The sequence below is a fragment of the Falco rusticolus genome, chromosome 13 (genome assembly GCF_015220075.1).
Source record: "Falco rusticolus isolate bFalRus1 chromosome 13, bFalRus1.pri, whole genome shotgun sequence".
In the NCBI taxonomy this organism is placed as follows: Eukaryota; Metazoa; Chordata; class Aves; order Falconiformes; family Falconidae; genus Falco; species Falco rusticolus.
The window spans coordinates 7196080-7302458 of NC_051199.1; the positions used below are offsets into that span (position 1 = coordinate 7196080).

The window sequence follows — 106379 nt, forward strand, 5'->3', positions numbered from 1 at the left end:
GCTTGGGCAGTGCCTGGCGCAGCCTTCCCGCAGCGCCCAGCCTTGTCCGATCCGCACATCCCGCCAGACCTGTGCCCTCCGACCATCCTGCCCTGTGCGGGCAACAGTACGGCCAGCCCAGGTCTTGCTACCTGACCCAGCCTGCCCGGCTGACGCGGTGCACAGCGCCAGCCCTGCCCGAGCTCACCCCGCTGGACGAAGGGCATGTGTCCTGCCAGGTCTGGCATTGCCTGTCCTCCCACAGCTGACCTAAAGGCAACATGCAAGCACAAAGCTGCGCTTGGGAAGGTTAATTTGTGGCTGGGAGATGCCTTGTTTTAGTGGAGTGACCCTCTGTTTCTTTCAGAAGGGATTTTTTACAGCCCTGGCCCTTTCCACCAGGCTGGGAGGCAATGCCCATACCAGAGCAGCAGGCTCTGCCCAGCATCTCTGCCCCTTCCAGCTGGCGGCGGTGCCTGGTCGCTCCAGGCGCTAGTGATGGATTGGGGCACCGGGTGATACTGGCGATACCGGCAGCTCAGCGAGGAGTGCGGAAGCCTTGGCGTTAAAGCTGAGAAGAGCCCTTGTCCGTTCCAGCTGTTCCTCTGACAGCTGCAGGGAACCCGGCACTGCTCCGAGCACCCACCGGCTGAGTACGCTGCCAAACCCAGGTCAGAGCCCAAGGGCGGCGAGCGCAGAGGTGGTCCCGGGGGTGGTCCCTGGCACCGTGCAGCTCTCGCTCAGGTTGCTCAGCCCAGCTCCAGCACCGCCAGCATGCAGCACACCAGCCAGCGGTACTGCCGGCAGCGAGGTGGGCTGGCGCACCTCCCCTGCCACCAAAACATTCCAACACACAAGCCCTTCGCCTCCGCTACCCCGATCTTCTCCCGGGGAGATGCTTTTACAACAGGAGAGGGTGGCAGAAACCTTCCCAAGGAATCCCAGGATGGCCGCAGTTACTTTCTAGACCACAGCAATCCCAGGGAAACCCCAGCATCAGTCTTGATGGAGGTCTCAGCAAACAGACATGGAAGAAGAAAACCATTCTGGCCATTCCCAGAAACATCCAATGTATAAAAAAGAAGCCTATGTTCTTCCTGATGGCCCACGCTGACCCTGCTGCAAAGGGGGAATACTCAGCCCTCGCCCTGGCAGAGCGGAGCCTGAAAACACTTGAGTGCAGGCCGTGCTGCAGGTGTACATGTGGGACACAAGCGTGGTGACCTGTGGTTCCCAGAGAGCTAAACTTCAACACCCACTTGAGACCACTACTCACCGAGGGCTGAAGGTCACATAAACTCAAGGGCGGTGTCTGCGTCAGCAAATAACTGTGTGATAATGGAGATCAGTTGGCTAAAGGAGCTGGGTTTGAGGCTCCTACATCTACCACGTACGCTGCTCAAGGACGTTACTTCCAGCTGGATTTAGGCACTTGGACCAAAACCCTGGACACGCATGTGGCTCACAGCTGCCCAGAGGACCAGCTGCTGCTCTCAACCACCACGGCTTCCTCCGCAGTTGGAGAACATCTGGTGCAAGCTCAGAGCAGAACTTCTGATTGAGTTTCCACCAAAATGAACTCAGTTTGTGTGCACAAAAACGGCGCCGCCAACCGATATGGAGCACAGAGAGTGGGGACAACTCGGAAATGTGCTTCAAAGCCACATGGCTGCTCCAAAATGAAACGCCAGTACAGTTGGAGCCTATGATCTCTCAGCTCCCACTGGTTTTGGAGGGAAATATGGCTACCCCAGATGGAGCCTAAAGTGTTTCCACAAACTTTTGGTTTCACAGCTTTAATCCTAGCCCCTCGGGGGGGATTTTTACACACCTTTCCCCTTTCATCCAGCTGTCTGTGTCTATATCCAGCTCCTGGCAGGCAGATCAGAGCTGCCTCGCCCAGCATGCAGACAGCTCTCCTTCCCTCAGCGCAGGGCAGGCGCTGCTCCAGCTGCACATAGAAAGCCAGCCTGCAGTACCCTAGGGATGGGGAAGCAAGTCTGAGCGGGAAGGGATCTGCCTGCCAGGGCACACCTCTCCACCCCAAGGGCCGCCGGGCCAACAGTCTTGCGATGCTTTTGGGTAGCACCTACCTGTCCTTTGCTGGACAGGGTCCCATGGCGAGCAGGGGGTCCTGCTCCACACCGTGCACCTCCACCGCTGCTCGTGTGGTTGGGGTGGATCCTGAGAGAGGATGGGCAGATTGAGGCAGGAGTCAGAAAAGTGCCCACAGCAGAGGAGCAAAGCAGGCAGCATGGTCTCCCTTGAACGGACCGACTGCTGCCAGCTTGGGAGGACAGAATTCTCTGTTTATTGGGGATTTTGCCTGAAATGGGAAATACTGGTTTTAGTGGCTTTCATCAGTCAAAGAGGAAATGCAGAGAGAAAAATGAACAACCAGGAGAGCAGGTACACAAGCTGTATGGTTTAGAACAAGAGCAGGTTCACTCCGGCACTTGCGTGTCTCTGCCATCCTCAGCCAGAGGTCCCAAGTCCTTCCACAGCTGGGACATGAACCACAGCGAGGTGGACAACAACTGCTTCCTCAAACACAAGATGTCCTTGTCCCAGCTGAGCTTTCACATCTTCCACAATACTCTTTCCAGCCTTGTCACCTCTTCTCAGCAAAGGGCTGAGGAGCAGCAGATTCCAGCTGCCTCAGAGGCACAAAGCACCTGTGGCCGAATCGGGCCCCCAGCTGCCCGCACTGCCGCGTGGTGCAGGTGCCCTCATGGTGGTTAGCCCTGCCGGGGCTCGGCGCTCACCGCTCCTGCGGTGCCGCCACCTCCAAAAACCCCTTCAAATATATGTGGAAAGCCCTTCTCAATAAATATGTGAAGGCAACACACGCTCATCTTAAGGGACATGGCAGTAACTCAGCAACTAACACGGTTTCTTTGGCCCACCATATATATCCATACGTGTGCGTCTCTCTGCATGCATGTGTATACATATAGAGAGAGGTGTACGTGCATGCATGTTTGTACATACCCACACAAGAAATATCTGTCAAACTACTTGGGAAACAGAAAGATCAGGAGGTGGCAAAACGCGAAGAGAGTAAAGCCAGTACACAAAATAATTGCTTCTCCACGATCCTATGTTTTTCCACAATAAAGCCAACCATACCGCAGGCAGAAGAACCAGCCCGAAGCAGTGGTGAAACCTGCAGTGTGGAGCAGAGGGAAAAAACCAGAAAGAAAAATAAATGGAGCGTAAGGTGAGCAGCAAATTGCCCCATACCTGCTGCCATCAGTCCTACCACGGTGTTTTTTTGGTGTGCCCTGACTCCCCAGGAACTCTGAAGGAGCCAGGATGAGCTCCTGGGGCGCCCCTTGTGCAGCATGCAGGCAGCTAGCCTGGCACGGGTGGGAAGCCGGGGCACGTTTCATTCTGGGCTTCCGAAGGTTTCCTGCGCTCACAGGCAGGATGAAATGGCTTTGAGGTTCTGCAGCTTGTTTGCTGTGGAGAAGGGGCCGTGTCTTTTTTTGCAGGAGCACTTCACAGGTGTAAGAGCAGGAGGACCACCATTCTCAGGAAAAAGGATAGAAATGCTAGTTATGTCCGTGCTCCCTGCCTTCTCCAGCACCCTCAAAACCATCAGCTCCTCTTTAGCATCCCCCTCTCCCCAGCTCAAAAAAAGTCGTTTCCAAAGGTTGGTTTGCCCTGCCCATTCCTAGTGACAGAGCACGGAGCGTATACATTAAAGGAAGGAGACACTGCATTCCTCCGGGGGAGATAAGGAGGCGGAGGGGAGGAATGTTTTCCCCTGCAAGTCTGTGCATGACCCGGACCCAAGCAGCATGCGAGTGGCGGCTCCCCAGCAGATGACTCTCCAAGTGCTTGAATGCAAGTCAAGGTGGCAAAAACTGTCAGCCAAACGACTTGCCTGCATGCAGACAGCCTGTGCAGACCCCCATGGGGGACACAGCCAGAGGCCACGGCACAGCACTGTCCAAGGGCTCCCTGCGTGCCTGAGGACCTGGGGTTTACTGAGAGCTCAGGTTTTGGGTGCTGGAATATCTGGCTCTGGGGCACTCTCAAGAGAAACCCTCAACCTCAAGGTAGGACGGGGTATGGGCATGTGAGCATGGACCCACAGGGGCGCATACAATGGGTTCCCTGATGAATACTCTGCTCCAAATGATGGAAGCCCACCACACATTCCTGCTTCCAGATACAAGCATGGATCGGCCATGCCTTACCCACGAAGCACTGAATACTGCCTTAGGAAGAAGCACCCTCGCTCTCCCCATCACTGAGCCAGCAGCGACTGAGCGGGGAGGTACAGTGTATTGGCTGCCAATCAATTGATACGCGTCCAGCTCCTCTCACCTGCACTGAACCAGTCTTGCTGGTGCAGCTATACTGGCAAAACTCCCCACCACAGCAAAATCCACCAGTGGAATCAACACATCAGACAAGCAAAATCAGCTTCGTTTACCCAGCGCTTTTATGCTGGTATAACTGGTAGGGATTTTGCAGTGAAGCAGCATAATTAAAATCAAACAAACAAACAAACCTTTGCCACCAACGTCCCGACTGACCAGACCTGACAGCATGGGGCTGCTTGGTCCAGGTACAAAGGACTATTTCAATGGCCAGTGAAAAACTCTCATCTCTGGGGTGAAATAGAGATGCAGAAGGTGATTTGGCTGCTGTAAGCAATCAAAAATACCGTAAGCAGCTGGAAATGGGGGAAGACAGAGAAGCAGAGGAGGGCTCTTAGCATGAGGCTTTGCTCACCGTTACCCTGGGACTGATGTATTTGGCCTCCGGCCTGGAGACCGTGCAAATTTGGGGATGTACACGTGCAGGAGTGTTTGGTGTCCAACAGTCAGGTTAGAGACAGGAATCTCCCCTGTTTGCACCGTTGCTTGAAATACCTGTTACGATACGAGTGTGTAAGAATGGCTTTAGATGAAAGCGGGAGCCCACCTAACACAGCATCCCATCTCTGATGGCCCAGGGAAAGAGCAGATGAGGCGAGCACAGAGCTGTTATTCCACAGCACACCACCACCACCCCCCTTACCATTTTTATACAGTTTCCATTTGCAGATTGCCTATTTATAATCCCTGTATGTTGAAATCAGAATTAAGCAGGGCCAAAAAAAAAAAAAATGAAGATTATGGAGACTTAAATTTCAGATAGATAGCTAGCGCTGGTGTTCCTATTTTAAGTCCAGTCAGATTTAGGGCTGCCAATCAAAGGGTCACATTTGCCTTCAAAGACTGCTGCACTATGAGGCATTTCCTGATGCTAAGCACCCCGGCTTAGCTGCCCATTGCCACGAGGGCAGAGGGCTGCGAGACCCATCACTCCGAATACCCAGCAGCTCAGCGCCCTTGTCTGGGGGATATAACAAAAGTATTTGCCCCGATCTTATTTTCCAAGTGATGGTGCAGCCTCCAAGTGAAAAAGCCGTTCTGCAGCAAAGCCTGCCCCTGGGGTGCATTGGTGCATTGCCATGTCGGGGGGATGCGGCCACGGCAGCAGCATCTCTCCATCAGTCCATCAGGCGGCCCGTCGGTGAGGACCCCTGATGGGCTGAGGACTTGGATTTTGTTTCCATGGCCTTCACTCTCTCCAGGGAAAGTTTCCTGATCAGCCAACACAGCTACGAGGGGGAGCTGGGGGAGCCCAGGCAGGAGGTCCCTGCATGGGTGCCCCCAGGAAGGGGGGAGCTGGGGCAGAGATCTCCCCTGTGCTTCTCCTCTCCTCCTGTTGCCTTGCCAAAGCTTTTACAATTACTTTTATGAGTTTCCCTAAGGGAATAAAAAGATTAAGGCATGAGTAAGAAAACCAGAGGCATGTGGAGTCTGGCCGCAGCGCGGGGGCCGGCTCAGGCTCCCACCTGCACTCAGGGGGCTGCTTTGATGCCTGCAGCACGCGGGAACTCCCAGTTTGACTCCTGGGGACCATTTTCTCCAGCAATTTCGCCACACCTTGTGCTCCTGCCACGTTATCCTCCTTTGCAGGTTTGCCCCCAAAGAGGAACGTATCTCACCTCGTCTGCTCAGGGGCTGAAGGCTTTTCTCAGCTCACACCAGCACTGGCTGTTCGCAGGGGGAAAGGTTGTTTTCAGAGTTGAGTTTTGGCACCCTACCTGTTCCCCAGTCCAGGGGAATTTGGGATTCTGATCTGGTCCAAAGTCTGCACAACCAACCCCTTTACCAGATCCATGATTCCCCAGCTGCCCACAACAACTCAGCCCACAGGGAGCACTCACTGGCTTTCCAGGTGGTTTCTTCATTTGTGTTACAGGAGCACAGATTTGCCAAAAAGGAGGTGAAGTGTCTTCTGGAGGAGATGCAGCACAGGCAGGCCAGGGGAGCAGAAACTCCACGCTGCTCTCTTTGAAAGATCTCCTTTCACATGTAATTGTGGTATGGCTGACTGCAAAACCTGCTTTGGGAGGCCAACAATAATACATGTACATCACACTTGTGAGAAAAACAAGCATGGGAATGACTGCCACCGAGAAAGACTTCCCCGTACAGGCTGTGCTCCACTTAGGACCACATCCCAACTCCAAAGCACAAGAGTCAGAAATTCCAGCAGCAACCAGAGCCTGCCACGGTGCCGACCATGGGCAGCCCCTTCCAAACCAAGGTAACCCAGTCTGTGCTGCATCCTTTGCAGACGTTCAAGTCTGCAAAGCCCTACGGTGCAGCTCCCCGTGCCCCCCACAGGGAAACCTCAGCGTGGGCAGGGTTTGCAACCTCTCCCCTCTGGTATCTGAAACCAGAGCGCAGCCAGGGGCTCATCCACCGCGGTAACTGGTGGGGAGCATCCCGATGGGGAGAGCATTTCAGCGTGGTATGACGATCTATATTTACGGGAATACAATATCCACAAGAATACACTGGGGACTGGCCCAGCTGGCGGAAATGTGGCAGCTCCTGCGATTACACCCGACATACGAGAGACGGGATGCCAGCTCACACCTGCCTTGTGTTTGTACAACACCGCAGTACGACAGCTGCTGCATGCCCTCTGCATCACAGACCGCTTGGAAGGTAAATAAACCGAGCATAGGATTACCCAAAATTTCTTGGCAGCTAGGGCAAACACTCCATGCGATTGCTGGGCTCTGAAAAGAAAGAGCACAGGGATTTTTACCAGGTTTTCAAGGAAGGAGCCACCAAAAAGCGATGCCCACAGGTATTTTCTTCTCTCAAAGCTGCATCCCTTCCTTCTCCCCTTCAAGTCAGCGTGTTATTTGCAAAAGCCTAGTGAAACCCTGACATCACAGTGGAACAAGCTCTAGGAAACAAGCCCACAGGTGACAGCTGAGCTGCGACTGCTGATTGCAAGAGCAACTGATGCCTGTAGAAGCGGAGCAAAGCCAGATTCCAGCCCAGGGGAGCTGCTCTGAGGCGCTGTGGGCATGTGTGGCCCTGGCTGTACCTCCGTACCGAGCGGGAGCTGGCTGCCTGCAGGTGCCACCCAGTTTATGATCTGGAGAAAGAAGAAACACAGTCATTCAAGAACGGAGCAACCCTTCGGTGTCCTGGGGGAGAACATGCAGTCCCACAGCACCACGCAGGATGGCTGGGCCCTGCCCTCAGCTCTCTACTGCTTTCCTCTGCGATGCTGCTGGAGTAATCCATTTTCCCTCTGCTCACCTCCTGCACGTGCAGCCCCCTCCCCACCTCCCTGGCACTGCCCCTCACCCCGGCTCCTGGTGCTGCACGTGAGGCAGGGAGGACTTTGTCCCGTTCCCCTTGAAAGTGCAAGAGAGAGGTTATCTCGCACAACCCCAAACAAAAGCTCACAAACTTTCCCCTGGGTGTTTTTAATTGCTGTTTGAATGATCGGTTTCTCCCCCATCCTCCTTTGCACACTGCATCAAGCGTGAAAGGCAATCGTGCCATGCTCCCGACCCTTTCCTGGCTTCAGACCATCCCGGGACCAGCTTTTATGCAGCACAGTTTTACTTAAGGAAAATGAAGAGCAAAAATGGCCCAGGTTTGCTTTGAGCAGGCTGGATTCTGCTAAATTACAGCACACAGCACTTAACCCACATGAAGTCCTGCTAAATTTGGTGAAGCTAGGCTCGGTGAAAAGCCAGATAAAAGAAGATTCAGAGGCAAAGCTGCCAAAATACATCCCCCTGGGAGGCATGACAGATGCTGCCGAGATTTCCACTGGACACCAGCTAATTTAAAGCCAGAGCTGATGCGTGAAGATTTCAAGAGGATCAGGTGATTCTGGTGCATACCTTTAGTGCAGTTTCAGGAGACAGATTTCACCAAGAAAAAATACGATGAACTGAAAGAGAAAAACTCAGCAAAGCGGCTCCACGAAGGGTGAAACTGTTGAGCACCCCAGGACCTGTGCCGTGCTGACAGTGTGGGGTTCCCTGCTGTCTGAGCGGGGCTGAGCTCCCTCTGCAGCGTCTCCTGCAGCAGGGATGCAAGCAGGTTCTCTTTATTTCCCACCTGACGGCCCCCCACTCCAGCCCGGGAGAGCAGGGGCTGTGCAGCACCCAAACCCACCCGCTTGCCCCACGGCCCACGCGGACACACGGCGGAGCCCCGATGTGAGTGTGGCAAAGCTCCAAACGCTCCCACTTCAAAGCCGAGCCAAGCAACCCGCTCGTCTGTTGGCTTTTATTACGCTGCTATTGCTTGCGTGGGGAATTCCAGGTGGGGAACATAATGACAGAGAGGGTAGGATCACCTCGCTCGTGACAAAGCTCAGGTACAATGTGTAGCCCATAAAGAAGCAACCTCTGGAGTTTCATCCTGAAATTGCTGCTCTGAGGCACGAGGGTTTGCACAGCGCGGATGCACAGCACAACAACCGGCAGCATTTGTCACCTTTGGGGAGAAGGGGGATTTTTAGCCCACTGCTGGAGATGGTAAGAACATACCAACCAAGCTGATCCCTGTCAACACCTGGTTCCTCCGCTGGAATCCTGGAGCAGGGTGTTGGGGGCAAGTAGGGTGAGTTGTGGAGCTCTGTCTTCCAGATGGAGCTCAGCAACCCAGACTTTCCAAATCCATCCCCCCCCTTCCACTTCGCCCCACAGGCTGGAAGAAGGAACAAGGGAAGGGGATATACATGAAGGAATACCATGGGCTGCGTCTCAGGAAGGGAAAGTACAGCGGCAATGCACTCCGGTGGGTAGGGCTGGGGCGTTACTACGCCTGCCAGCTGCCTGCTGCGTGACTATGGGGGAAGTCACGTCACCTCTCCACCTTACTTTCCCAGTCTATGGAAGTATTTAGATGACAACATTCACAAACAGAAATCCTCTACATAAAATAGGCCTACTCAAGCCCAGGTAACTTCTGTTTGCTGTATTCAGAAACGAGCTGTTTTCTCTGGCCACAGCTCTCACACACATCTAAAGCCCAAAGGTGTATACTGGCCTGTCAATCCTTGTAATGTCACACCGCTCTGGTTTTACACAGAGAACAGCATCCAAATACTATGCCGAGCCAAAAATTCCCCCACATATACCAACAAGCAGGTGATAAGTGAGCAACCCTACAGCCCGAGTACCTGGGGCTGCTGGCACACCTCTGTCAGACAGTGACCCCAGGGGAACATCCCCCGAGGATTTGCAACAGCAGAGGCAGCGCCTGGCATAACAAACCAGCCACCGGCTGACAGCATCACTCAGATTTGGCACTGTGGTGGAGATAGCAGTAGAGATACTAGCAGCCAGGTGTACACATCTGGAGCAATGTACACAAGGAAGACACTCAGATCCTTCCCTGCCTCAGACAGGCTGGGCACTGCTTGGATCTCTTAGGGTACCGATCCACCAAGACCGACTACTGGCACTGACATACCCTCCCAAAAGCTGCAAACGTGCCCCTGCTTTGCTGGAGAGACAGGCTGGGGAGAGGAGCGGGGAGCGTGGGGAGTGCCCAAAGGCAGCCAGAAGTGAGTGTGTGCTTAATCAGCTTAGCCAAAACAGATCAATTGGCACCAAAATGGGAGGGTCCCCTCAGAGGGCCGTGCAGCAGACAGAAACCCACTGGAAGGAATGGAATGTGCAAATGAGGAGCTCTCCCCAAGATATGATCTGAATCAACCTGAAGCAGCCCCAGCCAGATGCACCATCTGCTCAGAGCATTCCACAAGGGCATCCTGGTCGACGGTGTCAAAACCAGCAGACAGATCAAGGAGCGTTAATACAGAACATACCCCTGAGCCAGCTGGCAGGGAGACATCACAGAAGACCTTCAAAAGGGCTGTCTCAGGACCATGCCTCCTGCTTGAGCCAGACTGGAATTTATCAACAGCATCGTATACACAGAGGTGTGACTGCCGCTGTAATGCAATGGCTCTGTTGGAAGAGGGGAAGGAATGGCAGGATGGACGTCAGACAGCAGCTGACAAACCATCCAACAAAAGAGACGGCTGCCGCGAGACAGAAGACGAGACATCCAATTTTAGTGCTCTAACAAAGCAATCCAGCAGTAAGGAAGCCCTGATGGAGGATACGGTTTCACAAGTATCATCGGTACGCTTGCAAGCAAAGGGTCACGCAATCCGATTGTAAGGGCAGCAGTGAATTCACATCACACTTCTAAACTTCACCTACGCGGTGTGATCTCCAGACAGTTCCCAGAAGGTGCAGGATGCGGCTGCTGCTCATGAGCAGCCCACGATCTGGGGATGTAGCCCACGATCTGGGGATGTAGCCCACGATCTGGGGATGTAGCCCGACCTTACGATCTGGAAGGGGCAGGTTACCTCTGCTTTGCTTTTCCTCTTGCCATCTCCTGCAACAAGAGAGGTGATTTTCAAGAGCTCACGGGCAGACAGTGCAGCTTCTCCTGGGCCTGCGCCACCCAAAGCAAGCCAGAGAGCTGGCCAGAGGCACAGAGGCCAGCCAGCCGCCAGCCAGCATTGCCCACCCCCCGAGCCCCCCTCCCCGCACGCTGCAGCAAGCACAGGCACAGGCTATCCGTCCTTTTGCCAACGGCATGCACAGCCCCCAAGCCTCTAGAGGATGTAACCCGGAGGAGGTGACTCTCGCCCTCACCCCAAGGATGGGGGCAACGTGCGTGGTTCCCTTCCAGACACCCTCGCTTCCCTCGGCTCTCCTGGGTCCATCCCCCTCCGGTGCCCAAGGCCCTGCAGGCAGGGGAGCCACACACCATTACTCCTCACAATTCCACCGTTACTCCTCACAATCCCACCGCGCAGCCAGGGGATGCAGACCCCGGGGGTTTCTCTCCACACCTCAGCTCCTCCATGCGTATCCTACACCGATGCAGCTGAGGCAAAGGGGGGAGCAGAGGGAGCCGTGTTCCAAACCCAGCTTTCTGCCGTAAGGACTCCAAAAGGGGACAGGCATTAAGAGGGGGGAAGATGACAGTTACCCCTCTTTTCTTTACAGGATGGTTCTATCAGCAACAACACGGGTAACATCTGAAACAGGCAGCTCAGGATACTGGCTGGACATGTTGCTTGTATCTTAGGAGTAAGAAGACTCAGTGCAAGAAAAACAAACAAGCAAACAAGCAAACAAACAAACAAACGCTGGAGGCCAACCAAAGGCTAATTAGAACTCTACAGTGTTTGCCAGAAAAGCCCCCTGCTGAGCTACAGCTTATCCTGGCAAAGGGAGCTGGCTGTCTGTCCAGACAGATCACATCCCAGCACAGCTTACCAGCGCAGAGGGGCAAAAGGGTTCTCTTCGGGGTGCCCCTGGTGCCACCCTCCCCCCAGACACCCTGCAGGGCCAGCTGCCATTTCATTTTAACTCCCCAAAGACCAGGCTATGCTGTGAAAACATATTTAGGCTGAAGGAATGCAATTCACTAGAGGGCAAGCTTCTTTTGGCAGCCTGGATTTTAAGAAGGAAAAAGGAGATTTTTGCAGGTCTTCCTGGAAAAGCTGGAGTGTCACCAGCTGTTTGCAGGACAGCCAGGGGACGGCGGGACGGCTTGGTGCCGCCAAGCACACAGCCGCTCCGTAGGGCTCAACCACACATCTTCATGCTTGGCTTGGTCGGTTGATCTCATTCATACACAAAAACAAGGCAGGGCCTGGGAACTCAATGTATTCACTGTGTCTGAGGTGCGTTTTCAAAACCTGAGTCCGACGGCATTAAAATGGAATAACTTGGCAAAGAGTCTATAAAACAGGCTGTGTTTCAAGACATAGCAAGAAAGGAAGATGGTTCATGCAATTATGCTGACAGCAAAATGCTGAACTTAATTATGACTTCAGCCATGATGACATATTTGTGATGATTATGTTCAAGATCTGCAGATAAGAGGACATGGGTAAGCTGCTGGGTTCCCTGGACTCTCTTTTTACCTCTGCTCTCCTCTCCTGCCCTAAGGAAACAATCCTGCTGCAAGCCCCAGTCAGTCCACCCCCCCCACAATGTACAGCTTCTCTAGCTAAGTTTAACAAAGGACCAAGGAAGAAAAAAACTATGAGGAAACAAAGCTCCTGCAAAATCTGTGCACGTGGGCATCTGGGCTGAGATGAGAGGTCCTGCAGCAGGACTTGGCCTTTTGCTGGGATGCAGAGGAACAAAGTATGGGCACAAAGGAGAGGGGGTGCAAGCACAACACAAAGCCATGGGGAATCAGGCTTCATTGCTCCCAGAAAAGCTTGCTAGCTGGCAACTGTGGAAGGAGACTTTCTCCTGGAGGCTCACAGTACATCAAGAAAGCTACTAGACAGCTCCATGTCACCCCTCCTCGCCTTCACTGGCTACTTGTGCTGCACCAGTGCTAAAGAGGCAGCTGGTAACTGCCCCAGTGACTCCTGCATGTACCACTGCACACACACGACAGGAGGTCTGCTGCCACAGTAGACTTTTCCTTGCTCCTATTCCAAAATTCAGAGTGGGTTCAAATGGAATTCCAGCCACCTGGAAGGGGCCTAGAACAGCTCCCTTCCCTCGCACCCACCTCCTGGTCAGGGGGCAAAAGTGACTCCTTTCCACATCTACCCCACTTCCCAAACCAATGTTCTTCATACAGAGATCATGCTACCCTAGTAAGCTGGAGCAGACAGCATCTGTCTAGATCTGGGTTACTGTGTCAAACAAAAAATGTCAGATATTGAGATCCAAAATTCTCCTTGAAACTCTGACAGCATGCTGATGGTCTTACCAGAATGCAGAGAGTGACCAAAATGCTTGTTGGAGGTCTCCAGTCCAAACCTCCTTGAAGCATGGCCATCGCCAACAGGAGACGAGAGGGACTGTAGCTTTGTCTAGCTGACACTCAAAAGCTGTCCAGGAGGGAGATTCCCCGACCTCTCTGGGCAACCTGTCCAAGTGCTGCACCACCCCCGTGGGACAGAGGGCTTCCCAATATCTGGCCTGAACCTTGCAAGCTGCACTGTGTGGCCACTGGCCCTTGGTTTATCACCTGCCACTGATGCGAAGAGCCTGACTCCACCAACTCTGTAACCGTTCTTCCAGCACTTGTGGGATGTTGCTAGATCCCCCTCAGCCTCCTCTTGAGCAGACTGAACAAGCCCACCTCCCCCAGGTCCTGACCATGTTGGTAATTCCCTAACGGCCCCCCCTCCATGTTCTCACAACCCTTCTCACCCCAGGGTCCCAAAATTGGACACTGCTGCACTCACCGCTGGCACAAATCCCACAGTCCTGCCCATAGTCCAGCACTCAGCACTTCTGGAGCTCAGAAGCAGCCCGACGCTGGGTAGTCTCACACAGGCAGTTTCCATCCAGCGCAAGTGAAGAGGTGTTGCAGTGAAATACTGGGCAGCCTAGGGTGAAAAGAGAACTTCTAATGGTTAAATAAAGAGAATAGGATCACTGAGGGTTGCTCCATCACCTAGCGATGAGCTGCTCCAATGCAAAGTGTGTGGGTCCATGATGTCAGCCTTGCTCATGCTGCTGCGCTGGGACAGCATCTGCTTCAAGGACCAACGGGTCCTTCTCCTGCTCTCCCCAGGGACTCACCACAGACCATGATGGGGCCCCTCTGGCCTTGGGGAGCCTTAGGTAGAGGCTTAGTTTGGAAAAGGAGCAGGAAATTCTGATTTAGACCAGAAGCTTTCAAGATCACTTCCTCCTTCAGGTGAATTCCATGCAAATAACTCCATTGATACAACAAAGTGACAGATGGCACCGGAGTAAATCAGCCAGTTGCCCTCCCTACGTGGGCCTGAACACAAGCATCATAAAGCCTTTTCCTGGGAAACACAACACAAAAAAAAAAATAAAAGTAGGCATCAGAGTCAGGACCCAAACCCACAGCTCCCCTCGCCTCAACCCAGCCCACAGCCCACGTTGCCCTTCCATCCTTGCCTTCACAGACCCTGGGGGGGTGGGTTGCCTGGCCAGAAAGGAGAAATTGAAAGCCAGTCTCCTGCTTGATGCAGGACTGGGCTCGGCTAGAGACAACGACAGCGAAGGCAGTAGCTATCCCGACGGGAGCAGTACTGCTCGTGAGCGCGGTGCGTGCCCACCCTTTACAAGATGGGTCTAGATACAAAATGGCCAAGTGCCCGTCTGAAGCCCTAAATCAACTCCAGGGGTCAGGGGGGCTTCAGATACATCCAAACAATGTCTCCTACCAACAATTCCCAAGCAGCTTCTTGCTAAGCACATAGATTTGTCAAACGTCCCTTTCAAGAGACTTAACTCTCAGACAATGTTTGGATGGTAGATGTTTAAGTTTCTTCTTGGAGCTCAACTCTTGTCTTTGCAACTCTTTCATTCTATATAAAGCCATAAGATATAAATGAATATGTAAACCCGAAACACTCATCATAATAAAGGAACTTTTCCTAGAAGAGAAAATCCTGGAGAAGAAGGTTTTTTGGAGAGAGGACTGTGTCAGCAGAGCTGTGGGGAGACACTGAAGGAAACCACACGCTCTTGCACCCACAGTACCTGCTAAACAACCCACACGACAGCCAGCAGGAACCTGTGACAGCTTCTCCTGGCTGCCCTTTGGATTGCATTTATTACCAAAGGAGTTTCCCAAAAAAACATTACATGCTGTGAGCAGTATAGAGAATTCTAAGGAATGCATGACTATCAGCTGATGGAGGCAAAGCCGCAGAAGAGTGTGGCTAGAACCTCCATGCCTCCATCTAACCCAGCTCCAGCGGGTGCAAAGCTGTCCAGGAGAGGCAGGAGGAAGAAAGGTGAGAAGCTGAAGGAGCTGAGGATGCCACAACACATGGCATGCCCACAACAGAGACCGTAATCACAGCACCAGGCAGAAACATGTTCAATAGGCATCTGCCACCACCACGTGTCATCGCCGGCCCTCCTGGGCTTCCTGCTCCTCACAAGGAGAAAAAGCTGGTGCGCAGCGGGGCAGGCACACATCCCGCTCGGACAGAAGGGCTCTAATCTTGTGGAGCCCGGTGCCAAGCCAAAGGGCCTGCCTTCTTGCTCCGTAAGAAACAGCACCAACATCTCTGAGGACTCTTTCCTGGAGGATGCTGTGACCTGTTGATCCCCTGCCCGGCAGAGGCACATTTGATGCCGCGCTGCACTGGTCCCCCCTGGCCCAGGGCTGAGCCAGCTCCCCACTCCTGGTGAGGCGAGGCCAAGGCTGCTGTGCCCCGGCACGGCGGGAGGCAGCTCAGCCCTACCTGCCCAATCCGTTTGGATTCCAAGCACTGACAGGTAGGGACTTGCAGTTTTGCCCATGCTTTCCATAATGAAAGTCCCCAGAGGAACTGTTTACACCAACAACTAGGGTCAAGCCTGAGGGTTGACACCACCCAGCTTAAGCCTACCTCAGAGCCTGTACAGAAGCCATCTGCTCTGTCCTTCCTGATCCTCCAGATGAGATCTTCAAGGAATCAGTCCTGTTTCTCCTTCTGGGCTTGCCTCTAATTACAGGTGCCAGAGACCAGAAGCGGGCTCTGCTCAAAGACCAGGCAACTGTGGGTTTGGTGTCGGCCAACTGAGCTTGCATCTTGCAGGTGAATGGTTTGATCCCAGGCACACAGCATGGAGGCGTGGGACCAAGATGATTTCTTCTCAGATTCTGAAGTCTAGCCAAGCTGTGCCAGAAAACCTCCAAGAGCAAAGCTAAGGGAGGCGTCAGAGTAGGTGGCCAGCAGAGCAGGGGCTAGAAGCATCTCTGAAGCCAAGCTTTACTGATTTCCCTCCTATGGCCTGAAACCACATCCCTAACAAAGTTTGTGCTATGTACCCCTATAAGCCCAGGGCATTTTAAGGACCACCTGGAGCAAGGGCCACCTTCTGCACCTTCTCCAGCATGCTCCACTTGTGACACAAATGTGTTTAGGAAGTCACCAGCCACAACCTCAGCGCTCTTGCTCCCCAACATCTTGCTCTTTGAATTCCTTGTTACTCACCAAATACTTAACCAGGGACAAGCAGCTCTTCAAACGCCTGGTCTTCTACCTCTCCTTGCCCTACTTTTATCCATACACGGTTTAGATGGCACAGTGTTGTCAGATGAGCTGGCTGGGGTGCAGGCAGCTCGGCAACTCTGGGGACGAGCCACCCCTGCTCTCATGCAGCCCTGGCAGATCACATACCACACGTCTGGAAGGGGTTGGAGGGTAGGAAACCACGAAGAGTAACTCAGACAGCGTACCAAAGTTGCTTGCGTTTTCAGTTTGTGTATCGTTTTTCAGAGCTGCCCTCTAATTACAGTTTTAGTCTGTACATCATTGGGATTTTTATTTGACACAGCAACACGCACTGGCCTCTAGTGGATCTAGTCCTACCACTTTGCTCAGAAGTCCCAGATTGTGCATGTGTGCACATTCGGTGTTTGCTCTGTCTATTAATTGCAAGGACACAGAAGCTACGGCTGTGCTAAGACACTTTTACTGGAGTTGAGAGAACATCAAGGAATCCCCAGAAGCCCATAAAATGGCTTCCCCCCAAAACTGGCCATTTCAGAGTCCAGTTAACTGGATCCTGAATTCATTGAGTAAATGAACTCCTCCCTCACATGCTCCACGAAACAAGGCAAGCTGCAGAGGACAGCGCTGCCCCTCCTCCAGAGCGTAAAAAACCAAGCTAACCCCCAAAATAGAATAAAGGCATTTTAATTCTCCAGAAAAAACAATGTTGTTTTACACCAACTAGCATTTTTTTCCTCTTTTAAGTCACCCTGCACAGCACAAATAAGACTCCATGTGATGCTCCTGACTTCCTGTGATTCCATTGCTCTTCCCTGAGTTTCGTTGCTTACATGATTTGTGCCTAGGCACACGAGCCAGCTGCAGTGCCCTGTGCCTACTGCCGCAGGCATAACATGGGAACGGCAGGCGTCTCTTACAGATTTTGGAGGCACAGCCCCCCGAAGGTCCCAACGACTGCAGAGAGGTGAGCTGAAGCGTGGAGCAGTCCCAAACGGCCAAAGCCAGTGCACGAAACGCAGCAGGAAGGCGTTCCGCATTTTCCTGCGAACACCTATGTCCCACTAGAAAAAGACACGAAGGAAAATGACTACCCAAGCCGAGGAATTATCTTCTCTGCAAGCTGTAATCCTGCATCACGTTCACGAGCCTTGGGAACCCATCAAGCCTCTGGGAATGGGAGACCCAGGCAGGTACCATACACCGGCCCCATCCAGAGAGAATACGTCTACCCATAGTTTACAATGTCTTTGAATGCTTTTGCTTCCACCCCATTTCTGACACCGACAAGTAGGCCAAACGACATTTACTGGAACTGACTTGCCAGTCTCCCAGTTGAACTGGAGGCAGCAGGTTTCCAGCCAGCAGCAGCCCCTTGCTCTGTAGCTGGCTGCGTTCAACTGTGCATTGCCTGCATCGGAAAGCTGTGAAGAAGCACCTTGCAGAGCTTATGTTGCTCTGTGCTGAAGCTCCAGAGCTATTTCTCAGTCCAAGTATTCCAAAACATTACGTTCCTCTTAAACTATGCTAAGCTTCTCCAGAAAGAAGGGCAAACACATACAGAAAGGAAGGAATGACAGCATTCGTCACCTCTTTTAAGTCTGCTTGCTATGCTTTCTTCACGCAACCTCCTATCAATGCCTTCCAGCATCCCTCCAAATGATGGCTCCTCACCAAAATGGACGTAAGAAGCTTCTGCAGCAGATTAAGGGACACAGCCACCAACATAAATCAGCTGAGCAGTGTGCGCTGTGCAGGACAGCAAGGCTAAAATCCGTTCTAAACTTAGAGTAGTTAAAAGACATCCTCTTCGATAGTACACAACAGACCAAGTCCTCGGGAAGGTCCTTTTCCATATCATTAAAGGGAGTCTCAGGTATGAAGCGTCACCTCCTTGGAGAAACAACCAGTCCGGAGTGGGAGCATGGCACGGATAAGGCAAGATCCACAAATACCTGTTACTGTGGTTGGGTCCCAGGTTGTCCATGGGTACCTCCAGGAAACTCGTCTGTGCAGTCAAACTGCATCAGGCATCTCCTGCAACAGGGTCAAACCCAATATTTACACAAAACACAAAAATGGGTGCCAGGACTCTCAAGTAAAGGGGATTAGTCTCTCCCTGTAAAATATTTCTCATTTGGATTTAGAAAGGACCAGCATTCGTCAAAACTGACTGTAAAACGTATTCTGTCATCGCCAAAAAGGGTCTCACAAACATTCCCTTGAGAGCACAGGGTTGTTTTTTTCTCCCACCTACAGACATGTAATTTGCAATGTGAATGCAAACCCGTGAGAGGCTGTGAAAGCAGGCATTTTCTAGAGCATTTCACAAAACACAGGGGAGCAAAGTTCAGAGCCTGATTATGTACATGTTAATCTGATAAAAATAAAACCTGTGTCCTGTCAACAAACTCAGAGTGTCATTGCCAGAGGTACGGACTGGGAGTTACCCTGGCCATGCACTGCATGTCAGAATAAATACGCTCTGAAGGGCACACACTCTAAAAAAGCTTTCAGCCTTAGTCAGGACTGTGTTTAAGGGATTCAGCGTCTTCTCTGAAGAAAATGTACTTTAACGAGGATGCCTGTAAGTCATTTAGGAATTAATAAAAATATCTTGCAGAGGAGGACCAGTGATATATGCATCAGTGCTACAAAGATAGGACAAAGCCTATGATGAAGTCAGCCCTGCAGTTGGGGTAACTTTCAAATACCAAAAATATTAGAGAAACCAAACACAAGGCGCTTCCCTGGAAACACCAAAAAAATTCTCCCTGAAGTGCCACAGGCAGATTTTATTTTTTTTTTTTTAATCCAACTGGAAAAAAAACCTCTTTACCTGTTTCAGACAGTTGTCCTCACCTCCCTGAAATAACTTCCACAAACACAACGTGACCAAGTGCCGCTCTCTCCAGCCTCACAAGACCTGGGGCCCTGCAACAGCCACTGACAAGGGACGAGAGGCTAAATGGCACAAGTTGGAGCAGCTGGCAATGATGCACGAGCTCAGACATCTCCCTACCAGAGCCCAGCGGGCTGAGGGGAAAGAACGACAAGGTAATTGAAGTGGCACACTGGGTTTTGCTGGGGGAAGCCCCCCCAGCGCACAACCCCCATCCATCGCTCCCCCATGGGGGGAGGCTCTGCCGTCCTCACCACCTGCTCAGCACAGTGCATTTGGGCATCACCACAAGTACCTCCGAAACGGCAGAGAGCTCCCAGCCTCCCAGCCAAAGGGGACCCCGAGCCTTCACAGGCGGCACAGGCAGGCGTGGGGCTCTTCTGTGAACGGACATAAGACCCTTTTGAATGGTACTCATTAGCGTCGTGGCTGGCATGAACTGTTCTTCTGTGCCCCAGCTGATGAACACGAGCACCACTGCCAAGTCTGCTGATAAATAAAAAAGGATAGGAAAAGCCTTATGGTTTTTGAAAGGGGCAACGGAAACTCAACGCTCAAGGCAGCAAACACAGTTTGCAGTAACAAACAGATCCAAGCCCAAAAGCAGCTCAGTGGTGATAGTCAACCCAATTTCCCTCTTAAACATCTGCTTTTAACAGCAGAGAAATCGATAGCACTAAAGGCAACTAGGACCAAACCGACAGCAAATGCTGTAAACTTCCAACAGCCTTCCTTACTCGCTTCATTTATCATCTACAGCCACCAGCTCTCCAGCTCCAGGCATGCTCCCTCCACCTCGGTTCTGCGAGCAGGACTAATTTTCATCAGAGACAAGGCAGGAACTAATTACAGTACACATTTCGTTTGTGAAGGGACACCAGGGAGAGGAGGAGGGGGAAGATGGCTCTGTGCTGGCTCTGTCACCTAAACGGTTTGTATCTGTTAGTGCAGAAGTAGGTGTGCTGACAGCAAACTGGTGCCTAAGAAGCAGTTCACCCATTAACCTAACATCCGCCACAGCTCACACCCACCACCATTTAGATGCACCATTAATATTTATGAGGATGACGTGTCTCTTTGACAGGAACTTGTGCCTCCGACAACAGATGTTATACCATTCATGAAAGAAGCTACTCAACCATTTCCAATGGACCTTGTCCACGCTCATCATGTCTTTATCCCATGCTCTGATTCTGTGACCCACGGCGAGCCTGGGTGACTACTGGCTCAGGCCCAGGGACACGGATGACAGCACGCTTGCCTGTAGAGCCCTTAAAACTTTTCAGAGTTGCATTATGGCTCTGTGGATGTTCATCTGGGAGCCTGAGGCCTTTCAAACACACCCGAGAGCTCAGACAGGAGTGCATGAGGCATTACGTGGCAGACTCTCCCATCTCATGAGGATTTGCCACTTACCCGCGTCCCCAAAACATGCGGCAAGTAGCTGAGGCTGCACGATTGCCTCCCACAGCTGCCTCAGCCACCGTCCCTGTAGCTGCATTAGTGGTCGTATGTGATCTACAAAGAATTAAATCCCGTTATTACATGCTGCTCTACACACAGACTTGCAGGAAAACACGTGCAGTGAGGCACCGGTCCAGTTACCACCACTAAAACTGTGCTGCTCCTTGGCTAAACTGTAATTTATATCATGTGTGGGAGCACCAGCCTCAGGCAGAGCTCCCTGCTCCAGCAGAGGTTAAACTTCCACCCTCCAGCTGAGCAGAAAGCAGGGCCCGTACACATTCCCATCAGCAGACAGCAGGATGGGTTTAACCTGGAAAGAATGATACGGGTAAGCCAACGGGTTTAGTGAAATCTCCAGAAACCACCATGCATGGGCAAGCACTGAGGTATTGGACAAGGTATCTAAAGAACATTTTCTTTTACTAGATTGCTGCTGACATTTCCATTAAAATGCATGAGGTTACCATGATTCGCTTCACCTGATGTGACAGAACTTGTTTAAAGTGGCACAAAAATGTCACATTATCCCTGTGGGCTGGAGCAGATAGCCTGCAGTGACTCCCTCCTCCAGACCGGCAGCTCTAGCAATGCATTGATATTTATGGCGCATACGTTTTTAATGCCCAGCACAAACGGCTCCAGCATTTGTCAACTTATTTGACCTGCAACTTTTCAAAGAAAATACAAAAAGACACACTGCAGAGCAAGAGCGAGCAACGTATAAAATACCTTGCCATCAGCACCCACCAAGTCAGAACAGAAATAGGATGTTACAGCCACGGCCAGCTCTTTGGCTATTCTTGGCCAAGATTTGCTAGCCCACTGCTGCAGTATCCTCCTCTTCTCGTGCATCCAGAAGTCCTCACACCCTGCACCTGTGGCTCCTTACTGCTCAAAAACATGCACATTGGAGGCTGGTGAGAAATCAGTGCCATTCAGCAGCCGCCAGCATTTTATCACCCAAGTCCTGACACATCCAAACCATGACCGAGGGGAATTCAGGAGCTCCTTCACTTCCCGTTTTCCCAGATTAGCACTGCAGCATCTCTAACCTGAATCTGAAACACAACAGATAAAGACAACTGCAGTAAAGTGGCCTGATGGATTTGGGGACTGCACCTGCAACCACAGCAGTGCAATGTTTCTCATGCAAATCAGCAGAATTTACACCAGTGTAAAACCCACTGCCTGAGCATCGCTCGTTACATACACCAGGAAAAGCTGAGCTGTCTCTGCAAAGAAAACAAGGTCACAGGCTCTGGGACTTTGTTTTTACCATGTGATTACCGTACCTTCAGTGTGGTACTGCACATTTTTATAAAGTGTGTGTGTTTTCATGTCTGCTGACCTTACGTGCCTAGTTTTGGTTCAGAGCAGATGACTCCAAAATTGTGACACCCCTTACTTCGCTGTAGTTGCAGCCTGGACAATTGCCTTTTTTTCCTCTCCCATTTAGGCTAACCAGGAATAAACTAGACACAAAACACAGTCACAAGTGTCTCTGCTTGCTTAAAAGACAACAATGTTACCTGCCTGGCCTGGCCTAAATAGCATTTCTGCTTACTCTGTGTTAATGGCATCAATGAGAAGGATGAGCCAGTTTCCAGGGCGCGATGCGTGGGGTGCCGGCACCATCAGGAGCAGCAGGACCATCACCCAGCCCCAGGTACATGCCGCTCTGCTCCGGCCTGGCACGTCACCCGCAGAGCAAACTTTCAAATAAAAGGATGAAACCTAAGGGGGGCACCTTTTGGGAAATGTCCGGTCTGCTGTGATATGCAGAGCAGGGTGACCTGGGCTTGGGCCCGCAGCTGGGTGCCCCCCATGCTGGCTGTGGACCCCACAGAACATCTCCATCCCAGTTTGCTCTTCCACCAGCCACGGATCAGCATGTGGCTGGCACGGCTGCTGGCACAGGCGCGCTGGAGATGAAGAGCGGCATTACGGAACGGCGGGACCGATGGAGAGCTACCGTGGCCTTTCCTGGAGCGCGTGGCCACCGGGCTACCGGGCTGCTGGCCACTGGACCACCAGGCCACTAGCTGCTGGGCCACCGGGCCCAACACCGGCGTAAGCCAGCAGTACAAAGCCACAGAGGTGAGGGTCCCCGGGGCCCAGCACCCCCCGAACCAGAGGGTTTTCCCCGGTTAGATGGCATAAGGGGGGAGCGCGGAGGCGGGGGCCCGGCCCCCCAGGCCCCCTCAGGCCGCGGCTCCCGTCTCCTGGGGCGGTAAAACCGCGACATGCGTGAGGGGGGAGAATAAAAGGAGGAACAAAGGGAGCGGGAGCGAACACCTGTCGCTCTCCTCGGAGACGAGCCCCGGCGCCTTTATGCGCCTCGGCCTGCCGGGGGAGCGCAGCTGCCAACTGCCGGCGGCATCGGGTTACCGCACAGCGCGGCCCGGCCCGGCCCGGCAGCAGCGCCAGGCGGAGGGCGGCGGTGCGCCCCGGGCCCGGCGGCCCCCCGGCGGGGGAAGGGGATGGGACGGGCAGCCCAGCCGCCCCCCCCCCGGCCCGCTGGCACGGGGCCCGGGCCCACCAGCCCCCACGCCCCAGCACCCTCCCCGTTCCCAAGGCTGTGCACCCGCCGCTGCCGGGGCACCCGCTGCCGGTGACCGACGCCCCCCGCCGCCGCTCCCCGGGCGCCCCCCCCGCGCTGCTGCCCAGCCCACGGGGAGCCCGCGCCGGGCCGGGCCAACAATGCCGGGGGCAGCGCGGCGGCCGACGGCAACCAAAGGCTGGCGGCGCGCGCTCCCCCCGCCCCGCCCCGCCCCACCCCGCCCCACCCCGGCGCAGACAAAGCGGCCGCTCTCCATTGGCCCGTTCGGCCAACGCTCCGGCGGCTGCCCGCGCGTCGCGGCCAATGGGCTCATTGACATGCAAATGAGAGGGTATAAGTAGGGCGGCGCGGGGCGGAGAGCGGAGCGGAGCCGCTGGGGGGAGCGGAGGGCGGCAGCGCGGGGCGGGCGGGCGCGCCATGGCGCCCTCCTTCCGGCCCGGGAAGGGCCGCCCGCCGCGGGGCGACGAGGACTGCGCGGAGGCCAGGGCCGACCGGCGGGTGAGCGGTGGGGGCGCTGCGGCGGGCGGGGGCGGGCGGGCGGGCGGCGGGCTGACGGGCGGTGTTGTCCCCCCCGCAGACGAGGAAGCCGCTGGTGGAGAAGAAGCGCCGGGCGCGGATCAATGAGAGCCTGCAGGAGCTGCGGCTGCTGCTGGCCGACAGCGAGGTGAGGCGGCGGGGCGGGGACCGGCCGGGCGGCGGGGCCCGGGGCCGCGCTGACGGCCCGCGGCGCCCCGGTCAGTTTCAGGCGAAGCTGGAGAACGCGGAGGTGCTGGAGCTGACGGTGCGGCGGGTGCAGGCCGTGCTGGAGCGCCGCTCGCTCGGTGAGTGCCGGCGGGGCGGCGGTAGGGGCCGGCGGGGCCCGGCCGCGCCTCACCCCGCGCCCCTCTCTGTCTCCCGCGGCGCAGAGGGCGGGCGGCTGCACCGCGAGGCCAGCGAGCGCTTCGCCGCCGGCTACATCCAGTGCATGCACGAGGTGCACACCTTCGTCTCCAGCTGCCCCGGCATCGACGCCACCACGGCCGCCGAGCTGCTGAACCACCTGCTGGAGTCCATGCCCCTCAACGAGGGCGGCTGCCCGGACTCCATCGCGGACGTTGTGGCGGATGCTGCCCTGGGGCCCTGGCCCGGCGGCGAGGCGCTGCCCCCGGCGGTGCGGCCCCCCCCGGGGCTGGGGCTGGCGCTGCCCCCCGCTGCCCCCTCACCCTGCCCCAGCGAGGACACCTGCTCCGACTCGGATGAGGCGGAGGCCGAGCCGGGCCAGACGGCCACCGATGGGCTGGACGCTTCGCAGACGCGTGGCCTGCCGTCGCCTAGCTTCCCCAAATCCATGTGGAGACCCTGGTAACGGTGGAGCAGGCGGGAGTCGACGCAGACCTACCTAGTGGGGACAGCGGGGACCCCCCTGAGCGCTGCAGGCATCGCCTGCTGCGGGACTGCATGCGTGGCTGCGGGACTGCTGCATCCGTGGCACGGCATCCCTGGTACCCACACACTGTCACGCCCTGACAGGCTAATAGCTGAGCGCGGTAACATTGCATCCCTCTGTGTGCGTGTGTGGCATTTTGTAACTTTAGGGGCTGTTTTTATGAGAGGTTGGGAGGGGACGGGTGGGAGGAGGGAGTTGGGTTTTTATTAGCAAAGCTATTCGGTGGGGACACAGCAGTTATTTTATAACCCTGTCTCTTTCTCTTGGCCCTTATAAATGGTGCGACTAGCCCTACCTTTTCCTTTTTAAGAAAAAGCCCTGGTGCGTTTTGAAACCGTAAGGGTTAACTCCGTGAGAAGCTCGAGTGAAGTCTGTTTTCGGTGTTCTAGTGATAGCAAAAAGATCCCTGAAAGGGGTTGGCGTGGTTAGCATCCGAGCTCCGTAGCACTCTAGAGTCTTGCCTTCAGTGAAGGAAGAAAAAACTAGAAACCTGGTGGAATTAGGAGAACATTTAAAAGATGTTGGTGGCAGGGTGCCTTTTAGAAATGACTGTCTTCATGCACATTTTGCTTTTAGCACATTTGAGTTTATTGTGACTTTGTGTATATTAGGGTGTCAAATGCTTTTTATTTTTAATCTTTAATAAAAAATACTGAATTCACAACTGATGGCATGTGTTGCTGAGCATGAAGCGCTTGTGGCCGGTTTTTAAATGAAGAATATGGTTCCCTGTTGTTAACTTAATTAACAAAAATATGTATAGGTTGTGGAAACAATGCTGGTAATTAAGCACTTAATTCTTGTACTAAGCATTGTTAGCTCGGCTATTGGAATTCAAATGTTTCTTTTGTTTAATACTGGAGGACACTTAAGTTGTTGCAGGGAGCAAGGTCACACTGCTGTGAGGTTGATCTTGGGCCACAGAGCGCTGGGCTGGCTTTCTCTGCCTGCCAGCCTCAACCCTACACTACTGGATCTGCTGTCTGAGGGTGTTGCTCATACCCAGCTGCAATTCTAACTTCAGAAGTGCTAGGCAAACCGTGTCCTGGGGCATGACTTCACAGGCTTTTGGGGTTCGGTGGTTTTCTTTTGTTTTGGTTGTTTGCAGTTGGGGTTGTTTTTGTTTGGTGATTTTTTTTTTTCTCTTGAATGCGGAGTTGAAGAGCGTGCAATGGATTTGGAAAGTATTCTTTGAAATTAAAAAAAAAAAGTTTCCAGGAGGCTGGGGAGGGACACCCAGCATTCTTGTACGTGAGGTTTGACACCTCCCCTGTTACTACCTTTGGGAGATGCTAGGTTACTTATGCTGTGATAATGCCTTTCAGAGAGCTGTCATTGTACAGAGTTAAAACAAAAAAGGATTGTGAAGTTGCTTAATATGTGGAAGTTCCCAAACACAGAACAAGCAAGAAAGGAAACAACCTAACTACCAAGGGACTAGACGTGTAACTTTCTTTTGTTAACAAACCCTATGGAATAATAAAAATGGAAACTTAAGATACCAGTAAGACCTCTCCTTTGTAATTTTCTTTAAGTTACCTGAGGTGGGTGTTCTTATTCAGATGGCCATCAGTTTTTTTGGGGCCTTCTTGTTCCCTTTTGCGCTAAATTGCCTTTGAACTGGGGGGAGAAGGGCAAAAAAACCAGCTGAGCAGAGAGAGGTGAGAGCTCCTCTAGTGACCTCTCTGCTTTAGGGAGGGAGGTTAGCATTTTGAAGTGTAAATGAAAAAGAAGCCTGAGCCACTTGCACTAAAAGTAACACCCTACAGACAAGATGACCTCTTAGACTGACCCTGCACCTCTCTCTCCCCAGCTTAGGGCCGGGTTTACTTTTATAAAGCTACTTCCCTTAGGTATCACATGTTCAATACTCGGCTCTGCACTTCTCTCATTACCTTGCCACAATCACCAGGGGAAGTTCACACATTACATACATGTTGCAGTATGTTACCCTGCTACGCTAAGACAGAACCCCTTGCTTTTACCACACCACTAAGACTGAGCCCCTTGCTTTTAACATCTAGAAAACATTCCTTGCTGTAAGGCACTGGAGAGGAGGTGAAGCCACAGCCTCCTTCCTTGACACAGTAACACAGCCCAGCCCAGGCTCGCAGCAGCAGCACACACACACAGCAGCCTTAACCCTGCGGACACTTGCCTGAGCTGGCTGTGTGTGACAGCCAGGGCTGATCCTGAGCTGGTGCAGCCACTCCAGCCCCTCCGCAGCTGCGGGAACACCGGAGGCGGCTTGCCTTGGCTTCATTTCCACAAGATGAAAGACCCCCAGGTTAGGGCTCTTCTATAACGCTCCTGTGAAAGCAAGTGCAAATCCTGACACTTTGGTGACAGAAACACAGCCAAGAGTCAACATAAAAGTGGCAGCTTTGGCTCAGCAGTGTATACGGGGGCGAGGGGTAGCAGCAGAGTCAGCTCTGCTAAAGCAGCATCGCCACCGTTTTGCTTAACTCCTCCTATATTGACCCTGGAGAATCCGAGCTGAAGCTGGCCTTCCCCATTTATCTGCTGCTCCTTTTCCTATGTATATCACTGCTAGTGCTGCTGCACTTCCCACACCTGGGGTAACACACACAGCTCCCTGCACATCTGCCACAGCAGCTGGAGACCCGGGCTCATCACATCCACACCGCTGCAGAAAGAAATGGGCAGAGGGGCTGTGAGCTTGCTGGCCAGAGCCAGCAGCTCTCCCAAAGCCAGGATGGCTAGGAAGAGCCACAGCAGAGGGCTAATAGCCCCTTTCCCCTGTGCACTTTCTCCGCCCTTTATTAGCTGAAAAGAAAAAGTCAGGTCAAAGCAGTACTATTAGGAAATTTTTTTAAGCATCAAAAGCATTTTAGAAATGTGCTAGCAATATTTATATTTTTTTTAAAATCCACAAATTAGGTTCACAGAAAGTTTACATCCTCTGATTAGGTGTTGCTGGATTTCTCCATTTGCATTTCTGTACCTTACTGCAAAGGTGTCAAATCTGACACTTCCCTGACAAAGGCAGGAAGAGGTGAGCATTTCAGGGGCGGGACTGGGGAAGGGGCAGTGGGAGGAAAAGGTGGTTTCCAGCAGCTCTGATGAAAAACCAGCGAAGCCTTTTCAAGTTCTTCTTTATAAAAACTGCCTTTATTCTTTTCCATTCCAAAGTAATACAAACAGACTACCTGATCTGACAGTGCACCGCCTTGTAAAAGGAGACAGGGGCAGTGCACTAACAGGAGGACTCTCGTTTGATATGCAGTGGAAGAACAGAAAGAAGGGCTCGTTTTCCCTTCTCTTTGCATGTCAGTCATTCACACCTGTTGCAGGGAAAAACTGCTCCTTGTTAGACCAGGTCAGCTGGGAGGACTTACAGTTCAAACCTTCTCCTGACCTCCTGGCAACACCACCAGGGCTTTTGTTGGAGCCCTCTGGCCAGGAGGCAAAAATCAAGCTTTCCAACTGCCCAAATCAACTTACATCTTCCTTTGTCTCCCACCACCAAGTATCACGTAGGTCTCTAGAGAGTCTTCATCTCCAAATAAACACGTTTCAGTCTCTATTCCAATTAAAAAAATAAACCAGAAGAATGTTATTCATAATTCAGCCCAGCCCTTAGCAGTAGGGTTAGGGAATCCGGGAATGAGGGAAATTTCTGCCAAGCAGGCAGCTCATTCCTGCCTGTGACAGACAGCTTACAGTTCTTACCCTTGGAGATGCCGTCAGTAGCAGTAAGTTATTGCAAAAAGGCATAAAAAAGAATGTCTTTCTCAAAGAGGCGTGGTGGGATGAGTGTTGGTTAATCCTGGCCCCCCAGTATTATCAGGTAAACTCTCCACAGATAACATCCCCAAGGGGCCGTCCCGTCTTGACATCGCCAGCTTCTTGCTCCACAGGTGGGCACGATGGTTTGAACCAGGTCATGGAAAACCCAAGGATCCAAAGAACCCACTCATCCAGCTGTCTTAACAGAAGCCTATCCTACCTCCGCTTCCTAAGACATACTTCGGAAGTCTTGAATAAGACAATGAACTTTCTTGCATGAGATGCCTGGTTCCAAGTTGCATTTACACTCTTTCTGATAGAGATTTCCTGAGGCCACAGTTACCTAAATGGATAATGTCACTAAACTATGCACTCCAAGCCTCTCAGGTTCTGCATGAGCTAAGCTAAAGAGGGGAAAAAAAAATAGTCTCCCTCCTTCCATGGGATTTTTAGCTCCCCAAACAACAACAGCATTTCATTATTGTTCTCAGCAAGTGCAATTCATTGCACCGCACTTAAAGAAGGTTAAAAAAAAAATTAAAATCAAAGCCTGCACAGAAAATATTCAAACATGAAAATACACCTTACAGCAAGAGACTTTAAGCTTACAAGCTGGTGACTGAGGGTGATATGATTAGTTATACTGCATATACGTATGTTATATTGTTCACTTACCAGCCGAGGAAGCCATGGGTTCAAAAAGTCTTTTAATTCAACAAAGTAGAGCCTGGAATGCCAAGAGCTAGGTAGTGGGTCCAAGCTGTTTGAGATGAGAAGGGAAAAGGTTTAAATCAGACACTGGAAGAAGCCATGAATTTCCCTTCTCTTAGTGTCATCAGGTCAAGTGAGACAGAAGAACATCCTTCTAGGAGCAAATACAAGTTGCTTTGGTTGCAAACAAAAACTCCTTAGTAAAACAACAACATAGGGCAATTACATTAGATGATCCCTTCTGGCCTTAGTTCTTAAGTCTAAAATTACCTCAGTTTGTGGTTTTTTGGTTTTTACATTGATCTCAGGCTAAAATATAGGTTGAAAGCACAGCGAGTAGTTTTCTTTGCCCCTGAGGAAGTGCAGAGCTAAGGTATCTTCAAGCACGTGTTTGCAGACAGCTTCAGGAATTGCCCAGGTTTGTTCACCCTCAGCTGAACTCTGCTTTCCTGGGCCATCTAAGTACAAAGTAAAGCAGCCTCATGGAAAAATCACCCAAGAGGCAAGTATCCTTCAAAATGATGTGCCTGTTGAGAGGAAACTCCCGGGCACCAGGCAGAGCCCGAACACCCACCCAGAGGTGGGTTTCCAAACGGGGTTCAGCTGCCAGTGGCCCCCACTGTGGAAGCCTCGCTGTGTGTTGGGCTTTGCACCGTCCGTGACTCGGGCACACCAGTATAGCTTCGGAATTTCATTCTCCTCACCCTAAACCGAGCTCACCAGAACCAACCCGTGCCAAGCAGTCACTATAAAACACCTTCCACTGTCACCATGCAACAGCCCTTGCAGTTGGTGTTCCACAGGCTGAGAAGGGGGGGAAAGCCCAGAAGACACACATCAGCTCTTCCACCAGCCCCATCAAGCTTTTCCACCAACTGGCAGAGGTTCTTCACAGCACCCACGTGCCTCACCAAGGTCTGAATCACACCAGTTTCTAGCAAATTCACCTCCTTTGGGCCTGCAGATGCTATTTGGTGTTTGTGACCAGCTTTCATAAAGCAAGGGTGTCTTCATTACTCGCAGCTGACCCCTAACATGGGTGGTACCTACCTACACATCGCCCCTTTCCAAAACAACATGCACAGGTTCCTTTCCCACCCAACGGACCCTCAAGAGATGCCTGCAGAGTACCAGGAGTCTATGACTGCGTTACACACACCTGAGGCTTGTCCAGGTTCCTTCTGTCCTTCACAGAGGCAGATGAACCGGGCAGAAAACAACTGTGACCCCCCTCGTCCAGGCAGAGGGAGTGCACAGCTTCTTACCAAAATCTGGGATTCTGGAGTAAATCTCCACCGAGTAGTTGCTACTCTCACAGCAGCTGCAAGCCTTGTTACCCCTCCATTCAACCAGCAGTTTCTTAATAAGTTGACCCAGGTTCTCAGTGAATTCCACAACCGCAGCCTACAAGTGAGCAATGACATGCTCCTCAGGAGCTTTGGGGTGCCTGTACCGAGCACCCAGGACATCCTCTAGTTCCTGGAAAGCTTCATATGAAGTGGCACATAATTTGCAAAGCTCCTGAATGTGCTTGGTCTTAAAAAGAAGGTTAAGACCCAACAGGCACATCTACTCCCCACATCATAGGGGGGTGCACAGGAGCAGCTGCCCAGGGCAGCACTGTCCCATGCACAGGAGGGACAACCACGGCAACCCACAGGCCCGTGCAGCTACCCCTCTGCTGTGTGTGCTACCAGCAGCACCTCACTGCGTAGTGGTGGCCACGCAGGCTGCCACGGAGCACACCAGCTGGGGTGACTCAAGAACACCCGGACAGACCGTGCTTTCAGCTGCTGCAGGAAGCAGGAAAAATGATTCACATCCTTCCAGCCAACACCAAACCAGAGTGTCACTGCAAGGCTAGAAAACTCCAGTGACAAGGGGATTCTTCAAAATACAATGCAAAATCCCAAGATCCTGATGCTCTGTGCTTACTCAGGAGTCTGTTCCCACCCCGGTTCCTTCCCAGAAGCACCACTCCTCTATTTGTGAAATTATAATCTACTCCCTGAACCCCTTTATAAAACAAAACAGAACAAACCCAAACCAAAGAACACCAGCCAGATTCTTACCTCTTGGCTTTTTGCTAGAAGGTCTATTAGCTGCACTTCCAAAGAGGACAAGTAGTAATATCCATCTGCTTGCCTTAACACCTTGGGATTTATTTAATTCTTTTGAAGTTTAAAAGATGCAGCAAAAATATTATACTGATATGCCAGTTGCTGCAACCACCAATGACATTTTGCTCTTGTACAGTTCTAGCAAGGCTTCACAAAGAAGGGAGAAGTATTATCTCAGGGCTTTTTGAGGGGGAAAGAGGAAATAAAAAGAGAATTTGCCAACCTGTGTCTTTCGTGGGCTTATACAGTTACACACCAATTTACAGCTGTTACAATCAATGATTTTATAGCACAGCTACAAGAGGAGAAACCCTGCAAAGGTGCTGATGAGAAAGCTTTCTTATTTGCCAGAGGAACAAGGGAAGGGGGCTACAGTGAAGGACTCTCTATTTAGATGAAGAGGGAGATCGAACCTGCAAGGCCAGAGCGTTTCCTCATCTCTAAAAACTGTCAAGTCGTCCCTGAAATAAAGGTTCTTCCTGCCAGTCACAGCAGTGACTGCTGTTGAATGTAGTCAACGACTTCTTGTGCTTTAATTTGTCTTATGCATGAAATTCAAGTAAATACACTCAAAGCAAGCAAAGGCTTCTCCATTTCCTAGGATGGAGTCTGCTGCCGGACACTCCTCCCCTCTATTCTCTATTCATGTGGTTTGGATTTAACTCCAGAACTAATGAATGAAAAATTGCTCACCTCTTTCTCAAGGTAGGGCTTTTATTGCCTAACTAGCCAATTCAGCTGAAAAAAGCCTCCTAAAAAGTTATGTTCTGAAGTCTCCTATGACTATAATATTGTAAGACTCAGGTATTGGGCAAAAAACCTTTAGCCTTTGCATAAATAGCAAGTGTTGTCATATCTAGGGGGCATGACAGATGCATACACTCCATCTTCTTGCTGTGTTTGGTCATCCAAACAGGTTTTGGAAGTCCCATCCAACCCTGAACACTTCAGAGACAAGTTCTCCCGGGCCATCCTTGCACTGACCACTCTGACTCTGCCACACACGTGCATGTAAAATAGATGTAAGTGACACAGGCCAGATGAGAAATGAAATATGCAAGCAAACATAATCAGCGTGGTGTAAAATCAGTAGATCAGGAATGAATAAATGCTCCGTGCATTCAAGCGTTGTTTGGTTTGGTTGTGCATTTTTTATTCTTCCCTTTTTGCCCCCGAATAGTGTGCTTGCAGCATATTGCCTGCCTGCTTTGGGAAAATGGATCCCCGCAGCGCTGGTGACACCAAGGGAATTCTCAAGCATTACCCCCCTTTCCTTGAATACATTAGATGCTACACCGAGTACTTTTACATCTTGTCTATGCACACAGGTGGCCTCTTTAGTCTGGCGATCCTTCTGTTAGTTACTTTTACAGTCCAGCATATATAGCCAGCGCCAGAACAGAGTCATTCAACACATTAATCACCTGTAACAAACAGGTCCTGGCCAAGCAAGAAGTAAGGAATTCAGCTGTGGATCCCAGTTCATTTCACCACTTCTGGGAAAAGCCATCAGTTTGTGGGCAAGCCTCCAGCTAAGTGTGTTGCCTTCACCTTTCCTTCATTTCTCATTGGGGAAAAACCCAAACAAAACTGTTGCTCACAAGACACATCCCTTAGAAATGTAGCAGAATCCAACAGGGCAATGGGGAGGGTTCGGCGCTCTGGCCCGAATCAGAAGTTTTTGACATCTGGCCCTTTCCATTGCTGAAATGCATCAGTGTCCAGCCTCGCTCCATTTGCTGTTAGAAACCCACTAATGGGCAGAAAAAAAAAAATCCTGACTGCTGGAGAATAGCAGGGGAGCCCACCTGGTATCAGCAGCCTGTTTTCCGTAGTGCTTGTAACCATGGCATCTGAGCAGCGAGAAATAAAAACCGCACACCTTCAAAAGCGGAAGGGCTTCCACTTCCCCTGCGCTTCCCCTGAAACAAAAAGAGTGTAATTTTTTACATGTTTTGTACTTACTGGTCTTGGTTTTAGAGAACATTCAACACTCAGAAACTGTTCAGACAAAATTATCTTACACGTTGCTCTGATTAAAGCCATACACGGATCCGAGTGGCCCAATTACTTATTTGGGTTTTGGTTTTCAAAGACACCTGAAGTGTCCAGACACATCATTTTGATTTAGCTCAGTTTATAAACGTTACCTTTGAGCCCAGATCTGTATTGAGATTCTGACAAATTGGGAACGTAGCTTAGCAGAGAACCCGGGTGGACACAGCCCTTTGTGGGGTTGGGTTCTGCAGCTGGAGCTTCTTTTACCAAAAGCTCTAAACATCACTTTTCTCTCTCCTCCTGAAAAAAAAAATAAAAATCTCCTTCTTTTTGTCTAGACAGGGCAATTCCAACCTTCCCCGTTTTGACAACTTTCTCATTTGCTGTGGTCGCAGCTCATGGGGGCACACAGGTTTAACCCTGTGCCTGCCTTTTGTCTCTGTATTTTAACAACTCCCCATCTCCGTTCAACTAAACTGTTTCTAAAGGTCCAAATATCCACATGGCTCAAGAGACATTTGGCTTCGTCTCTTTCTCAAATTCTTTCTCTGAGAAGGAACTGCTACATCTCGCCCAGAGAAAGATAAAATTGTGTTTTGCCGTTGATAAAACTAGTTTTAAGAAAGTAGCATTACGTGATTTCAAAGAAGAGGCAGTGCCCTTTGGAACCGCGTTAGTATCCTCTTCCTCCAATTCTTTCACGAAAGTCACAAACCAGAGCGCAACCACCCAAATGTTTCCAGAGCAGCAAACTGTCACCTTCTATATATAGCCCAGGTGTCGCCGTTCAACCCCAGCCTTATCTAACAGGCTCAGAGGTATGGCAACACACAACGCTTGGAAGGCTGTGGGTACGTTTAATTGCAGCAATTGACTCGCAGTAAGTTCTGGCAGTCAGCCTGCCGTCACTATGCCAGTCGGTAAAGCCTGCAAAGCCTGGGGAAGGCTGTTCGCATCCATCCACGTGAGGAGAGCCCTGCAGAACAACGGGGATTTTTCTCTCTCCATTGAGAAACAAATTCTATATATCAGAATGTTTGAAGAGTCTTCTTTGGAGAAGGCTGAGTAAGACTGTATAAATCGACTAGGTGATAAATACCATCTCCATTTAGAGACCTTTCTTAAAACAAATCTGAACACAGCGCTACGCTTCCCGGACCTAATGCACTGCCGGCTCATTCAGACACAGGGAGGATTTACATTACGGTGGCCAAGATACGCCAGCCTTCCCCTGCATGGCTTCAGTTTGTCCCCTCGGAGGCACTACGGGCAGCCTCGCTGCTCAACAACTTCCTGAGCATTTGGACCCTTTGATCCTGTCAAATACATTCAAAAAGACCCTACCTGTAAAGCCACTGCTGGCAGCGTAATGAGTAAAAGTTAACGCCATAAACTTCACAGGCCTATGAATGCTAAATTAGGTGACAAAGGTAGTCATATATCACTTCGTCAAACTAATTCTGTCAGTAAGCGAAATCTGTAAAACCATTTACAGTACACAGCCTAGTTCCATTTGTATCATTCTGCTGTGAAATCGATCCAAGGCTATAAGCTGTTTGCTCAGATAAGGATACCGACACCTTTATTTTGCTAATCTATTAGCTAGCAGACTATCAGACAAACTTTATTAAAAAAACCAAAAAACAAACAAGCAAGCAGATTTTCCTCAGAAATCCCTGAAACTTCTGTTCGTTAAGACTTGAGCATCACCCCACAGCAGCAGAGCACGGACAGGGAAGGGATTTTTGGTGGACTGGCAGGACTGACAGCACAACGCTGTGTGTGCTTTTGTAATCAGGTCTTTGTAGTTGATCTCATTTAAATTATCATATTATTGTAGTTATTATTAAAAGAACATTAAATACACTTCCTGACTACATCCACAGCTTTAGGAGCCTTCATTTGAAGTGGTTTGGTAACCATCTTTCTGTACACATGTAGCTAAAGGCAATGGAGGAATTTCCCATTTCCTTACGCGATGCAGCAATCCTTTATTGTTGTCGTGCGATATCAGCTGTCACAAATTTACAAATGGTAAAATATATGTATTTATATTTGGATTTGCCTCTGAAAGGAGGGGAGGCAAAAGAGAACTTCAAAGCAACTAACAGCGAACAAAAGTCTCCCAGCCTTCAGCCGCCGCAGGGAGGTGGGGTTTCCGAAGAGGTATGCATCTTCCTAGGCATCAGACCACAACAGAAGGCACTCACTCCTCCTCATCCTCCCCTCTCCCCTGCCCTCAGCAGCTGGGTCAAAGTCTGCTCTATTCACAGGCAGGCAGCAGCTCTTCAGAACACAAAACCAGGAGGGGCTTGCAAAGACAACTGCGTATAGACATTGGGAAGAACTCCCGGTGGTCACCTTCTTCACATTGTCCCTTCCTTCTGCATTGTGTCACACCATATGCTTGTTTCAACGCACAAATTGCAATCCTTCAGAGGCTACTGCTGGCCCCAGGCTGGTAAGCCAGGCTCTGCAGGAGGGCCTGAAGGCTCGCAGAGCTCAGCTGGAGGGCTGGTCCTTTACACCGCTCCAGAGACCACCTTACAGCCAGAGTAGTTTCAGGTCATTCTTGGGTTTTCCATGCCCTGATGCTGACACGTATTTTTCTTCAGCTCCATTATTTCCTGGAGATTTTTATTTTTTAAAACCTCATTTCACCCAAACAAGAATAGAAATAATTCTAGCAGATAGCTGTTACGTTACACAACAAAAAGAACGCAACAAAGTTCACTTAAATACCACCTAATACTAAACTATACTAGTTAGCATAACAAATTCACATGTTCTGTCACTGCAAAATTAAAATAAGACATTATTTCTTAGGATTCTCTATTGCTCCAGAAACAAACTACGTATTTTAGGACTCTAGAAGCAATAGTACCTCTGCATTGCAGGTGTTTTCACTCTTAATTGCTTCGCACAAAGAAGCTGGTCTGCAATCTAATTAAATTTAGAAACCACGAGAAAAAGAGTTTTCCAAAATACGGCAAGGCAGATTTCTCAGTGTTCAAAATTCAAACCGAAAGTTAAAGAGAGGTGGGAAAAGTTTATTAACACCAGCATAAGAACAGTGCTGAGGCCAATTTAAGTATCAGCTTCAGTCTTTATACGCTGCAGGAATTCTGTATATGCCCCCAACAAAACTGCAAACACTTCAAAGCCAGAGAGGTGCAGTCGGCAGGAGCCCAAGTCACAGCACACAGAACAGACAGAGGGTTCACATTAAATTATTAGTATAAATACCTGTGTCCAACCCACACCACGGACGTGGCTCTTACCTGGAAAGTTGAAAGGACGGAGTCTGTCTCGCCAGGGCGCCGGCCGCTCCAGTCCTACCGCTCATCTAAACTGGAACAGAGTGAAGGGCAGGGCACTCAAACCTTCTTCTGCTTCCTGCAGCTCAGAAAATTAAAAGATTAAAGCCAACTAGAGAAATGCATTTCCTAAATTTATCCAGCACTTTTATGATCGGGTTCCTGGGTTTTCTGGTTTCTAGGTCTGGTTTTCTTTTGTTTGCCTTAGGCGAAAAGGCCACAGGAGATTCCAAAGGGAGTCAGCTGGTGACAACAGAAGGGAAAGCAGCAGACCTTACTTTAGATAAGCAATGGCCAAATAAATTTAAAAAAAATACAGCCAGTATTTTTCTTGGATGGAAGTACAAATTTTGAAATTGACAGTGCAACAGCAACGCGAGCCATTTACTTTTAAGACCATTGTAACAGTGTAGAGAAGGTAATAAAGTCACTATATTCTGTCTTACTGTATTAATACACAGACCACAGAGAGTACACCTTGACAGACCCTGGAATACCCAGGAACTTTGATCCATCCTTAGATTTGTCTCTTTTTACCCAGTTCAGAGCAAAGCAGCACAGCCCTCAGGCTGATGGCGTGAGGGCTCCCCCACTGAGCCACGCCCCAGCCATGGCAGGTGCTCAAGAACTGTCTCATTACTGCATTTCCCCACATTGTATTACACAGAAATCATTGTACCCACCACTGGAAACGCATCACAGCCTGCCACGCACCTGCTCAGCTGGGTAAATCCAGTGCTGACAACAGCTGTTCAGGGGGTTGGTTTGTGGTGGTGTTGTTGTGGGGGTGTCGTGTGTGGGTTTTTTGGTTGGTTTGGGTTGTTTTGTTGGGGGGTTTCTGGTTGGTTTGTTTGTTTGGGTTTTTTTAAAAGATGTAAACACATGTCCTGTGAGCAACACCAGAAGCAAAGGGCCTGCCACCTGAACTGCTCTTTCCCAGTGCCTCACAAAACCCAGTGCCTCAGCTAAAACTCACTTTATTAATGAACAGCAAGTGTTACCATGCTTTCGTTTATCCACTAAGGTTTAACCAGTATCCATGTGCTGCCACAGCAGCTTCTTTTTGTCTGCAACTACTAGCTATAATCCAGAGCCAGAAATACACTACAATGAAGCCCCATCACACACACTCCTATTGCACATAGTAGCCTGATGCACCTCAGATCTTTCAGCAGATTCCAAGAGAAATACACGTGATTAAGAGTTCAGTTGTGTTGGCTTCCTAAGTGGAAAAAGAAGGTTAATACTGGGTAGAAACTTAGAATAAGTTGGGGTTTTGTGGGTTATTTTTAAAGTCGCACCAACGAAGCACACCGACAAAGTTATTACAGCCTTGCATACCACCCCTAAAAATACTGTCCTCTTCCACAGCCTCAAGAAAAAAAAATAAAGAGCTGATAAGTTGTTCATTACCTCGTAGATTGAATCATGTTCCTAGCCACTTGTGAACAAGTAAACACTGGAATTTCTGGAACTTCCTACAAACATTAATCTCCTTTTAAGCCATCTGTCTGTCACTTCGCCAGACGCACGCAACTCATTTCACCATGTTCTTTGAGTCAGAGGCTTGTCAATGCGTTACGTTCTTTCCAACCTTGTCAGAGAGACGAAAGAACAATCAAGGATCTTGGTTTTCAGGAAGGAGAGTTTTTTCCCCCCTCCCCCTCCAAATTCATGACAACTCTTAAGCGGACTAAAATCTGATGCTTTTCCATAGCCCATTCCCCTTTTCCAAGCAAAGGGCCTGTATTTACATTCACTATCATTGGGCCAACAACTCTTCCCTGTGAATTTTCTCATCACCTTATTTGAAATTCAAGCTACAGATCTTTCCCTTTACATCAAACAATGTCACAGTAAACTCTACACCCCCCAAATACATGAAGAGTAAAAATAGGGTGGCCAACCTGGCAACTACAATCACAGGACACCAGTGACACCTAGGGGCTACTGAGCTGTGAGAAACTCTGACAAAGCCAACACCCAACAAGCTCTGCAGTGTAAATAAAGCAAGCATTGTCCGAGTGCTGACATACGCACATCAGCAAGGAGGAGAACATGAACACCTGAAGTCACATTTAACTCGTGCTCTTATTACATTTACAATTACAAAAAAATTACCAGAAACAGAAATAACTGTGAAATATCACCTGGTAATTTATTGCATCAGCAGCACTTCAGCTCTCCCAACGTTACATGTTCCTTACCAAAGCTTACATCCAAATGCTAGCGCCGTATCTTCTCTGCCGAGCTGCACAGGTAGCACGTGTACGTGCATGATGCTCAGATTGGCAGTTCTGTAAACTGCTTCATCAAAACATCTCTCCCCTGCATGTTTGGCTAAGCAAGGAACCAAGGTGCTGTTAGGGCAAAAGTGTTTTCAGACTTCACATACACAGAACTGCTCATGTATTTAGGGTCCATTCGGAAGACTTCAAAGGCGCTTGGATGATGTGTTGAACAAGCATGCTTTAAAATGCATCTCTCTGCAACAGCGTGCACAACACTACAATTCTACCCTCTGTGTGAAGGCAATTCACCTGTGTGGTGAACTGTTTTGCAGTACAGAAACGCCTCGATTTTGCAGCTCACAAATACCTGGGTACCCCGCCCCATGACCAAAAACTAGGGTTTACACCAGCTTGTTCTGTTTTAAAAAAACCTCAAACCTCTCAAAACAGAGTCATGGAAGAAAAGACCAAATGAGGGTCTCATAACTTGAGTATCCTAAACTGGAGGGGCGGTCCAAAGTAGTAGCATCCCATATCCACTAAACTACATCTCTGCTCAAAGTGAGAGAACAGCAATAAGCCTCCCTGCTTTCTCCACTCATCAGAGTATGAAACAAGAACATCAACAAGAAAGTACACTAGCTTGATGAGTTTCAGCAACCTTCAGAAGACACGACACTTCACAACAGAGGAGTAATCATCATCATACAAAGCAAATTCAAGGGCAATAACTGGAATTCTCTACCTCTAATCTACCAGTATAAAACCAGAGAGCTGCAGGAGAAAAGGTATCCATAACTGACAATAAACAAAACAAAAAGGACGACACATCTTCTGGTGGTTTTGAACAACACACAGAGAAACCAGCTACATATGCTCTTTCAGGTAGTACATTTGCACATGTTTTCCAGTAATGCATATATTTTTTGCTTCTTATATGGAGTAGAAGCCTCAAGGAACAAAAAGGCAACTAAAAATATATCTGTTTTATTTACCAGTTTTCTAAAAAGCAAAGTCATAAAAATTAGTCACAAGTGGCAAAACCAAAATATATTGCACAGTGTACAGAAAACATTGTTGACATGTTGACAAAGTGTCATCACAAATAAATCCTTTTACAACAGTTTGGAAAAATTACAGCTTCAGAATCTTATCTATAAATGGAGGCATGTAGATTTAAAGTTACAGGAAAATATTTTAATACCACCCTGTAAATGCAAACACTTTAAGGATGCAAGATTAAGTCTGTAGGTAAGCACATCCACAAAATGCTCTAAATATACTTTTCTCTTCCTTTCACTAAGTTATGGTTACAAGATGGTCATCAAAAAAAAAAAAAAATATGAAATGAGAACAAATAAAAAAAGCATGCTAAAGCAAAGAAGTTCAAAGTGGTTGAGAAGTCCCTGAAAATAATTTGTATAATTGTGATGCACTCCTTTTATATAAAGCTTTTACTTTTCCCAAACCCTGGTCCAATTAAAACTATTCGTGTTTACATGTAAAAACGGAATATGTTTAATGTTGGTATAGCTGCACTGTTCCATTTATGATTAAAACATTTAATACATCATACTTGAACACCAACATTTTAAAATTTCTCATTCAGTTTATATTTACATATATTTAAGTTTGACTTTGCTAAGCTATTAAAGACAGGAATCAGATCTTGCTGGGTAGTGCTTCACACTACATTTAAGATACTTTTTACATTGTGATTCTACTTGTTTCACAAGTTCACACACTCTGCTATCTGCAGAACCTGTCTCCAATGGAAATTTCGTCATGACACTGTCCAATTAATAACTAATTGCTTTACACAAATTATTTCTTTCACTAAGCAAATACCAGCCACTTCTGCATGTTTTTGGTGGTGTCCGATCTAACTTTGCATCCTCTTTGTATGCAAAGAGAAGTATTTTTATAGAATGAAAATAACCTTAAGTTTCAGTGAATAGAAATTTTACCTCAATAAAAAAAGGAAATGCTTTCCATGAAAAATATTTCAAGACAAACAGATCAAAGTTATTTGAATTTCTCCGTATGTTTTTCACCCCAAGACCTACAGCTGACATCTAGCACTACTGCAACTAAATGTCCTTTAACTAACCAATATATTAAAAGTTGCTCTTTTGTGTTCTCTTCCCACATCCAACACATATAAACAGCACAAGAACATGAAGTACACATACTCAAGTCAATACAATCTCAGAGGCATTAAAATTAAATCCTTGACAGCAAAGGATTCCAGCCACGCTAAGTTTTTTAGATTATGCAATTCAAATATAGTGAAAGTCAACACTATTCTCAAAATCACTTTTTCATAAGAACTATCTTCAAGTGACAAGAAATGTCTAACCTTCTCTTGCCACATGCAAGTTTGATGCTTGCTTAGCTACACAGGAAAAACTGATGGCCAATCTCCTGACAGAACAAATCAGAAATAAAGGTTAAAGTTGTACCAAGCTTTGTTTAACAGTCACTGGAGCATATGCAGTCATCCTCTGTGGTCTTAGTTTTTAAAATCTTTAAGCATAAAGATTTCTTGTGTATAAATTCTCAGAAATGATGCTTCAAGGTAATAAACAGTTCATAGTATTGCAGCGTCCATTTAAATAAAAGGCTACAAAGTTGTCAGCACTCATCTATACTTACACATTCACATTAAGTATTTTAACCCAAGACCATCTTTCAAAATTAGTTCAACATTTCTCTTGGACAGAAAAGGTTCTTACATTCAAAACTATACAGGAAACAAACAAAGAGGATGAGATCAACTGGTATGAGAAGGGCAAAATGTGAATTGATTTGTTTGAAGGTTATTTCTACAACTACACTGGACCACTTCAAATATTAAAGAACAATGCTAAAGAGCCACTAAGCAAAACTGCTAGAACAATTTATAATGCTGAATCATTATCAAAAGGAGAATTGAAGAACTGTATGTATGTAGGGGGATTTTCAGTACTCATTAACCCACTCTGCAAAAACCAGTAGGCATCAATGACAGTTTCTATAGTTTATAAAGAAATACTTGAGGCATATAAGTGCAAAATATGAGTCTTTTTTAAAGAAAAGCTATACCATCTTCAACAATGTCCTTACTGGGAAGAGATTGCCACCATTTAAGAAGAGATTCATTCACAAGTGACTCTTCTAGAGCAAGAAAAAACACACATTTGTTTTTATGAACCGGATTCATCTCGCTGGACGCAAGATTAAAACCTTTATGGATCATCACTGTAGTTTTGAAGCAGCTTTGAAAACAACAGGCTCCAAGGCTATGCTTGTTCTTCGCTGACTTGACTCAGGGAAACCAAGTTGTTTTCCCCACTGTCTTCAATCATTTCATTAAGGTCCATTTCATGGATTTCTTCATCATACGATGTATAAAAATTGTTCTGTATATTGTCCTCACAAAAAATACATTCCTAAAAAGAAGAAAAAAAAAAAAAAGACACTCATAAGTCAAAGGAAGGAAAAAAAAAAAGCAAGAAAGCTTTTCCAAACAACAGCCCACTTGCATATGATCCCCGATTCCAAGGGAGCCTTTACATCCATGCTGCAACTACCAGATATATTCCACTCCCCGACTTTTCCCCCACAAAATCATTTTATAACGTGTAGTGAATCAATGCAAGTACTTGAGAACTCTACTGGAAGCAGTTCTGTCGGAGAGCATTTACAGCGCTGACATTTTACATGCACTTCCAATCACCTTTTCCTCCATTTGATTACTAACCCTGCAGTACTATGCTCATGTCAGTTGCAGTGCTGAAGAGACTGATGCCATCAGGTGTTTGTGTGTGAATAAGTAAAACAGACAACAAATAAAACTGCCAGGAGGCTTTGTTTTGGTTTGGTTTTCTCTTTTCTTTTTTTATTTTCTAGCCATTAATCTATTTCTAGAATTAAAGCAAGAGATGATCCTACGTGAGAAGTCTGATATAAAAAAGGACCAGCATATTCCCATTAATTTTGTACTTCCTAGAAAGCAACAGGCATAAATTTCTGTGCACAAAATACAGATTTTTATGTAGTGAAATTTCTGGCTGTGTTGATAAAGGATTTCAAACATACACAAAAATTTAGAAATAGGAAGGAAATTTCTTGTGTTGTATTCATCACTACTTTAAACTCCTATTGGAAAGAAGGCTTATGGTAAATTAAATCAAGCCAGAAAACACTGCATGGAAGCTTGAATTAATTTTTTTTCTCTGCATAATTGACCAAGCTTTCATAGAAACAGGAGTGGAAAAATCTAACATAGGCAGCTAATAATTTAAGCAACGCAAAATAACCAACTCATTTAAACTTACGGAATTAGCAACAGTTTTTGGCAGTCCACCTTGCTGTATCCATGGATGAACTTCAATAAGCTCTCTTTTTTGTTCTTCTGTAAATTTTGGCTGTAGTTTCTGCATTTGCTTTAATTTCTGCTTATCTTCTTTTAAAACTGTTTCCAAATCTCTAAAATGAAATGTATTTAGAAATTGAGTTCAACAGTTTCTGGGCTTTATGCCTATATAAGGTTACACAGTCAAACACTGACATTTTTAAAGACTATTTTTGTTCTGGAATGTTAAGCTTACAAATCATATTGGAAGAAAATTAAGTGTGGTTATTTCAGCAGCTTTCTGCATTTGCAGACAGCTTTAACACATCTGTTGGCTCCTTGTCTTTTCAAATCCCATCAGTGAAAACAGTTTCCTTAGAGCTCTTCAGGCAGCACCACTGGTGAAACCATGAACTTGTTTCCCTCTGCTGCTGCTGCACCAAGTTCCAAGTTCCCTCTCACTAGGAGGACAACCCAAAATGGACGCTATACGCACGTATGAGATAATAAAGCAGAAGTAATAAGATATGTTTAAGAAGGTCATCAGGAAAGGATTAAATTTCAGGACTGAGAGGGAGAGATTTACAAAATACTGCTCTATTTCAGTAGTCAAAGCTCTCTTCCCCCCTTGGTGCCACACCTTGATTCAGAAAGTTAAAAAAACCCACCCACACCACACAAAATATTTACAAGCTGTATACCTCTACAAAAGATGACAATAAAAAGCATGTTCCAAGAAACCCAGTACTATTTCTGCTCCTTACAACAGACCTAAGACAGGTTGGCTTTCCACCTCTCTCCTTGGGCATCACACTGACAGTAAGCTTAACTCTTCTTATCACAATATCCTGTTTTCATTATTTTCTCCTTGGCAGGCTTTGCTACTCTTACAGTCTACTGGAATTTCCATCTATAGCTGTCAACTATTAAGGCTTCAAAAACCTAGAAATGCCAAGGTACTTTTAAGTCTAGGGAAAAGTTCTGAAGTTCTTACATGTTCTTTATTTTTTCCCCCATCATTCCTGTGCTTCCGTATTTCAAAAGCTTGTTTTCCTTCCCTTCCAAAAGGCATCTTCACTGAAACTTCCTATTCCTTCCAAAATACCATTCACTGCTCCCAAGAAATATAAACAAGATTATAAAAAAAATACGCATACTTGTCACCACCTCTCCCCCTATCTGTCTTCGCTACTGAAGCAAGGAATAATTTTTTTTTTAATAAAGTTTTTCCTATTAGAAGCCTTACGATTTTTACCTTCTGCTTCCCTATTATATTTGGATGGGAAATTATGGAGAAGAATGAACATGTTAATAACTCAGGGGAAAAAAACCACCAAGCCACAAGGCACAGAAAGCAGCATGCAACTGAACGTGGCATCTCAAGGACAACTGCCAGGGTGTACAGATTTTCCACACTACAGACCATCATGAGATCTAGGCAGACTTGCCAGGATCTATTAATCAGGCTACAAGGATTTCTAGGCAAGCAGTTACAAATCACTAATTGTAAAACAGCTTCAAAAAATATACACAGTTAATTTCAACTCAGGTAATTGATCTAAAAATACAGGTAAGCTTAATGAAATAATTTTTACTTTTTGCAAGCTTCTTGTGTAATATACAAAAGATACAAAGAAAGCAAGAGCTCTTCTTGACACCAAGCTGAACATTAAAACCTATTTACTTCTATTGAGACAGAGATTCAAATATATTTTTATTTCTGTTCACCCTGCTCCCCCCAACACAAATGCAGTTCATGAAGGACTACAACATTGGAATTACCGTGAAGGTATCTGGTAAGTCATCATAACAGTGTCATCTGTGTTTGCCATCAAAAGCCATATAGGATCCTGAAGGACATATTTAATGAAGTGCTCACTTTCTTCCATTTCTGCCTTCATTTTGGTTTTATGATGATTTTCTGAGGAATCAATACTCCCAAAGTATTTGCTGGTATGACTAGTTTCACTACTACCTTTAAAAAGGAAATTCAAAGTTTCATTATAAACTGTCAAATACATAAATGATCTGAATGCTTTTGAAAGTAAATATGATTAAAGAAAACTGAAAGTGTAAATACAACCACTATTTTATTTCGCTTTTTAATCAGAGGGAATTTCTAACCCTAAGTAACTGCACTAATATTTTTAAAACTCAAATCCTCGAGATAAGTCTGCACTACATTTCAACAGAATGATTAGCTTGCTTAATTAAAAACTCTGAAGTGAGACATGGAGTAAGCTATTTTCATTTAGGTATGGCAGAATAATAATATATTAATGGCTATTTTACACACACTTAATGGTTCTATATTGTAAATCAAGTGCAACAACAAACATTTTCCTGTTATGTAGTAAAAAAGAAAGAATAAACTATACAATGAAGATTAAAGATAATGAAGTTTTTTCATAAAGCACTTGATATTCAAGTGGTGTCTGCAATCCCTCACGCTCCAACTCTTCCAAAGACGGTACTTGCTGCCAGTGTTACCTGTTCTGCTCCCTGACATGCCACAGCCATTGGATCCAGACCCCAGAGATTCAGCAGCTGCAGACACACCACTCCCTGAAGAAGCTGAACCAGTGCCTGAACACGCATCTTCTTGAAGTAAAATGTCAAGCAGGACACTAGACATTGAGAGTTCATCACTATTTTGAGCATCCATTGGAGATTCAGCCTAGTAGTGAGGAGGGGGGGGGGGGGGGGAATAATGAAAAAAAATATCAAGGCTATTTCGTTACTAATCATTTACACTTAGTTTTAATCCAATTCACTTTATATTCTAATATATTTACACAGTTATTCAAAGACTGTCACCAATAACATGTGCTAAGACCAACTGAGAAATAATGAAGTGGACTGATAGGCAGACAAGTGGTCTTCCACTAATAACGAGATTTGAATTCAATTTATCTTAAAATAAGAAAAAAAAAATCATTTAGTGAGGATGTAAGGATGGTGTTTGCTATTCAGTTTTGACAGCCCCTGCTACCCTGGACAAGTCAGAATTTATCCAAGCCACCCAAGACAAGCAGTTGCTCCTACTATAATCTACTTCAAAGAGATTTGCACCAGTGGTCCAATCACTGTTACTACTCTCAAAGCATGATGAGAAGGAAGGTGTTCCCAGATGCAAGCTTCCTAGGCAAGATAATATATTTATATGTTTTTAAGGGAAAAAGCATTAACTACACTGACTTCTAACACAAGCAAAACCTCACTGCAAGTCAGTTTGAAGACTAAATATTAGAAATTAAGCTTGACAGAACTTAGCAAAATACATAATAATGGAAAGCACTAGCTTTACCCTTAACACATTCCTGAACAAATACCCATATTGTCTTCATTTTCCAGTAAGTGATGAGGAAATTGGAGAAAGCTACATTTTGCAGGATTGTAAATTATGGGAACTAACAGTTCAAGGAAATTCAAAAGAAATTGCCAGCAAAACTGTTACTGTTAAGTTTTGTTATCAAGCCTCTTTTTATTCCAGCTGAGGCATCTCAGATAAGTTACAGGCTGTCACAGACACACTGCGATACCACAGGGCAAGTCAAAAGTTTTTTTAGTCAAGATTCCAGAGCTGTTACGTAGGGCACAGAATACATTAGTCCAAATATGGCACCGGAGGCATATATCCTTGGAAATTTCTCCATAAGTGACATTTGCACAACTAGTATGCTAGAGAATTTTTTAAAATGAAAGCCAGATGTATTTGCTCTCAAGATCATAAGATAACAAGCTTGTAATAACAGAATATGACAAGGTTTTGTACTGTATCAAACAAGTTTGGAAGCTTCTCTAGCAAAGTATAGATATAACAAAAATCCATTTCTCTCTGTTCTCCCTCTATTCGTCCCCCTTAAGGATCACTATCAAGAATAATAGGTAAAATAAATAATCTGGAAAATATCCTGGGAGAAAAGTTTAACATGGAGATTAAATGCTCCCCACAGCGTGAGGAACAAGCTTTTTCAGAATTTTTTCCTTCCTCTTCCTTTATAACTTCTAATGTAGATACATGCTTATAACTCACTGCGCAAAGAAAGTAATCTAATCAGCTGCTAGCATCAACACTAACAATGCTTTTTACTGATTACTTAAGATTAACTTAGTTCTCAGGCACTCCTAAAAGTAAAAGCCACCCCCACCTTCCAACGCCTGCCTTTTTTTTTTTTTTTTTTAAATCATCAGTAAATGCAAGTTTTACTTTGTAACTGTACCATTAGGTGCAGAGACCAGTTACAAACCACAGCACAAGAAAAGCAGGAGGGAGAAAGGAGCCAGTCTAAAAGGTTTAGACAACTCCATCCCATCAGTGACTTGGCGTTTATAAAGACATGCTGTACTGCCTTTAAAAATCACTAATATTAGACTATATATTTCTGTCACATTAACCTTTAGGACATATTGCTCCAGCTGAAGGTTCTGTAAGGTTATCTGTTGAACGGATTCCACAAATTTGAATGAGCCAGAAAATTAAAAAACCCTGAAGTTACCAAATAGCTCGGCACAGTTTTAGTGCACCAAACAAAAAAAGTTATGGTCTGCAAGTAACAATCCATTCTTCCTTTACTTTGCTTGCTTGCTTGTAAACAAAGATGTGATTTTATTTTAAGTCAGCTTCTTTCAGACCACTTAAGGATTATTTCCTCCTTCCACACGAATTCACTACCCCAAAACTTTTTGCTAAAAATTAAAATGGTCTTATTATTTTAAAGCTATTTCACTGCTTTTCAATGGGCTTATCCATAGTTTTTTTAAAAACTGGAACAAAACTGTCTCAGGATGTATTTCCAAGCTTCCTAAAGTAACTTTAGAAGAACAAGGTGGTTTTAATTTTTTGAAAGTTAAGACCATTCTAAGGATTGGATTTAATGGTTTATTCAGGCTGCTCAAGTTTGAATTTACTAACTACAGTTGTGAATCCATCTCCTGGCATTATATTGACCAATTACTGTCTATCATTAATAAGCAGGTCCCACAAGTGAAAGAACTGAAGATGATGTAGCAGAGACAGGAAAGGTTGAGGGGTGGGGTGGGGGGGAAGTTATCTATTTTAGGTATCTATGCATATTAACAACTTCAGATACATTCAAGAATGTGAATACTTAAAAAAACCAAACACCACCGAACCCATCAGCACACTTACTGGTAAGGATCCCTTTCCACTACAGTTATCAGTTGTCACGATTTTGCCTATGGCTCCTTCTTCACTTAAAGCTCCATGTAAACCTGCAGGAACTCCACTTTCTGCCGTTTTTGTGGTTTCTTCTAACTGTAGAAGATTCAGAGGAGAACTGCACCTTGACTGGAACAGAGGTGGTGAAGCCTGCTCTTGAGGACCCACTGACTGTGGAGTGCAAGAACGGGATGGCTCATTTCGTGGCTCTGCGACAGGAACCTTTTCACACTCTGCTGGCGGATTATAATGGAATGGCTGCGTTGGAAAAAACGCCTGTTGTGGGAAAGGGCTGGGTGTAGCAAATGTTGGCTGTGTCGGAAATACTGTCTGTGAAGAGAACGTGGAATGGGCAGGGAAGGTGGGCTGGCTGTGGTAAAGCGTCTGAGGTAAGTTATGGTTCATCTCTGGGTAGACATAGTTGGGGAGCACAAGAGCTACAAGAGGTGTCATGAGGGGCGCAGAGAATTGGGGTGGTTGCATAGGGCAAGTATTTCCAGATTCTGGCAACTGATTAAAACCAGACAGTGAAGTCTCAGGAGCTGGTGGCACAGTCCCTGTTGCTGGAAAAACAGGAAGCGGGTATGCAGGCATAACCGTGGGAAAAGACATCGCGGAATAGCTCGCTTGCGAAGTGTCTGATGGTGACCAGGCAGTAGTATTTAAACCTTGAAGGGGGAACCGATGGGGGAGTTTAGTTCCAGAAGTTGTACTGTCTGAAGACTCCTGTGGTTTAATGCGCTTGGATTTCCTGTTCTTTCCACTTTTCTTCCAAGGCTGATCCATTCCAGAAGTGCCGTTTCTCTGTCCACGGCCACCTGTGGAAAAAAAAAATAAAAATAAATGCAGGCATCAGGAAGGATTCTACTTGCAGTCTGGATTCCTTTTACCTTGTCAACCATAGAAGTTGCTCAGAACTGCAGCTCTGGACCTAAATGGAAGCATTTGGGAAGGGGTCAGGTTCATTTTACCTCTAGCACAGGAGCTGAGCTAACTGGGCAATCAAAACCACGCTGACACACCGTGGAAGACAGCAGCAACGGATCAATTCAGGCTCAAATGTGTGTCACCCAAACAGCACAAAGCTGCAAAAGAGTGGCTCCCAGAGGGTCAGACTTCTAATTACTCCAGCAATTACAACGAAAGCAGTATGGGACATGACTGAAAGCATTTCTAGAGTGTTAAGGTCATGCAGGTCTGTAATTGAAAAAGGTGAGTAAAAAAAAGCAGAAGGAGATGAAGTACTGAAAGAAAAAAAAATCTGAGGGGCAAAAAGCATGCTACCTTTGCAACCTTATTTTAGGAGAAACCTTCACCAAATGACTCCTCCCTAGGTAAAGGCCTGTCAGTTCATCTGATTACAGATATGACAAAAATCCATAAAATACCTCTGGCACCAAAAGCTGCTCAAATTTTTAGTTTGTCTAAAGCTTATTTAGATAGGCTGAAAGCTTATAGAGTATAAAGAATGCAAGGGGACTAAAGGGTTCCAGAACAGGTTTCCTAAATCAAGGACCTGCATAAATATTTAAATAAAAAATGAAAGATAAGAGTCTGCAAAAAATGCTTAGCAGTGTCTAACTTCTGTCCCAAGTCAGGTCAAGACTGAAACAGGAACAAAGTCAGATCAGTATCAAGCACTTCTGAAAATGCCACTGGAGCTCCTAGTCCTAATTAACAAAACCACCTCACCATTACAGCTAGCCTGTGCCATTTCCATCCCACTGATCACATTATTAACTTAAAGGCAGCCAAACAACTATTAGATTGTTTCACCAGTTACATAATAGTGGAATGGGGGACGCTGGATGTAAAGTGAAGGGGCTGAAAACAAACAAAATCACAAACCTGAAAAAACAGATGGAAAGACAGAAAGAAAAGCAGGGGAATAAAGCATAGATGCAATAAAGCAAACATGCTAAAGCATGGTTTTTGTCTCTTGAAAATGGATGCATAACAGTAATAATATAGTAAACAGAAAAATCAGAACATTAGTAACTAAAGTGTCAGTTATTACATTAAAAGCTATGTTCTACTCTCAATCTTCGAGCAAAACTTATCAGAAAGAATTCTTCTGTGGACTTTAAAAATAGCATGCAACTGTCACTATGGAAATGCTCTCTCAACAGGATTTACTTCCTATATAAATAAAAGTTTTATTGTGAAAACTATTGCAGTACCTCGTTCACCAGGCCGTCCTTTTGGTTTATCTTGCAAGTAGTAACTGCAGTGGGACTGAAAAATATTAAAGCTCTTTATTTGTTTAAACTTATTCAAAAAGCTCTGCTCTTCTTTTTGTGTATGCACTGCAAGGACTTCCTTTGTAAGTCCCAGTTTTTTAAATGGCTCCTTTTCTTGATTTACATGTGCAGAGCTGGATGGAGGGGCAAGAAGTTGGCCATCTAAGAGTTCTGCTCCACTTGGACCATCTTCTATCATTTCTACAGAAACAGGAGGAAAAAAAATAAAGTGAAGAAAGCTCTGTATATGCATTTAAGCTACGACAATCCTGTAATAATTCTGCTGCAAGTTTAAGATATACATTCTGTCCCTATTTATTCCATTTCCATAGGAACATTTTAGCTGTAAGAAAAATACAGATTACAAGCAGAAGCTAGCTGTTCACATGTCTGAAGTTTACACTTGCTTGCAATCGCCATTTTGGAGAAAATTTTAGCAAAAAAAAATAATCATACCCAATTCAGGTTGTGGTTTTTTGTCTCCAACGTGAACAATGGTGCTACTGTAGCTGCATTGACTTGTGAGAGACACAACACTTTCAGGCTTGCCAGGTAAAGCCAAAGATGTTAAGTGAGCACCAACCACCGGGGGACCACTTGATTTACCAGATGCCTTCAACACAGCAGGATCTATTAAATGACAAAGTTGTAGTTTATGAACATAAACAAGAGCAAATACAAGTTATATGCTGCTATGGTTGCAAAACAGTAGAGGCTAAACTGTGCTTGACAAGACACAAGATTAACATGCTACTTTACTTAATGCATTCCACCAAGAACATTTTAGGAATAGAATGACTTCTAAGCAACCAAATCCAATCCTCTACTTTCACACAGAGCCAAACCAAATCTTTCCAACGAAGGACTTCTTGCTCTTTTCTGGTCTTCACTCTTCTTTCATGGCACAATTTTGGAAAGAAGTTTCTAGCCTCTTCCAGCCTAAGATTAAGTCCCACCTAGCTCCCATGTTGTTGTACACTAATCTATGTCATTAGCTGCTCATCCTAACAGCTTTGCTTCTAAGCATCCTTCTACTTAATTCTCTCACCTGAAAGCTAAACACAACAATCTACCAGAGATCATACCACTGCCTCACAAAACAGTATTAAAACATTCCTTCTCTAGTAGGAATACTTGGCATAATACATATCTAAGACCTAAAGTTTCGTGTTTTCCTGACTAGAGTATGCTGGTAGTTTTGTCGTTGTCAGTCATGACTGCACCAAAAAGCTAGTGACTCCACACCTCCATAACTGCATGGACTCCAAATGACAGCAGAAATTATGTTCCCAACTGCATGATGCTAGCTCCACCATTTCTTCCTCTCTAGTTCTCGAGGCATTTTCAGTTCCTTCTACAGGACATTGTTCCTATCTATGCTGATACGTTACACTTTGATTCTAAAAGCTGCATTCGAACTTTTTCTTGAAGCTCATCAAAAGGAAATATAGACAAGATCATTCCCAAAACCAATTTTTGAGCAACTCCACTACACGCTTCCCCTTCAGCCTCATACAACGGCAAGGCTGAATCAGCATGTCTCTCATTTGCATATCCAATTTAACAATCTCTCAGTTCTTGTACTGAAAAAAACAAAACAGTTATGTTCTTCACCTTAGCTCCCCACCCAGACAAGTGTAGCATTTGACAGTCCCTAAGTCCTAACAAATCAAGTTAATGGTTTTGCCTACAGCAGACTTTTTAGATAGCTATCCCCAGTAATCCCCATCTTTTATTTTCATGGCTGGACATTGCTTTCCTATGGGTTCTTGTGCCTAACACAGCACAGAGCAGTCCGATGCTGCATTTTACCCTCTCTTGTTCCCTTATATTTTTTTAATGTCCACAAAAAGAAACAGAAGTGTCATATGCATATTTTTGTTGCAATTAATTAGCTGTCTAGGTTCTTCAGGTTCAACCAAGTTCCTCATCTGGTTGTTCTTAAAAATCCCAACTGTGAAGCAAACTTGTTATGTTTTATAAGAATTCAAGTCCTAGAACTCAAAATTCTGCTGTATTTTGTATAGTACAAATAAACTTATTGCATCTACAATTTTTGATTTTGTATCAACTTTTGTATCAATGTTGATATTGTATCAACTACTCAGTAGTTTGATTGTAGGGAAGATTTTTATTGTAAGAGTTAGATCCCCAACATCTAACACTGAGCAATGGGCTATGAGGTCATGCTTAAGCTACACTTATCATTATTCTGCAAAGAAATAAAACCCAACCGGCTGCTAGCAAAAATCAAGAAAAAAGCTGTGATGTAGAGATACCTCCCAAGGGCTGTACAGCGTTATCAGCTGGTTTTTGTTCATGAACTCCAGAATTCAGTGATGCAACACTTGATGAAGGTTCACATTTTCTTTTTGCTGTACCAGGCACATTACAACTCTCCAAGTACCTAAAACATAATAATTTAGTAATGTTAGATACAGAAGTCTTAAGTCCGGAGATCAAGAGTAATTTACACACTTGTTGCTTACCTGATGACACTGTCCAAACAGCTAATCTGTTGATAAGAATATACAGGTTGTTCTTTCCAAGCCAACTCTTCAGTAGTCACGTTTTTAGGAGCGGCTGTTACTGCAGTATCTTTTCCCACTACGTCTTTCACCTGACCACCAGGAACACTTTGTTTTTCTGTGAAGAGAAACACGGCTATTATGCAATTAAGGCGTTAAAACCTTGCAAATTCCCCTAAGAGCAACAGTAAAATTTCTCATTTAAACATATTTCTTAACAGTCACAAGTTAACCACTGTAAAGCAAGTGAGAGGTTTCCACACTAACAGATGAATATTCTGTAAATATTTTCCTGTCCTTATGGATTCTTGGAGGCGTGAAGTTTAATTCAGTTGATGCATATGGGTTCAAAGGGAACAGACGTTACAGCTATAACAGAATAGATATCATTAGAGTTGAAACACACTCATTATGAGGACAACTCCAGTGCATTAAGTTATAAAAAGTTATTAGAACAATACATTAATGTATGCAGAATTAAAATCTCATTAGCAAGATTTTCATTTATGAACTTAAAAATTCCTGAGGTTACAACAAACAGGAAAGATGACATACATAACTTTAAGGTCCTTTCCAACCCAAATCGTTCTACGATTCTAGGATTTTCTGTTAGATGGAGGAAAATAAAGATCATCCATTCCCAGCCCCCCTGCCATGGGCAGGGACACCCCGCACGAGCCCAGGTTGCTCCCAGCCCCGTCCAGCCTGGCCTTGGGCACTGCCAGGGATGGGGCACCCACAGCTGCTCTGGGCAACCTGCGCCAGCATCTTGCCATCCTCACAGTAAAGAAAAATGTTTTCAAAGTCAAACAAACTACAGTTAAGGTACTTCAGAACAACAGCTTTAGGACATGCCTTAACTCTGTATTACACCGTTACCAATTCAGATATAGCTGAGCACAATATTTTCCTGAACACAGTGGAGACACACAAGTCTATAGTTTTAATTCATAAAAATGCTGTCTTTATGCATTGAATAGAACTAAACTAGAAGAAATCCTACTATCATATTCTACGAGACACCAGCACAACAAACTAATAATTAACTTCCTAATGTCTTACCTGCAAAAGACTCTCTCTTATGTTCCAGTTTTGCTCTATTGTCGGTAAAAATACGCTGTCCTTTATTTTTGACCTTACGCGCATCTTGACAAACTTCCTGAAAGCAGATAATTGAAAAGAGTTATTACAAAATTCTGACATAAATCATCATAGAATCATAGAATGGTTTGGGTTGGAAAAGACCTTAAAGATCATAGAGTTCCAACCCCCCTGCCATGGGCAGGGACACCATCCACTAGACCAGGTTGCTCCCAGCCCCATCCAGCCTGGCCCTGAACGCTTCCAGGGATGGGGCACCCACAGCTGCTCTGGGCAATCTGTGCCAGTGTCTCACCACCCTCACAGGGAAGAATTTCTTCCTCATATCTAATGTAAATGTGCCCTCCTTCAGCTTCCAGCCATTCCCCCTTGTCCTATTGCTACACACCCTTGTGAAAAGTCCTTCCCCAGCTTTCTTGTAGGTCCCCTTTAGGTACCGGGAGGCTGCTACAAGGTCTCCCCAGAGCCTTCTCTTCATGCATAGCGATTCCTCAGTAGACTAAATCTAGTCTTAGTTAATCTCTTATTTTACAATTAGTCTGATCATGGGAGAAATCCTGATGTATAGAATTTTATTGTGCAGCAGCAGAATTTCAGGAATTGGAAAGAATAAATTTAAAGCATGTTCTTTGTAGACAATTACTCGGTATTTTGTTTCATATGGTTGAATAGCTTGGATAGGAAAATATAAGGATACACTACAAAGAAGACTCCAAGAGGAAAAAAAAAAAAAAAAAAAAAGAAAAAAAAAAAAAGGAGCATCGCTTGGTAAAAAAAAAACCTGCTCCTAAGACCCAGAACTTTTTGTGCTAGAAGTTTAACCAAGCACTGACAGGATGTTAATAGAACTATACTGTAACAGTATTCACTGTCTGTATAGATAACCATCTTCACTATTTTCCTCAAAACCAAGATCTCCTTAAACATTACTTTTCTGCATAGCTCTGAAATACAACGAGTTATCTGTTAAACAAAAAATCCAGACACTTCATCTGCTTAAGCCACCAGTGTTTAGGGACTGAAAGCCAGGAAGATGACCACCTTGGCAAGAGCAGCAGTCTGCCATGCCTGATCACAAAAGCAGAAAACAGATTTTGGAGAATTATCCTACAAGCAATATAACTAAGTAAAGGAATTCTGGTTTTCAGAATTAAATGCAACTCAATGAGCTTACAGCAAATCTGCCAAGAACGACAGGAAAGCCAAAATGACTCGAGATGTTAAAAGGTGCGGTTCCTTTGACTACATCCACATTCAGTACGTTACCATCCATCTGATTTACTTTGCCTATGGAATAGTTCTGTTAAGCACAGGCACAAATTTAACGCTGCTCTTTAGTTCAGACTAATGGAGCTAAAAAAGTTACATCTCCCTATCAACTACATGTAGCAATGGCCCAATCTATGGTAAAGGTAAGTTTTAAGCTGGAAAAAACCCCTTATTTTATTGCATTCCATTTATTTAATTCCATATTATATAGTGTGATTTTGCAACATAAAAAGCAATCAAGGTCAAGCTATCACTTGGCTATGCATGTATGACTATTTTATCTTTAGTTTCATGTGGGAAAATAGTAATTAGACTTTCCCCTCCCAAAAGGAACTTCTTTCAAATATCCAGCTGTTTTTCCCAGAAACACAGCATATCGCATATAATGGACATAAGAGTAAGTTAACATACTGTACAGGTTTAAATTCTTTAGGCACACCAACTCTCACACCTATAACTATGCTTCAGTATCCTGAGACTTCATCTACATCAGAAGTGTTTATTCCCCTAGACAGATTTTGTCCATATTAAGCGAAAAATAGATCACTTTTTCCTTATACAGTCTTCCATCTCTAATTTGAAAGAGTTATGCTAAAAGTAAAAAAAGCCCACTTTTACACATTTGTTTTGTGCCACACACTTGAATAAGAAAAACCAAACCTACTGGTTTATCCTTATGAGTGTCTTCATTATTATTTCCTGTGCTGTCACTGGAGGATGCCACGCTCATTAAGTGCTCATGTGAACCATTGCTACCCAGACTTCCATAGCCACTGGATCCACTGTTGTGTACAGGCTGTTAACAACAACAAAATATATATAAACACATATTTCTCAGCAAACCAGCTTTAAACAAAACTGAAATTGTTACCAGCAATTCCATCTGAGGAAAAGATTTATTTTAGGATATTTTTAATTGTTTGTTTTTGTTTTTGTTTTTTTATTTATTTTGTGAGGACTCCATAGCTGCATAAAATCCTTAAAATAATAACTGGAGCTTTAAGATACTTCATTAAGTCTTGTCTGGTTATCACGAGTGTAAAGTAATTTCCAGGATTATAGCCACAAATTCGACTACAAGAGTGGAGAGCTAACCAAAACATCACACAAAGATAAATGACCTTTCTTCAGTGGGAAATGAAAAGGGTAACATTAAAGCACATGCTGTACCTGCAATAATAGCCGATATATTTGCTCAGTGATTTCCTGAACGCTGGGATGAAGGATTCTATCCTCTGTATAGTTGGGAGCGGCAAAGACATCTTCGTTCAAGGGACCACTGCATAAACCAAACATAAGCCAATTCATTACCAATGCAAGTACTTCCATCACAGAGAGACGACAACTTCAAGTTACCATCTCTATATACAGTCAACAGAAACTGATTCTGATTCTATTGCATCTACAACCTTTATATAAAATACATATCTAGAATACATACCCTTAACTCACTTTGACCATGACTTCCCTCTTCTGAAGCAACTCTTCACAGTACTAGCAGCATTTGAAGGACTTTAATTTTTTTTTAAATCAGTGAGTACATCACAAAATCCAATTTTAAAAGGATGTAATTTTTATGTGTAGTTCCTGCCCTGCCCCCCCCGGCAATCCTTTATGTCTTTCCTAAGGATCACTATATAAACTCAAGGAGAGGGAAAATATAATAAAGAAAGATGTTAAAGTCCAACAGTTTGTTGACTTACGTCCTAACTTTGTGTCTTCCGATAATAAATGAAACTTTTCGACTCCAAGGGTTGATGAAACTGGACCAGCTAGTATCCATGGTTATATAATCTCCATTTCTAGTGCAAAACCTGATTGGCGAATAGTCAAAAGGCTGTCCTCCATACTGCAGTACTGCAGGGAACAGTTAAAAAAAGAGTCAGATCAATGTTTGCACAACGCTACTTAATGATTCAGGATTTCACAATGCATTGCAAAGGAAAATGATATTTGAAGGAAAAAATACCAGACGTGTCTGTACATTTAGAAATACTGTGCTACCAGAATAAGCGGACCTTCATTATTTACTGGACTACGTTAAGAAAATCACCTTCAGAATACAAGCTAACGATGACTGAAGAAACACCTTTACATTTGCAAAGTTTAATAAATGAACATTGCCAGGATCGCTCCTATTTTCTCCTTTATGAAATAAGAAAACTACGTTTAACGTATGACAACTTCTATCACTGCATTCCCAAGAAAATTTTCTTTATGTCTCAAATATTCATTTACAGTCAATTTGTTTACAGCAGACACATAAGCTTCCTATGAAAAATGACATTGAGCGATTTCTCATTTTCATCTACTTGCATCAAGAACCAAGTTGTAGAATAAAGGACTCATTATTTACTTGCAGAAAAATTCAGTCACAATTAATTTTCACCTCCTACTTGCTGAGGTCTTTGTAGTCACTTTCCTCTTTTAGAAAAATTATATTTCTGCACAGTAAGAGATTACATACTTTTTTTGTGAATTGCTAGCATTAAGGGTCTGTCATTTGGGTGAAGATGCACCAAGACTGGTGTTCCTATCAAGTCCTGAGGTAGGTATCCCAACAGAGGTACTGCTCTGGAGAAAGAAAAAAATGAAAAAAAATTAAAATCAAATTGAATAAAAGCATATTTAAACTTTAAAATGTTTCCATTCAGTTTATTTGCTCTTTACAGGAAAAAGAGAATGAGTAAGTTTAAGCTTAAATTTGGGGAAATAGCAGGGCCAACTTGATATCAGTAGTACTCTTTGAAGAAGAGGGGTTTTGTTTGTTTGTGGCATGGTTGTGATTTTTTAGTAATTTTACAAAAGTACACCACCAGACCAAATCAAGGAGTCTGCTACAGCAGTTCTGTCTTTTCTATGCTACCTAGCTCTACAGGATAAATACTTACCCTAATTTTAAAAGAGCATTAATAAAGTTTAATCTGTTAAAGCTCCTGTGAAGGGAAATAGTACCCCAATCTACGGGCTGCAAGCCAAGGCTAAGGATCACAGGATTACTACAGCTGAACTAGCAACAGGACAGCTGACTAGGACTCCAGAAAACTCTCTCACAGGCAGGTTAAGAGTTCAACTCATAACGGAGCTGCAAGGAAGCAAGCTTATTAATTAAAACAGTGAATTAAAAATAATGTTACCAAATTCCTGCACATTATTACCTCTAACAATGTGAATGACTAATTTTTGTGATGAAGTGATTTTCATTGATCACTTAAAGCATTCACACTAAAGTAGAAAGAGTGAAAGTTCACGAGTGTTAGCTTGCACCTTACCCTGCAAGCTAACTGCCAAAACCAATGCATTATTTTTTTCCGAGGTGTAAGCCAACACCACTCAGTAATGTTTGAGAAGTTGCCAGATGCCACCAAGTCACCTTGTAAACTCAGAGTGCGGTACAACTTCCCCCACAGCCCCATTCAATGACAAAGGCCCACCCAGGAGCAGAAAGCAAGTGTCTGACCAGCTTTAACAAAGAACTTGGCTGCAGTGCACCACAGACACAGAACCTGTGTCGCATTGCAACTCTAAAGCGTTATGGGACAAACGCTTCAATATCGCACTTCCAAACAACCCACTGGAATTAGATCAGCTCCCCAAACATCCCCTTCTGGCAAAGAGGCTGAGATATTCAGGGGGAAATGATCCTTCAGTAAGGCATCGGTTGCTATCAACTAGTTAAGGAGTCTTAAAAGCTTGTGGATGATCTAAAGCAAATGACTTCACAAAGCTGAAATACCAATTGATATAATTTTGACACACCGACATTTAGAAAAGCTGCCCAATTCAAAGCGCATAAGGAAAGTCATGCTACTAGAGGAGTAGCAATAGCTACAAATAACAAATCAGCTCTGAACGACTTCAATTAGGACTTCAAATAACATTGTAAGAAGTAGAAGAAAACATGATGTTTTGTTCAGCACTGTTCCTATTCTTTGCCACCTGCTTAATTAAAGCCTGGCAAACTTTACGTTTGAGTTTCGACAGAACACCTACCGTAAAAGGGATAAAACTTTAAACTGTTATTTATTAACCTAGCTGTAAAGAAAGATGCAAATTCAGTCACTTCTATTAAAAGTAAGAAGTCCCCTATGCATTTTTATACAGATACGAAGATCACTGGAAGAGTCAAGCATCTAGAATATAAGACCAATGAGTAGACACTGAGCTGGGCTCATCTGTTCTGACGCAGAGGAGAACAATGAATGATCCAGGAGCTTCCCACATCTACTGGAAAGAGGACTTACAAAGATGGAGTTAAGTTTTCTTGGTGATGCCAGCCAATAAAACTATGGGCAGCAGCCTCAGACTGCAGCCCAGAAAGCTTATGTTGGATGTTAGGAAGAGTTTCTTAACAGAACAAGAAGTTCAACACAGGAACAGTTTCCCATACAGGTTGTGTGATCTCCGTCCTTAAGAGGTTTTCAGGCATTACTGAGACAAGGTCACAGCTGCCCTAACCTAGAACTGGGCAATGGTTCCATCTCAAGCACAAGGATGGAACAGTGACCTCCAGCAGTCCCTTCCAACCAGCATTTTTGTGATTATACAGTATTGTATTTGAGAATACTTAATTTACTATCTACTAGTGGCAGTACTTCAGCATCATTATGCTTCCTCATAATGAATAACTGAAAAATAACTCAAGAGTTTAAGTTGTTAAACTCATATTATGAAGGCAAATGCACATATGGCAAAAGAACAGCTGATGAGGAGAGGCAGCAAGTTTGGTTAGTGTTTTATACAATTACATTTTAAGTGTCAGAACAACATGAATAGGAAGTCTCTTTATATGATTGCAAGCTAAACAGGAAACTGCTTTAAATTCATTTACTAAGATCACTCACTCCACTGTGAACTATAGAGAACTCCTTACAACCATCATGCACATCAAGTATCAAATACATTTCTAAGACAAATATATACAGGAATGATCCATTTAATTTTGGGGAAATTATTTGTACTTAACATACTCTATGCAGAGATCCACTTGCAGACTTAGGACAAATAAGCAGTTTTCCAACCCATTAACACATACAGATTACAGAATTTATTTTATGCAAGTCAGGCAACAGTTTCAGTGTTGTATTATGAACAATTCTCACTCGGCAGCAGGTGTTCAGTTGTATATTTTTAAATATTAGACTCCACTTTCTCCAAGAATCTATTTTTGTGTATTCCACCTAACCCTGGAGAGCTTAAGAGTAATAAACTACATATGCCTATCTCGGTAAATGTTTATCTGGCTGCCAATGCTCTCAGGAGTTAAATAAGCAAAATCAACCACATATATCAGAAGACAGAAACAGATGAAAGAAAGTCCTAATATCAGACCAAGATGTAATCAACCCTCACTGTGAATGTTCAAAAATCATATCTGAGAATAAGTGACAACACCAGCCTAACTGGAAAGAAGCTTCCATAGTAGTCATCGAGAAAGGATTTACTGTACTCACTCCACTCAAGCCCAAGAATAAGGGCAAAGTTTTCCGTTCAGTAATCTTGCCATTTCTGTTAAGTGACTACTGGAAATAAACACACTGGGCTGCATGGAGGAAGGGAAGCTTTGCATTGTGCCATTAGCCTATCTGAGACTATAAACCTACCCTGCAAAGCAGCAGTTGGCTTGGAGCACGTGTGAGAATGAGGGAGGGAGAAAAATCCGTGAAGATGACAGAACTATACTGGACTAAGCACTTCTTTTGTCAACTGAAACTGTTTAGAGAGACTGTATAAATTACACCATGGAAATTCTGTTTGTCAGCATTACATTGTCTTCTATCCTGTGGGAACTCTTCATGCCAAGCTACAATGTCCACACAAGTTAGCCCAAACCAGCTGTACCTTAAAGTCCAAATTTACCCCTCACTGATTAGCCATAGTCTTCTTCTATAGTGATCTCCAACAGCTACCTTTTGCAATTCTCATTTAATAAAAAAAAATGTTTGCTGCAGTAACACTGATGTGTCTGACCTCTCTGCAGATAAACTGCCTCAGAAGCAACAGTAATTTTTTTTGCCTTATGAACTTCAGCTTAGCCAAGCTTCCCAGTAACCTCCTTTCCCCTAATCCCTTCCTCTTCTGCAAAGATTTTGCCATGAACAGCATGTTTCTTCAGAAACAAGAAGATTCCTTCACAAAAGATACTACAGAATTCCAAAATTATTCATTGTATCGCCACTCTATCTGCAGACACCCTCCCCCCGTCTAGACCTACAAAGAAAATTCTAGCATTCTTAGAATGCTTAAAAACAAGAGGCGTGGAGAATCTCAGAATACAGATGCTGCTATTGCAGCAAACTTAGTTTTCACTAAGGAGGGAAAAAAAAAAAAAAAAAGAAAAAAATGCCACATATGGCACATCAGAAAATATTATGAAGAAAATATCAAGTAAAACAAGGGAAAAGAAAGACTGGGAAAAGGTAGCCTTTGTTTTCAACTCAGGAATAAGTGAATTCTCTTGTTAAGTCAAGTCTTCAAAATCCGGCGATATTCCAGAGTGCATTCCTGTTGTTGAGATTATTAAATCCTCCTTAGTCAAGTACACTCCTAACTCTGAAGGATTATCTTCCCTCCTTTCCATAGACTTCGCCTCTTCATCACCTAACACTCCCTGAAAGGCCTCAGGCGAAAGCAGTCCAGAAGACTAAAGGAAAGCTTGGTTTACACCTTAGTTCTTGAAGCAAGATCACAGGCAGCAGATCTGAAATGTGAACACTTAATCAGCTTCCACGACTGTCAAAGCCATGCGAAGTCTTCAGCAAGTAGAATTTGAGCAGTTTTGGTATACAAACAACAGCAAGAACTATGAAGAGTGTGGTTTGAACTGAGAACACAATTTTTTATTTTTTTTTTTAAGACCTAATGTTGCATTTAAAAGACACACCTCTAGTTGTATCTGGGAAAGCAGCATATTGTTTCTTATTAATCAGATCGAACTTTAAAAACTATAAATCTCATGCTGGTAATGGTTGTTAACACCTGAATTTTCCTGACCATGGGTTTCATTCATTGAGTTTATGTCTAGATTTGCCCCAGATGGGAGGAAAATGGAAGAAGTTGTTAGCAGACAGATAGTTTTCCACTTAAAATACCACAATGTGTCTTCATGCTTAGTCAATATTGGGGGATGTACTCTTCCGGAGTCACATAATTTTTTAACCCTACACAGATATCTTAAGTTCTAAAAATACCTGTGAAGATACTGGATAGCTTGCTTATCAGCAAATTGAAAAAAAAAAGTATTTTTTTAAGTTACCTTTCATCTACATCCTGGAACAGACAGGTTGGTGTGTGCGTAGTTGTAAAAATTCTTTTGTCAGGAGGAATTCTGGGTGCTGAGAGAAAGATAAAAGCAGATCAACAAGTTGGGGTTTTTGCATATATAAAGCACTTCAAGCTACATGTTCCTGTTCAATACTGAGCAAAGCCTAGAAGTCTGCCTAAGAGCATACAGAATAGCTTGCCAGCCCACAGCTCCTCAGCAAGGGCAGAGAACAGAACCAATTATCCTTCACTTTAATAAAACTTGAGATCACTGACAGTAATTCATATAGTTGGCTTTCTTAGTCTGAAATTCACTTGCGCTACACCACATGGAATTTCCTGTAGCAGAACATAGAACAGGTCCTACTTTCAGGAAACCAAAGTGATTTTTGTGCATTCAAAGGATTACCTTCATAACCAGAATGTACTTTTTCTGCAAGCAGCACACAGCAAAGCTGGTCCTCTGCAATTTCCGGATCTTGCACTTTGATAAGGTAAGGAGTCATCCGAAATGGGTGATAGCAAATCTCATTTTCACGCTCCTTTCCCGCACTAATAATTAAACAGAGTTAATTGTTTCAACAGATTCATCTTATGCTAAACAAAGTTTTATCTATTGTAATTCCCTCATGACAATAACTGCATGATAGCTCCTAAAATAGCACCCAAGAACTTAAATTTCTGATTTCTTTTTTTTTTTTGGTAGAAGAGAAGCCAATTCTGATGGCATCCTTTGCATACTAAGTGCAATAAAGAATACATTGTCCTCTCAACTGCCTGAAATAAAAAGATCCACAATTGCTTTAAATGGAAATCCGATGGAAAAAGAAAAACCCACCTCCTATGACAGACTAAGTTATTTTGTTGATCCTATAACCTTAATTTGTGATATTAGACCCTTTAGATGGATGAATTTAAAGTTGTATTTTATGAACTGCTCTATGCCCTCAGTTAACATAAAGACCTTTTTTTACTCAATATTTATCCTGATTTAAAAAGAAAGACGACTCAGAAATTCTTGACTAAAGTAATAGTTGTTTGCTTAAGAATCAAAAGCATCGTAATGAAAATAACCACCATTCACACAATGACCAAAAAAATATAAATATATATATATTTCAGTTGTACTAAGTTTATAACAGCAAAGCTTTACAAAACTAAAGCTTTTGGAACCAATGTTAGTTGGATTTAAAAAAAAAAGTCTGCAATAACATCAGCAGCACTTTTACAGTACATTCAATTCAGCGCTTTGGAGTGGTGAGCACATTGTCTTTATTCTGGTTTAAGGCCACTCATACTACCTTAATGATAAATATTCATTTACTCCAGAAGTAGTTAAGTAATAGGATCCATGATATTTTGTTTTCAGATATGCTTGCAGAGGTAATATAGCAGCAAGAACAAATTGCGCAAGAAAGAACATGGAATAAGTTGCCAGCATTTCCTAAACAAAAGCAACTACAGGGTGTGGGGGCAGGCAAAGAAGGGAAAAAACACAAAACCAAAAGGAAGTGTGTCATCTAGTAACTGCAAGAGAGACAAGTCAAGCTACCCTCATGTAAATTCATCTCAAGTGTCCCATAGAGAAAGATTAGACATTTGTCTTCTAGAAGGAAAGGGACGCTAGCAGGTGCTGAACAGCACGGTCCAGTTAGCATGGACTGAAGTCTTTCCTTAGCAGTGGGAGACAACAAATCAGCTTCCTCTATGGCGCAAAGGTCAACATTCACACTGATTAACTTCCAAGGTGCAGCTTCCCGAGATCACTTCGCAGTTTTCTCTGTAGCTTCTAGGAGTTAATCAACTAGAGGACATGCATATGTTTTGCCTTACGTTCACATTATGGATAAGTAAGAAACTTACACACCATATGGTTCTTATAAAAGTCAAATATTTTGTAACGCATGCTTTCATAATACAATACTAAGCTTTACAATATTGTTGTCTTACCTGATGCGACAGAAAAAAGATTTCTCTTCCATGCAATCCTGGGTGGAAGACTCTAGAAATATTAAACATATTTCATAACAAGTTACAAATTGCGATGAGAATATGATATTTAAAACAGGAATTCTTCCTTGATGATAAGGCTGAATTCTTTGTGATCCCTGAAGTCTCCACATTTATTTACTAAACCATATATTTCAGAGGCAACTAAATCTGAATACCACTCAGATTCCGAGGCTGGCATGTGAATCACAGCTGCTTGCTTATGATTTTTTGCCTTTTGCCTTTTTGGCAAAAACATATCTAAACATGGCAGCCTTTTGCCAAAAACATACCTAAACAGTTCTTCAGTTTGAGCTGTTCAGTCTTAGTAGTTTTTCCCAAGTGTACTCTATAGTGTTGACCATGTTGACCAAAAATGTTTTATTATCTGGGACCTCAAAATCTGACCTTTTCCCTAGAAAGGCACTAGGACAGCTAGACCATCAAATCCACTTCCCATCCCTTCACCTACCTCCAGGAAAAAAAAAAAAAAAGAAAAAAATAAAGTAGTATTTTTCATGAAGGCTGCCCCTCACCTTTTAAGCTTATTTCCCTCCTTTTCCGGAGTAGCCACTGGCTGATTTTCAAGGCAAGCTCTGGTCTTTCAAAGGCCTCAGCACGCAATACTTTTGGATATTATAATCTATGGCACCTGATATATGGAACAGCGTACATGGCTCTAATGACTGCATTTTTGAAGTTTGAAGCTATACAGAAACATAATTAAACTACGGAAAATATTTCAGAAAAAAATGCATAACTGAATAGTACCTGTAATTTGGACCACATGGTCAGAATTCACACCACTGACCCTGCTTTGAGCCAGAGGTTGGACTACAGACCTCACAAGATCCCTTCCGATCTGCTCGATACACACACTACTTAGTATATACTAATTGCTAATTCTTTTTTCAGATTAAATATGGTTCACACTGACTTTATAGACTTAGTATACAATGGATTGGAATTTCAAATATTTAGAGCAGACCTCAGATTTCAAGTGTTTAGTTAAAATAGTTGGCAGCTACCTCTTAATTCCTAACAGCTGTAGCTACACTAGTAAAACAATCCTTCCACAAACAAATGTCAAGAGCCCCAAGACATTTGATTCTCACCATTAGCATGCCTAACAATTTTTCTAAGGCTAAAAGAACAGAGACATGATTACACTTGGTGAGTGCACAGTAGTGGTGGCTGAAGTACATCTTTCTACACTGTATTCAAGGTGTCCAGTATTCAAATCATAACCTGTTTAAAAGGAAGGAGGCAGAAAATTATCCCCCTTACAACTGAAGGAAAGACATTCTAAAGAAAAACGGTGGTCATTTGATTGCTTGTAAAAGTGGAAAGCAAACCCACTATTCATCATGAATACCTACTTGGTTTTCATTCATTATCTGGATGAAAGGGGCATGAGAACCAACAAACAATGACATTCATAGGCTTTTAGCCAACAGACAATCCTTGCTGATTTATAGAAGTGTACATGTATGGTTCAGAGATGTTCTAATAATGCATCTGCGTTATACCCTCAAAAAGTGATGGAGAAGGATAGAATATTTAAAAAAAAAAATCTTCAATTATTTGCATGACTGAAAGAAGGTCAGAGAATATCTGCTGTTGAGACTACTCACCAGCTCTATTGCAAATATTCCATGATGGTAGCCTGTATGGTGTAGTAGAAGTATAGAACACACTGACATCCTGAGGTGCCAAGAACTCCACAAATTTGGCATTTTTAAAATAACCCTTCTTACAGCGGAGAATAGAAGCAGCTTGATCAGAGATGTACAAAATTTTCCCAGTAATCAAAGAAACAGCTACAGCAAACATATCCTAAAAACAAAAATCTCAAGTTACTTAGTTGAAAACATTCTTCAATCCAGTATGTATGTATGTATTAGAAAAGCACTGAAGATGTAAAAGCATTAATAAGTTTAAAACAAATTTTAAGGAAATAGTGTTAAATTGCATCTGTTTAGGGAGCAATAAAATTAATCTGGTTTTGAAGTAGACAGAGACAGTACACTTTTTGAAATATGCAATAACACACTAGCACCTTACCAGGTTACAAGCCCTAAATATCACTGCCTAAAATTTTATGATGCAGAACGAATTAACAAATTAAGAACTAAAGAGCTTCTAGCTATAAAACTGCCCATTTTCCTTGTGCTTGTTACAGGCATATTTTACATTTATGCAATTCAACTGTTTTGTAAAAGGCTGTTTACGTTGTTCATCCACTGCAAAAATCAAAAAAGTGCTCTAAACCACTTGGTAAAATAATGACTAGGCAGGTGGGGGTGGGGAGAAGTCCCACACTACCATACACGCTCCCACCTGTGTTGTTTCATGTTGGTTTTCTTCTTGACACAAAAGAGATTCCTGCGTCATAACCTTTAGTGCTCCATCCACTAACACAACCATATACACAAACTTAGGAGCTGTCATCAGAACACCAGTTTGAAACACTCAGATGCTTCAAATCAACTGAGCAACGTTTATGATATGTGGCTGAAGTTCTCAGTTGTACTCTAGACTTCTTACTTGTTTTACCTTATGGGCAACGTTTACTATTCACAGATACAACAAAACCCACCTACTTCAAGCTAAGGAACACCCCCCATCATGACATTATGTTATTGATTTCAGAACTTCATACATTCAGGCAGAGGCTTCAGGGAAAAAAAAAACCCAAACCAAACAGTGGAAGGTAGTCTAATAAATTTGGATGCAATTATTTTTTGAATACTCCATAATATATACCTAAAGTACCAGGAATGTGGAGAATAAGTAAAAAAAATCATTCACCATAACATTTTACTGCTAAAAACTATGCTGATCATCACAGCTATTCTTATCTGGGCAAGAAGACACAGTATCACTGGATCACACAGTAAGCCTATACCAGCTACAAGAACTAGACAAATACCATAGAAGAAGGCACAACACTAATTCCAACACTTTCATCACTTTTTAGTCACACTAACACAACGAACTAGTGAAACATCAAATAACCCCTTCTGATAATGGCAAGCTGAAGCGATTCACAGCATGCCTCAACTAAAATTTGTAAAGAGTTACTCTCAAACTTTAGAGGTTATTCTAAAATGAAAACTGTCTCTCAGTGCATTATTTCACACAGATGTTGAGATACGTCACACCATTGTCTCTACACACAAAATAAAATTCAGAGGACCAAGGAGTTTAGACTACTTATTTTCTACCTAACTGTCAGAAAAAAATGTTTAGAGCCAGCTGCTATTGGCAAAGTCTGCAAAGGCTCAGTTTCAACACCCCCTGGAAGGCAAAAGCCAACTTCTTCAGCTTGTTGGCCTAGCTACCAACCCTTACCTTGGGTAAGAAAGTTTAAGACATGTCTAAGAATTCCAGTTCTAGAAAACATTTTCAATACACACTGTAGACTTGGGTCACCATACTCACCGCATTTTTCATGATGTATTCTGAGGTTATAGTCTCAACCTCTTCCACCGTGTAAGATGACACATTGAGTCCAGCAGGCTGAGATTCATTTATCATCAGCAATTGGTAATACTCCTCATTGGCTACATGTGAACATTAAACAAATTATATTCAGAATTAAAAATTTCATCAATAAACATCCAGCCTGGGAGTAGTAAATGGTCACAATCTTTTCTGGCATGAGCACAGAACAGGGAGCTTGTAAATCTAGGTAGCACTCCAAATTAGTTTTTCCTTGGTAGAGTTTTCTCATCAGTAAGCCAAACAAATCAACTCATCTTAATAAACCCATATGTGCACGATTGTAAATTTTGGTCTGTTTGACAGTTCAAATAATATGAAATTGTAAATTGTTTTCAAATTAATTTTCTAACTAAAAAAAAAAAAAAAAAAAATCAGTAAAACGTCAAGCAACTAGAGAGCTGCTTTAATTCCCAAAGGAACACAAGTTAACAGAGCCAACAAATGGGAACACCATGAAAACATCTGTTTAGAGATGTTTTCAAGCATAACAAATGTAGCTTTACACAGACAACCACATTTAGATTCCTATTTTAAATTTAATTTTATCGTGGTTGGCATTATCTAAGGTAGTATCATACTTGATTACCTTTAACTTGTTTAATGCTTTTAAGGGCATATTTCAATGTCGTTAGGACACTAGATTTGCCTTTAATTCTCTTCTCAGAAGGAAGGTGAGCTTTCAGCTCTTGTAATGTTTTCATCAATTCCTTTTGTGTTTTGGCTTTCGTGGACTGCTCACTACTGTAAGATTAAAGACAAAAAACAAAAATGTCACTTGAATGCTTGAAGAGACATACAATCCTCATAGAAACCCAAATATACTCTGACACTTGTCACATACCTGAATTCATACAGCTAGCCACATTAACCCTTCCAGCACTTCATATCAATATTCAGAACTTACAATCATTCTTAAATTAGCTAGAACCATTTGAAATGAAAGATTTACCACCACCTGAAGTCTTATTGTAAAATGTACTCTGCATGTACAACAGTACATATATCCAAGCACCAGATAATATTTAGGGGTTTTTGCCAGTCTCCCGCCTCCCTTTTTAGTGGTATTTTCCTTAGTTTCTTTCAAATTCAAACGAATAGAAATGTTCATGGACTTCAAAGGAGAGAAGCAGGAGGTCCATTCAAGTCTTCACCTCCTGTTCAAGCAGGTTCTCATAAGAAAGGTCCCTGAAAAGGGAATGGCAGTGGGAGAGCATCAAGTTAACAAAACAAATGGAGAAATCCTTGGAACAACGTATCCCAGTTAAGCATGGCAATACATTAGAAAGGATAAAGAAACTTGACTAAATATGGGGTGGGGGTGGGGTGGGGATAAATCAGAGGAGGCTGGAGACAAACTACATTGACATTTCCCAGGTGCATGTTCAGGAGCGTTATCTCAGTGTAGAAGGTCAAACTACAGAGATTATTAGTGCCAACATCAGAGAATTATTGCCTGCCTTTGCAGTTCCTTGTATCTCTCCCCATTATTAAGAGGCACTGACAAAACCAAAGAGGAAGAGAAAAGGAGTGAAGGGAGGAGGAGGATGACAAAGATGGGTGGCAGGTGGGTAGGAAGCAGTTAAAATGGAAAAAATCACCTCGTCTTTCTCATTGTAGTAGATTTTAAAAGCTAATCAGTCCCAACAATCAAAAGGGTTCTAGAGCTTTACATAAACCTTCCTGAAAATAAATTCTTTTCCATCAAAAGGCAGGTTTTCTCTTACCACCTGATTGTCATAGCTGTTAGTCTCTTAAGCTGCAACCCTAAGAACCACTGTAGAAACAATAAATTTGGAAACTGCTCTGTACTGTCTGAAGTGCTCAGTAAAGTGGCTTCCACTTGCAGGTAATTTTCAAGACTGATTCTGAACATTTTTCTGACAAGTTTGAAAAGTTCTTCTGGTAGATCAATCATCTGACAGGTGTTGGGCATATTTCACCAAAAATGCTTGCAAAGTGACAAAGCTGGCTTGTACTAGAGAATACACATTGTTCTTGCTTACATCACAACTTACTACGCGAAACCTAGCATTCACTTCATCAGTGGTCATTTTGTACTGAGAAATAATGGCCAGGGATAAGACAAAAAGAGTATAGTACTCCCTGGGGAAACATTATGTTCATGCTGTATATTAAAACCACATCTACAATGTGGCTTGACAGTTTGGACTGATGCAATCTAACAGGGCCTTGTTAACAAAGAACCCCCTATGCTGGCAGTAGGGAAAAAGAGAGAAGAAAAAGATTATGAAGTAACCAAGCATACTGCTGTCTTTGTACTCTCGGAGTATGCTTCCTGAAAGCGGACTCGTGCAAGAAAAGAAACCTTTCCAAATTAGTCTACAGCAGCCGCAAATATAGAAGATGGGCCTCCTTGGAAAATAGGTTATACAACTCCAAAATGTTTTTCCAAAGGTCAGTAGCATCAGGCACAGTAGCCAAAACTACAGGCAAGGCATGACTTGCAGAGGACAGAATAAGCCAGTTCTATAAAGAGAGGAGCATTCCATTATGCTTTATATGGAGAGTTAACTAGGAAAGTACCTACAGATACTAAACTGATAGGCAGTTGGTACCAATAGTGAATCCAAAGCCCAGTAGTCTTTGAATTAAAGACTAAACCTATAGCTTATCAACCTATTTTAGCCTTGTCTTTGAAGATCGTTCTCTAGATACCCTCATTCCCAAAAGATGATCAAATTCTGCTCTGTAACCCTCCAGCACTGTGCCTGACAGTTGGGGAAGACACTGTACTATCTGGGTTCTTCTTCATTTCTGAGCAGAGAGCTATTAATGAAATTTAAAATAAAGAGGCATCAGAAAAACTGTAATAAGTAATCCCCCAAAAATCCTGCAGTGAACAATACTGCATCAATGGGAGAGGAAGATTAAGAAACGCCTTTGGTTCACTCTGTCTTTCACACTAAGCAACACGAAATCCAGAACACAATTTCCAATCGAAAAATACAGCATAGACCAAAATCTCCAGGTGCCTGCAAGGCAGACAGAAAAAAAGTTCACCAAGCACCAAATGGTGCAAAGGCGTAATTTTATTTTACCACTTCTCTAGGAATGGCATCAGGTAGAAACACTTTCAGGTAGGTACATGTAGATAGAGGTCTTAACATCAGTATGCTATAGCTAAATATCCCTGACCTGCTCAGGATCAGGTTTTGGTCTCCTGATCAAAAGCTGACTTAAAAAAAACCCAACAAGTACAGTAGGGCACTCTGAAGTGTCCAGATTTGAGCCTTCAGTGCCACCAGGTTTCTCAAGGCTATCAGGGTCAGAAGCAGAGTTCATACAGAGGGTTTCCTGCAGCTGATGCTGGTTTATCCTTAGACTTGAGGCTTGAATCCTGGCGAATGGAACACAGGAGAGGTAGATGATATGGCTGCTGGACATCAGAACACATCCAAATCAATGGGTGAATTCTGATGTTAAACACACTACTAAGGTTGTCCCCAGGCAAGGTCTTCAGACTAAATTCTGAAGAGCAGAAAATCTGAAGCAAAGCTTCAAAAAAAAAAACCAAACAACCAAACAACAACAAACCAACCAAACCACGAACCACTAGGGCTGAAGCAATATTCAAAGTGAATGACACAAAACTACGGAGTTAAGCTACCAAATCAAAGTAAGATGACTTGAAAGGTTATCACATAACTTGATTGAATTAGAGCTTTTTGTTGCTGTTCCATGCAAGTGGTTAATAGGACACACTACTGATTATGGACAGGAAGAGAGTAAAAAATAGCATTTCTTGCATACTCCTCCAGGTTTAGCCAAAACAAAACAAAAAAATCAAAATACAACACTATTTAGTTTTCAGCATTTAGCATTACATACATGCAAATTACTGAAAGTATATGCGCATTAGTTTACCTGCACCCACTGCTAGACTGATTGTGTTCAGAGTTTGCAATCATCAGACTGAATGCGTTTGAGCTTGAACTAGAATAAGGAAAAATAGAAAGAGATTAATATTAGTAAACCTAACAACTTCTGGTTCATTTTAGCTTTGTATTTTCCTATTCATGACTGGCTATCCAGAAGAAAAGACTACTTTAAAAGCTGCCTGGCACAATAAGAACTATAGTTGTTACATGTTTGTCTAAGATTCTTCTTGTTGCAGCTTTGCTCTGTACACTAAGCTATTATTTAAAAGATTAAATAGCACAATTGCATCCTTATGTATAAGATTAGACTGACACTTTTTATATACAATTATAGAAGTTGGTTTACAACAAAGTATATAAGTAAGGCCACTTAACTACGAAATGATGAGAAGACTCAAATTGAGTGGCCCTGCAGAACACTGTAATTCTTTATGAATTATAACGTATTACACAATTTACACCATACAAGACTACAAGTTAACTAGAACACTCAGCTTCAATCTGAAGATATGCTTTATAGCATAGTTACTACTCAAAAATTATATTCAAATGGAAAACACTTTTATGACAAAAATAAGTGAAATTTATTTAATATTAGCTACTACCTCTTATGACAGTCTGAAGTTTCCATGAGCATCGCTGAATCTTTCCCATTTTCATCAGATTCATGGCCATGAGAATCGTGCCCACTTGAGTAGTTTTCATTTGTGTCATTTCCACTGAAGTCATTTCCACTGGATCCACTGCTCATTTCAATATCTTCCTGAAGAACTTCGTGAGAGTGTTCAGGCTTTGTCTGAATTTCTGAATCTTCTGCAATCATCTGGCTATGGCTTTTTGCAAGTCCAGAATAATCGCTCATTTTCTGTTGCTCTTTTAAAGAGAACGCCAAAGAAATGTTTTCACTGATACCAGGTTGCTGCTCAGGGTTCTGCTCCTCAGTGCTAGAGTAGAACCCCCTGAACTTGATAGAGTCCATGGGAGACTCATTAGAAACACCACGAAGATCAAGAGCAAATCAAGCCATATTCAGAATTTTCTCTCTCTACAAATTCTGTTTGGACATAGAGACCCACGAATCTGAGGAAGAAGGAAAGGAGGGGAAAAAATTAATTTCCTTGTTTGCTTTTGCTGACAAACTGGAATTCTCACTGACTGATGAAATTAAGAGTCATAAGTGATATTCATGGTTAATATATTCAGCATTTGAACAGTGAAAAGTTTAAGTTAAACATAATTGCACACCTAATAGTGTTTTACCGTAGAAAAGGTATTTATTTTTTGGTAAAAACCCACACAAAAAGTGGAATAAACATGAATAACTCCTTAAAAGTTAAATCCTTGTTTTCTATTCTCCTACTTAATACTTGACAATTTTACTGCCTCAATTTGAACAATAGCTATTATTACTTTCAGCGAAAGTATTCCCCTGTCTTCCAGTTTACCCTGACAAACAAAAAAATTCCATTCAGACATCAGAGGATTTCTTACTTGGTTTGGAGGTTTTTTGTTTGGGTTTTTTTTTGGGGGGGGGCTTTTTGGAGTTTTTGTTGTCTTTTTTTTAATACATAGTCTTGATTTTTTTTCTTTTAAGAGCTGTTCTGCCATTTTGACCAAATTCTTCACTTTCTTTTTTGTATGCTACATAGGTAGGTAGACTGAACACATATCAGGAACAGGGAAACTAAGTACACAAACCCACCTATTTATCAACAAATAAGCCTAAGAATAATTTTATCTACTGATTACCACTAATTGTGGGGGGATATTCTGCATTGTTTAAAAAAGTAATCTTAAAACAAAACAAAAATACCCCTGCTTTTAAAGCAAATTCCAATGCACCAGGCCCCAAAAAAATCAGTGTATACAGAAATGAGCTAAGAACAGACTAATAATGAAGACCCATCAAAGGAGAAGTACTAGAGAGCAGTTCAACTTCATAAACAAAAAAAAGAGATACTCAATCTGACTCATTTGCTCTATATTTCAGCAATCCACAGACACCAATACCTCAAAACCATGAATCAAGACTCTCGAACAATTTAATGCATCATCAGGAAAAAAAAAAAGGATTGTTCGTAAAAGAACAGTACCATGTTTGTTCTTCCTTCTTTGTTCCTTTAAAATATTCAAGATCACAATTGTTGACTAATAAACCCCTGACTGGAATGACAAAGTCAATGAGAAAGTCTGCAACTAAGTTCAGCTAATATTAACTGCAACAGCTTCCTTTTAAACACAATTTTTTTTAGAAATTTTTTTACAAAGCCTGTAACAGAAAACATTAACTTAATACTCATTTAAAACACACTATGATTCAACTTCCCCCCCTCCAGAAAAAACATTGAAACTATTTTCTTACCCTCCTAATTGCTGTTTTTCCAGACATTTTACATTTATTTTGAGTTTTTCAGAAGAAAATACTACTCGTCTCCTCGTTTGGCCAGAGTAATACGCAAGATATCTGTTTTCATTTGAAAGAGGAAGTGTAGTTTAAGGACATTCATTTAAAGCCATCAGTAATGGTATATAAATAAATAAATATTTGTTTTCCTTACAAGATTATTCACTAGTAATTCACTATAGGTAATCATAAAAAATACCCCTTTGGGAAGAGTAAAAAGTAACAACATTTCACTTCCGCATGTATTCACTTCAAGTAGTCTAATCCAGACTAAACAGACCTCCTGTTACGCTGTTGTATTGAACAGCAGTATAAAGGCAGTAAATTACACTTTAGTAGCTCTAATGAAGTTTTTTTCTGCACTAAGGAAGCCACTTCTGTCTTTAAAATTACATAACTGGAACATGCAACAAAATATTTACTTTTAGATGAAATTATAGTATTATTTCATAATGGCACATACTCTGGCGGCCAAGGATTAACTAGATCAGACAGTTCATCTCCAATTTAATCTCTCTGGCAGATAGAGCTTGCACTTTCACTTGCTTTACTTAGTGAGACATTTTAATGAAGCTCTGTCCCTGCATATAGTCTACTCTCACCACACATGCTCCTAACGAGCCCAACTGGTTAGTGGTACCCATGCTACTATCTGCAGCATCATGGCCCGTGCTTAACAACGCTGGACTAGCCACATCTCATTCTGTCTGACAGTGACCAAAAACATCAAAGGGCTCAGGAGACTCAAGGTGGCACTGGGAATACCTACACGGACAGCATATGAGACAAGCCTCCTGTTACTGTAAAGGTAAGGAGCATTTTTAAAATGTAATACATTCTCACACAGGAAAGGCTCTTACCACTACTTCAAGTATTGCAGAAATAAGAGCATCTATCTAGTTAAATAACTGAGCCCACCCTCAAGAAGCCATTTCTCATGTCATCTGCACTATTGTTTCTCGAGAGGGCACTGAGATTATAGTATTGTATAGAGGATTCAGTGAGTAAAGGTACTCCAGCAAACTACTCAGCTAGCAACAGGACGGCTTTTTACCTACCCTTAGAAGGTTAAAGCTAACCTTGGAGATCATCTACAGCATTTTACCCACTTCAAATAAATATCCTATGCATACCAAAATTACACCAATTAACCCCATTACGATTAAAATGAAGCTTTTGGGAAAAAAAAGACAGCCACCTGAAAAGGAAGTCTGACATGTAGGAATTTTAAGGTGAAAATTAATATTCTTCATGCTATATTCTGTGCCCAAGGCAGGGGTTTCCTCCTATTTTTCTAACCAAATGCTACTCAGAAAGAGCTTTAGATACAAGAGAAAAACATACTGCCATAACTGAAACAACATTATCTGCTAGTGAACTATGCTATATAATTTCCTTAGAGGTAAAGAAAAAGCTCTCAAGAAAACCCACAAAAACCAAACAGACCCAAACCAAAAAACCCACAGACCAACTCTAGGCTGCTATACTTAAATCCCTTAAAGAAAATCATATAAATCACTATTGATAGGATCATAAGCATTAACTGGCAGAAGACAGACTCTTAGCGTAGCCCCAAATTCTCTAAATAATTAGCCCAACATTGCAGTAACACATGTATCAGGAAAATTGTGCTATTTATGGGAGGAGCAATTAACAGCTCCACAGCTTTCTTACTTCGAATGCAAACATTTCTTATTTCAGTCTGTAAGTGTGAGAAACCTCTTCTGCTGAATTCTGAAGCCAAAGAGTATGACATATGCCATAGTATTTTTTAGCCTCAAGAGTTGTCAACAAATATTGTTTGGAACAATGTTTACTTGGGAAATTATTTCCCCAGTCTTTTTTGTAAACTTTGAAAGTTTAAGTGTCATTGAAATTGTGCCATTGCTAGCACGTAGAGTCTTACAGTTTGAAATTCTGAACAACTAATGAGGAATTTTTTCCACCTCCAAGTATCACTTATTGTCTCCTCTGTTCTTTCCCTGGCACCTAGGGTAGCTTCTACCAGGTATTTGTAGGAAAGTTCAAGAGTGCTTCCTTATGTGGGAGAGAATAATTTCATATATATATAGATAGATAGACAGATATATAAACTGTCCAATAACTTTTCAGGGCTTCCCTGTGCCTCCTTGAACAAGAGTTGAGTAACTCAACAACAGTCAAGATTTCAGGGAGGTTAAAATTATTTTTATATTAAGCAGTGAGTTCAAATTAAGAGAATTGCCAACGGAAGAGAAATATGTACTGACCTACAGAAGATACCATGTAAATTTTCTTCCTCTTGATACCTGGCAGGAACTTGTGCCCACAAAATGCTTAAGTTGCATTATTTCTGTCTCTAGCAACATGCCAGTGCTTCTGCAGCTTTGCCCGCAGTAAGCATCTATGCGGTTCCTACATAACTACGTTACAGTGACTACAATTTGGAGCCCAAAGACAACAATGCCAAAACCAAAAATAAGTATCCCAGTAATGGAGATGATACAATTTTGACCTTTTTAAAGGTATATTTCAAAAACAATTGCCTCAACTCCTTGAGATGGAATGGTGTTCTTAGGCAGGACTGGAAGATTAATGTCACTGAAAGTCGGTCTTGCACAAAATGTCTTCTGTTTCAAAATCTCAAAAGCCTCAGAGGCACATACCAGAGTAAGGAATACAGGAAGAATAAATAGGAAGGAATAGGGAAAACATTATGGCAGACTTCTAAGAGCTTCTAGGAAAAGAAGGAAGAGGAGCATTTCTAAAACGAGAGCTTGTATAATAAATAAAAAACCCAAGGTCTCCCAAAGCAGCAATATTATTAAGACATGCCATAAGTTCAGAGAGATTTTTCTAGGAAGAGATTGGAATAACTGTGGAAAAAGAACAGACTGGCAATTACCCTACACCATGCTCTGCGTCTGTAATTTTAGATAAGAACGAATGCATCTAGCTAGACTTTACTCTCAAACAGAAGACAACCTTAAGTGGAACATCTGCATGCATATGCAAGCACCATGCAAACACTTCAGGAGCACAGAGGGTCAGTCATCCCAGAGAAATTCATTAGCATTGAAACTAATGCGAGTCAAAATGCCATAATAAATTGCAAATATTCATCTCACTTATACGCATGAATAAATTTCCAATCAAGAATGAAAAGGTAAAAGCTAGCATGCTTTCCCAGTCTGAGGTTCTCTCCTGTGACCACAGTCTGAGGAAGGTAACTGCATTGTATACCAAGTTCAATAAGCAAGTGCAGACAGTCACGTGGAAACAAAGGAAGAGCTAGCTCTTTTAGGTTTCATCTTCAGAGAAGTCCATTAAGCCAGTCTGTCTTTATTTTCTGCTCCATCTTTCCAAATTTTTAAGGGATGTTGCCTATTTTGACTCTGTAAATAAAAACTTCCTTTTAAATCTTAAACTGGCACCAGTTAAACTTGATTTTAAGGCAACTGGCTCACAAAAGCCATTCTGCTCTTCTAGACAGAGCAAGCCTCCCAAAGTCACTCTGGCAAAGACCAGAAACCTTTAAGATCCTGATGCAGTGTAAGAAAAAGGCGACGTATTTCCACTGAGCACGAAGGACAAAAGTAGGCATTAATATGCCGGGTTAGATACGCAGAAAATGTCTTCTGGTTATTCATTAGCTACAGCAGCTCCTTTATCCTGCCGTAAAACAATGGAACTTTAATTCCTAAATGCCTGAACTTCAGCATCCCCAGAAAAAACACACCAAAATATGTATGGACAAACTTTTGAAGAACTAACAAGTTTATGCTTTTGAAAAACCCTCTTAAGAAGGACTGAGAATACCAAGGAGGCAAATTTCTTTTGAAATTACAGTATTTAAACTCAAAAATCTTATTTCATCAGAGATCTGGTTACATTCAGAAAACAGATATTTCTCCAGATTTCATACCAAAAAAATATGCCTAGTATTGGCATTTAAAGAATGAAAAACTAATCCAGAGTGAAAATTACCTAGTTCAATAACTGAATAACAGGTGAACATCTGAAGATTTAAGTCTAAATCTGCAACTAATATGAACTTAATAATATTCCCAAATTAAGCAAGAGGCACACCACAGTTTATGACTCTAGACAGGTGAATATTTGGGGACTCTTAACTGTACTAGCATGAATAGGTGCCACTCCTAAGGGTCAGGATTCAATTTTACTAAAGATCTTATTAACAATAAGACTTTCCACATGTCCTCTGGATGGTTGCTTTAAAAAATGGTACAAGTTTTCTCATTTGTATGACAAACAACTAGCAGGGGTTTAATCATATCATGCAATTTCAGAGAAACTGAAAATTAACATCTACAATGAATGTACGCTCCCTGTGCAATTAGACAATAATTAAATGCTTGGTAGTAGCAAAACATTAGGAAAAAAATGTGGAAAAACAAACAATAACCCAAGAAGTGACTTGTCTAACTGCACAACTTCACCAGCAATAACAGAGAGCTTTGCTTTGTGGCAGGAGATGGAACAATTAACAGAGTATCTTCGCTAAGACATGTTTGGGGGGGGGGAGTGTGGCAGTATTCCCAGACTTCACTTTAAGGGGGAGGAAAAAAAATAAAAAACAAAAAAAAAGCACCACAAAAGATGCTTAATTTCCTGCAAGACTTTTTGGATGAAAAAAGAAAGGTTTTTTTAATAGAGTCCTCATCTCACTGCAAATCATCATAAACAGGTTTTGTTCTTTTTCTTAACAAGGCATGAGGTATAACTCAGTTTTCTATTTATATCAATAACACCTAGAATATCACCAGTGCTTCCATAAAATGTGAATTTTGCAGCATTGATTTCACAATTTTTGATAAGAATTTACCATTCAGTTCAATCCTGAGCACAGGACTCTTATTTAAGTAAAAGTTAGCCATATCTTTATAATGGTGATCCTAATTAACCACTGCTTACAGCTGCCACTTTACAAGAGGAACTGATCAAAACATAGCCCTGGTCCAGAGCCATCCAAGCACCATCCTGAATTTACAGCAGACCTATACAGGAAGAGGTCAGCATAAGCACCAGGCCAGGGCCATTGCATCCATAAGTCAGGATACTTCCAACCAGATTGTTACCTCAGTAAGAAAAAAAAAAAAAAAACCACCACAAAAACCCCCACACAAACAAAAAACAAATCTGAATTATAAAATAAGTACGGTTTTAGACTAAAAATGTTTCACCTTTAAATCAGGTAACTCCCAGTTTATACCCAAAAAATAGTTCTGAATTTGTATATATGACTGAAACCACAGTTCTAAGATAAACACAGAACAATCTGTTTTCTACATAAGCTCTAGGAGGGGGCAGGAGGGAAAGCACCTTTCTACTAACGTGAATTTTAACAGTTATGCATGTTTCTTACCTGTTTTTTCTATGAAAAGTTGGTTAAAGTGTTTATCAAGCTCCCTCCCAGCTAGCATCAAAAGCATGAAGTCTCTAGGTCCAGAGTCTCCCACATGCATTTAATTCTTGTCTCATCCTCTTCCACTGGAAATCTTTGACCATTACAGAGTCCGGACACCTCTACAACTATAAAATATAAAAGAAATACCTGGGCCCCCCAACAGTGTCCTCTTCAAACAGATACCAGAGAGATGCTCAGAGTTATGCCATGCCTATGCAGATAAATGTTGGTTAAACATGAAACTGTCAGCCAGCAGAAGAATCAGATACAAGTCTACATTTTAAACACTTTTGTTCTAAAATAAGGTCTTACAGAGCTTTAAAATAACAGAATCTTCTACACCAGAAAAAAATAACCCTTCCGATTCACTGTCGGTATGGTATCATGCTGTGTACATGTGTAGTATGTACATAGTCTGCATGGGTTGACACAGCCACCAAGAACGAAGGGCCAACCTCTCCAGTAGATAATAGAGCAAAATGCCTCATGTGGTCAATAGGAGCTCCAAGTGCTTAAGAAGTTTCGTTAGAACACCATTTTAACACCTGATCTAAACTCATCTACATAGCTGTAGGCTTGGTACGAGCATTAAGGAGTTTACTAGGCAGTTACAAAGTTTAAATTCACAGAAAGTTGAGGTCCCAAGGGACCTCTGCAAGTCATCTTGTCCAATGCCCTGTTCAGGCAGGGTCACTGAGCAAGAGCAGCCTGCCCAGGATCACCTCCAGATGACTTCTGAATACCTCCAAGGATGGAGGTTCCACAGCCTCTCTGGGCAACCTGTGCTAATGCTCAGTCACCTTCACAGTTTAAAAAAAAGTGACTACATTTAGAAGTCTGTACTAGCAATGTCCATCAACATTACTATTCTTCCTAATAAACTTTCCCAAGAAAGACACTGGGAACTTCAACAGGAGAAAGAAAATCTGAAACCTATTTTATTAAGTCTAGGAAACTAAGTCTGTTGGTACATGCCACTGACATGTAACACAAAGAAACAGTAGAACAAAAACCAGAAGATCAACATTTGTGTGGCAAACAATTATGTCAGTTTAAATGCTTCATTTGAATAGGCAGAAGGAATGTTTGGAACAAAAATGTTTGGAACAGTGTTCAAATCCCAAGCTAACCATTTTGGAAGACAGCCCATGTTAACATGCCTTAATTTAAAATGCTGCACGTCTACCAACTGTTAAAAGTACATTTGTGTTGGCCAGACCTAAGGAAGAATTTATTCACAACATTCCATTCTGTATAATGTTGCAGAGCTGCTACAAGTTCTACAAATCTCAGATTATGATAAAAATCTGTGTACATAGAGGCAAAACATTTAAAGAACCAATCTTTATCATAAATTGATAAAACAGGATTTAAATTATAAGCTCTCTATCTCTGACCACAAGAGCTGTTAGAAATTGCCATATCTGGAGCTATTTGCAGATTTCAGTTTTGAGCTTAGACACTGAAAATGTGGAATGTCTTTCAACACTAGTTAAATCCTGATTTAAAGACAGCTCTTCCAATTCCCTTACACTACATCATCTCCCTGTAGTCTGTATTTCCTCAATAGTGTAAAGTTTCTGCCTTCGCTAATCAAGATCTACAAGTAATTAGCCACAACGTCTTGCCTGACTATTTATGAAGTGACATAGCACTTCTCTAGTTTGCTGACCTCCATCATGACATTTTCATAGGTGAAAAAAGTTTTAACAGAGTCTAGGTTTGAAGAGGATATTTGCAGCAGCAGTATGTACCATTTTAATTGGGTGTTACATTGGCTTCACCTACTTAGGCATTTTGGAAAACATTAAGAAAAAAAAACTTCTTGCAAACTACTTAAAATTCTCGTAAGCCTTTCTACATTTTAACTGAAAGCTAAAACAAATCTACTACAAAAGGATTTTTATCTGAAACTAAATACAAGTCCTTCAAACCAGGTATTTTATCAGTTTGATTAGAATTAGAGTCAGTTAAATCTAATCTTCTGGTTTTCTATTAGTTATCAGAGGAAACTTACAGGTAACTGAGTGTGCCCAAATCCCAAAGAACCAGAAGAATTTATTCGTGTATGGCATCTCAAGGAGGTCTTTTCCACAAAAGGAAGTTTAATTTCATCAGTATACAAAGAATATAGAGCTCGTAACAACATTTCCTTTGATATTGAAATATATCTATTCTAAGCATTGAAGACTTCAAATATTAGAAAAGAATAAATAAGGTGCTTTAGGGAACACACCTGTGTAACAGGAGCCCAACCAAGTTCATTTTCTGTAGAGAACTGAAGTCACACCTACACCGTTGAAAAGAGAATGTTGTCAGCTTTAACAACCTATTCAGATCACATTTTGTAGCTTTAGAAACACAGTATGGGGTTTTTTCCCCCCAATCATTTAGACTAATCAGACAGTACAGTATTAACCCTCAAAATCTCAGTCAGAATTTCATCTTTGTGCAGTATTACAGTACTGTCCATAACTGCTATGCTTTCCTTTCCTCTCTTGGGCCAATGTTGTCCCATCATCAGATCACATACGTAACAAAATCTATTTAATAGGTTTTCTTTGCATCACAGATTATTTGCCTCCACTGATCTCCTTTAAGCTCTCAGCTGTTTCCTTTTTTTGCTCCAATAACCATCAACTTCTCTTCCTTTTCAAAATATGTCCATAATTCTGACTATCTATTCTGCTTTCTTAATCCACCACACATCCCACCTGAGTTGTAGTGAGCTTTTTCTTTGTCAGCTTCTCACACATCACACAAACATGCATAAGTCAGTATCTCTGATGCCGTGTCCAACTTCTCAGAGATTAGAATAGTATCAGCCTGTTAGAAAGTAGAGCACAACTGACCAAAAAATACCGTTGGACCTATGACCTGCTTTCTAAATCAAACCTTAGAAGCATAACATTTTCCTTTCTCTCCTGAGCTATCACCCTGATTATCTAACACCAGCTACTTTGTTTTCTGGACCCCAACATTTTCACCATCATTCAAATTTCTGATGACACCTGCAAGAGCAATCAAAAGACGGGAAGGTATTAAAAACTTCTGCACAGCAAGCAATGCAGATGTAGCACCTGATACTGGATGCTACACTAAATTTGTTTCCTGAAGATTTAGAGATTTAGCAGAACTTCCATGTGCTTCCATGAGTTGTACAACAGGTCATTACAAATTTAATGCTCTGAACATCTTTTATTTTTCGTCACTCTGACATTACAGCTCAAAGGAAGCATACAAAGTAAAAACAAAAAAACAGTTCAGACTCACTGAGAAAGAACCGACACTATAAATCACTTTCTTGGGGACAGCATCAGACACTCACCTTAATGAAGGTACTAATCGTTATCTTTCCAAGTCTGAAAGTGTCATCAATATATTCCTATTAAAAAAAAAACACACCAAGTTTTATAAGACAAAAATTTATGAAACATCAATCAAGTCCATCTAACAATGCAATACAAGTCTCGTCTTGTAAAATGCAGATGAAGAACAGTTATAAATACTACAAATACAAAATGGGAGGAAATGCAAGAAATCTTACTGATTAAAAACATTACTTCTAAATTGGTTCCTTGAGCAATGCACAGAATAACTGTTCACTGAATTCTGTTCCCTTTATAAACATGACACCCCCCAAAATTCCATCTCCATGATCTTCATTTATTGTTAGAACATTTAGATAATACCAAGATGAACACAGTATTTCAAAATCAACCACTCACTCAACTGAACACATCCAAGCAGAAGAATGAGTATTATCTAGCACAAAATTTGAGATCACATGTTTGAATTCAAGTTATGTTTCTTTTTCCACAGATTACAATCTTAAAACATTTCACCACCAAAACACAAATTCCAAATTAGCCTTCGGAGATGAAAAAAACTCCCCAGACAGCTAAGTCAACTGAGTTAAAGTACTGACATAATGACCAAGACTAGTTCCATATTCCAAAATACAAGTATGCACTCTTAAAGCAAAAGGTGTTTGCAGCTTACTGAAACTTATGCTTCTTTCATCTGTTTAAAGAAGAAAAAGAAAAGAAAAAAAAAATCACAGAAAGAAGCTTCCTTAGCTATGTCCCAGAGGGCCAAACAGGAAAAAATAAATCCCTCGGTCCTCAAGCGATGATTCCTAAATGGACCTAAGCTTATGTCACCAGTCACTTCTATTCCTGAAGCAGCCATGGCACCGCTATGATTTAATTTCCGGTTTTAGATTGGTTTTGTTGTTTTTAAAGCAGCTTATTCTCCCTGTGGAGTAACTAATAGCTGTAAGTTAGCCCGAGGTAACAGGACAAAGTCAACTCAGTTCTACTATGAATAGCACAGTACCAGCACATGGTTGAACTTAACCTCACTTCGTGGAGGGTCAGTCTCACCTGTGCTGTGCTGACCAACCTGGGCTAGCTCCTGATTCATCATTTGCTTTCCTGTAACCATAAGAAGCCACGTACTAGTGTAGCCTCTTGCCACACCACCACCACAAAAAAAGCAATCAGAGCCACCCCTCCATTATCTGGCAGGAATTGTTCTCTTTTCTGCCAGATTAGAAGCACTTATTTTACCCTTTCATGTATATTATTCCTTGTTCTGCTAAGCCCACCACCTGGGCTCACATCTCCACAGTGGATGTGGACTGATCACCCCCAGGAGCCAAGAGAAACTGTCTCTCTCAAGTTTATTCCTTCACCTTGAATAATAAGCCATGGTCCAGAGCCAAGTTTAATTGCCAGCAGGCTGGGTACTTGCCATAGAGGAAAAAAACCACCCCTGACAGACAAGATTATTACAGCCTGTGCCAAAACATCTTGTGAAGAAACTAAACACTGTCTCCTTTACCTGCCCCATGAAAACTTCTAGATGTACTTCCTTCCAGTCTTACAACAGGTCCCTTCCTAAACATGAACTAAAATTCTTTGTATTAAGTGTGAATTTAAAAAGACATTTGATTGTAAACAGAAAACACTATTCTCCTCTTAAGTGGAACTGGAGAAATTACTGAGCAGGAGATCAGTAGTCAGAACTCTTTAATATTTGCATATGCGAACTCCTGTCCTTTCAAGTAACAAAAAGGATACATTTGAGGAAGTGTTGTCACAAAAAGGAGGGAAAAATTGTCACACCCCACCATGCAGTCACATATTTGACCTTTATTATATGTGAAACTAGATCTAAGATATCTACAACATTGTATTCCAACTTTTAATATTTGTTGATATCTCCATTAAAGAGTATATTTGCACACCTACTGTTCCCTTCCCTTAAAAAAGGGGCAGAATTTCACCATGGGGTATTACATTTACCAAAGTTCCACGCTAATGCTGCTCTTTAGACATCGCTGCAGTTCATACCCAGTTAACGATTTCAGTCAGAATGAAAGTCCCATTCTGGAAGGCTCTATGCCAAGTTAATTCTCTGACTATTACTAATACAGCCCCACTGCCTTCAGTAATACACTCCACAAAGTGTGGCAACCTAACAAACACAGCGTACTTGCCCTGTGAATTGGCTATATTAGTACTGAAATAAGAGCTGAAGTCACAAGAGGAACCCATGGTAGAGATGTAATTAAAATCAAAGAAGCGCTTTCTATAGTGAAGATCTTTGTACAATTAAAGACACTAAGTAGCAGAAACATAAAAGCACATGTAATAAGGTCAAGCACAAAAAGCATACTAAGATACAAAAGCTGCAAGGAATAAGGAGCACAGGAAGCAAGGTCAACAAAAGGAGAAGTACTGGACATCCTCACCACTTCATCTTGTCTCCCTAAGCTTCAATTATGAAAAATTACAGGTGTTAATTAACAGTCAAGTGCCTCTGTTTTAGGACAGGATGCTTGAAAGCCAGTACAGCTTTGGTTCTACTTTCAAAAAGCCAGTTCTACTTTTAAAAGCCATCTAGGTAAGGAAATATCTAACAATTATATCTATAGGAAAAAATCAAGCATTAAGAATTACTATAGTACACTCAAAACAGCTGGAAGCCAAACCCCAAAGTGTCTCCCAGAGATTTTGATGTTCAAAAGAGCACTCTCTCCCACTATCACATCTATTCAGGATGAACATCAGTACGGCTTGCACTGAATTTCTGCAGCCTGCTCACATAATTCTCAGAATAACCTTGTACTCTTGCCCCAAGAAACACATTCCCTGTGTATTTCAGTTCACTTTGTCATGTAAGCAGCACGTTGAGTCTCTACCCCTTCAGCACCCCCAATAAAATTTTGCTTTCTATTGGGAGAAAATGAAGGGGGCAGGGGGATCATACTCCACAATTACGTATCTCGAGGATGATACGTTTAGCCTCACTTTTTACTGTGTCCTACCAGCAAAGATGTCTAAATCAGACTACCAAAAAAAAGTCAGTGAAATCAGAAGGCTCCTCTAGGACCACCAGACAGTACTTCAGCCACAGCTGAAAACACCTGTACAACATCTTTTCTTGACCTTACAATAGCTTTCACACACACAAAAATTTCTCACATATGTGGATAAGCAAGGAAAAGCACACTCTTCAAAACCACTGCCTGTGCAACTCACATGAAACTTAGGCCCTGCAGGACTGTAGCAGCACAATCTTCAAGGCCAGAGAACCAAGTAACAGGACTCTACTGGACTTCATACAGGTCCAGTGCAGGCATTCAGATATAAAGACCCTGTCTACACATAAAGGGTAACTTCAGAAATACAAAATAGAAGCACAGAAGCCTGATCTGCCCATGTTCCAGCCCTGCTGGCAGGCAGAGTACAAGCAGGCTGCACGAGCACGCCTGGTGATCTACTAAGCCACTTACTAGAGTGCCAGATCACTGTGCATATGCTCAGGCATGTGGATTCCCATGTGTTCGGGGCTTTCCTACTACATATGGCTGCTAGCTCACTGTCAGCCTGAACAGAACGTGCTCTAAAGAGCAGCTTCAGAGCCTCTCTGTAGCCTTTGCAGACATCCCCAAACCATCTGACCCTTCCTCATTTTGGTCTTCTCTGCAATATTATTTTGCAAAAGTGGCCTGGGGCCACAAGAAATCTCAGCAACAGATCACAAAACCATTAGCCCATGAAGTGTGTTTTTGAATGCTGCCTTCTCTTTTCCCATGCCCTTTAAACATATTTCACAGAAGGAAGTATGTTACCTGTAGCTAAAAAAGAAACAACCCCCAAAAACCTCTTCTAAAACATCAGAAGGCGAGGTCATTCTTTACTAACCAACAACTAGCAAGCAGAAGTTTTGCCTTACTACAGCAACACATGAAACATTAACAGCCTAGCCCATGACTACAGCAGTGGTTAAGTTTAAGGCAGCAGTTAAAGCAGGAGGGGACAGACTCCTTTTGCACAGTACACAAAACATCAGTGGTATTACTTTCAAGACCAACATTTTCTGCATCCAACTTCATGTGTACCCAAAAGTGCAAGTTGAAGCCCTTCAGAGTAATAAAACTAAATCACAAATAATAATACAGATATTGAGCCATTTGCTGTTCCGTGCTTGACAAGCTAGGTTAACATAATAAATATTCAAGCAGTTTAAAAACTTGCACAACAGGGATATAACTGGATGCAGAAAGTATGAATGCAGCAAGACAACCCTGCTAAAAATTGCTGTAACCCACCATCCTCATAGAGGAATTTTAGGCCACGCAACCAAAACCGGACACAAAAATTCCTTTTCAGAACACCTGATCACCTAGTAATTATGATGTGGTAACATTATAATAAAGTGTCTACAGGACATTCATGCCAAATATTACACAACGCCTTACTAAGAACACGATGTTCCCTTTTAACATAGGCCAGCCATAGCAACCCTACATAAAACACTACAGTTGATCTAGGCTAGTGATAATTTACTTGTTCTACTGGCTATTAGCACTCTACTTGCTTTTAAACCACACCAATTGTACCTCATCCCACTGTCACTTGCTCATGAGCAACTTTAAGGGGTTAAAAAAAGCTTTTCTTAAAGAAAGCCATAAAACACGTTTTAATATTGTAAAGACGTTGGAGAAATACAGGTGAGGAAAGACCCCAGGAAAAAGAAACTTGGTTTATCAGTCTATCTAAACCAAACACTTCCTGGTCATAATAAAGTCTGAGATAGAAGGAAAATCTGTAACTTTACTTCCAATCAGTTTCCACTTTTCTCTCTATTCCCATACTATGGCTAAACACCATCAAAATCTCAGTTTATGTGAAAAACACGATTCTTCACAGGGTGATTCTTCCAGGGACAGGCTCAAGTAAGTTTACTTGATAAACTAAGTCATTCCATATTTTAACCTTATGACCAGCGGGCAGAGGGAAGCAGGAGTGAAGTAGGGTATTACGCCAAGAGCTGCCACAATATGCTCTCTTTAAAACCTCTGTACGGAAATCTAAAAGGAGCAAGAGTAAACTGTACAAATTAAGATTACTTGGATTTTCACAGATAACATTCATGTGTTAAGACAAGTATAGGAAGCCTACGACAAGTCCTACCAACTAACAAATACACAAAAAGCCCACCAAAACCATGTAGTCTCTGGATCATAAACGAAACCAGAAAGTGCACGAAAGCCACAATCCTGCTTTCCATACCTTTACCTTCTGGACTAGATCAAGTCAAAGTACGTTTCTTCACAGCACAGGACAGGCCACGCTGCTTCACTGCGCAGTGTTGGACACTTATACCAACTACCCAACTAAAGCATTCTCCTTTCTACCTTGACATAAACAACTGAAACAGACAAAAATCTATCAAAACTGAAGGATATTACTTTTTTTCTTCTACTCTAGGCCAAAAGCCCTCTCTTTCCCTCAGGCCTTACTAGAGAGGTAGGCAAGAACCCTCCACAGTCCAGAATAAGGACTCTACACTTCAGAACAGTGTCCTAATCACAAGGCTAACAGCAAGCCTTGGATGTAGCAAGGACATGGCCCACTTCTCCACTGAAACTTCCTCACTTCACAGAAATAATGCAAGTTTCAGCAAGAAAGAGCAAAAAGAAAGATCACAAGAACATGCAAACACACACAAGCATAAGCAAGAAGGGATGAAGTTACAGCACAACGATGCGGGCACCCTCCCTAACGTGAATCAAATTCTAGGCCCTGCTCCCAGATTTTGTATTTAAGAGCCACTGTGTAAAGTGCAAACACAACACGGTGCCCAAGGCTGAGAAGATCAAGGACACACACAGACACTGAGGCACCCTAGAAGGTATGAGAAGTTTAAGTTGCATGAAGTTCAACGCCCCAAAACTAACTAATATAGAATAGGATCTGTTTGCGGAATGGGGCCACACCATCGAGGCCTTAGCTGTCACCTTGACATCCTTAAGTTTTACCAACAACCCTGCATTATCAAAACCAACCATTCGCATTCAAGTAGATATTCCTCTCTGCCATCACCGAGATTAATGTAGATTTTAATTTAAAAACCACCAAAAGGCAACTCTCCAAAACATAGCTGCAGTTTTGAAAAATGTTAACTGACATTAACTGCTACCAGCAAACAAATTCTGTGGTTAAAACAATACTGACAACTTGAAACAGTTTCTCACTATACTAAATCAGGGTTTTTTTACTCTACTTTTGACTTGACCAGACAATCTTACCACTAGAATCATTACAGAATTTCCACCTTTCCCCCTTGCAAGTATATGAGCTGCAGCTATTCAGTCTCTGACGTACAACACTGTAAACCTCGGAGTCTTACATTTCGAAAAGACAACAGACATCTCACAGCCTAAAATCATAAACCAACATGAAGGCATATGCACAATCTCAAAGCTAGTTACTGTTTTACTGGAATACAATTTCAAAGTGCTTCAATTTCCAAGTACCAGAGGCCTCACGCTAGCCTCACCGGGGGCTTTTTGAGCTCCCACGGTACCCAGAGAAATGCCATATCCCACCCTAACCTATTACAAAACGTCACGAAGTGTCAGCTTCACTGTTACCATACTGCTCACTTATTTGCATGAAACTGTACTTACATAAAGTGTTTTGTAATCACGCATGTAATAGCACACTACTAATGTCAACAGCAGCACAACCACAAGGTCTCAAGGAACAAAGTGTCCTTGCAACTACAGGCAAAGCAAAAAAAAAAGAAATCCAAGGCACCTGTTGCCCACTCTACCTGTAGCGCTCACAGCCAGCAGCGAGCTGAGGCTGTTACTTGGTGCCACGCCGCCCCGCACGTGAGAAAAGCCACCCTCCAGCCGCGGACAGCGCGGTCCCCTCGGAGGGGGCGGCGGCCCATGCGCAGCGGGCGGGACAGGCGAGCTGCCCGCGCTGCTCCGCGCTCCCGCCGGGCCCCGCCGCTGACCTTTGGCACAGACGCGGCCGCAGCCCGCGCCCCGCAACCGCCAGGGCCGCCCGACCGGAGCCCCGCGGGCCCGGCCCCGCCGCCCCCGGGCCCCCACCGGCCGCGGGGCGGGGAAGCGGTGGCCCCCCCGCCCCGGCCCGCGGGGGCACTGCCGCCCCGCGCTGAGCGGGGACCCGCTGCCCCAGCTCCGCACGGCTGGGGGAACGCGGGACAGCACCCCTCGGAGCCCCCAGCTCCCGCCCCGGCCTCGGCTGCGGGACGGGGGGTGCGTGTGCCCCCACCACCCCCGGACGCCCCCTCGAGCTCCGAGGCGGGCGGGAGCCGTACCACACGCGCCCCCGGAGCCCCCCGCCCCGCTCCGAGCAGCGAGTCCGAGCCGCCGGCACCCCCTTCCCCCGCTACGGTCTGAGATGGGGGCGGGGGGGGGGAGGCGTGTCACGGCCGCCCCCTCCCCGGTTTGAAGGGAGCCCCCCTCGCCCCCCTGCCCAGCGGGGGCAGAGGGCCGGACCCCCGCAGTGCCGCCCGCCCCACCGGCGGCCCCGTCCCGTCTCCCCGGCAACGGGAGAGCCCCGGCGCGCGGGGGTTACGTAACCTCGGCCCAGCGGGCGGGGGAGGAGGGGGAGGACGAGGAGCCCCCCTGCCCCCCGCGGCCGCCGCTCGCCGCCCCGCGCCATCCCCGCCGGTGCGCTCGCGGAGCACCCCCCAGCCCCGGCCGGCCGCGGGGAGAGCGCCCGGCGGAGCCCCACTCACCGCGCGCACCGCGTCCGCCCAGCCCGGCGCAGCCCGGCACCGACTTCATACAGGCAGAAACGTGACTGAGCCCGGAGCGCCCGCCCCGCCCGCACGGCCATTGGCCGCGGCCGCGTGACGCCGGCGGGGGACGGGGGCGGGGGCGGGGCGCGCGCGTCCCCCATTGGCGGCGCCGGACGCCGCTCATTTTACATAAGCCTCACGTGTGGCACCATGTTTCCACCGGCAGCCACGATCGCCTCCGAGCCTGCCCCGCCGGCCCGGCCCGCCCCTCCCCCGCCCCACCGCCGATGCGGCCGCGGCCGCGCGCGGCCACCGGAGCGCTCACCGCCGCCCGCCGCCCCGCTGCCCCTCCGCCGCGGGCCGGGAGGGCAGAGGTTACATCACGCCTGAGGGAAGCGGCTCCCGCCCCCTCCCCTCGGAGCCGCCCGTGACGGTCAGCGCGCGCCCGCCCGCTGGCTCGGCGCGCGGGTGAGCGTTGGCGGCCGGCCGCGCGCCCCGCCCCGCCCCGCCTCAGCTAGCGAGCCAGCGTGCGCGCGGCCCGGGCGCCAACGGCTCGGGGCGCGCGCTCGGCCCCGCTGAGGGGAGCGAGGGCCGGGCGGGGCGCGTGGCCCGTGGCCCCGGTGAGGGGCGGCCGCCCCCCGGCAGGAAAAGGCCGCTCGGGCAGAGGCTCTTGCGCGGCCTGAGCGCCGCCACCGGCGGGTGGGGCCCGGAGCGCGGCAAAGGGGAAATGGGGCAGCCCCGCGCCCCCGCTGAGGGGCCATCGACGCGCTGGCGGTGGCCGCAGCTGGGCCCGCCGGAGCCTGCCGTGCTGGGGCCGGCCCGTGGCCTGCGGGGGCCCGGCTCGCTTACATAAGGCAGGAGCGGCCGTATCCCGTTTCCTGGTGTCGCCGCCCGCGCTGGGTGCACGCCCCGAAGTTTCGAAACTGCTCCCGTGTAGGTTCGGGGGTTGCCGGGTCACAAAGCAAAGGGCAGGCGAGGCGAGCGGCGCCCCACCTCCCGCCAGCACCCTCCAGTTAGCATCAGCCTGAGTAACTGCAAAAAGGGTTAGACTGAGTTTCCAAGGCATTGCAGGTATGTACTGTTCTCTTGTCGAAAACCAGCTTCTGACAAGCTCGTTACCATACGATTATTTCCCATTCCAAATGTATAAGAAACAATTTTTCATATTTATTCAAAAAAACCCCAACCCTTTCCCCATCTGTTCAGGGAGAATATTCAGAGTATTGACGTTTCCCTCTTACAGTAAAAAAAAATACTTCTTTTTACATTTCTTGTCACATTGGTCACACAGCGTTTTGCTCAGCCCCCTGTGCCATCCTGACTTGTGGTGGGAGAGAACCTGAGATTCGAGTTGCTCCAGTTCAGCAGTGAGATTACCCACTGTGAACAGTTCAGCACCTCGAGTGGCACTCTCCTAGTCTCCACATCTTCCAAAGCTGAGCAATCAGTAGCTGAGAAATTTATGATAACTTATCCACCTTCTGAACTTCATTTATCTTCATAGTCATACGTGGCTGTGCAAAGAAGGAACAGAGGACATGCTGAAGCTCAGCCAGTCTTGGTGTGAATACAGCAGCCTGGTGTAACAGCGTTTTTACACTTGCTGCGTATGTGCAATTGTTCCATAGGATGTAACGCAGTAGAGAGCCATCAGGGCTTCCACTGTTTATCTGCAAAATGAGGTTAATGCCGCTTGCCTCCCTCTCTGTGGTGTTAGGGATAAGTCCATTAGGTACATAGATATTTAAGCTATGACTGTTACAGAAACAGCCCGTAAGTGAAGTACGGTGGAGTATTTAACTGCTGGAGAGGAGAGGGGGTGGGCAGCGGAAGCATTAGGACCAGATTCTTCAACTGGATTTGTTGTGATGCACAAGTCAGCTTATCAGGATCCCATTCTTAGTTTGCGCTCCTCTGAGGGGTCTAATTTAAAGGCTAATCCTAATTAGATATTCTTGGTACAGTTTGGTCAACTTGCTGTTGCTGTTAGGACTTCACATCCAAAATTTCATCATCTTTTCTGTTTAAGTTCTCTGCTTTAGGGTTGATTGGGTTGGAAGGACATAAAATGACATTCTTGGTTTCCATGGGATGTTTTTTGTTACCTTATGTGCCAGAAATAGTCTCTGGCTGTGTGCTAAGGGCTATCTATACCTCTTACCACAGATTAGAAATAAGACACTTCAACCAAGGCAAAAGTTTGAGGATTTCCACCACCACCCCGCCCCATCAGAGCACAAGCACGAGGAGCTGGATGCAAACTATGGCACTGCACTAGAGCTGGATGAGTTTCCAGAACAAACAGAAGAGGAGACACATTCATCACTGTAGCAGAGCATGCCAGTTCTAGCAGGCAAACAGTAATCACCACCACCAGAAACAGCCTTTTCCTTCCTAGTAACTACCAGAGGCATTACTTGAGTTCTGCTTCTTTTAAAGGGATACTAAACATTTATTTTCATCAAGCTTACAGGAATAATTTTAAAGTTCTATTCCTGCCACCTTTTAGTGTTTACAACTTTCTATTTAATTTTCTAGAAAACAAGAGAAGCAAGTGTTATTCAAATTGGATTGCACATCTTGAACCAGTTCAGTCCTAATTTTACTGTTATGCCCATTTTCTGAAAGTTGCAATTGTGTATAGAGACTCAAGTTACTCCAGGCAACACCAATATGAAATAAGAAGGCGGCAGGCACTTGGCTTCTAGAGGAGTGATTATTACTACTGACTCAGTGGCTCATCTGCTAAGAAACAAGACAAAAGAAAACGGTTGCAAAACACTACAGGACAATATTGTTTGTTTTGATTTTAAGGTCACTCTAGTAAAGTGGATGTGGCATAAGGATTTTAATAGCAGCATGAGTAAAAGGCATTTTTGTGTGCGTAGACAAAAAGTTTTAAAGAACACAAAGATTGTAACAAAAACAACGTGGTTGTGGGGTTTTTTTCCAGCTTTGTTTACGGGTTTGTGTTCAGTTGTAGCTCTTGGAGCATGGTGAGAACAAGTCATTCATATATAAGGCAAAGCCCTTTATATACATCTGTTTCACCATGTAACATCACATCTCACACTAACCTTCATCCAAAGCAGTTGGTGATGTGGGGCACTGGCTTGCTTTAAGTTGTACTTGGCTCCCTTATTTGGTTTTGCAAGGCAAAGGTTTCCATGAAACACCATGGAAGATAGCAGGCCTTGTTAGGTAGAGTCCATCCATAAGCAGGCAGGTTTGGGCCTTGCTGTTTTCTCTTAACTGCACAACTAGCATTGCTCAAACTGCACTGCTAATATGTAGTTTCCACGTGCTATTGAATATCCTCCTTGCCTAGCTTTTTTTCCAGCACAGTATCTTTCTGAAATCACAAAAGATGAATTGGTAGAACTAGGCCTTTTCATGTCTTTTTTTCTTTTTCTTGTTTTTTTTTTTTACTGCAAGGATTTTACATGGGGAAAAGTCATTTAGAAAAGCTTTTTCTATGAAACTCCCCCTGCTTCTCCCACTTTCCAATATTATGAGACTTCATCCCCGCACAGAGAAAATGCTAAAACTTTTCCCAGCATACTTGGAAAAAAAAGAGGTTTTGCTTAACAAAAGTATTTCAATCAGTTCTGATAAGCAGCAACATATTGGCAGTATCAACATTTTCTTGGGGAGAAAAAAATAATCAAGTCTTTTAATGTAAAGAAAAAAAAATGAGAATTTGAGACTTCCTGAAGAGCTACCTGAGGACTTCTTGCTTGGGTTTGCTACTGTTAAAGAAATAGGGCTCATGTTTTTCAAGTAACTATGCTTCCCTACCCACTTGTCCTCTTGCAGAAGTTACCTGTTGTAAGTTGTATCACAGCACTGATGGAACTGTATATTGTTTAAAAAAAATTTAAAAAATCAATATTTTGCAGCTGGAGCCCACATCTAATTTTTCATTTCCTGAGTCTAATTACTCATCACTTAGAGTGACGCTGACAGTCATTGATTCTTGCAAAGATCCGGAAAGGCTTTTTTGCTAATGAGCAAAAGGCATCACTGTTACTCTCTGTAGAGGCGAAGCATGAGGGAAAGAAATAAACCACTTTCCTCATTACCAGTGACTATATGGACAGTTTTTTCTAAAAGCATTACGAAGTGTAGGAACCAACTATAAAAAGCAGAAAGATAGCAGTATCCATACAGTCTTGAAAAATTTGAATGTAAAGGAGCGTAGGAAACATGATAACTCCAACTCAAGTAGCAAGTTCTTGAAGAATGCTGCAGCTCAGGTGACCTTTGCAAAAGTGTACAGCTGTGCCCAGCCAGAAAACCTTCCATAAGGCGTTCTGGGGAATGTAGTTTTTCATTCTGTCCTTGTTCTTACTGTTTTCGAGTTATTTTTATTAAATTCAGTTTCTGTTGGCAACTTCAAGGTAATTTTAAGTTCTAAATGTCTTGAAAAGTGACACATAAAGGAGCCCTAAATTGCTCTGTTTTAAAACAACTAGAAGGATACAAATGGAAGGGGTGTATCTCATCACTGTAACTACACATGCTGATCCTCAAGTCCGTTCAGAAGCAAAATACAGCTCTAAGCACTCCAGATCCGGGATCCTGCTGTTTAATGTTATTAGCAACTCATTTTCTACAGTCAGCCTCATGGAAGGCTGAAGAGAGCCTGAAGTTGAATCCACAGTGCTGAAAAGGGATTTTAAGCTTCTTGTATAACTCGGAGAGTGCTAGTTTGTGATTTTGCAGCCTACCTAAGGTGATCAAAGACCTTAAACATTCACCAAAAGGAACAGTCCTACCACGTCCACCAGGTTAAAAACTTGAGATTATGCAACTGTACTGTCAACCAGATTAGGAAACTGATTTGAGTGAAAACATCCCATGAAATAAGTTTTTGGTTGGATCACATCACAGCTGCAGGAGCACAGAAGTCAAAACAAAATAGGATGGAAGAATAGGTTTTGGGTTGCAGCAAGGGTCCATGACCTGTTGTACATGGAATGACAGTCATTTAAAATGAAATTTGCATGTCATTAGACTAGCATAAGAGAGCTGGTAAAGGTGCCAAGTGGAAAATTACATCTTCATTCCTGCCTCCTGCGTTGGATTTATACAACCTCTTCTGCCCTGAAAGAAAGTGGTTCACATTTCAAAACTATCCAGACTTAGAGGACAAAGGCAGCTTTCACAAGGCTTCTGAGCTGATCTAACATTTTGCTTTCATCAAGAGGGGGGCAGTGCTGCTCAGGGACACTATCCCTGCCACCACTACCACCTTGCTACCACATACTCATGGTTACATGGTCTCAATCCTCCCTTTTGCCCACGCTGCTAGTTACTTGGCCTCTCGGTCAGCAGTTTGATTTGTCAATCTGTCAGAAAGCTTTCTGAGTTCGTTTCCTGCCTGCCAAGCAACTGAATGATCCCTTGGTGAGAAAGTACGCTTCCAAGTCCATGCATAGCATGGACAGGGCATGGGAAAGCTCTTTTGAAGGCAATGATACAATGAATAATATTTCCACACCTTTTGATGGATTCCACTGCTTTCTGGATTAAACATGGCCACACATAGCTTGAGACGCCCGGACTCCTCAAGCACCTAAGCAGCCGGGCCTATGACCTCGTGCTGGGCCAGTAACACTATGTATCCCACCCCTTGACTCCCCACAACCACCAATGCATGCTTTTGGTATTGGTTTAAGCTCCATATTTGCTGACCAGAGTCAGTTTACTGTCCTCCATTGCATTTATGATCTCCTTTTAGACCTACTTCGGTGAAGTGTTATCAGTCTCTTACAAAATGGAGTAAGAGTCACACCTTCCTTTAAAAATAGAATAAGGACAGAGAGAGAAGATCTGGGTACTGGCTTCCCCACCAGTGAGCATTTATGCTTTTTTTATTAAACAGTCAGTACATAAAATGTTGCACTAGGTCTTGGCATGGGATTTGAGCTGGACTCTTTTCTTCCTTCCAGTTAAGCTCCCAGTCATCGTGCCACAGAGTCATACTGCTGGTCTTAGCTACTAGGAATCTAGAGGCATACTTTTGCCTTAATTTGTTCTCATTTTTAAGAAACGGATTATAACATTAACAGATTATAACAGAAACATTCGTAAGAAATTGGATGCTAAGTAGCAGACTAGCTAGAATCTGTTCCAGCACACCTACAGCTCTCCCCATCGCAGCCATAGGCCTAACTTAAGCCAGACAATCAGGCATTGCTTCTACCAAGAATACTAATTATAGATCAGTGATTTATAGTTGGTAAGGAAGGAAGAGCTAAATTTTAAATGAGAAAGAGCCTCTTTCTGTATAATTCTGAAGTGTCTCTTAATTAAAACCACTTCATTTTCAGATTCAGTTTCCCATTACTGTTCTGCCTCAATTAGTTTTCCAGCGTTAGTTCACACATAAGCTGTTCTGAACTGAACATTGCTGCTGCTGAAGTCAGTGGAAGCTTGGTCTTGTTTTCAGGAGAGGGTGTATGCTGACCGGCTGAGTTTGCTTCAGCAAGAGAAGCCTGACATACCCGGCTACACTACTGGAAAACAAAGTAGGGATTTTAATAAGTCTTTCAGGCACTGCAGAAGTCCCCTGTAGACTAAGTCAATTCAAGATATTTCAGTAAATAAAGTTTCACAGATTGTTCATAAATAAATTAGAAATTTCTGATAAGCAATCAGAAATTCTTCTAATTTTAATAAAAGAAAAAGAGAAAGGAAGCTCACTTTGTTGATACACCGCACCAAAGAGTGAAGGATTGATACAAATTCTATTAGGATAACTCCCTTTGATTTAAATACCTTTGGGAACTTGCTCTAAAGGAGACAGTGACTGAAACAAAGAGGGCAGAAATCTTTCCCATCTTTGTGCATTAGCTGGTATTTAATTGGTATGAGCTTAACTACAGCTCTTTCCTCAGTGCAGCTCTAGGAAGACTTTCCTCATCCACCTGGTTTCCCAGGTATATAATTTCTTGGAAATTGTGTAGCTGAAATATCCTTGGGACTTCTACCTGTCTGTCACATCTGTAGACAGCAGCCAATAAATTTAAAATTATTAGGTGAATGGGGAGAAGCATGCCAGCAGAAAGAATCAAAGTGATCACATAAGCCTTACTTCCATAGAAAACCACTAAAATATAGTACTTATTGTCATAATGAGACACATTCTATCCACTTGTAACATGCGATACTGTGGTAGGAGAACTTTGGAATTCAATGCTTCTGTTGTGTAACTACACAATAAAATAAACAAGTGATTTAATTCAGTCAAAAGGGGGAAAAAACACCCCTTACACTCCTTAAAAGAGAAAGGTTAAAGGGCATAAAAGGGAAGCAGGAACTAGTAATCCTAAGTAATATTAGCTAATTGTGGCTCATTAGAGGAAAAGCTGTTGTCATCTTAAAGAACTGTGCTACCGGAAAGGTAAGGAAATACATTTGATGAAAAAAAAAAAAAAAAGGTTAGTTAAAGCAAAACAACAATTTTGAAAGAAATCTTACCTTGCCAAAAAACAGAGCCATGAGATATGCCTCCTGTAAGCAATTGTGACAATGCTGTATGGCTCATGGTTTCCTTGGTGTCTGGGTAGAAAGCTGGGTAAGCATCAGGGTTTCTTTTTTTCTAGTGGGTCTGAAAAACATATCTAGCTGCCTTTCAGCCCTTTTATCGATCTGGGTAATTTACAATTATTATTTTGTGTCCCCAGCCCTGCTCTTTCACTGTGCTTTACTAACCAGCTATTGTTGTTAATAATGCTAGTAGCTTTTGCTGGCTTCATTTAACACTGCAGAAAGCAGCGCTTAGTTAGGGAGGCCAATTCCTCTCATGCAGTAATAGCATTCTTGTTCTTTTTTAAATGAACACAGTGCAGGGAAAACAGTGACTTGGGGCAGCCTTAGAGTACATCTGCACTGTAGGGATAGCCTATGGAGGCATATTCAAGCCAGCTTTAAAATCGTGGAAACTCCCTGGATAGATCCAGGGCTCTGTGGATGCAAAGCCCACCCAAGGGGCCTAGTCAGTGCCGAGGCACTTAACCCATTCTGCTAGGGCGTTCCTCCAGCTGGTTAGCACATAGCAGGTTTGAGCAGACTGCTCTCTACTGCAGCCCTTGCAGCTGGTATCCTTCTGAGTGCTGGTGCCTAACAAGTTTGCTGAAGTATTTCCTTATGTGTTCTCCTGCTCATGTGACTACTAGAAGGAGCATAATTTCCCTCTGCAAAAAAACGTCATGCCTTTTTTAGTCTGCATATGGTCCTAACTGAGATTCACTAGCAGAGTTACCTCACTGTGTCAAGAAGAGTGATAAAACATGTTTTGACTAAACTTAATAGCTTGTATTTAAACACTAGGCTCATCTACTTATCTACTTCAACTGTTAACCAAAGTTAGTTGCTAAGTTTTATCATCGCTGCTCTCAACCTGAATTAGCCCAAGGCATGTGCACATCTCTTCTTACAGCATGGAAGGCAAATCTGAGTTTCAGCAGAATTCCTACCACCACCACCACCCCCCCTGCATAGTATATATATGGTAATTTCCCTCCTGTGACATTCAAGCAACTTTATCAAAACTAAAAAATGAATAATTTTCAAACCAAGCCATCAGTTTGCCCTTACCTGCAAGTCAAAGAATGTAAAAATCAGTCAGGCCAATTTAAGCCTTTGCTTGCTTTACCTGTAGAAGGAGCAAGGTAGGTCTGAACACCAGCAGAATTTGAGGTGTTTTGGCCTAGTCAGAGAGGACATGTGCTACTCTTCAAGGCACTTCAGAAAGCAAACCAAAAAAGGGAGTTTTAAAAATGACAGATTTTATAGTTCACTGGAACCCAATAACCAATGAATCAACTGTTCTTGTCATACACTAACTGGCTGCTGAGACAACATCTCCTCAAGCTCTAAAACACAGTCAAAGTGCATTGTGTCACTATCTAAAAGCCATTATCTCACTGCAAGCTTTGATCATTAGAGCTTGGACTCAGGTCCCTCAGAAATGCAGATCAGTGCTCCAGACCAGAGACATGGCACTCCACAAAGTCATGAGGCTGTTAGAAGTAACCGTGCCTTAGATCTTGAGGTGGAGCATCTTGTAGTTCACACTGAGTTCATGTGAATGTCAGTTACAGGAGCCAAATCTATTTAGACAAACTTTTTCCCCAGCCATGTGGTGGATTACAGTACAACAAATTGTATAGGGAGACCAGTAACAAAATATACTTGAAAATTGCACTGTGCCCATCTGGACACAGCCATTACTGGTGGCTTTTGAATAAGTGAATGCACTCCATTATTTCCAGCTTAGGATGCCACTGCAAGTTAATTATGTAGGGTCAGTCCACTACAATCAAATTGAAACAACAGGAGAAGACTTAGTATGAAAACTAATGTATTGTACATTCACAAAATTATGCTGCTTTTTGCATGCTGCAATAGCTTAATCTGAGGTGAAGCCTCAGTTCCACTTGTATGATTGAGATCTTGTTGTTATCAGTGGAGTTAGGATTTAGTAATACTAAACATATTTCACAAAAAAAGTTCACATTTTCAATATTTTCAATATAACACTGACATGTTATAATTTCTATTATCTACTTTCTCAAAAAGAGCTTTATCGAAGTGAGTATTGATATACCACAAAGCGGAGAAGAAAAGGCATAGCAGGAATTAATTTCTTAGCACCTTGTTAAGAAAACTGAGTGTGGAAGTTGAGCATTCTTGGGTGTGACGTCACACAACCAAGCCTTGATGGCTTGGTCAAACTCCACATAAATCTCCTATTTGCGGAACCCTGTGCTCATCTCAACACAATTACTATTATCATAATCACAGATGATGATGTCTCAGCACACTGACATTTTGCATTTTTAAAGCTTTTTGGTTTTAAGTCCAGGACATAGAACTGTTCGTTTGTTAGTACTGGTATTAGTATTGTTAGTATTGGCATGTCGGTATCTGCTGCTGGAGGTGATTTCATTGTGAGAGCTCGGACATCATCAGAGAAGACTTAATTGTGGAGGGACAGTTGTTTCAAACATGCTCCTGCAGCAGAGCAAGTAGTGTGTGAGAACGCTGTGCAGAGCAGACTGAAGAACTCTTTGTTCTCCCTTCAGTTCTAGTTTACTGACTTTGGTAAAACCAGTTATTAAAAGGAAAGGTAGGGAATGTTCTTAAATGAGTCATGTTTGTTCTATGACTGTCAGACTACATCTGTAACTGGTTCAGTAGCTCTATTCAACCGGTGAGGTCATTCCCATGCAGCACATGACACAGAGAGCCTTTGTACAGACAGCTGCAGGCAACGTGCTTCATGTAGGCTCCTGACTTAAGAGATGTTCCATGGAGGCATCAACAGGGACTTCTCCACATTGATGCCGTGTGTTCTGATACTTGCAAAAGTACAACAAAGACCTAAAACACATGAGAAACTTAGAGCCTTTCCTTCTAAGACAAAGGTGCATTTCTATTGTATACTTGTTTTTTAAACAAGAGTTGTAAGAGTTTATTAGGGACAAATGAGACAACGTGATCAGCCGCTCTGAGCAACGCCAAACTGGAGAATGCCAGTGTGTGGGAAGCAGCCCTGGAAGCATCAGGAGAATACAAAGACCTTAGTGGCTTAGTCCAAGTGCACAACTGTTGTGGCTAGACACAAATCTTCTCATTTCTTTTTTTCCATAGAGAAAGTGGGGAACGTAAGAGTTCAATGAAATTACTTGAGAAGTAATAGCCCTTGTAGACAAGAGGGAGAACAATATTTCATTCAGCACCATGAAACAGAGAACAGGTGGGATGAAGCAGAGAGGGAGAATGAGACAACGCCAAAACCACAACAAGAAATGTGTTGAGAATGCCTGAGAAATTTGAAGCCTGGGCTAAAGTAACTGATGTACAGGAGACAAAAAAAAAAAAAAAAGAGATCTGAGAAACTGTTAAAATGAATGCCAGTTACAGCAGAATGGCTAACCCGAAGGATGGACAATGCAGTTTAACCCCATGTAGACAAATTGTCACCAAATTTGTTTTACATTTGAGGTTGAGTCTGACACTTGGTCTATGTTAGCATAATTTGTAGAATAAATTCACTAGAATGATAAGCATTGACTGATGGTGCCCATGCTGTTGCAGGATGATGCCTCCTACATCGGCTGCCATTGTTTGACATTCCCCAGGCTGCATACCGCAGGGTGGTCGCAGCTCAGCTGGCCAGATGCCTCCTGAGCCTGGCACAACCTCACTTCCAGGCACTGCAGCAGGCAGGCAGCTGCAGGGCTGGCGACCTAAAACCTGAAAACATGTCTTCACCACCCCGATTAAGGTGGTTTTAAAAGCAAGGCAAGATTTCTTTTCAAGTATTTACTTATTAAGAGAAAACAAAGTTCAAAAGACAACCTGCTTTCTGGCATCACAGATACTTTGGCATGTGCCCACTCTTGTCAACACATTTTCAGGAGGGGAGAGTGGTTTCGCAAATCTCTACTAGAAGCTCCCACAGGTTCTGCAATGGTCTGCAAAGAGAAAACAAATCAGGAATAGAAGCTGCTAGTTTGAGTGGGCTGAGGTTTGATTCTTCCCTTGTGTCTGGGTCAAATAGGAGCAGACAAGTTACATGCTGACAGGCTCCCTTTCAATGATTCTGTGTCTTTTTGCTTCTTCTCTCTTTCAGAGACGTATCATGGTCTCTGATATGTTGTACAGCTATACAAGGCTGAAGAACAGTTCACACTGCACTTAATCATGTATTAATGACCTAACTGCCCAAAGACCATTTTTTAAATAATATCCAGACACAGGGATACCTGTAAGGTGGCATTGTCTTAATGGCATCAGAAATCACTTCAATATCTTACATGAGGGCTGATAAGTCTACATATAGCCAAGGGAAGCTCATAATGGGCACAGCATCACCAAAATGCAGCAATGCTGCTTTATAAAGCCAGCTTGGCTTTCTCACTCCATAGGGCTTCAAGTTCTAGGCTCAGCTGTAGAAGAACGTGAGGGCTGGCTCTTCATCTAAAGACAGACCTTGAGAATACTGCTTTTACTTACAGCTCCCCACAGACACCTTTTCTCCTCAGCAAAGACGGCTACTATATTTTTTCCACCTAGCTGCCAACCCTAGGCATCTCAAAAATAATAGGCTTTCAACTGGTATTTGTGTTCAACGAGAACAGAGATGTCTGGGTAGTCAAAAAATGCTTAAGCTGGTGAGTGCAGTAAGCAAGAGTTTTATTTTGGTATATTAACACCTCTGGGGGGGAAAAATACTCAAACTTTGAGAATTCTAATTTAAACAAGACTCTGACATGAAACTATTGATTGCCTGACATAGGCGGTGTCTCAGGCCACCTAGCTGTCATCTGGCTAGGCACTGGAGGTATCAATAGGATTTGTTTTGGTGGTAGAGGCAGGAGAATTTGGATCAAATTCATCCTTGAGGATATTCCTTACTATTGTTGCACCAATGATAATATTTTGGGTCCTAAACTATAGAGATAAGAGAATGATCAAAAAAAGCAAAAGGTGTAACACAGGATGATGTTGCATGACTGCTGTGGGGATGGGAGGGTAAATGCAGTTGTGAGAAATACTAATATGGTAGTAGGATGTTTCAGGTTTCTTTAATACAGACAACAATATGTTCGTGCCACCACATTCAGCATTTGGCAAGCCTTTACGTGGACCCGAGCATTGGCTGCCACTCTGGTCATAAGCAATGGAATGGGGAAACTGTGCAGAGATGGACTGTCAGGATGATTAAGGAGGACATGGGCTACTCAAACTGAATAAAAATAGCAAACAAAAGAGTAAGAACTATACATGGTTCCCAAATAGTAACCAGGACATGAGAAAGGGTTTTCTAGCCAGCTCAGGAATGAAGTTCAGATCGAGCTTTCTAGAGGACTGAAGGGGGGCCAAGAGTGTATGCAGTTATCACATGGTGCCTGAGAAGCAGGCAAAAGGATGGCAAAACTAATCCAGACAGTTCCTGGTGACAAAAACCAAATTGCACTGTGTCACTGGAATGTGTAGGTGTCTCCAAAGTGGTTTGAAAGGAGTTCTTTGCCAGTACAACATGCACACTTTAATAACCCTGTATTTCAAGGCTTCCTTTGTCTAGAAAGCTATATAAAACTGGTTTACTTTTCCAGCTACTCAGGTGCTATTAACCTAGTATTCCCTGTGGCATTAATTTCAGACGCTTCCTTTCTGCATCCTATTCACACTAACTCACTGGATTCTGAGCTGAGAAAAGGAACTCCTCCCCACCCCCCTGGTCATTTGACATAAACTAGGGAGAATTTTGGGGTTTTTTTCTCCTCTGTAGTTTTCTTGGATCACTAGGAAGGAAGTTTAACAAAGCCTGGGCTGCTGCAGGGCTGTATGATGCTGGTGACACCCTTGATCCATCCAGCTCTTTCAGTGCACTGTCTTTATGGCTCACTACAGATTATATCACAGGAGCATGCACTGTGTGGTGTTGGGAAGCCTTTCCAGGTCCCTGGTGAAGCTGGACTATAGAGCAGGTGTTTTCTAGGCTAACTCAGAGAATATGTAAATAACATGACTATATTGTACATCTTCTAGTAAAAAGAACAACCTGCCAGTTACTAGATAAGCACTACAACTTTAATTATCAAATCCACTTACTACATTCAACATAGTAAAGCTGCATTACGGCCAACAGAAGGTAGAAAAGCCAGGCTTACTTGCCTTTGTAAAGCAGTTCAGCTAATGGCTGTTAAATTATAATTAAGACTGTTCAGATGCTAAGGGAGAAGGCAAGGGTGTTATTTCTGCAGGATCATTCTAAAAGCTGCTTAAATGTGTAATAACTCAGTGCATTTGGTACCAGGAAATTCTCACTCCAACCTGAATGATTCTATAGTAACATGCATTTGTCTACCACTTCATGGTAAGAGCTTTTGATGATAGCTGCTCAAACCACAGGTGGTGTTACAAAGTTGTGTTCCTCTAGATTTGAAATAACTGGGAAAGCAAAAAATGGTGGTTTGGTTTTATAGTAGTCATCATCACTGCCTAGCTCTCTCTCATGTAGAGCTCTAGCAGTCTCAAGATTACCTGCTTTGCTTCTCAGAATGCAGTTCTGACCATCTTCAGTCATCCGAGACATTTTTTTGAAATTTTACATCTGTCAGGAGCACTTAAAAGCATCTTATTCATTCACTTACCTCTGTGTACTTCAGCTCACAAAGCAAAGTATATAGACAGCCACGTCAAGGTTTTTTGTCTTTGAACTATCTCCTGTTGATTTTCCAAAGCATATTCCCAGAGCTCTTCACTCCACATAATCTGGTAACTCCTAAGCAGCCGTCCTTCTTTTTGCTCCCTGAACTTCCATGAATTATGCAAATCTGCTATCTGAACAGCATGCAAAAATACATTAGTTTTGTCATGTAATCTTACCGATTCTGCCATGTCCACGTTAATCTCTCCATTACATTACACATAATTTCTTTTTAACTTGGTTTTATAATTTGCTAGAATTCTTTGTAAGCTTGAAAGTCAGGAACCAGGACATTCTGTTTCAACAAAACAGAGCTAACTACGCAACCTGGCTGTAAGAGTGCCAACAGCGTATTAGCCCATTGTGCTCTCTTAATTATTAGCATAAGCCTCATTTTGGCTTTGATCAGTTTCCTGTGTTCTTCAATATCACATTCATATGCGCCTATCAACCTAATTCACCCTCTCACTTAGTCTTTTATTTGCTATTTTACATAGACCAGAATATGCACTGTATTAAATCAATAATTGCTTTTTCCCAGCTTCTCCTTATAGACTCAAATTGCCCCCAGTTTATTGCCAAGTATGCTAAGAATTACCAAGGAAAAATCTATACTCTTACTAATAAAGCACTGTCATACAAGAAAGTATCTTGACATTACCTGGTTTTGGTGTGCTTGGGTGGGGAGATATGATATAGCACCCTTTATATGTGCCAAGAGTTGATTTGCAACAAAATTAGAAGAGCTGTTGAAATGTATGAAACCTCATATACATGAAGGTGCAGAGCTAGTCAGGAGTTACTGTGATGCTTATGTATTTAAAAATGTAGGTGTAGTCACTAGGAGGGGAAGAAAAGCAGCTTCCAACCCTTGTCCCTTCGGTGAGCTTAATTACTTATTAGGAATAATGTTCACAGCAGTTACCAAGCCCCATTAAGCCATGACACCAGTGGCCAGTATCAGCTGTTTAAAGTTGAGGCAGATGACTCCACAAGAGAGTCTGTATCCCCTCTCACAAAGAATCCTTCTTCATTTAAAAGATGTGTCCAAAGTACACCAAATTTGTGACTTAACAGTATCTTGTGGCGATGAGTTCCCTGAGTTAACTGTGCCCTATTAAACGGAAAATTTCCTTTCCTGTGTTACCATTAGGAAAGTTAAAA

The 106379-nt window shown here is 43.7% G+C and overlaps 2 protein-coding genes and 1 long non-coding RNA gene across 13 annotated transcripts; 2 read left to right on the forward strand and 1 right to left on the reverse strand.

Moving 5' to 3' along the window:
- Window positions 1-23611: 23611 nt before the first annotated feature.
- LOC119156997 (transcription cofactor HES-6-like) lies at window positions 23612-26168 on the forward strand. Its single transcript, XM_037407483.1, has 4 exons — window positions 23612-23732; window positions 23812-23898; window positions 23974-24055; window positions 24140-26168. Exons 1-4 carry the CDS (start codon window positions 23652-23654, stop codon window positions 24577-24579), a joined length of 690 nt encoding a protein of 229 aa, XP_037263380.1. The 5' UTR covers window positions 23612-23651; the 3' UTR covers window positions 24580-26168.
- Window positions 26169-39754: 13586 nt separating this feature from the next.
- Window positions 39755-91048, reverse strand: PER2 (period circadian regulator 2). 11 transcript variants are annotated; one of them, XM_037406679.1, is made up of 27 exons: window positions 90983-91048; window positions 83241-83297; window positions 82149-82202; window positions 80060-80123; window positions 74464-74565; window positions 72707-73181; window positions 72088-72156; window positions 68789-68943; window positions 68140-68261; window positions 66330-66531; window positions 64657-64708; window positions 63116-63258; window positions 62699-62777; window positions 57911-58017; window positions 57147-57300; window positions 56614-56722; window positions 56108-56239; window positions 54136-54232; window positions 53035-53191; window positions 52825-52952; window positions 51002-51175; window positions 50486-50746; window positions 48276-49123; window positions 45614-45800; window positions 44906-45098; window positions 43107-43257; window positions 39755-42218 (listed from the first exon to the last, which is right to left on the reverse strand). In XM_037406679.1, the coding sequence occupies exons 6-27, from the start codon at window positions 73078-73080 to the stop codon at window positions 42069-42071; spliced, it is 4044 nt and encodes a 1347-aa protein (XP_037262576.1). In that variant the 5' UTR covers window positions 73081-73181; window positions 74464-74565; window positions 80060-80123; window positions 82149-82202; window positions 83241-83297; window positions 90983-91048; the 3' UTR covers window positions 39755-42068. The 11 variants fall into 11 exon arrangements, with proteins under 11 accessions (XP_037262576.1, XP_037262586.1, XP_037262585.1 ...); XM_037406689.1 differs by adding an exon at window positions 69158-69387 and having other exon boundaries at window positions 80060-82202; XM_037406688.1 differs by adding an exon at window positions 69152-69387 and having other exon boundaries at window positions 80060-82202.
- Window positions 91049-91645: 597 nt separating this feature from the next.
- LOC119156770 lies at window positions 91646-93681 on the forward strand. The gene is made up of 2 exons (XR_005107282.1): window positions 91646-92056; window positions 93152-93681. It is a non-coding gene; the product is annotated as an uncharacterized LOC119156770 (long non-coding RNA).
- Window positions 93682-106379: the final 12698 nt, after the last annotated feature.

What these genes read in the sequence shown, in the direction of transcription:
- PER2 (XM_037406681.1), bottom strand. Translation starts at nt 73,080, where the DNA reads ATGGACTCTATCAAGTTCAGGGGGTTCTACTCTAGCACTGAGGAGCAG. An exon ending in AATACATCATGAAAAATGCG is followed by an intron (nt 66,532 to 68,139) that starts GTGAGTATGGTG and finishes TTTTGTTTTTAG; the next exon opens with GATATGTTTGCTGTAGCTGT. An exon ending in CGCTGTACAGCCCTTGGGAG is followed by an intron (nt 51,176 to 52,824) that starts GTATCTCTACAT and finishes GTCATTTAATAG; the next exon opens with ATCCTGCTGTGTTGAAGGCA.
- LOC119156997 (XM_037407483.1), top strand. Translation starts at nt 23,652, where the DNA reads ATGGCGCCCTCCTTCCGGCCCGGGAAGGGCCGCCCGCCGCGGGGCGAC. An exon ending in AGGCCAGGGCCGACCGGCGG is followed by an intron (nt 23,733 to 23,811) that starts GTGAGCGGTGGG and finishes TCCCCCCCGCAG; the next exon opens with ACGAGGAAGCCGCTGGTGGA. An exon ending in TGCTGCTGGCCGACAGCGAG is followed by an intron (nt 23,899 to 23,973) that starts GTGAGGCGGCGG and finishes CGCCCCGGTCAG; the next exon opens with TTTCAGGCGAAGCTGGAGAA.